The sequence below is a fragment of the Jaculus jaculus genome, chromosome 14 (genome assembly GCF_020740685.1).
Source record: "Jaculus jaculus isolate mJacJac1 chromosome 14, mJacJac1.mat.Y.cur, whole genome shotgun sequence".
Taxonomy (NCBI): Eukaryota; Metazoa; Chordata; class Mammalia; order Rodentia; family Dipodidae; genus Jaculus; species Jaculus jaculus.
Window position 1 is genome coordinate 49,616,280 of NC_059115.1, and position 144,179 is coordinate 49,760,458.

General features: G+C 39.7%; 1 protein-coding gene across 2 annotated transcripts; it reads left to right on the forward strand.

Moving 5' to 3' along the window:
* The first annotated feature begins 5,442 nt into the window (after positions 1–5,442).
* Positions 5,443–120,728, forward strand: Mdfic2 (MyoD family inhibitor domain containing 2). Of its 2 annotated transcripts, XM_045134476.1 has the most exons (5): positions 5,443–5,530; positions 89,375–89,393; positions 94,289–94,308; positions 109,947–110,171; positions 120,052–120,728. In XM_045134476.1, exons 1-5 carry the CDS (start codon positions 5,443–5,445, stop codon positions 120,309–120,311), a joined length of 612 nt encoding a protein of 203 aa, XP_044990411.1. In that variant the 3' UTR covers positions 120,312–120,728. The 2 variants fall into 2 exon arrangements, with proteins under 2 accessions (XP_044990411.1, XP_004651570.2); XM_004651513.2 differs by lacking the exons at positions 89,375–89,393; positions 94,289–94,308.
* Positions 120,729–144,179: the final 23,451 nt, after the last annotated feature.

Sequence of the window (144,179 nt, forward strand, 5' to 3'; positions counted from 1 at the left end):
CACACACACACACATCTACGCATACACACACGCGAGCACACACACACAAAAAAAACATAGTGAAGTTGTAACAAGTAAATCAAATGAAAGAGAAGCTAGAAAAGCAAAAGGACATGTTAAGTAGAAGAAGAGAGTCATACGAGTGATGTTAAAAACAATACAAAACAAGAAAGAAAATGAAGTGGAAATGAAGCGGGGGGAGGGAGAGCAAGATAAATTTACAATCCCGACAATCAAGAATTAAATAAATAAGCCAGAACTGGTGGCACAGGCCTGTAGTCCAAGCTACTCAGGAGGTTGAGGTAGGAAGATCACATGTTCAAGGCCACTTTGAGCAACGTAATGAGACTTTGTTTCAAAATTAAAAAATAAATAAAAACAATAAGAGTATATATACATGGGTAACAGGACTATAACATTTGTAAAAGTGAAACATATCAAGATAAATGTATAAAAGATGTAGTATAAATGAAATGAGGAAGTCATTAAATGATTACATATGACATGAATTGGAATGGAACTTAACCTGTGTGAACCATATTAAGTATACATACATTATGATCCCTAGGAGAACTAAGCATCTTTATGAAAAACTCACTAAGAAGTATAATTCATATGCTGATTTTCAGACTCATCTCATTGACAATCAAGGTCTAAGTTGACAAAAATAATTCTGTAGTGCCTAAAATAATTTGGTCAAGGTAAGCATCTTTTACTAATGAACTGGCATGAAATAAATATAAAACCATGCATTTTCTATCCTATTATTCCATTCCTAAACATTTGATGAGTTAAGACATTACAGATCCTTAACGTGGTATGCTTTATGATATAATGGTCCTGTTCCCTTGGGAGAGCCGTTTTTGCATTTTATACTTGTTTTTTTACTTTGCCTTTGACAGTCTGTACCAGTGTTTCATTACTCCATATGAGTTCTTGAACCAGCAGCTGGGCATGATGGGTCATGACATTAATCCTTAGCAGTTTAAGTTTAGACAATCACCATGAGTCTGATGTTACAGGTGCTACAGAGTGAGTTCCATGTCAGCCTGGGTACTGGGCTAGAGCAAGACCCTGCTTCAAACAAAGGGTGAATTCTTGTATCAAGGGCCACAAAATACCAAAGAAAAAAATTTAAATATAAGTATTTGATGGCATGTAATAGACACTTGAAAGGCAATTGGAAAATTTTAATTATACTGAAAAGAGATACTCTGTTTTGGTGAAGAAAGTATACTTTCAAGGAAGCAATTCAACTTTTTTGATCTGTATTTGGATCCAACCCACTTATTTTTCAAAGATCTCCACTGTAATAATTATAGTATCAGATTCAATAAGCAAAATTGGTGACATATCTATACATTTCAAATATTATTATATTACATACACAATTTCATCAGTTTACAAGAAATACCAAATGATAATGTGGCATATTCTAAAACAATCAATAAAATGAGCAGGAAAGTAAGTACTAATTACTAGTTTAAAAGATCTTAGGTTTCTGAATTCAATCCAATTTTGTTTACTTGTGAACTATGATAAACTTGCAAGTCTTTCTCTTGACACATATGGCCTTCTGATGGACAGTTTTGACTTTCCATTTCTGGATCAAGAAGTGGATACATCGAGGTATGAGGCAAATATAAGGAAATTATTATGAGTATATACATTTTATCTCTATTTTAATAAAAATAAACAAATGTGAGAGAACTTGAGCCTTGGGGCATCTCTGGATGTGAGCAGTATAGCACACCGAACACTATTTGGATAGATATTTTTTTGTATTAAAAGGGAATTTATTGGAATGGATTACAGCATGCCAACAATAGATATTTTAAAAATGTGTTTGCTTGTCTTAGATTCTGATCAGACCAGCATGGAACTCAAGGCTGGTCTGTTACATTATGGCTCCAGGTTTAACCACATACTATTTTCCATTCTGCCCTGCTGTTTCCTCAGACTTCTGTTTCTCTGCATTTCCAGCCATGAACCCACAATTTTTCCTCATTCATGCTGAGGCCCAGCCTAGCACAAATGACTAAAATCCCAGTCCAAATTGCACTCCATCACCTGGGCATCCCATGGATGTCAGCAGATGACTGAAGTGACAGTTTGAATGTTGACATCAGTATGTGATACTCAAAATAGTGTCTCACAGGATACATGATAAACAGGAGAAATAAAGAATATGTACTCCCTGTTGATGTTGTAGAAGAAAAGTGAATCCTGTACTTATTAACAACTGCAGTATATATAACAAATAATTGCAAACACTCATAAACACAGCAATAGCTTTGAAGTGAGCTAACTTTGAATTATAGTGCCTTTCTGAAATGAAATACATTTCCATGTAGGAAATTCAAGCAATGACATGTATCTCAAGAACAAAGGTCAACTCAAAAGTCTAAGTAAAGGCTGGAGGGATAACTTAGCAGTTAAGGCATTTACCTGCAAAGCCAAAGGACACAGGTTCGATTCCCCAGGACCCATGTTACCTAGATGAACAAGGGGGCACACGCATCTGGAGTTCATTTGCAGTGGCTGGAGGTCCTGGCATGTTCATTCTCTCCCTCTCTCCCTCTCTCTCTCTCTCTCTCTCTCTCTCTCTCTCTCTCTCTCTCTCTCTCCCCTCTTTCTCTGTTAAATAAATAAAAATATTTTAAAATGTAGGAAAAAAAATTAAAGGGTAAAGAAGCAAAGCAGAGAAAAATTATAAATCAAAACAATGGAATATCCAAGTGTCAGTACTAACTGCCTGTCTAAAGTACACTAGTCAAAATCAGTTGTTATTTCCAAATTATAAAATTTCTGTCATCACAAAATGAGACAAAATCTTGCACAGTGATTCCGAAGTTTGAAGCTTAGAAACCTACATGAATTCCAAAAGTAAACAAGTAGAGAACAGGCTATTCCAAGAATAATCAAGGAATAACGAGTATAAAGAATGAGAAAATGAAAGTCATTTACGATCCCCAAAGCCAGAACTGTGGACAGAGGTTAAGTGCAGGATGAGTCAAAATGATGATGCACTCTCACAGAGGCTTCATACTGGACCAGTGAGCATGGTATGCTCACCACGTCCCCGTGGTCTCTGTCTTTCACATGATGCTCCATAACCCTTGCTTTCATTCACTTTGTAAACTTAGAAAAAAAAAGGTAAGCTATGTTGCAGAATACTATTAACAATCAGATGCTCTCATATTGCAAGAGAACTGAAAATTAATTAATTCTCTGGAAAGAGTAGCATGCTCAGCCATGTCCATGTTCCATCATTGTGATCATGGTACTTCATGGCCTCTTTTCATGTGGATAGTCTCACCTGAAATTCCTTACCGTTCTGTGATGTCCCTGCTCATTTCAATAATCACTGTAATTATGATTTATCTAAAGTCTTTCCAGTCCAAATTATATATAATCTTTGTTTGGATTATTTGTTCTCCCAAAGGATAGTGGTCAAGCTACTCTTAGAATTCTTCATAGTAAGATAACATAAAACATTATGAACATAGAAAAAGTATAAATAAAAGAACTTGGTTAAAAGAGTTATTCTATGACTTTGAGACCCTGGAAACCATGTTCATCAGGGTTGTGTGTATGTCAATATATATGTGGGAATATTTGTATTCTTGGTGGTATATGCTTATATATGCATGTGTATGTAGCAGTGAGAGGATGACATTGGATATCTTCTTCAATTGGCCACCTTATATACCGAGACAAGTTTTCTCCTTGAACCCTGGGCTCACCAATTTTACTAGTTTAGCTAGCCAGCTTGCCCTGACCTTTATGCTGTTTCTACCTCACCTTCCAAGTGACGGAATTGCAGACATATGTCACCACTCTGAATGTTAAATAGGTTCTAGGAAAATAAACTCCATTCCTCATGATTGCATAACAAGTACTTTACTGAATGAGCTACATTAAGCTCTGATCATGAGGGTTTTTAAAAATTATTTTATTTTATTTATTTATTTGAGGCAGGAGGAGGATGAGTGGGTCTGATCCTACCTCAAAAAATAAACAAGCAAACAAACAAAGATGAGACTGGGAGAACAAGAAGAAACTAAGTTAGGATAGTGTAAGAAATGTATATGAAAAGAAAAGAAATGCAAATGGTACACTCAGAGAAGAACTTTGCTCAGGAAAACACACTACCAAGGGCAAAGCACCTTAAAACAAAAACTAAATATCTCCACAATTATTTCTCCTGTTTTAGGAGTTGCAAATTATTTAACAAGTTAACCCAAAATTTATACTTTTTGTTTTCAATCTTTTATTGAAAACAGAGTTATCCTTACCTAAGCATTTAATGACAAATACTCTTGTTATCCCATGTCCTTTTTAGAATACCTGAAGATGATTAAAAAAAAAAAAACACAATTTATTGCTTAGAGAAAATGCTATTCAAAACACCAGTTGGAGGACGATATCCAGAGAATGTAGCTTTAGCCATACCCCTTTTCTTTTAACCCAAATAGTCTGTTTATATTTTGCAGCATGTCATTTCAGAGCTTTTCCTATTAGTCTTAAGTAATGAATGGTGGGTATGGGAGGAAAGGGATGCAAGAAACTTTGCCCATTTGAAAAGAAACCATTGTTCTCACCCTATTTGCAGCATGTCATTTCAAATAAGTGTTAGCCTGGAGGAGGTTTTATTGTTTTGAACCACAGGCTTTATATTACCTTAAAAAAAAAATGACTCTCAGCCGCAAGTTGGATGCTTCTGGCAGCCGTACAAATGTAGCACCACCCAGGGAGGGAGCGTGTTTGCCTCTTCCATCACTTCTGCCAGGGCAGAGGAATGCTGGACACTCAGAGACAAGGGAGGCTGCATCGCAACACAACCCAGGGCCACGCGTCAGGCCTCTTCCTTCTGGGACACACAGGTAAGGACTCTGCGGGGCTGATTCCAATGGGCCGTGCACAGTGAGCTAACCTTGAAAGTCAAGTCCACCGCACTAGAGGTGGTGTAAAGGGTCTCCTGGCTTGGGTAGTAAGGTTCATGCATCATCCAACAGAATTCCTGAAAAGATCTTTGGTGTTACGTTGTCATGTATATCTTCATTTGTAACTTTGAAGTACGCTTTCCTATATGCTATTTTATAAAAACCTACAAACAGCTACTGAATGTGTGTGTCTGTTCCCTATAGAAGCCTAGCTATTAATCTATTATTCTTTCACGGTCAAAATCTGTAAAGTCTTATAGCAGTCTTTGCTGAACAATGAACCAATTATTATCCAAGGCTTAGTTCTTAGTATTAGCATTTTGAAATCACACAAATGAACCAAACGTAAGGTTTATTATTAGACAGTGCACTGAAGCAGTGTAGACATAACATTTCTCATAATCTGATGACCGTAATGAAACACAAAACTCAGTGTTACAAATTTGGGTTCTTAATGCATTTTTTTTTTTATATCAGAAATTCTGTTTCCTCCTAGATGTCAGAAACTGAGCTGGAAAAGATAAAAGTAAGAACAGCTGAGCCTTTTGAAAATGACAAGAATAACATTTCTTGGTTAAAGGAAGGTAAGTCTTCTTACTGTTGATTTGTTTATTGGTGTAAATGTGGGGCTTCTGTTTACTGAAAGGAGAGAACATGGCAGGAGGAAACACACCCCAGGATTTCAAGTAAGATTAGTGCTTCTGACTTTCCTTCTCATACATGCCTGGCCTGGCCCAAGTAAGAATTTGAGGGCCTTTAGTTTTGAAATCATCCTGCAGTAAACAGATTATATGACTGGCAAAATTGAATGTGCATTTTCATCTCCAAGATGATTTGAAGATCTTGTGGTGCTCGTAGATTTTTCTTCTTTAGCACTAAGAAGACTGTAATCTGAGGACAAGTATTTTTAAATAATAATCACAGAAAGGAAAGCATGCAGTAGGAAGTAGTGTCCACAAATAGAAACACCATTCACTGCAGTTAGAGAAGCCACCTTCCCCAGAGGAGAATGCTGTCTACCACGGGCACAGCATGTGTAAGACCATTGCTTGAAATACACCCTCAGATCAATACGCTCTCCTTTGATGAGCACAAGTCTGTGCACTTCTGAAAATAGGTCTACGCTGGGGGTCATTTACTAGAGGGTCTGGTTTTATAGTCTTTTAGTTTAACAAACATCTTTATGCCTCTTAAAGGAAACCAACTTGATATTTTATCTAAATAGATTTGCTGTCTCTTTTTCAAAATTTCATGAAGTCATTAAATTGTAAACGGGTGGTACTTTAGTACTTGAAATCTTCAATACCGTTTTATAAGGTCATGGGAAATTACAATAAATATGTCAAGAAAGTTATACAACCCCCAGGTAACAAATGATAACCTCAACCATACTTATGTGTTTATTGGCGTTTATTGGTGATTATGCTGAGTCATAGTGACCTATGAAGCAGTCATTATCAGTAACTTAACAATGAGAAAACTGAACCTTAAAGGGTCCAAGGAACTTGTCTAAAATTGTAAATTCAGGAAGTGCTAGAGTTGGGACTGAATCGCACATTATAGGACTGGAGAGCACATGACTCTACCTGATTCCAGAGGAAAGGGTGGCTGGGTACTGCATCAAAGTATCTTTTCCTTCCGTGCTTCGATTGATTCTCCCAGCTTTATCATAGCCCCACATCCATCTTATCCTTACCTCATCCTTATCTTGACAACATTCACTTAAAAATAAAAAAAGGGTCAGTTCCTCTGCACAATTGCCCAATAATCAAGTTTAATTCCAGGTGCTAATCTCTCTAAGATACTTTACTTCAGTGTTAGATACTGACATAAAGTGTTCTCAGAAATCACTTTTGTTTTCAAAAAGGCATGGAGGCTGGAATTTCTGTAACTTCTTTTTATTTTAACTTTTATTTATTTATTTGAGAATGACAGACAGACAGGGAAAGAGGCAGATAGAGAGAGAGAGAATGGAGCACACCAGGGCCTCCAGCCACTGCAAACGAATTCTAGATGCATGAGCCACCTTGTGCATCTGGGTAACATGGGTGCTAGGGAACTGAGCCTCAAACCTGGGTCCTTAGGCTTCACAGGTGCTTAACCACTAAGCTATCTCTCCATCCCCTGTAACTTCTTTTTATCCAAAGACCTTTCACATATAAACTTTAAAAACACAAGGTAGAAATTGAAAAAAAAAAAAAAAAAACCAACTAAACTTGGATAAAAGATCTGTGTTTTTCTTGTGAATCTCAAGTCCATTAACTGTGATTTTTTTTTTTACTTCTATTTCTACTGGAGTTTGTGTTATTTAGTTTTACTTAAACTGTGGCCATACTGTAGATTCCTTATATAGAAATAATGATGAAATCATTTCCAAAGAATTTTCCTTAAAAATTATGTCTATTAAGTACAACCTAGGCATTGAATTCTTGTAATCTATAAAATCTAATTTCCCAGGTGACCTGTTTTTATCCCATTTGGACACTTCATTTAAGCTACTTTCAAATTATGTTTACAATATTTCATAAAAGGAAATTGAGCCAGATGTTACATGACAACATCTTAATTGAGAATTATCAGGATGACTTAGTTTCAAACGTAAATGTCTTTCATTTTGCTATTAAGAAAAAGTGTATGGGTTAGCTTTAAAAAAAAAAAATGCAGACATGCTGTCTCAGCTGAGAGAGTGCCTGCACATCCATGGTTTTAATCCTGGCTCAGCTGCTTCCAAGCAGCGGGACCATACCATGTGACTGCACCTCTCTGAGCTTTAGCTTTCTTCCTGGGGTTTAGACTACCTGCATCTTATCATGAGAATGAGATGCTATCATTTCTGAATTTCATGCCCTTTTGAAAGCATGGCACAAAATAGTATTTTCTGAGAGTTTAGTTTACTCTTCTAAGAATAGCAATGAACATCATATAGGGTTTTATTTATACCACTTGATTCCTACACAACCTAGTGTGAAATAAAATTATCCCCATTTTACAGACGAAGGGGTTGAAATTATGAGTGATTTTTGACTAAAACTTGGAGAATTGATAAGTTATGAAAGAATGTCAAATTCAGGTCCTCAGCTTTAAATTCTGTTCATATGTGTGTACCTACTTACCTCTTCACACACACAGACATATATATTTAGTTAACAAAGTAGGTTTCTCTATGGCATTTTGTTTTTCGAGGTAGGTGTTTAACTGTAGCTCAGATTGACTTTGAATTCACTGAGTAGTCTCAGACTGGCCTTGAACTCACAGCAATCCTCCTACCTCTGCCTCTTGAGTGTGCTGGGATTAACCTGGTAAATATTCTATTTTTTAATTTCTTTTTTACTTTCCTTCTTTCTTTTTTTTTTTTTTTTTTTTTTGAATTGTTAAGGTAGGCTCTTGCTCTAGTCCAGGCTGATCTGGAATTTACTATATAGTCTCAAGGTGGCCTCAAATCTCGGCTCCTAAGTGTTGGGATTAAAGGCATGAGCCACCATGCCTGGCTTCCTATGGCATTTTTATACACACATTATTCTTGTTGATTTTCTTTTCCACCTCATCTTCATGCTTTCCTTTTTCCTACTATACTCTTTCACTCACAGTATTCTCCCCTCCACCTTAATTCTGTTTGAAATAAGAATCTTGTGGCTCCTTGCCAATACACCAAGATGCACCAATGCAAAGATAAATTTGGGGTATCACCATATTCTTATGAACATTCCTGCTTTTTCACTTTTGGGTCTCAGTCATCCTAAACTACATTATGTTCTTTCTATTAAACTACTTCATCATACTCATCACACCGATTATGACCAAGCAAAATCCACCTCCTCCCTATTGCCCTATTTCAAGGAAAATAAAATAGATATTTTAATTTGTTTGGCAAAGTTTTTTTTTTTTTTCTTGAATGACAGATGTAGCTGCATCTCACGCCACAGTGCTCCTGTCTGTATAAATACTCCCGATTTCCTAATTGTTAAAAGCATGGGTAATCATAGCAAAGCTTGAGCAGGATTAGAGCAAGTGCTACACTAAGCACTCAATGACATGGCCTCCAGGTGAGCATGCAACCATGCTCATGATGTAAGATTACATCAGCATCACCACCATGCTGAGTAGTGATACTGCTTTTAAGTGCTCATCCTAAACATTCTTGCCATCACTACAATTCCAGTCCATGCTTATAAATTGTGTCATCAATAGAGAGAAGCTGAAAGGACAGTGAAAACAAATCAACAAAGAAATGCTTACATGCAAGGAGCTCTGATTACTTAAACATCTTCATTTTTCCAGAAAGGGTGGAAAAGTTCTTATTGCCTTCCATTTGTACTTACATGGATCATGGGCCTGACAGCCTCTGGGTTGGTGGGGGGGGGGCTCATAGAGCTGGGGAAAGCTACCACCCCCAAAGCTATCTTCAAAAATTAGGAAAATTAGATTTTGAGAAACACCACTTGAAAATGCACTCATTTTAAAATTAACTGAATCCAATTCTACCCTCTTTTAAACTGCTTGGAATTTTCTACGAATACCAGTTATGGTGCTTGAACTTCTAGGCTGCCAATATTCTAGATTTGAGAGCTCTGCTTATCATCTCATCTCAGTTGTCTTACACTCTTATCTTCTCTTATCTTACCATGATTATTGCTCTCGTTTATCTGCTATCTATCTACCATGTATCTGTCATCTATCTATCACCTGCTAGATTGTCTATCTCTATCTTCTATTTATATGTCTGTCTGATTTCTGGGTGCTAACAGAAGTAATTCAGAAGAATATGCTAGGGGCCATGGAAAAATGCTGAAGAGTCAGATACCACTCTGAAGTAAGATGTCCAGGTAACACATTTGGAGAAACTTAGAAACATGATATGAGTCTGAAATAAGCACCAAGAAACCAAAAGTGTCATCACTCTGCTGCGGACTGAGGAGCAGCAAAAGTTAGTCACTGTCTGTCATCAGATGAGGAAGAGGTTACAATGATAGGAGCAAAGCCATTAGCCAGGCTGGAGGAGGCTACATGAACACCAGGAGAGTACATATGTTTGTCATTTTTTTGTGAGTTAACCCAAAGTAAGTGGGGTAAACAAACTGAGTTCCAGTTTTGTTTTTAGGTAGCTGGGCATGGGTTCTATGTTGCTACTGCAGATGTTGGAGCAAGAGCTGGTATACCAAAGTCTGTTTTGTGCATCTGAATTTGGAACTAGTGCACAGAGTGGGACAGGAGAGGAAGAAGCAAGAGGTAAGGGAAGAAGGATGGATCCCTTCAGCAGCCTGAAGTGAGGAAAACAAGACCATGATAAAACTCATAACAAGGACAGGAAGAAAATAGGACCTGATGTGCAAAACTATATGGAGGAGAAATTGATATAACATAGAAATTGGGGGGAAAATTACAGGTGGAATAGGGTGGCATGTAATACCCCATTAAGCCAAGAAGCATTCTGGGTAAGCATTTCCGTGCTTGTATCTTACACCATTTGATACGGAAGAGAAGCATCAAGATGAAGGGATAGAAGCCTTTAAATTGTTGCCATTTGCAGTTTAAAATCACAGCATCAACAGTGTTTGAAGTGCACACAATTTCTTACAGTGTCTCTTGTTTTGCCAGAAACCCCAGAAACCTGGATTTCTAGGTGAAGTCTCCTGATTGCCAAAGATTAAGTAATAGTAGCAACAATAATAACAACAATAAAATACCACTCAGGACAAATGAACCCAGGTTTTGCAGGTCTATTTCAGTCTGCAGGTTACCATTTTTTGACTTCTGTTCTAGGAGTTTGTAACTCTAAAGATAATCTAATAGAATTTCCTAAAACTGGTTTTCTATAAGCAGTGCTGTATTGATATAGATCTTGGTGCCTCTCTCTCTCTCTCATTTTTTCTCTTTCTCTCCCTCTTCCTCACTTCCTCTCCTTTCTATCTATCTACTCCACAGAAATGTACATATTTATTTGTATAATAGAAGTCAAGATAAAAGTCATTGGATCTCATTATGTGAAATGAAGAATACATGAAAATTTGTCCATCAAGGAACTAACTACCAGTAATAGTTTTACTAGGGTATTTTCTATATAGAGGTCTCAAACAGATGAAGGACCTAAACATAGAGTGGTGACAGGTAATCATATATTCTGATGCCTGCCAATCAATTTTATTATTAGAGACTAATAACCAAAAACACTGGAGAGTAGCATAGAGGCTCTCAGATCTCTGCTGCCCACATGCTCCTTTGAATATCACGTAAAACTTCAAATATCACCCTGTTCCTAAACCTCATGTTTATTTGTGAGTTAGGGAAAGAATGAGTCACATATCTATTGGCATTCATAAATACATTGGACTTCCTTTTAATTTTAAGAGAAAACAATTTATTTACTTGCTCCAAAATTAGATTTAGGTCATGAGCATTAAAATATTTCCAAAATATTAATTTTATTCAACATTTGATGAGAGTACTCTTGAACTCACAAAGATGCCAAAAATGAAGATGTCAACAACTCCTGCTTCAAGCAATGCATATGCAGAAGTGCTTTATTATGATGCCTGAATATTAATTGATGCTGATTCTGTTATTCAGATAATTTCTATTTACAAAAGGATTATTTTTATATCCAGCTTAAAAATTAAGCCACTCTACTGCCTATTTTAAATTGTTGATTGCCCATGAATAGAGTACCATGAAATTATTTTTACTTTGTAAACACTGGGGATAGAATCATCAGACTTTATTTCTCTAGTTTTCACTAATTTCTAAAAATGCATTACATAGTAACTATAATGGGGTGAAGAAAAGGCATTGGTTAAATAGAATGTTGTTTTGTTTTCGAGTGAAGCTGACAGGAGAAATTAGACATGAAAACATATTCTTGGAATTCACATAAATACATAAAACAAGGACATTGTCTTAGTCTGTTGTATGCTGAGATGACAGAACACCATGGAACAGGCACTTTATTAAGAAAATGAATATGTTCTGTCTGGTCTTGGAGGATGGGGAATCCAACATGAAGGGCTCCATATTTGCAGAAGGTCTTCCTGTTAAGTCTGCAACACAGCCAGGGCGGCTACTTCCGGGGGAGAGAGATTTGAGCAGCCAACCCTGAAGGATGAGAAGACAAAAAGAATGAGAGAGGGAAGAAGGAAAGGAAGGTGCTTAATTTAGAAATAATTCAGGGCTGTGCTGGTCATCAAGACCTTGGATATTTATTTTGTAATTAGAATCAGCAGCCAACGGAGAACCTAAGTAATGAAATATAAGCTATTACTCATATTATATGAAAGAAAGAGAAAAAAAAAGCAGGAAAAAAAGGTGCATCTGACAAAATAACAGGTAATGGCAAAGATGGGGCATAACGCTAAGAATAGAGGAGGGAGAACAGGACAGAGAACCTAGGAGGAATTGGAGCCAGGAGAACCTGCTGATGCCTCGGCGTGGACCAATAGGAAGACAGGAGAACAATGTGGATTTCTGGTTTGAGTCTGCATCTTGGTAGTGCTGGGTGAAGAAGAAAGAGAAATAAAATACCTAGAAGAGGGACAAGGGAAGAAGTAGGTGGGACAAGTCAGAAACATTCCCATGAAAATTATTACTTGGGGGCCGGAGAGTTGGCTTACCAATTAAGGCACATGCCTGAGAAGCCTAGGGTTCCATTCTCCAGAGAATCCTCTACAGAGAGAGGGTAAATAAATAAAAATAAAACTTCAAAAAGTATATCCCTCTCTCTGTCTCTAATAAATAAAAATAAAAATAAATCTTAAAAAAGTACATATAGGGCTGGAGAGATGGCTTAGCAGTTAAGTGCTTGCCTGTGAAGGCTAAGGACCCTGGTTCAAGGCTTGATTCTCCAGAACCCACATTAGCCTGATGCACAAGGGGGTGCATGTGTCTGGAGTTTGTTTGCAGTGGTTGGAGGCCCTGGCACACCCATTCTCCCTCTCTCTCTCTCTCTCTCTCTCTGCCTCTTTCTCCCCCTGTCACTCTCAAATAAATAAAAATAAACAATTTTTTTAAAAGTACATGTGTATGTGTATGTGTGTGTGTGTGTGTACATAGCCAGGCGTAGTGGCACATACCTTAATCCCAGCACTGTGTAGACAGAGGTAGGAGGATCACAGTGAGTTCGAGGCTACCCTGAGACTACATAGTTAATTCCAGGTCTGCCTGGACAAGAGTGAGATCCTACCTTGAAAAACCAAAGAAAAAGAAAATTATCACTTGGGTAACAGGACTTTTGAGGAAAGGTACTCTACATGGAGTCATGTAGATCAGAGAAGTTTTCTTCATATTTTTCTCAGACTTGGAGGATGAAGAGGCTTCTTTTGTAGGAGTAATGGTAATAAAATAAAATCACTGGTAAAAAAAAATCACAAGTTTGAAGGTGTCAGAGGTAGACAGAATGTGTTACGTTCCCCAAAGAAGAGAAAACTGGATGAGTTGAACATCTGCAGTCAGAGAAGATTGATGGTCTAGACAGGTATAGGTTTGGTTTATGTCCTGAAAATTTTCTTAGGCCCAGGTCTGCAGTGTGTATTCCATAAACTCTTCACCCTGGGACAGCTTGCTCCTGATGTCGTTTCTATGGTAGTAACACATATCCCACTTCATGTTATTTTCTGAAGAACGTAAAGAGGTATCAAATGACGGCAGGTTACTTTCACACACGAGAAACATAAAAGAGAATTTCATCACGTATTGAAGGCAGCCTCACAGACAGTGATGCTGGTTAAGGTGCTGAAATCAGGATTGACTAGAAGGCCTGAGAGTGGCTCCCAGGCCAGGCACAAAGCTGGGGTCCATGTATGGCAAATGCTGCTCTGCTTCAGGTGATCCTGAATGTCAGACAATCTATCCAGGGTACCACTCCTGAAATCAGTGACCTCCACATCGGTTTTCTGTCAACTTCATCTCTGCCTTAATGCCAGAAGTCTCTAGAAAAGAAAACTTATCTTTAACATTTATTTTTATTTATGCATTAGAGAGAGAAAGACAGAGAGAGAGAGAGAATGAGTGAGTCAGGGACTCAAGCCACTGCAAATGAACTCCAAACACATGTACCACCTTGTGCATCTGGCTTTATATTGTGTACTGGGGAATACAACCTGGGTCCTTAGGCTTCACAGGCAAGCGCCTTAACTGCTAACTCATCTTTCCAGCCATAAGGGTCAGTATCTTTGAGCAAAAGCTTACCTTTTGGCAAGTAAAGAATTGACTGACAGTATCACGAGGCTACATACAAGAGCTGGGCGCTGCTACAAAGGGAAGCAGCCTCCAGTATCAGCAGAAAGGAGAAAAGATGCTGTGGGTACCTGAAGTAATATCTACCCTCAGAGCCTGAGCAGTCGTGACCCAGCTCCCTGTGCTTGCCTCCTCCAGGAGTAAGATTTTTTTTTTTTTTTTAATGAACCTGCCGTGATGCTGATAAAACACCAAACCTTTCAGGAAAAAGAGTGCTTACTTTAAATATATTGGCCTCCTACTAAAGTTCAAATATCAAAATCATTTTGACTCCATGATAGCCTTATTTTAAGTTTAGAAAGTTCAGGAAAAGATGAGGTCTTCTGTGTTCTCATAGGTCAACAAATTAAACTCCAGAGGCACATCCTACAACTGACAGTTGAGATTTCTTTTCAATTAAGCCCATAAAGGAGTAAGTTCACTTCGTGTAAAAAAAAAAAAAAGAAAAAAAAGATGCTGATCCCAATGGAAGGCCTAGAAGATGCCATGTCAGCCTTGAGACTGTAACCAGATGAATTAATCAGCGAAAAGTCCTGGTACGTGGTTAAACAGCTGATTTAAAGACTCTTTTTCGATGATGATAGGGTAGTACATCAAATCCAGAATGATCTTAGCTCATCATTATTAATTGCAGTTTTATGAACTAGGAGTGAAACAACCCATAGAGCTTAGGACCAGTCTGTTCAACACAGGAGAGTAAGAACAGTAGATAACCGGAACCTGAGAGATTTACACCTTCCAGCAGAGATTTTCCAGAGTCCTTCATATTTGTATATACCACAATAGGCATTGATGTGACATACTTAATCAACATTGGTATAAAGAGCAGTGTTACAGTGAGAAGGGAAAAGTCTCATATTCTATGCCTCAGGGGTAAGGGCATTCCATTTCTTATAAATTCTACAAAGAGATATTTTACGTTTATATGATTATGGCCCATTTCTTCCAGCTTTGGAACCACATTTAGAGGGAATATACTCTCCAATAAAATGCACCTTCATGAGGTGTTCACCAGACCATTAGTTTAAAAAAAAAAGAGGAAGAAAAAGGAATATGACTAGAGGAAATGAAGACATCATTCTCTAGGTGGCATAAATCGTGTCAAGCATTTGAGCCATTATTGAAGTCTGTCAGGAAGTAAGTGTACAGCAAAGACACAGAGCAAGGGCAATGGCAATACTTCTAGCTATGTGTAACTTCAAGAAATGTTGAGGGCACAGCACAGAGAAGCACAGTGTTCAAAAAGACCTCAGAGACAGTTGCCTGGGCTGCCTTCCCACACTGGCCTGTCCCTGCGAGGAAGGAGAGATCCTACAGAAGAGAAGAGGTGGCTCATGACTTCCAGTCTCCCACCCAAGTACTAACCAGGCCCGACCCTGGTTAGCTTCCAAGATCAGACGAGATCAGGGTGTATTTAGGGTGGTATGGCTGCAGACGACTTCCAGTCTCTAACCACAGGCACAGGGACAGCAAAGTCTGCACTAGGGGCTGGAGAGATGGCTTAGCAGTTAAGCGCTTGCCTGTGAAGCCTAAGGACCCTGGTTCGAGGCTTGAATCCTCAGGACCCACATTAGCCAGATGCATGCGTCTGGAGTTCGTTTGCAGTGGCTGGAAGCCCTGGCACGCCCATTCTCTCTCTCTCTCTCTCTCTTTCTCTGTCTGTAGCTCTCAAATGAAAAAAAAAAAAAAAGTCTGCACTAGAACTAGAACTCTTGGTTCAGTTACTAAATTTTTCTCCTAATGCCTTTATTGTTGTTATAAGACAGGGTACATAGTCCTAAGTGACCACGAACACATGATCCTCTTGCTTCAGCCTGCCAATAGGGATCACTGGTGTGGTATGTGTCAGCAAATCTCGCCCCCAATTTTGTTTTTTTGGAATATCTAGAAAAGTAGGTACCAAACTTATATGTAATAAATTTCATAAAATAAACCACATTAATATAAATAAACTATTCTGGAATATGAGGAGTTTAACAAACTCCATATTTGCACCACAAATGAATAAAAAAAAATAAAATATACAACTGTTCAAATGTATCACAAAACTGATTTCTTGGACTAATATGTACAAATCCATATTGATGCAATAAGCCATTTCTACCATCAAAGAAGCATTTGTTTCACAAAATAATATAAAATTGTATAAACCAAATCAACAAATGTTTTCATTTCCTGCAAGACTCAGAGTTATGCCAGGAATAAATAATGACTCAAGGAACTTATAATTCAGTTGGAGAAAGAAAATACCAATAGCATGTCCTGTTTACCCCAGGACTCAGACAAGCACAAGTTCATCAGCCATATTTGAAATATGGTAGGATGTGTAAAACTAATTTGGAGGAATTGTATTTGTCCAATCTGAAAGCTCATGCACACCAAACCATAGGAATATGCCCAGTTCTTTAGAAACTGGTAGATATTGCTTTAAGATAAAAAAAAAATATATGTACAGTTAGTATGCTCATTTTGTTTTTAAGAAACCTAGCAGCTTTTGGCTTAAACAACTACAATAAAAAGTTACTTAAATAATGAGATTAATTTTAAAATATTTATTTATATTTCTTACATGTATCTCTTAAAGGATCTTTTGTATAATATTACTTATTATCTAGCTTTTTCTGTACTAAAAAGAAAACAAGTAATATCTTCTTTTCAGTGATGGCTTTTGTTTGTTTGCTTTTCAAGGTAGGGTCTCACTCTAGCCCAGGCTGACCTGGAGTTCACCCTGTTGTCTCAGGATAGCCTCGAACTCACAGCAGTCCTCTTACCTCTGCTTCCCAAGTGCTGAGATTAAAAGCATGTGCCACCACTCCCAGCTCAATATCTTCTTTTAAAATGAGGAAAATATAGTAAAGAAATATATATAGCAAGGAGTACCCCTCCCCTTTATTGAGGTAAACCCAACAGACTGACCTTTTATATGACAGAGAAATTGCATGCCAGAACCTCCAGCCACTGCAGTCGAACTCTAGATGAGTGTGCCACCTTGTGTGTACACGAAACCTTGCACATTGTGTTACTTATGCATCTGGCTTACATGGGATTTGATGAGACAAACATGGGTCCTTAGGCTTTGCAGGCAAGCATCTTACCTGCTAAGCAATCTCTCCAGCCCAACTTTGCTTTTTGAATGGAAATTCCTAATGTGACCTTTTTATTTAGTAATGAAAAGAGAGAGGAAATTGCACTAAGGTGTAACTTTGTTGTTAATAATGTAACTTGGAGAAATAATGAATACCATACTCACATACAAAATGTATAATTTTAATAAAATCTGATTATGCAATTCAATTACATATTTTCTTCAATCATAAATAGGTGTGAATATCTAAACCAATATATGAAGTTTTATACCATTATTTGTAGGGCATAGATACATTGCTGTTCAAATCATCATACTTTTAATCTGTAGGCCAGCACTCAGAAATGAGAAATCAACTAACTTTCTGGCCTCTATATCCCAAGTCAAATGACAAAGTGTAAGTTTTTTGACATGATTTATTTCATTAAAACATGGAATGTTATGCCTCAATTTTACTTAACAATTCATCTTATCTCTTCCAGAAATCATTAGAAGTAACAAATTCTCATGATTTTAGAGACCAAATAACAATTTGAATTAGGAACCAAATTTAATGTTCTAAAACATTAAACTTACCTGACAAAAGACTAAAGTGCATGTCACTATTGCTGGAAGAAAGTGTCTTCATCTATTATTTCTGAACTTCCAACAATATACGTGTTATCTTCTATTTATAAGAAAACACCATGGTGTCTATGAGACAATCAAATATAAATATATGAGGTATCTATAATTCATGTGGGCATGTTTAGAAGAAGGAGGCGACGTGTAAGGAAAAGTTCTCACCTAAGTGAGTAGATTTAAATCAAAGTGAAATGTTGTGAATAAGATTTTTAATTACTCAGGGGCAGGAATGTATCTAGTTTATTTATCTCTCTACTTGAGCTACCCAATTGCCCTTGGGCCATAGCAGATGCTACAAATTATATGAATAAGTAAACAAATTCAAAGCCATTATGGGCTTCAAAATAGAAAACAGCCTTCTTATAAAAAAAAAAAAAGAAAAAGAAACATAGACCAGGGATGTGCATCACAAGTGGATTTGCAATAGGTAGAAAAGTTTTAACCAAGGGGGACTATGATGGTTTGCAGTATAAGGGCAGCAAGGTCTGGGTTGCTTTTTTATTTCCAGAGTACACTAGTCATGTTTGACTGGGCATGTGTGGGAGAGTATGGACTAGACCTTGGCTGTAACCTCCCAGGTTTTCAACGCTAGACTTAAACTGCAAATGGAATGTCACTGGACAAAGGGCTTTGGGTCAGGAAGACCGGGAGGACCTAAAATAACAGAAGCAGTTCTGGGCTTTAGAAAAGATTTTTAATTTGAAAATCTTCATGGAAATGCATTTGAAGAGAGGAGGCTGGACACAAAGTGAGTTCTTAGAAGCATATTGCATCCATAGAGAGGAGGGAATGCTTTCTGATGGTTGTCATGGCAATGGAAGACATCCAGCTCCCAAGAAACCCTGACTCCAAGACCTTAGCCAAGTTCTAGAGATTAAGTGATAATCAAAAGAGAGGAATTTTACAAATTATTTGTGGATTTAATAGGCATTTCTAACATATGACTTTGTATTTATGAATTTATATGAAATATATTTTCTCAGAAAAAAAATTAAAAAGTGCAATTGGAAAAATAACTTCAAATCCAGTACCCATAATATATGTGCCACATATTAAATGTGTGTGTGTATATATACTCACACACAAAATATATAATTTTAATAAAATTATATTATGCAATTAAATTATATATTTTTGTAAATCATAAATAGGAGTGAATATCTAAACAAATACATGGAGTTTTACACCATAATTTCAGTCCTATACATCTATTTCATCCAGCAAGAAAATATATGAGACTGACTATTTTTGATATTCCTCTTATTTTAATTTTCTTTTTTGCTTTTAAATCTCAAAGGAATACATTATAATATGTCTCAGAATCTTCTTATAAACTGACTGACCAAAACAAAACAACTATGGCGAGATTCCCCTAGCATAGTGTATAATCTATTGTACATCAGTGCCTCAGTTTATTTGTATGGAAGTCATAGGAAGAAAGTCTTGTCATGCTTTTTCTATACATGAGAAAAGTAAAGGTTACAAAGTGTGATTTCCAATGCCACACAAGAGCAGATCACTATGCAAGGGCTTCGAATCTCAAACCCAAACCATCATTTAAAAAAAAAATCCAAGGCTGGAGGTATGGCTTAGCAGTTAAGGTGCTTGCCTGCAAAGCCAAAGGACCCAGGTCCAATTCCCCAGGATCCACGTTAACCAGATGCACAAGGGGTGCACACATCTGGAGTTCATTAGCAGTGGCTGGAAGCCCTGGGGTCTTCTCTCTCTCTCTCTCTCTCTCTCTCTCTCTCTCCCTCTCTCTCTGTCAAATAAATAAAAAAATATATAAAAATAAAATATTTTTTTTAAATCCACTGAAGTATAGAAATGGAGATAGGGCAGCAGTAGCTCGTCAGTTGCCCTCATATCTACAGCCAAAATCTTTTTAAAAACTGGGAAAGTGTGTTGAAGTCACTGAAGTTGATGTGTCTTTAAACCTATGGTTCATATATTTGGATTTTTCTAAACACTTATTTTTCAATGCAGCCACAATGATTTGAACGAGAAAAAGAAATTCGTTATGAAATTAGGCATTGAAGCAGCAGCAGCTTATCTATAGATTGCAATGATTAGGTAGCAAAAAGTGAGTCTCAGCCTCGTGATATTGCTACAGTCATATCTCCCATCATAGCCAGTCATTTAAGACACAGATGAGTTTTATGGATTAATCATTTTGATATCATCCCTTTGACATTGGCTAACTAAACAAAAACATGGCTGGGGAGGGGAAGTGAAAATCTTATATTGTTTGCTTATCTTTTTGGGAAATAAAAAAAACATTGAAAATAAAGAACATCACATCAACATACGGTAGAAAAAAATAACTTCAGTGGCAAGATCAACTGTTATCAGATTTAAAAAGAATAATATATTTTTCCTGGTTAATAAATAGATCAAAACTGCACAAACATAAGGATATTTAGACACCAAATCTAACTTTAATTTTCAAATAGCTCTATCTGGTAATACCATCTCTTCAGAAATGAAATTATATTACATATAGACTTGGTTCTCATATGCACCAAGAACAGGCCCATAACCAGCCTTAGACATGAGCCTGATTTTCCTTTATATAGTTGACCTTTTTAAAAAAAATTTTTTTTATTTATTTATTTGAGAGCGACAGACACAGAGAGAAAGACAGATAGAGGGAGAGAGAGAGAATGGGCGTGCCAGGGCTTCCAGCCTCTGCAAATGCGTGTGCCCCCTTGTGCATCTGGCTAACGTGGAACCTGGGGAACCGAGCCTCGAACCAGAGTCCTTAGGCTTCACAGGCAAGCGCTTAACCGCTAAGCCATCTCTCCAGCCCCTATTTGATCTTTTTTTTAAAAAAAAAAAATTATGCCCTTTTCAGATTGTCTATTTTCTTACCATCTACTGCACAAAAGCAAAAGCAAATAAGAAAATTCCACAGGATTTCCTTGACTCCTCATTTTGCATAAAGAACAAAATTAAGTCATATTTGTCTAACCCCAAATAAGGAATTTAATGCCTATCAAGGAGTATATATATATATATATATATATATATACACACATATACATATATATATATATACATACATACTTATATACATACAAACATACATATATACATACTTACATACATACATATATATATATATATACATACATACATACATACATACATATATATATATATGGTATTAAGGCATATATACAAAATAAGCATCCACATAACTCACCATTTGAAACAATGGGAGTATATTTATTTGTTATGAGTAATAAAGGAAACTAAGCAAAGCTTGTGGGGACAGGGAAAAGCAGAACTTACTTTACAGCTCTCTGGTAGCCTGAATGTCTAAACTCCTAATTTTCATACAGGCACATACCCTTTTCCTGACCTAGGGCAAGCATCTACACTTTCTTTCTTCTTTTTTTGATATTTTTATTTTTATTTATTTATTTGAAAGAGAGAAAGAACTCAGAGGTGGTGGTGGGGGGGATAATGAGTAAGGTAGAGTATGGGCATGCCAGGACCTCTTGCCACTGCAAACTATCTCCAGACTCATGCACCACCTTGTGCATCTGGATTTACATGGGTACTAAGGAATTGAACGTAGGTCCTTTGGTTTTAGAAGCAAGAGCCTTAACCACTAAGCCACCTCTCTCTTAAACTTTCTGTCCCAACTTATTCAAGCATACTAAGTGAGCATATGGACTGATTTTATACTAACTAGTAAGTGCACAAGTGTGTGCAGCTATTAAAATATTTAATTCAAATTTCACAAACAGTATACATTCAATACCTTTTCTTTTAAAAAGGAAGCAGAGTTCAGATAGAAGTGGGTTTATGCCATTTTATAATAACCTTTTAAATATGTTTTTTATTTTATTTGTATTTATTTATTTGAGAGAGAGGGAAAATGAGCATGCCAGAGCCACCAGCTGCTGCAAACAAACTCCAGATACATGTGCCACCTTGTGCATCTGGCTTATGTGGGGACCAGGGAATCAAACATGGGTCCTTTGACTGTGCAAGCAACCACCTTAACCACTAAGCCATTTTTCTAGCCCTATATGATAACCTTTTGAGGGAATCATATTCCCTAATTCATCTGTCAACATGTGCTGATTAAGCCTATATACGCTGGTGAGTATTGGCTTCCATACTGGCAAAACAGTAAACCATGAAGACAGACCACCATGGGATTTTTATTAAAAATCTTCACAGGGTGATGGGAAAGCATTTAATATTCTAAGCACAAAGAGGTTATTACATAAGTACATCTCCCTTTTAGAAAGTCCATTCTGCTAGAAAGTGGGAAACGTGGATTGGTGTGATCCACGTGAAAGGGTTTGTGGCTGCCAATTAGAGTTAAAGGAATGACAATGTGAAATAGGAAGACAGAAATTCCTAGGATTTACCAATCCTTTGAAATGCCCAAACTTCTTGGCAAACTAGTTTAAAAAAAAAAAATGAAGCAGAAAACACAGGAGCAGTTATCTGAATTGCTGGAACTTGCTCCTTACTCAATTGGAAACATAGGAATGAAATACAGAGTAGAAGGAAACTGGCACGAAGGAAGAAATCACATCGTGTGCATGTGTGTGCATGTGTGTGTGAGGGTGTGCATATGTCAGCTTGCATGTGTGTGCACACACAAAAATTTCCGTCTTCAATGGTAGAGTAGCACTGTTTTGAATAATTGTCAGTACTAAGGAATTAAGAAAAAATGAGAACACTGACCACATAAAAATACCCTCAAGGGCTGGAGAGATGGCTTAGCCATTAAGCGCTTGCCTATGAGGCCTAAGGACCCCAGTTCGAGGCTAGATTCCCCAGGACCCACGTTAGCCAGATGAACAAGGGGCAGCATGCATCTAGAGTTTGTTTGCAGTGGCTGGAGGCCCTAGAGCACCCATTCTCTCTTGCTTTCTCTACCAACCTCTTTCTCTCTCTGTCACTTTCAAATAAATAAATAAAAATAAACAAAAATCTTATCCTCAAGAAAAAAACATTCAGCTGGGCATGGTTGTGCATGCCTTTGATCCCAGCACTCAGGAGTCAGAGGCAGGACTGCCAAAAGTTCAAGGCCACCCTGAGAATATATAGTGAATTCCAGGTCATCCTGGACTAGAATGAGACTCTATTTTAAAAACAGGGAAAAGGCCATCCTTCATAAATAACAATAAATATTAAAGATACATACAACAGTTTCTTACAATGCATTCTTTATCTTACATCCGTAATCTCCAGTGACAGCGTGCGTTTGTACTTGTTTGTCCTGAGTGTTCTCTTTCATCAGATTTCTGCTCGTTGCTCTTGCTCAAAGATTCTCTTTGGTTCTCAACGTGATGCAAATGTAAAGTGATGAAACAGAAAGTGGTAGCATTAATTTTGCCAATTAATAAATGGAGCCAGGTCACAAGATATTTTTTCTTTCTTTTTGGTAGGGTTCACTTGCTATTATTCTTTTTCCTTAAGAATATCTGGATGAATGTCATTTACAAGTCCTATTACATATAGCAAAAATGGAGACCAATTAGCTTCTAATCATAACTACTAGGATTTTTAAAAATTTTTTATTTATTTATTTGAGAGTGACAGACACAGTGAGAAAGACAGATAGAGAGAGAGAGAGAGAGAGAGAGAGAGAGAGAATGGGTGTGCCAAGGCTTCCAGCCTCTGCAAACGAACTCCAGACACTTGCGCCCCCTTGTGCGTCTGGCTAACGTGGGACATGGGGAACCGATCCTCGAACCGGGGTCCTTAGGCTTCACAGGCAAGCACTTAACCGCTAAGCCATCTCTCTAGCCCACTACTAGGATTTTGTTCTCAAAGAGCATGCATACGCATACCCTCTTATTTGGCAGCAAAAATAAAACTAGTATATCACGATAGCACCCAACTAAAGTACAGGAACTTTATTTTTACAACCTCTAGCTGAAATTTACAATTTTCTTCAGGCAGAAATATGGGCAAGAAAGACACAATTGGTAGTAGCAAGATAAACAGCATATATGATTATTTTTTTACCAACAGAAATTAAATATGGGGCTGGGGAGATGGCTCAGCAATTTAAGGCACTTTCTTGTAAAGCCTGCTGGCAGAGGCTCAATTTGCCACAAAAAGTTGGACTAGCATTTGTTTGCAGCAGTAGCAGACCTGCCATGCACACATGCATGCATATATGTACACCCACATACATACACATGTATTTTTAAAAGTATTTTTTAAAAAGAAATCAGAGATGTTTTCATATCAATTTCATATAATTTATTCTGATTTGTCATTCATTACCACTCCAGCATCTGTTATTGACCTTATAGTTAGTGCTTACTAACATGTTGGTAAGTGCATACATACATTGTTTCATGATATCTAAGAATATTTTAAAGCCAGATGTAGAGGCATACACCTTTAATTCCAGCACTCAGAAGGCAGAGGTAGGGGGATTGCTGTGAGTTCAAGGCTACCCTGAGATTGCTAGTGAATTCTAGGCTAGCCTGGGCTGGAGTGAGACCTTACCCCGAAAAAAACATACAAAAAATGATAGCTTTGTTAATTGTACATCGTTAAGAATGTTCTTCTGAAAGAATCAGTAGGACTCATCAGATTTCCATGACATATAAAATCTTTTAAGGACACATGAACAAATGTACACAAATGAGATGAATTCCAGAAGAGGTCTGAAGAGGAGATTTTAGCATGTGGCTAATACTTTTCCAGCTTTATTTTTATTTTAATGCCCTGCAGTTGTATTACCTACAGACAGGCTTTGCTTCTTTCAAAAAGAATAAATAAATAAAACTAAGCCTGGTGTGGTGGTGCACACCTCTAATCCTAGTAATGGGGAGGCAGAGGTAGGAGGATCACTGTGAGTTCAAGGCCACTCTAAGATTACAAAATGAATTCCAGGTCAGCTTCAGCTAGAGCGAGACTTTGCCTTGAAAAGCAAAAAATAAAATAGAAAAATAGATAAAACCTTTCAGTATTTAGTAGTCAATTACATGTACATGTTTTGTTAATTTTGGATCAAGGACTAAGCTTCTTGAAACAATGGTTCCACAGGGCTTCTAACAAAGCGATTTGACATTCACAAGAAAAATTTGAACAAGACCATTTTTTGTTTCATTCTATTTTGTGAAGAGAATTATCTCCTTCATCTGAAAACTGTGTGTGTGTGTGTGTGTGTGTGTATAATCAAAGATATAATTCTGAGTATTTATATCATAAAAGACAGAGCATTAGTAAATGAATTGTTTGGGTCAAAGTATTAATTTGCTATCTCTTAAAGAGAATAAGCTATTGCAACGGAAGAAAGATACAAAATAGTCTGGGCTGGAAAGAAGACTTAGCAGTTAAGGTGCTTGCCTGTGAAGCCTAAGGACCCTGACTCAATTCCCCAGGACCCACATTAGCCAGATGCACAAGGTGGCACATGCATACAGAGTTTGTTTGCAGTAGCTGAAGGCCCATTCTATTTTTTTTATCTCTCTATCTCCCTCTTTGTCTCTATCTTTCTCAAATAAATAAATAATACTTTTTTTAAAAAATACTCTTATGGCCTGGAGAAATGGTTTAGTGGTTAAAGGCTTTCCTGTGAAGCCTAAGGACCCCGGTTCAAGGCTCAATTCCCCAGGACCCACATTAGCTGGAAGCACCAGGGGGCACGTGAGTCTGGAATTCATTTGCAGTGGCTGGAGGCCCTACATGCCCATTCTCTCTTTCTCTCCTTCTTTCTCTGTCAAGTAAATAAATTAAAAATACTAAAAAATATTTTTAAATAGCATTATATGAAAAATAATCTGAAGTTCAGAAAGTATCTTTGCTTCAAAGCTATTTTGAAAGCCTCTAGTTCAATGAGGGTTCCAGTAGCAGAGAAACTAGCAGCCCAGCCTGAGTGGAAGCCAGAGGAGAATTGGATAGAAGCATTTAGTTTGACTCTTTCAGAGTACTTCTCTTATTACTTTGTGGATGACTTGCTGCTCAGCTGATGACTTTGAGCAGGAGATCCCTCATACAAAAATCTTGTGCATACTAGAGGGCACCCATGTGGCTTTTGCTTCTGCCATTTGCACTGTATGGCTTTCTGAACATCACTTTGGTGTGAGGAATCCATCCCTGTGTTCTTCCTGGTGTTGAGAAGCGTGCAGTTTTATATGAAAAATTTTAACTGCAACAGAACACAAATTCACAGATGTTTCTCATAGAGATCATGGACAGGGAGAGCATCACAAATCATGAGCCACACAGGGAGGTCACTAGCAATATATACAGGAAAACAGGTTATGGCTGACTTTACAGTTGTGGACAAATACCTGCATGATCCACTTACAAAGGAGGCAAACATCTACTTAGCACAGTCTGAGAAGGGAGAGTGCTCTTCCCAGAACTTGTCTTCCAGCATGGCTTGAGCCATGTATATGGAGTTGAATTGGGAGTCATATCTTGGTTGATGGAAGATGGTTTCTAATATGAAAATATTCAAGTTACTCTGAAAACAAAGCCAAGGCAGCATCGCATGATAATAATTCATCATGGTATCCTCAAACCCATGGAGTCAAAGACAAACATGTTTGCGATCGGTCTTTGGGAGTACTCTCAGATTTACTTTTACTATTTATTATAACTGGGAATGCCATGGTTGATATCGCTAAGTGACAGAGTTTGAGTTTGCTATACTGGTTTAGTGGTTGAAGGGCAGAACTCTTAAGACAACAAAGCAGATGTAACTAATGGCTCTCGGAGGTTCAAGTAGAATAAGTAGCTCTTACATGTCAAAAATAATTAAGTAATAATATAACCACATTATGAATGAAATCACAAGGTATGTTAACTTCATCTTTATAACAAATGCTAAAGATAAAGCATTATCATATTCATAAAGGGAAGCTTGAACAAAGACACTTGCATAATTTGTCTGGCTTCCTAACTCTATGTAGAGGACACAGAGGTACTGGGTTGTAGTAGAGCTGAAAATATATAGGACTAATAATAATAGACTCCGACCATAATAACATTAACCTCTTGATGGGAGAGACTCGTCAGCTTTGAAATCATATGTATAATAGGTAAGACTTAGTGACTGAGTACGTGAATGAATCTCAGAAATAAAGCAGGGCCATTGCAGACCGTTAGTTGACATTTACGTAAGAGTTCAAAGGTCAAAGAACAGAAAATAAGCTCCTACATTTTTTTCCAGCAAACCAAACACAAGCTTATGAAGTATATACCTTGAAGAAATGGCACTAAAAAGGTCACAGGTTACTCAAAATTGAGAGTCTCAAATTAGGTGGAGCATAAATGCTTTTAATCTTGAACTGTTTCTGATCTGTTATCAGAGAGCCTTGGAAGTACTGGTGTGAAAAAAATCCTGAGTGGGATGAAGGTAGCAAATTTGTCCCAAGTAGCAGAGGGAAGGAGGATAACTCATTTGCACAGCAGCCACCACTGCAGGCCACTGGTACTCCCAGAAGTCCAAAGGATAGGAGAAGGGACTCTCAGGAAAATCTTGGAGTGCAAGGGGAGATAAAGTCAAAGAAACAGAAAAAGGAAATTGTGTTTTGTTACTAAAAGGATAAGAACAGAAGTACACACAAGATGTGTCCAAGATCAGTCCAGAGAAGACAATTGATAAGACAATGCTTCAATTATGAGAGTGGCAATAGGCATTTCAGCGTACAAAGAGGAAACCAGCACAGACTGACTGAACTTTTAAACTTAACCAGCATTTTCCTAAGCAGCCATGTATAAATATTCACTGAAATGTTTCTCTAGACCTTTATGTGAGAGAGAAAGAGACAGAGAAACAGACAGACACAGAAAGAGAGTGGGCATGCCAGGGCCTTCAGCCACTGCAAATGAACTCCAGACATATGTGCCCTCTTGTGCACATGTGCAACATGGTGCCTTTGCATCACTGTGTGTCTGGCTACATGGGACGCGGAGTTCAAACATGAGTTCTTAGGCTACGCAGGCAAGTGCTTAACCACCAAGCCAGCTCTCCAGCTCTGAATTTTTTCCTGAAATTATAAGGTGACTGATGATATTATCTACATTTTGCAGATGGGAAAGTGAGCCATAGAGACTATAATTTGCCCCAAATCAATATATCAATATATACATACATGTGTGTGGGGGGGATTGTTTTCAACTGTAGTGCTCTGACTCCAGAGCCTTTAAAGATGACCATCAAATCAGATAAAATATGCTTTTTAATAAATTTTATGTATTTATTTACTTATAAAGAAAGAGGGAGGGAGAGAGAGAGAGAGAGAGAGAGAGAGAGAGAGAGAGAGAGGGAGAGCGACAGCGAGCACACCAGGGCCTGTAGCCACTGCAAATGAATTCCAGATACATGTGCCACCTTGTGCATCTAGCTTACATGGGTACTAGGGAATTAAACGTGGGTCCTTAGGCTTCGCAGACAAGTGCCTTAACTGCTAACCCATCTCTCCAGCCCTGAAATATGCTTTTTAATATTATATATTTATGTATTTATTTACAAGCTGAGAGAGGGAGAGAGAGGGAATGGGGGAGCCAGGGTCTCTTGCCACTGCAAATGAAGTACAGATTCATGCACCACTTTATGCTATTGACTTTCTGTGGGTAGCAGGGATTTGAACCTGGGCTCTCAGGCTTTGGAAGCAAGCACCTTTAACACTGAGCCATATCTGTATCTCCATGAAAGATACTTTTAAAAATAATAGCAGTTATTTCAAAAGGCTGAGGAGGTGGCTCAGTGGTTAAAAGTGTTTGATGCACAAGCTTGAAAATCGGAGTTAGGATATCCAGAACCCAAGTAAACCAGGCACATCTGAAATCCCAATGGACCCATGCAAATGGTACAGGAGAATCCTGCAGTTCCTGGGCCAGCAAATCTGGTGTTTTCAGTGGCAAGCAATGGGAGAGATGCTGCCTTCAACAAGGTATAAGACCAGCAGTAACACTGTGGTAGCTCTCTGACCTCACACGTATACCATGGCATGGGCATGTTCCCATCCACACACCAAAAATTTTTTTTTTAATTTAATTTATTAGTTTTCATTTCAGTGAATACAGGCAGTTTGGTACCATTATTTAGGCTCATCTGTGATCTACCCCCTCCCATTAGACCCTCCTTGTTAATGAAAATGGGTCGTGCATTGCACACACCAAAAATTTGCCTAAAAAATATTATTTTTTCTTAGAAGGAAACAAGTACTGCAGAGCCATATAGATTTCAGTTTAACCCACATAACATTGAGAGTGAAACTTCAAAATTATATGGATTAATGGCATAAATTCCATCAACTCTTGATGTTTGTCATTCTTCAAAGATGGTGGTTATTCTTTGTCTATTTTTTTTTTCCATTCAGTTTTCAGAAAGGTTAATACAGGTCTGCTGGAAACATAAAAATCAAATATAAATGATGTTAGTTAAGAATTTAGGATGGGGCAAAACTCACTTTAAAATTGTAAGGTAGGATTACAGAAATAGGGACTAACAAATACATAATCATAGGTATTAACAGGTACACATATCCTAGCCCTTTCAAAGTTACAATTAATTCTTCTCCAATTTTCATGAAATCTCTCTAGAGAGCTTAAACCTGTCAATGAGGCACAACATGACCTTTGATTTATTTCGAGGTTTAGAATGAGGAAACTTTTTAACAGTCAGCCTGAGGATAGTTAGTCTTGAGCTTCAAAACCAAGCTCATTCTAGGATCTACATGCTAGTATCTCTGCCACCCAGAGATATTTTATATGATGGTGGGGTGGTGAGAAGACTGCATACAGAGTGGGCATTGAAAGTTAACAATCTCACAAAATTATTAATAAAACACACAATAAACATTTGATCTTGACAATCTTCATGTTCGTTTAAAAATTTGTACTCAGTATCCAGATTGAACAGATGTTAACATTTGCCCATGTCTGCTTTCCTTTTTTTTCTTTTTTTTTTTGAGAGACAAGTATCGTCTATCCTGTATTCTCTCTTGCACTAATCAAAATCAAGATTCTAACTTGAAGTTTCTTAAGATACAGACATCCAGACCCCAACTCTTATGATGGTAGCTACAAAGAACCTGACCCCAGTATGAACCTGTTAATGTATCCTCACTCCAGGTAGGTGCGAGACAAATGAAACCCGCGGTACAAGTGACAACAGAGGTGGAGATAAGCTGGGACAAGTGGCGCTGAACCCAGCTCTTTCTTCCCCGTTCTAAGACTGCTCAACACAGCAAATATTACCACATGCAGCATTCAAACCCTTTGATCCTGTGGTATCCCAGGAAAAAAATGACAATATCCACCAGCTACACCCTTACTCATTCAACCATTACTGCACATTTATCATCTGCCAGGTAAGGTTCATTGAAGACACAGAAGTACCTCTGATATTTCCTACGGCACACCTCCTTACTAGGAGGTCCACAGGAATCTGCTACTTCAGGACTGCTATGTGCCTAGCCAGCCTCCACTACTGGAAGTGCTAAGATCAATGCATTCCACTCTTCAATGACTCTTGATTCCCAAGAACATTGCTAGAGACAGCCTGACGATGGTATAGCAAATTCCTCCAAATTGAAATATTCCCTTCTTGAGGGAGGGTGCAAGTCTGAGCGAAGGTTACAAGACCTCTCCCTAAGGACACATAAAGGGAAGAGACTGCCTGACCACTTCAGACACCTGAAAATCATGTAGTGTGCTGCAGACGCAGCTTCTCTCTGACCTAGCTGTCTTTGAGCCATCCGTTGCTCCTGTAAGCAATTCCTCACCCTGTCCTGTAAGTAACCTCCACAAACTCAGTGGTTCACCAAAACAAGGTTTGGTGCAACGGTACTTTGGTCTCTTGTCTGAGCCCTAGCTGGGGTAAATAATGAGTGTTCTTGTCTCACCAGGGGGAAAAAAAATTCCCATGGCACTGACATAGAAGTACCTAAACAAACAGCCTCAAAGCCTGCGTATTGAACTGCTTCTTTACTTTATAGTTCCATTTTGTCTTTTATTATTTGTTTATTATTTAAGAAAGGCAGAGAGGGCTGGAGAGATGGCTTAGAGGTTAAGCACTTGCCTATGAAGCCTAAGGACCCTGGCTCGAGGCTCAATTCCCCAGGACTCACGTTAACCAGATGCACAAGGGGGCGCATGCATCTGGAGTTCGTTTGCTGTGTATGTAGGCCCTGGCGTGCCCATTCTCTCTCTTTCTCTTTCTCTATCCGCCTCTTTCTCTCTCTGATTATCACTCTCAAGTAAATAAATAAAAATAAACAACAACAAAAAAAAGAAAGGCAGAGAGAAAAATGCACACAGAAAGAGACTAAGTATGGCATGCCAGGACCTCCTGCCACTGTAAGCAGATTCCAGATGAGTGTGCCTCTTTGTACCTCTGATATTACATGGGTGCTGGAGAATTGGATATGGGCCATCAGGCTTTGCAAACAAATGCCCTTAACCACTGAACTTTCTCTTCCCCTCTTTCTAAAAAAAAATTTGCTTGGTTATTTTATTTATATTTATTTATGAAAGAAAGATAAAGAGAGAGAGATAGAAAGAGAGTGACCATTCTGTCTTTTTACCAGAGTGAGCCTGGAAGAAAAATCCATGTGAACACTCATCGTACTCCCCCTTCCCTCTCTATGTGGGTACAAGAATAGTATCTATAACTCATTCTGCAAATTATTAATACCTCTCACCCCGTGGCACTGTTCTAGGCATACTGTGGAAACAGTCAACAAAATGGTTATAACACTTATATTTTAGTGGAAAACATCGGGCAATTAACAGACAAGCAATAGCATGTCTGGTGACATAAGCACTGACGAGCAAAGGTAGGAAAAGCATAAGTAGGGGTGTCAAAGAAGCCTTCTTTACAGGGCAATATTCAAGAGAGGGACTAGAAAGAAACAAGGACAAGAGCCATCTGACAGGAATGCATAGAAAATGGTGAGCGCAAAGTCCGAGACAGGGTACTGCGTAATGGGCTCAGGGCCAGCGAGCTGGAGGGAGCCAGTCTGAGCGCTATGTCCAGGGAGGCCCAGAGTGGTCTTAGAAGAAGGCCTTGCAGACTGTGACGTACCTTTAAATAAATTCTAATTGGATGTGTAAGTAACATAATCAGAATTTTTTTTTAAATGTTTTATTTATTTATTTGAGAGCGACAGACACAGAGAGAAAGACAGATAGAGGGGGAGAGAGAGAATGGGCGCACCAGGGCTTCCAGCCTCTGCAAACGAACTCCAGACACGTGCGCCCCCTTGTGCATCTGGCTAACGTGGGACCTGGGGAAGCAAGCCTCGAACCGGGGTCCTTAGGCTTCACAGGCAAGCGCTTAACCGCTAAGCCATCTCTCCAGCCCCATAATCAGAATTTTAAAATTTTAGGTCACGGAGGTAAGACACATGAGCGTTTGAGGACTTAGTGGATTTCACATGGAATCTGACATGACTTGTAGGTGTCCATCCATGGCAGCTTCCCTTCCAGCTCTGTGCGGCAGTAAAGCAGTGCCAAAGAGTCCCCATTATGAGGACCACAAGAAATTGGGAACAGAACAGCATAAGAGACGGAAGGTTTGGCTCATGGTTTTAGGAAGACTTCAGTCCATCATGGTAAAAATAACTTATGATAGTGGGGACCATCATGGGGATATGATGTGATGGAGTAGCTATTCACCTGATGAGGAGAGGAGGGAAAAATAGGAGAAAACCAATAGTGGATCTAACCTTAATGGGCTCATTCCTAGTAACCCTCTTCTGTCAGGGAAGCCCTACCTACCGTAGCATCCACATTGTTGGAGTGAGGTTCGCATTGCTGGTAGAAATCACCCAGCTAAGAGCAGCTCCTGGGACAAAGAAGCTTATTTTGGCTTACAGGCTCGGGGGGAAGCTCCATGATGGCAGGGGGTAACGATGGCATGAGCAGAGGGTGGACATCACCCCCTGGCCAACATAAGGTGGACCATAGCAACAGGAGAGTGTGCCAAACACTGGCATGGGGAAACTGGCTATAACACCCGTAAGCCCGCCCCCAACTACACACTGCCTCCAAGAGGCTTTAATTTCCAATTGCCAACAGCTGGGGAAACTAGCATTCAGAATACATAAATCTATGGGGGACATCTGAATCAAACCACCATACCCAGTCTTCAAAAATAGTGCCACAGCTGGAGAGACGGCTTACTGTTAGCAAAGCCTAAAGGCCAGGTTTGATTTTCCAGGTCCCACGTAGGCCAGATGCACAAGGTGGTGCATGCATCTGGAGTTTGTTTGCAGTAGCCAGAGGCCCTGGCATGCCTATTCTCACTCTCTTTCTTTCTGTCTCTCTCCTTCTCTCTTTGTCTCAAATAAAAATAAATTTAAAAAAATATTATAAAAGAATAGTGCCACACGCATGTGGAGAGTTAGTTTGCAGTGCCTGGAGGTCCTGGCACGTCCATTCTCTCTCTTTCTATCTGCCTCCTTCTCTCTCTCACTAAAAATAATAAATAAAACTAAAGGGCTGGAGAGATGGCTTAGCGGCTAAGCGCTTGCCTGTGAAGCCTAAGGACCCCGGTTCAAGGCTCGATTCCCCAGGACCCACGTTAGCCAGATGCACAAGGGGGCATACATGTCTGGAGTTCGTTTGCAGTGGCTGAAGGCCCTGGCGTGCCATTTCTGTCTCTCTATCTGCCTCTTTCTCTCTCTGTCTGTTGCTCTCAAATAAATAAACTTAAAAAAAAATTAAAAATAGTGCCACAAGCTGGAAACCAAGTGTTCAAAATATGGACCTCTGAAGAACATTTCAAATTCAAGCCATTACATTCAACCATTGGTCTCCAGTGACTCATGGCCATCTCATAAAGCAAATTGTATTTAGCCCAACTTCAACCAAAAAAATCCCAAAAGTCTTAACAATCTCAATACTATTAAGATGTTTAAAGTCCCTATGGGCACTCTTAGCTGTGATCCCATATAAGTTAAAAGAAAAATCAGAGTACATATTTCCAACATACAGTGACAGCAAGGAAGTATGTTTAGTACAAGGAGGAGGTCTACAGTCATAGCAAGCAAAGGTGGACAAAGCCGGGTAGACATAAAATCCTGCTGACCCATGCACGGCATCCGAGGTACTAGACATCTTGACATGGATTCAAATGGACCTATGGCCCTTCCACTGACAGCACATGCTGGCCCCTCCGTGTGGGGTAGCCAGCTCCACTTGGTACCTGCAGCTTTCCAGCACAGATGCCTCGCTTTGCTCTCATCTTCACCATCCTGGGGTCTCCACTTCACAGTCTCACACGTAGCCTACTCAGGGATGCATGCAGAGAATCTGACCTTGCAACACAGCTCAGAGCCCCACAGGATTTTCTGTGGAAGCTTCACGTTAGCCCCTCATAACCCTGGAACTCCTAGGTCCTGCATGTCTGCAAAATCAGGACCGCATGGGCAAAACCAACTTCTACTGCCAATTCCGGAAAGAGATAGGACCTTTCCCACTATGGCTTCAGCAGCCTCTGTGGGCCTATGTGGCAAAATACTCCCCATAAGGCCCTTTTCCAGCAGGGTAATCTGCTGTGTACCCTCTTGGGGCACTTCTTTTTCACATACTTCTTAGTCAAAAGGGTGCCTCTCAGAAGAATTTGCATTTTTGTACCTTGGGACATTAGGTAGGAAGGACTCTTACTCCTCGGAATAGCTTTCCTATGGTCAAACCTCTGTCTGTGGATTACTTTTTACAACTTTGAACATGTTCACACTCCTTTCTTGGCCAACTTGCTCAATTTTGAAGTCCTTTTGCTTTGCTTTTTGCTCTGTTTTCACTGTCGACCTGGCTATGAACAATCCATTACTTTTGAATTCAGACTCACTTAAAATTCCAAGACTGGGCATATTATAACCATTCTCTTTGTCAGAATATAACGGGAGGGATCCAGACTATTTCCTGATAGAGTCTTCTTTCCACTGGAAGCTTCACGAGCACGGTCACTACTGTCCATACCTTAGCATTCTTGCCTTCTGAAATTCCACCAGAATCTGTAAGCATAGTTACGTGGGCTTCTCTGGCCCATGTCTCCAAACTCTTCCACCTCCCTCCCACAAACCAGTTTGGAAAGTCTACATGGTCAACAATAATCTCAGTACTGGCTACCAATTCTTGGTATTACTTACTGGTCTCACTGCCATGACAAAATACCTGACTTAAGGAGGAAGAGTTCAATTTAGCGCATCGGTTCCGAGAGACTTCAGTATACCATGGTGAGGAAATCAATGCAGTAGATCTGGCCATGGCAATGGAAACTTGAGTCTGCAGCAGTCACTCATATGGTGTAGAAGGAAAACAAAGGAAACAAGGCCAGAACCAGAGATGGGTGTGAGCCTCAAAGATTTGGTGTCTTACTTGGTGACCTACTTCTACCTTTCAGGCCCTGTCTATGCAAAAGCTCCACAGCTTTCCAAGAGGCGCCACAATCTGGGGACTAAACATTAAAAATATGAGCCTGAAGGTGACATTTCAGACTCAACCCAGAACAGGAAGTCAAGTGAATAAAAATAAGTGAAATGTAGTTCAATGAAAAATGGCCAGAGGCATTTTATCCTGACAATAATGTTATAATGTAAGTAAAAGGGTTTTGCAGGCAAGATTCAGAATTCTGAGGGCTGGGGAGATGACTCAATGGTTAATGGTGTTTGCTTGCAAAGCCTGGCAGCCTGGGCTCTATTGCCTATGCTCATGTAAAGCCAGATGCACAAAGTGACACATGCATATGGAGTTCATTTGCAATGGCAAGAGGCCTTGGAGTGTCTCTGTCTGCCCCACCCTTTTACAAACAAATAAATAGAAATATTTTTAAAGAGAATCGTAATGTGGAGAACATGCTCCAGAATCATCTAGGTGGTCTTGTACTGAATCACAGGTGTCATAAGATAAAGGCAGCTGGCCACACCCACTCCCAGCTGCTTAGGAGGCTGAGGGCATATGGTTGCTTATGCTCAGGAGTTCTAGGTCAGCCTGAGCAACATAGAAGATTACCTGTCTTGGAAGGGAGAATGGAATGAAGGAAGGGAGGGAAAGGAAGAGGGAGAGAGAGGGGGGAGGAAGGAGAAGTAGGAAGGAGAAGGGGGAAGGAAGATGGAGAAGAGTGAGGGAAAGACTAGATCCAGATGGTTTTTACACCCTGCAGAGCAGGAGATGGTGCAACCATAGGAACAGGGCCTGAAGAAAAGGCACCACAGGCAGCAGCAGATCCAATAGGCTGGAAGAGGCATGGTTCAAGGAATGGGTCCTCCTTTGGAGCCTCCAGAGGGAATAGATATTTAATGCCATCTTGATCCCAACCCAAGACATTGGGCTTAAAGAGGATAAATCTAAGTTTTAATGCAAAAAAATTGAGCTTTGTTACACAAACCCTAGGAAATAAGCATAGCACAGGACAAGAGTGTGTCGCAGTGGGATGTCTCATCGTGCGTCCACCACATACCCAAAGGCAGGTGTGTGGCCCAGCAGGCAAGTCTTAGGTGACATGGTATAGCCAAAGGGACTACCCAAGATGACATGAAAGCAGACGTGATAGCCCAGAGCAATGCACAAAAGGAGAAGAGTGTGTCTACTTTGCTGGTCACGTTATTCAACCCCTAAGCAAGCCTTTACTATACTTCATGGTATAGGTTTCTTTCCAACACAGAAAAGGAGAAACCACTTGCTACTAATAGCACCGAACAAGGGAATCTTCCCAATGGGAGCCTACACAATTCTGGTTGAACCTAACAAGAGTTCACCAAGGGTGCCTGCAAAGGCGACATTAGCAAGAGACATTCACCAAGAAAAAGGTTCATAAAACAGAAAGCAAAGATGCAGAAAGCTGGTATATAATACCAAGAATTAAGAAAACTATAGTTGTTCCAGTGTGCATCAGATTATTTTCAAATCTTAATTAATCACATGCTCTGCATGTGACCAAAGATGATTTGTTTGATCCTTTTCTGGGTGTATTTCCATCAGTAAAATAGAATCAATACTATGGACTTTAGGGGCCGAGGAGGAAGTTCAGATGGTTAAGTGTTTGACTTACAAACATGAGGCCCTGAGTTCACATCCCAGTCCACAAGTCCGATGCCAGATGTGGTGATGCACGCTTGTCACATTGTTATCCCAGCAGTGGGGAGTGGACACAGAGCAGCCCTCTGGCCAGCCAGTCTAGCATTACTGATGGCCTTCTGGCCAATGAGAGACCCATTCTCAAAAAAGGAGGTCACTGTTTTTATGTTGACATCCTGACCTGTGTGCATGAACACACTCACACACACACACACACACACAGAGAGAGAGAGAGAGAGAGAGAGAGAGAGAGAGAGAGAGAGAGAGAGAGAGAGAGAAAGGGGAAAGATATTTTTAAAAATGTACATTTTGAAGTTTTTCTAATGAAACCCTATAAGTGAAGCAATATTTGACATATTATACTTGCTGAAGTAAGGTATTTGATCCATTTGGGTTTTATTTTTATGCAGGGTGAACAATAAGGATCTAGTTTTATTTTCCTGAATGTGGATATGCAGTCTTCCACCACCATTTTTTAAAAAGATTGTCTTTTCTCTGATGAGTATTTTTGGTGATTTTGTTAAAAATTAGGTAGCAACTCTTATTCTATTCCATGGTCTGTCTATTCCTGTCTGTTTTTGTGCCAGTACCATACAGTTTTTGTTATTATAACTCTGTCACACAGCTTAAATGAAGTGTGGTGATACCTCTCACTGTAATTTTTGCCCCTCAAGATTGCTTTTTCTATTGAAGGTACTTTTTTTTTTTTCTAGCCTTCAATTAATTTTCAGATTTTGTTGTTTTCTTAAACAATCCTACAAATATCATATATTCTTTCTCATGTAGAGTGAGCCAAGCTTAGAATACACACACACACACACACACACACACACACACACACACACACACATACACACACACACACACAATATTTGTAATAATGGGAAAGAGAGAGTGTACAAATGTCAGAGAACTAGCAAGGAACCCATAAGAAAAGTGGGGGTGGGGATGAGGCTTCAAGGGAGACAGGGAAGGGAGCAGATCTTAAATGTTATGACAGTGGGAATTCCAAGGTGAGGGGAGTAAAAGTAGGGCATCGGCAACAGGGAGATGGGGCACAGGAGAGGGAGGGTTAGCCAAAACTAAGTATGCACATTAGTACGTCTGTAAAAACATTTGGCAAATTAGAATTCAATGGTAGTTACTGTTGTCATTATTCTATGTGTCAAATGAAGCACAGGAGACAGTCAGGAGTCAGTTGGAACAACCAAGAAGATATTAAGGAGGGAAATCTGGACTAGGCTGGGCATGAGGCTCTGGGAGGCAGCTACACAGAAAGGGACGATCTCCCAGCAGTTCCCTTGGTTCGAGTCACCATTCACCCCACTATGAAGAGGGAAAGGGGGCTCTGTGTGGCCTACCAGCTCCGCATTAAACCCTGGCTCTCTATTTTATGTATTACTCCATTTGTCTTCACAACTCTCCTAGGATTTGAGGTGCTTTGCTGTGCTTAACAGAAGCAGCAGCAGAAGTATGGGGAATGGAACTGATTTTAGGAAGGCCGCCACCTGGTTATCAAGTGGGTGTGGTGCAGCGCTAACTGGGGTCTCTCTAGTTCCAAAATCTTATCTCCTATCACCTCCCTATGGCCAACAGACTCACCCCACAGGTTTGAAAAGCTATAGCTGTATTTTCTGGAATTTTCTATATATGTAGTACATAAAGGCAGTAAGGTCTGTTGGAATAATTGTGCAACTGACAATAGCAAGTGTTGATCCCAGTAAATATTCTCTAATATTTACACATTGCTCTTGGATGTACAAATTGGAATCACTTGGAAAACTCTTAGGTAATATCCACCCAAAGATAAAACTCAGCCAATTTGAAACTCATCCATTCTGTGTAGATTTATGTGCAACAGAAAGCATATTTATGCTCACAAAAGCAGTTGTAATAATGTACAGATCACCCTTGTTCATAATATCACCTTGCAGTATATCCCCACCAACAATGGATAGACTATGCTATAGTCCTACAGTGGAATTTACAAAGCCAAACAAATAGTAAAATATGGTTTCACATAAAAACCATGAATGGACCTTGTAGATTGCTACACATTTCCATTTACAGGAAAAACAGAAGAAAGTTATATGTCATGAGAGTAGTCACAAGTCACACATCTGGCCGGGATGCTGTGAGGAAGGGGGCCATGAAGGAGCTGCTTAAAATGATCCAAAGCCTTTATGTCTTGATGGAGGACAGTGTTATACAGGGTTGCCTATATGTACAAAGCTGTTCAAGTTGTACTCCCAGAAATATATTTCTCATGTGACAGAATATAATGTGCCTTACTCAAAGTTTAAGTTAAAAGTAGAAGGGGTTACTAAGACCTTGAAAGTAGGTTCCCAGTGCTAAGGCTACGGTTAAGTTAAATTCCCTCTTAAGCACACCTGTATCAGCTGACCATCCCTGGGTCCTACACTGGGTCTATAGCAGTCGTTATCAGAATTTCTCTATATTAAACAAGTTTCGTATCCTTCTTTAAGGGCATCTCGCCCTGCTTCTTAGATGAACCATGGCCCATAGTGGCATAGCACCCTACAGCTCAAGGGATAGTGGAGTCTGGAGCTGGCCATCCTTTCATTAGAAGGATTAAAAAAAAAAAAACAAACATCACAAAACAAATGTCAGGCTTGCAGTATGACACAGCAGTATTACTTGCATTAGGCCTATTTCCACTTGTGATGGCAGCAATGGCACTAAAAGCCAATAAAAGCAGTCTGTTCATTCAAAAATCAGCTTTTATGGCTTATTCTAAATATTGGTGAGTGAATCAACAGCCATCATTAGAGTGTCTGAAAAGCCTTCATACCTTGTAAGTAAACTATTGCTTTTTCTCAGCACTATGGTGCCTTTGAGTCATCCTAGAGGTTACCAACACCTGAAAAGAGAAGCCTCTCTAACCAAAAGCAAGAGTGGCATTAACACATGGGCGTGAACATTAGGAGAAGTGCTTACTGGACAGTCTGGTGAGCATAATATATGCATTTAGCCAGATACTACTAGGCATTACACCCTTAGGGCTCATGACTGTCCACATCATAGGTTTTCAGTATCAGGCATGTATTCCCTCCTGTGAAGTGGGCCTGCAGTCCAATTACAGAGTGGTTGGTTTCCCTCATAATAGACATGCCACTCTTGCACCCATTGGATCTTGTGGCCTAGTGGGCCAAACTTAAGGTTTTCATTGTCCAGTTTTTTTTTTTTTTTTTTCTCTCTGAGCAGTCTGATTTTAAATAATCACTCCCTAGCGACTCACTGGGTAAGCCCTAAGTTTTAGAACATTTTAGTAAAGTAAAAAGTCCTTATATAAAATAAAGTTTGTGTTTCACTAGACACTGCTAAAAGTTGGACAAATGTAAGTTTTTTGAATCTTTGCAACAACCCTGAGTTATGATCATGGACACAGAGCCAGGGTTTGAACAGAGGCATGTATTTTTAGTCATCTTCACTCCTATTTGGAAACATGTAATTTAAGACAGGAAAGTTAATGTTTCTGCCGCTGATATAATCATAAGGAAATAGAGATGATGGGCATTCCTGGGGATGGAAGACATTTGTGTTTATGTGTCACAGGTCACAGCTTAAATGTCTACCACCCCAAGGACTAGCCTCACTTCAGACATTTGTCGTCGGAAACAAAATACTGAAGGTTTTCATTCTCCAAGAAAAATGGCACCAATTGACAATAGATTCTTCTTTTTGTTTATTATTTATTTGTCTGAGAGTGACAGAGAGAAAGAGACTCATTTTACAATATTGTCGACAGGTGACCTAATATAAAATGTATCTGGTTATTAAAAAGCTAGATGAGGGCTGGAGTGGTGGCTTAGCAGTTAAGGCACTTGCCTGTGAAGCCTACGGATTCATGTTTGACTCTCCAAATCCCATGTAAGCCAGACACACAAAGGTGAGGCAAGTACAAGGTTGCACATGCCCACTAGGTGGTGCAAACATCTGGAGTTCAATTTCAGAGGCTGAGGCTCTGGTGCATCAATTCTGCCTTGCTCACTCTCTCTAAAATAAAACTAATTAAATAAATAAATAAAAATTAGATATCAGACATGAAGCAATCACTGTATTTATGGTCTTATAGTGACTGTGGGCTGTCATCACATCCACAACTCCTGCACAATGTTAAACCATGAAAATGTTAACATAGGGCTGGAGAGATGGCTTAGCGGTTAAGCGCTTGCCTGTGAAGCCTAAGGACCTCGGTTCGAGGCTCGGTTCCCCAGGTCCCACGTTAGCCAGATGCACAAGGGGGCGCACGCGTCTGGAGTTCGTTTGCAGAGGCTGGAAGCCCTGGCGCACCCATTCTCTCTCTCCCTCTATCTGTCTTTCTCTCTATGTCTGTCGCTCTCAAATAAATAAATAAAAAAAATTAAAAAAAAAAAAAAAGAAAATGTTAACCTAGGTGAGGGAGAAAAGTAAAAAATATATCAAAAGAGAAGAGGGAGTAGGTGAAAAGAAGAAGGCGTTTAGTGGAACAGGGTGGGGGACTAAGGTACTGATAAGAGATTATAATCAAAGTATAATATGTTCATGTATGAAAATAATCAACCAAAAGTTACAAAGACAGAAAATATCATGTATATCAGTGCTCATCTATGTGTTACTAACTTGTAGTTCAAAGGGGTTTATTTTGTTGAGAACAATCACTAAATCTTGTTTCATTTTTAGAAGTGATAATTTATATAGGGTAAAATGCAGCAAAATCCTAAATTCTGAATGGTCTCATTAAACTCACTATAATTGTTAGAAAGTCCCTCCACTCAACACACACAGAGACACACACACGTACAGAGGAAGCGTCCACTTTTCTAAAGAGATTTCCTTATTGCTTGTATAGATAAGTGCATGCATACAAACACAGCATGTATTTTTTATTCTCATTTACTCATTTATGACACCAGTTTTTGATAGGCAATCGGGCTTGATGTCAAAAGACAAATTCTGAACCTGTACATTTAAATATTAAACGAGTCTGGAAAAATCTGTCCTTTAAAAGTCATGATTGATTAGTAATGTTTGCAATTGGCACAGCAGTTAAGGAGTGGATGGACAAGTGGGCCAAACACATCTGTACCTTGGCCTTTTCCCCTCTGAAGCAATCAAAACACCCTTATGAGCCAAAAACAGGCCCCAAAGTTCGTTTTTAGATGGCCTCGTAACTCAAACTTTTCACCAGGATTGACCTTTTCCCAATTAGGTGATATTATTGCATTATCTGGAGTTTACTGTTTTAGGGAGGATTTTTCTGGACCATCTCCCGGGTGATGGCAGTGATCCTAAAGTGCTCCTGGAGAGGAACAATTCTGTGATCTCATCCCGAAGCTTTTAAGTCTTTCCTTTGGATTAAAGGTTTTAGCATCTCATTTTTAAGAGGAAAAAGGGAGGCGATAAGTACTATATAAACACATATTTTCTTAAGAGTAATCTTCTGAGAATTTTCCCAGTCAAGTCAGTTTTAATGAACTAGCTGGGCTTAGCACACTTGTTATTCAACCTCCGGGACAAACATTCCCATCCGCATGTAACCTCAGGCATATCTGAGCTTCACTGATCACTGGGGCGAATCTTGGATTTGGCAGTCCCCTCAGGACTGTGCTCATCTTCCCTGGAGAGACAGCCTTTCTCAGACAAAACTTGGGTATCTGGCTGGTTTCCTGTAGCCACAGGAGGCAGGAGTGTGAGAATATATAGAGGTCAAGTAAGGAGGGAAGGTGCTATATGACCCAGACTGCGGACATAATGGTGATAATTACATTGCACATGGCCAAGAAGGACTCTTCAGAGTGATTTTGCAGAATGTTAATTGCTTGCCGTCTCATTTTTTGTTTCTCTCCGAGATTTTCTCTAATCTCTTTTCCATTTGCTTTCCTTGTGAAAATTTTCCAATGAGAAAATTCTAACTCAGTGACACGGGAAATAGTCATTTATGCTCTTCAGAGGGGAACTAGGGAAAAGCACATGGAATTGGCGCAAAGAGTTTGTGCATTCTAGCAACGTATAGATCAATGTCACTCTCCACCTTATTCTTGGAGACAGGGTCTCTTGCTAAATCCAGAGCTCATCAGTTTGGTCAGTTTAGCTAGCCACTGAGTGCTAGGGACACTGTCTGTGCCTCGTCAGTGCCGGGGTCTCGAGCTCATATTGTTATGCTCAGCTTCTGTATAGCAGCTGAGGTTCAGGAATCAGGTTCTCTAGCTCATGTGACACGTGCTTTATGAAGAAATGTAAATTGTTTGCTACATTTGAAATATTTACTTAAAATTATTGCTATATGCCAAAAAATTAAATATGATGTGAAAATGCTACCCATAAGGTCATTACAGTATTGAAACAAATAATACTACTTCATGGTGAGTCCAACCTTCCTTCCACTCATGAGAGAGAAGATCTAGAATCATCCTTCTACTCAGAACAGTTCCAAAAATGGACTGAATGTATTAAGCAACTAACGTAGACATGGGGCAACAAGAAACAGAACTGTCGCTCCCCGGGAGAAAAATAAACAAGGATGAACCCTACGATTGCCCAGGCCATATGCCTAGGAGTCTGTTGTAGGGTCCGGTGTCTCATAAGTAAGACCAATGGCTCACAGAATGTGAGATAAAATTTTATTGGGTAAAAAAAAAAAAAAAATAGAAAGAAAAGACAAAAATATAGTCTGGTATATCATGTCTGTGCCCCAGAGGGAATCTCAGGGGGACAGCAGCCATAAACTGTTTAGAGTGTCAGCATTTATTGGAAAAAAACCTCATGATGTTAGGAAAAAGAAAAAAAAAAGAAACAGACGGGAGTTAAATGCTAAATCAATTTACATGGGACAATTACAGTCATAAAAGTAAGAAAGGAACTTGTAAACAGATCTGTTGGTCAGCCACAGGAAGCTCCACCTGGGGGGGTGTACGGTAGGCCTGTGACCAGGAGACCTGCTTATCATAAGGAGTTTGCTCACCAATACCAGCCCTAGGAGATGCTGTTCATCCAAGCAGAGCCTCTTGTCTACCTGCCAATAGCAGAGCCTCTTGTTTGTCTACCATCAACAGAGCCTCCTAACGTCTATATTTCTCTAGGCTAGGTATAAAGAAGTGTAGAGAAATATAAAATTTTGCTCTCTTCACATTTCCCACTCTGACATGTCACTGAGTTAAATCTTTGATTTGTGAGGAATAACATCTAGGGTTTGTTCAGTTTCAGATTGGGGGAGCATATTGTGTCCATAATATCATAAGTTTAACAGAACTAATTCTATACTAGATACACACACACACACACACACACACACACACACACACACGTGTGTGTGTGTGTGTGTGTGTATATATATAATATATATATATATATAGAGAGAGAGAGAGAGAGAGAGAGAGAGAAAGAGAGAGAGAAAGAGAAAGTGAAAGAGAGAGAGAGAGAGAGAGAGAGAGAAAGAGAGAGAGAAAGAGAAAGAGAAAGAGAGAGAGAGAGAGAGAGAGAGAGAGAGGGAGAGAGAGAGAGAGAGAAAGAGATAGAGATAGAGAAAGAGAAAGAGAAAGAGAAAGAGAAAGAGAAAGAGAAAGAGAAAGAGAAAGAGAGAGAGAGAAGGAGAGAGAGAGAGAGAGAGAGAGAGAGCCTATGGTAAGGCCTAAGAACAGTAGTGTCAAGGGGCCAGCAATAGAAGAGATAAGGGAAGTTCATCATGGAGACCAACTAAACATAGACTAAAACCAATTATTTTATCTAAAGCCATACATAGGCCCCCTTGTTTTATAAAAACTAAGTTTAATCCTCTTTTATTTTGTCCCCTTCACTTTCACAGACACTGGAGTGGGGGAAGCCAAGTACTAAAGGTTTAGAGAACCAGGTGGTGGGGTCCTCAGGCTTGTAGCTGTCAGGCAGCTCCTTCTTTGAGTTTTAACATTTTGTTTAACAACATTTAATTCATTAACAAAAATAAAACATTCTTGTCTCAAAACCACATATATCCCCCCCAAGTTCTACAGTAGTGAGGTCTAAGGCTGGACGGTTTTGAAGTACCACTCCCGTGAGAGAGTTTAATTGTTTCTGGAGAGATTCGAGGCTGTTGGTCACCAGAGGCACTGAGACAGCATCACACTGAGGCCCACCATCAGAGGTGAAAATCTCTCTAGGTGGCTACAGGTGGAATTTGTAGGCTGCTTTTTTCTCATAGAGATACACCTGTGAAACAATCAAGACTGGGGGACAAAAGGTGGGAGAGGAAATATTTATGAATGGGGTGGTTATTCCTTTTGCAGCAAAGGAGAGCAGGTATCTTGACACAGGTGCAAGTTATGGAAATATTGAGTAGACATTCAGCTCTGGTTGGCTTAGAGCTGGAAAGGCAGAGAGACATAACTTGACTGGCATCAAAGAGGGCAAGGCCTATCCTTTGTAGAGCCAGGGATGCGGTGTACACATGGAAAAAGAGTTCTTTGAAACTGAGCAAGAAATGAGAAAAACTTTCCTGCCATTTTTATCTTCAGGGGTCCAGTCACCCCAATTCTACCCCCCTTTATTTCTCCCTCTCATTGAGAAGGTACTCTAACTGCTGTTAAGGGATAAAGAACAAAGATGTCAGATCATTTATTATTTCCTACTTAATGGGGCACAAAGTTGTGGCAGTTAGAGAGTCTCTCCCACAGAGGGGAATGATTCTAATGGACCCTGGAGTGCAGGAAGATAGTCTTGGAAGACAACTGGCGAAACAAGCAAGGGTGATGTTTTCCTGTGAACCGGATACCAGCACAAAGAGGAAGGAGACCAACGCAGAGAAAAATCAACTCCTACCAAACCAGAGAGCCAGAGCCTCAGAGCCCCCCAACACCTCAGCACTGAAGCAGACCAAAAATGAACCCAACATGGCTCAGGGAAATTTTGCTGAAGAGGGGGCAGAAAGAATGTCAGAGTCACATGTTGGGTCATGATTTACAGAGACATTTATCATACCAATAACTGGGGGCTAACTCCACAATGCACGACCCATTTTCATTAACAAGGAGGGCACAATGGGAGGGGGTAGATCACAGATGAGCCTAAACAATGGTACCAAACTGCCTGTATTTACTGAAAAGAAAACTAATAAATTAAATTTTTAACAAAAAGATAGTCTTGGGAGAGAATGTTGGGGAGAAAGAATAAAAGTAGGACGTTACTGAGAAGTGAGCCCACAGCAAACTGGTCCTTCTTGTGATATAGGGAACCCATGTAGAAGAGTTGGATTATCTCAGGACCATCTGAGCATGAGCTGGCTGAGATTTTTTTCCAGAACTGTTCATCAAATTGCATTGCAGTATTCAACATGGCCTGAATCTGGTTCCATGTGGCTTGTAAAACAGATCAGAGATATTAGCAGAGTTATCAGAAACATATATACAACATTTAACCTTAATAATAGAGAGTCACTGGGTGCCATTAAAGACAGTACAAATATATATTTTTAGTCTCAGAACTTACTTATATACTCTTAGATTTGAAAATAACCCTTTTGACATCTATAGTTGTTTTTCTTTATTATAGATTTAGAACTATGGGGGAAAAGTGTCTTAAGGTCTTTTTGGTTTCCCCTCTTGGAAGGCTCTTGTTGTATTACTTAGTAGGCCATTTATATATTTAAGGTATTTTTTAAATCATTGGTTATATATTTCTCTCTGAGTGTTTAAGATCAAGCAACCAAAATTTAATCAAGGATTAATTTTGGAGGTCACTAATGGCTCTGCAAAGAGACTTTAGGGACCCAGGAATAACCGTATAACTTACTGGTGTTTTCTGTTGAGTCAGGGCCTTGTTGGCCAAGCAGTTTTCCCTTCTTTGGGAAGTCAGGAGGACTGATTGCTCCTCTATTGTGACTCTTCTGTTTCAGACTACACACCAGTTTTTGTTTGGGTCTCCATATCCTCCCTACTCAGGAAGACAGGGGCCCAGGGTGGAAGTGTCCCATCATCTCCAGTGGCCTCATGACCTGGGAGCACAGGCCAAAATATTGGCACCTTTTGCTCCGATGATTCTCATTGGCTTTGTCTTCTACATGGGTGATTTAACACACTTAGAAAGGAAATTACACCAGCCTGGATGTCTGTACATATAGATCACATTTGATTATTGAAATAGACTTAAAGAATGGCTTTTAAAACCATTTTGTTCAGCCTTTTAAAATTTTGTTGTACTGTGGCAGCATAAGCCATATCTGAGGCATAGAAGGTAGGCACATCTTACACTTTCATTATCTAATAGCTATAAATACAGGCAGAACCTGTTACCAGTCTTGAAAACAATACCAACTAATTTAAAAACAAACTAATTAATTTAACCTAGAAAGTGTCAGAAAAGGACAGGTAAGACAGTATAAAGTCTTAGCACCTGTGTTTGACAACATCTTTGATTAGTTCAGATACCTGTGTGGGTATCAACTACCCAGACAACATTGGAAACAGAACTAGGGCTTGAAATAATATTTCTCAGATGAGGACCATTGTTTGAGCACAAGGCTATACCCTAAAGTAGGGAATATGCCATGAGAGTCAATTTTGTTATAAGCACTGGACTTAAGATGCCAGAAATGAGACCATTTCTTCACATACAATAGAGTAGAATTAGTTGAGCCAAGACAGCCAGCTAAATTCAAAATACAACCCTTGGCAAATCTGTTTTGAAAGAAAAAAAAAAAAAAACACCATTTGACAACCAATAATTTTAGCTTAATCTTGATAGCCATTGATTTTATGTACCATAGAAATTTTATTAACATAAAACAATTTTATGTTTTACCTCTGACTTAAATTTTAAAAAGCCTAAGCAAGCTATCCCACCATAGGTTAACCATGAAAGTTAACTTTCTGTCCCTTTTAAAATAAAATTAATTTTAGGCAAAATTTGGTCTTTTTTGATGTCTGATATCCTTTTTACATATATACATCTTTATCCACATACTTTAACATTCTGATCTAAGTTCCACTCAAAAAGCACTTTTAACAAACATTCTATATCCATCATTGAAATATACCTTCCCAGTTTCTTTAATCATGTCATCTCAACCTATAATTAACCATCTTTATTATAAGGGTAGTAAGAAAAATTACACCAAATTGATTGATCTTATTATCCACTGACAAAGAAGCAAGTAGTTTGGCTTCAAAGAGTTAACCATCTTCTTATTGGAAATTTGTAGAGAAAAAGCGTTCCTTAGTATTTAGGTCACCAAACAATTTCTACCTGACAACCAGACTTGCTATATAATACCGGTATATGTACTTTCAGATTTTATATAGCCCATTGATTTAAGATAGCTACTATTACTAAACTCCATGAAATACATTTTCTATGAACACAAAGCAAAACACGACAACCATTTTAGGGATAATCTTTATCAATACCTTTAACATGTTTGGAAATACTTTTATTAGGAGTAACTGAGACAAATTTTTGTTACTACTTTGAGGCAGGCTGGCCTAGAATTCAGGCCAGTTGCTTCCTCCTTTTAAGTAACAGGACACTGTAGTCTTTTAAAATATTTGGCAAATTATGAGATACTATCTCAGAGAGAACTTTGTTCTTTTTTTAATAATCCTCTATGTCAGTTGAAGTTGACCTAGAACATAAACTCAGTAATTATATTTATGATATCATGTGACAACCTATGGCATTGTTTATATAAAATTTCAGCTCACCATAGGCTTTAGTTAAATCTGACTTTTAAAGGCAAAAACCAAAAGAAATTTGAAATAAATCAAATGTCAGCAAAAACTTTAGGAGAGACCTGTTGGACTATTTGGATTAATAAAGAAACCAAAAGGTGCCTATAAACAATGTTTAATTTGTGGAAAGCCCAAGCACAAGAGGAAATAACCTGCACAGTTCAAATGTAAATTATGTACTTATTTTTATCAAAAATGTAGAAGTCACATGGTTTAAAATGTGGTGTCAGGCTATCATATTGGAACCTCTTGTCTCACCTTCCCAAGTAGCTAGGATAATAAGCCTAGCTCACTTTATTGTTTATCTTTTTTTTTCTTTTTCTTAAGATCTTTAAAGTGCTTTTTAACCAGTTTTAAAAGAGATTTTTTCAACGGAATAATTTTGACCCATATCTTCAAAGACAAGGACAAGACAAACGCACACAACATTAAACATAAACATGCTAGCAGTAACAGCTCTCCAGACATTGCCACGTGGCTGCCACACCAAAACTGAACCAGAAACAGACAGGCTGTTAAACCAAAACTGAAGCAGAAACAGATGCACTGTGAAACCAAAACTGAACCAGACACAGACCTCTGTTTGAAATCTCTGAATGGAGCCAGGAAGGGTAAGGGTGGCCCCTCCATCCCTCATGCAGGGGAATTAATGCTGTGCCCAGCTTCCCTCCTGCACCCAGAAAAGCACGCAAAACCAGGGGGAAAAAAAAGAAGAGTGGGAAAAGCACCTCCGGAGTTTCTTACCCAATAAAGGTGGGGTCCAGTGGTCCAAGGCAAAAGTTCCCTGTCAGTGGCTTGCTACCAAAACCAGGAACATGCAAACGGATGGAGAAATGGTTCTCCACCGAGACTAGGGGATCTTCCCCTGGTGCAGTCGCCCTAGCATAGGGGAGGGAGCTCTTGAACTGTGGATCCAGGTCAAGTCCCCAGGATGTTGAGGGGTCTGGTGTCACACAAGTAAGACCATTGACTCAGAGAATGAGAGACAAAGTTTTATTGGGTTATAAAAAAGTAGTCTGCTAGATCAGGTCTGCGCCCCAGAGGGAATCTCAGGGTGATAGCAACTGTGAACTGTTTAGAGTGTCAGCTTTTAATGGAATAAACCACATGATATTAGGGAACGAAAAAAAAAAGCTGATGGGAGTCAAACCCTATCACAATTTACATGGGGCCATTACAGTAATAAAAGTAAAAAAGGAACTTGTAAACAGATCTGTTGGTCAGTTCCAGAAAGCTCCATCTGGGTTTGCAGGGTAGGCCTGGGACCAAGAGTCCATCTTATCTTAAGGAGTTTGCTCAACAATGCCAGCCCCAGGAAATGCTGTTCATCCCAGCAGAGCCTCTTGTCTACCTCCATTAGCAGTCTCCTGTTTGACTACCATCAACAGAGCCTCCTGACTTCTATATTTCTCTAGGCTAGGAATAAAGAAATGTAGAGAAATATTGCATTTCTCTCTCTTTACAAGTCCTTTTGGGGCTGTGGTATGGTAATGGGAACCTAAACATAGGCAAGAAATACTTCTAAATTGAAAAGTAGAGATTAACATTTGGGAAGATCAAAAAGAACAGAATTTGTACTGTACAGACCTGAGGAGCAGGGAACTATGTAAATATTGTCTGAGTTTGACCTTGAGTCCCTTGCTGGATATTATCTCTGTATGTAGAGTAAACCCCCCACAAGCCAAGGAAGAAGAGACTTTCTGGGAAAGAACAATTACCAGAGATCTCTATACCAGATAGTCCCAAGAGATCACTCAGAGCTTAGTTACTTGAATTCTCACCAGCCACACTGGACCCAGGTTCAATTCTCCAGGTCCCATATTAGCCAGATGTACATAGTGGCACATGTGTCTAGAGTTCATTTGCAGTGGCTAGAGGCCCTGGCGTGCCCATTTTCTCTTCCTCTCTCCCTCTGTTCTTAAAAAAAAATTAATATATAAGATGATAAAAAATAAATAAATAAGACTTTTTATAAATTAGGCATGCAATGAAGATGGGTCTCATTGCCAAGTTCAAATGTAGCCCAGAAGAGCATAGACTCAAAAAAGGGTCTGGCAAGGGTGGGACAAGCTGGAAAAAGTTCAGGAAGAGCTTTTCCGAAAGTCGCTCTTTATTGGCATCTTGGATCAGACTGGATAAGACGAGAGTGCTAGTCTAGCCAGGGAAGGGCAGCATCCATCTTCTTTTGGGCCTGTGTCACTATCTCACTGCCTGCAAAAGAAAGTTGCCTTGTGCCTAATCTGGTGTTGATCTGTCCTGATGACTACCTCTGTAGTTTGCATGTATACTTAGCACAGCATTATTTATGTTGCATGTAAATTCATCTGGAAGTAACTTCAAAATTATTGGGCTGAAGAGATGGCTTACAGTTAAGGTATGGGCCAGCAAAGCCAAAGAACCCAGGTTCTATTCCCCAGTACCCACGTAAACTATATGCACAAGGAGGTGCATATATCTGGAGTACTTTTGCAGTGGCTAGAGGCCCTACAGTGCTCTCTCTCTCTCTGTGTGTGTGTGTGTGTCTTTCCCTTTCTGCATCTTTCTCAAGTAAATAAATAAAATATTAAAAATATATATTAACAATTAGTTTGGAATGTTTTTGTCTATTTATGTTCACAGTGTTAATAATTGAACTCAGGTTCTTGCTTATGCTAGGCACATGCTCTACCATTGAGATATAGTCTCAGCCTCAAATTCTTTTGAGAGTGAAAAAGAAAAGCAAAACACTGAGCCATGCTGCAAGGACTAGAACTGGTCTTGTTTTGTGTACTTTTTTGTGTATTTTAGGCATGTGTGTGTGTGTGTGTGTGTGTGTGTGTGTGTGTGGTGTGCACATTTGGGTACCTTCATGTGAAGACACAAGAACAACTTTGGGTATCACCTCAGTAATGTTGTCCCTGAGACAAGGTTTTTTATTGGCATGGCACACAGCAATTAGGCTAGACTTGCTGGCAGATAAGCTCCAGGATTCCTGTCTCTGCTCACTAGCACTAGGATCAAAGGCATGTGCCACCACCCCTGGCATTGTATACGGGCTGTGAGAATTAACCATGGGTCCTCATGCTTTGCAAGACAAGCAGTTTATTTACTGAGCATCTCTCTAGCAAAGAGTCGTATTTCATCTCTACAGATGAGCATTATCAAGCATGTTGCTGTTTCTTTTAAAGAATGTTCACTGACGACACTTTATTTTTGTTATCTAAGACTATCTGGTAGTGAGGCTTAGCAATGTATCTTTGGGTCTGTCTCCTTTGGCTCTGGAAGAATGTGAGTTAGATAGGGCTCTTATAGCCCAGTGTTTGTCTCAATTCTAACACTACTGGTACGGCTATTTATCCATTTCCACTGTTTCCTCACATGCTATTTGTTCTTTTATCTGTACTTGATGTCCTATAGAAAGAAGAAAAGTACAAAGTAAATAAACTAACAAAAATAAGCAATAATAGGTTAGAGCTAGTCACAGCCAGAAGTGAGTCCTTACCACTGTAGCCTGAAAATAAAAGGAGAAGGAGATCAGAAGTCATGGGACTACCTGAGCTGGGCCTAAATATTTAAAATATCTTCCACTAAGTGAATGTATACATAAATTTCTCTATGTATCAAAGTATGCAAAGACTTTACATAAAATATCTATTTTTTAAAAAATTGCTATTTTAAAACAAATTTTTTGTTTACTCTTATTTATTTATTTGAGAGTGCCAGACAGAGAGAGAGAAAGAGTCAGATAGAGAAAGAATGGGTGCACCAGGGCCTCTAGCCACTGTAAACGAACTCCAGATGCATGTGTACCCTTGTGCATCTGGCTTACGTGGTTCCTGGGGAATCGAGCCTGGAACCAGGGTTCTTAGGCTTCACAGGAAAGCACTTAATCTCTAAGCCATCTCTCCAGCCAAAAATTTCTAATTTTTATTGGTTTATTGTTTACTGTGGTAGGAACTGAACATAAGGTCTTCCATTGATTTTACATACAACCCTCTCTTAGCATCTCAATCATCTTCACATACACGCAGGTATATATAATTCCTTAGTGTTACAGATGAGGGAAAAGAAGACTTGGAGAATATACTAAAGTCCTAGGCTCAGTCATATGCCTGCATAGCTCCAACACTGATACTTTTAAACAAGTATTCGATCCTCTCTACTCTGCACATTCTCAAGTATTTGAATTTAAACAACCCCCCCCAAAAAAATATTAAAAAGTATGCATCAGAAAAAGAAAAGGAGAGGTAGAGATGAAGAGGAGGAGAGGAGAGGAGAGTGAGAAAAGTGAAGAGAAAGAGAGGAAGAAGGAAAAAAAAGAAGTAGAAAGAGGGAGAGAGATATAAGAAATGAAGGAAAGAAAGGAGAAGGGAGGAAAGGAAGGGAGGGAGGAAGGGAAGGAAGGGCTACAAATTATTAACCAGAACGTAGAGAATGGGAGTACAGGAGGAAGGTAATGGCGCACAGTCCCCAAGCACATTGCACAGTCAAAACTGAGCTTGAGTGTGAACCTTCTGAGCCTTCCAATCCATCAAGAAACTTCACCAGCATGTGCACATGTGGCGACATGGTAGTTGGAGTGTGCCGAAGAGGTGAGCCATCAGAACTGTGAGGAGAATACCACACTGTACCAAGGCTCTTCATTTTCTGAAGTAATCTTAGTTCTCATTCTCAGAATCCAGGGCCAGCTCATGATTCTCATCTTCTGCCACCCAATGTCTCTGAGTCAATGCCAAGCACTGCCCAAATGTTTTCTGCTGGTGTTCAGCTGATTTTTGAGAGGCTATCCCACATTAGTGGGAATCAGCACATAAATTCTGGGTAACTTGTGCAGTGAGTCTAATGCCAAAAGGATTTTTCTGAGACATTTGAAGTTCACAAGTTTTGCAGATGTTGTGACCCTAAAAAAGGAAACACTTCTCTAAGTCTCAGTTTCTCTGTTGGCCTGGGACCCAGAAACTGATGGCACATTCTCTCACTGGAGAATTGTATGAAATGACTACTTTTTAAGGTATGAAACCAATGATGGGAACAGGAAGGGATCATGGGAACCAAAGCTAGGAGGTAGCAATAGACAAGTGGACTCATCAGCCTGAAAAGAAAGGGGAGCAACCCTTTGTGGACACACCAGGTCTTGAATCTGAAAGTGATCTGATAGAAGCAGCAACCCTTCATGTACAGAGAGCCATCGCTGAGTGGGAGAGAAAACAAAGGACCTTTCTTTGCCGCTGCTCTGATCTCATGACAGGTACCTTAGTATGATCAGAAGATGATAGCTACCAGCACTGTTATGAGTTGAACACCCTTCTGAAAGATACGCTGAAGTCATAACGTCCACTACCCCAGAACCTGAACTTATTTAGAATGGATAGAGTTAGCTCATCTAAAACGAGGTCATATATGGGAATCAAGTGAACCCATAAAATTCCAACATGACTGGTGATGATGACAATGTGACACATGATGACAAAGATGGTTCTGAAGTTGTGCAGCTACAACCCAAGGGCTACTCAAGGTTGCCTACCACTCACAAGAAGCAAGGGAGAGGCACGAGAATCCTCCCTGGGGGTTGTGGAGTGAACATGGCTCTTCCCAGAGACAGCCCAATAGCCGACTTCTGGGTACCAGAACTGTTAAGCAATAACTCTGTTAACATTATACCATGTAGGTTGCAGTTCTTTGATATGTCAGTCAGCTGAACCTTAGAGGAAGGCTCACGGATGCTATCCATAGTAATCAGACTTCCAGGGTGCAAAGGTTGTTGAAAAAGGAAGTGAATCTGGAGGAACAGAATTTTCAAAAAAAAGAGTTGAGGGTTATTCTGGAAAGCCCTGCATGGGTCTACTTGCGAGACAGCAGGCAGGGCCTCTGTCCTTCAAACACATGCAGCACAACTCAAAGTTAGCCACAAGCTTGGATCATTACCATGTCAGTTGTTTTACTTATTACTTACCACAGAAACAACTGGTGGGAGTAAAGGTTTATTTATATGCACTGTCTCAGGGGTATTTCAGGGCATCGCAGCAGGAAAGTCCTAGCAGCAGGAGTTATCCATCCGTGGTGGGAAAGCCTGGACCTCACAATGCTCCTGGCCTGGACCAGGAGCAGAGATCTCAGGCTGGTGTAGGTCTAACCTTCAAACGCCCTCCCTAGCAACCTACAGTTACCAAGCCTGACCTTCTGAAAGCTCAGTGACCTCCCAAAATAGTGCCACAATTGGAAAGCAAGGGCCCGAACACAGAAGCCCGTGGAGGCTCATCTTAGATTCAAACCATATGTGACTTCCCTTAGAAAATGGTCTTTTGGCTGTTTTGAATGGTAATTGAAATTCCATTCCTTATATTTTCCTTTTATGTTTTCAGCATAGATTAAGAATTCTGAGAAATGGCTAGACCTGTAGTTACAGAACTGGAAAAAGGGCCAAGTGGGGATAAAAGGCCCTGTCTACCATCCTAAAGACACGAAAATACGTCCCAAGAGTGAGGGAAAGCCACTGAGTGATGTTATGTGGCAAACTGACCTGAAAAACTACATTATCTGGGCATAGTTTACTGAATTTTAAACTTATGACCTCTCTCTGAGATCTCTTGAGTTTTTCTTCTTATCTGTTCCTCAAAATTATGAGTAAATTCTAATTATAAAAATCAAAAGTGACACTGTTAATGTTCCCAGTCAAAGAAAATAATAATGATCAACTACAAGGCCATACCCTGCTATCAGTTTGTTTTGCCTATTTCCTTCTACTCTTATAATTGCTTAGCTAAATAATATTTTGTTATAACCTTCCATTACCCTATTTTTAGCTTCTTATATAGAGAATGACCCATGTAAAGCATGCTTCAGATCACCTCCTATGCATAAAGCTTGACTGCTTGGTGCATTTTTTTATGTTTTAAATTTTTTTTTGTTTTATTTTATTTGACAGCAACAGAGAGAGAGAGAGAGAGTAAGAGAGAGGGGGAGGGAAATGGGTGCACCAGGCCTTCAGCCACTGCACATAAATCCAGATATATGCACCACCTTGTGCATCTGTGCATCTGACTTACATGGGTACTGCGGAATCGAGCCTCGAACCAGGTTCCTTAGGTTTCATAGGCAAGTGCTTAACTGCTAAGCTATCTCTCCAACCCTACTTTTAGAATTAAAAAAATTAATATATTTTATTATTTACTTGAGGGAGAGAAAGAGAGAGACAAATAGAGAGAGAGAAAATTACTTCAGCTCCTTGGTTCTTATTTCATTACCTAGAACCTTGAGTTGGCATCATACTTAGGGACTGGTATTTCAATTACTTTTCTTTCCAGCCACTGCAAACTCCAAATGCCTATGCCACCTTGTTCATCTGGCTTACATGAGTCCTGGGGGATTGAACCTGGGTCTTTTGTCTTTGTAGGCAAATGCGTTAACCACTAGCCAATCTCTCCAGCTCTACATTTTAGAATTTTCAGTAGTGGAGAAGATGAGTTTCAGCCTAGGAATATTTTAAAATTTTGTTCCAATTAGTTCTACTTATAATTAATAGAAATTCAGAGCCTATAAGTGGTTTGTGTTAGTGAGTACTGTAAATGCTGATCGCTTATAGCTGAACTGTAATACTGTCAATCTCTCCTACAGTGTATGAATGAACACATGTGTACTACACGTGTGATGTGCATATTCTCAACTGAATGTCTTTGCTAAATGTCCTATAAGTATTTTCTTACTTATATATGACTTACCTTTTCTGTTTTCTCAGTGGTGTTGTTTTAAATATATTTTATTTATTTATTTGAAAGGGAGAGAGAGAATGGGTATGCCAGGGTCCTGAAGAGTTGAATCAGGATTCTTTAGCTTTGCAGGCAAATGCCATCTCTCCAGTTCTCAATGGCATTTTTTGGATTTTTTTTGTTTGTTTGTTTGCTTGCTTTTTAATTTTTTGTTGTTGTTGTTGTTGTTATTGAAGGTAGGATCTCACTCTAGCAAAGGCTGACCTTGCATTCACTATGTTGTCTCAGAGTGGCCTCGAACTCTCCATGATCCTCCTACCTCTGCCTCCCCAGTGCTGGGGTTAAAGGCATATGCCACCACACCTGGCTCCTCAATGGTGTTTTTTCAATGAGCAGAAGACTTATTTTTTATGAGACTGGTTTATGAATCTATTTCATAGTTTATGTTTTTGGTGATAAAAGACAGCTATCCTCACCCTAAGGTTTAAGAATACAGAGATGTGCTCCTATGTTTTTATACCAGAAGAAAATAGTCTTTGCCTTTATTTATGTTTAGAGCTATATCTGTGACCTGTTTCAAGTTCCTGTTTGGTTTGTGATGCAATGTAAAAGCTGGGGTTGACTTAATTTTGTGTTATGTATATTTAAAAGCTTTAGCAATATTTGCAAAAATGATTCCACTCCCCTTATTTAATCACCTTGGCACCTTTGTCAAAACTCAGCTAACTAGATGTGCACACATTTATTTCTAGACACTTCATTGTATTCAGTTTTCGTATATGTCTATCCTTACAGAAAGGCCACAAGCTGGGTGTGATGGCACATACCTAAACCCTATCACTGGAGGCCTGAGGCATAAGGATCGTGATTCAAAGCACTATAGTAAAATCTTAAATCTACAAGCAACAGTGGCTTGCCTATGTTGCTCCAAAATGGTTTGGGCTCATCTGGGCTCATTGTATCATTGCGTGACGATGAACACAAGCCGCCAGGGCTTTCCTGAGGTAGAATTGAATTGATAGGTCTATCTGCAGTGCCCTGTCACCTTGTCACACTCAACCTACTAATCCATAAACACAGCATTAAGTATCCACCCACTCATGATGTCTTCGTTTTCTCTTAGCAATGTTTTGCAGTGACAATACCTCATTACGTCAATTGCCAAATATTTTGTGGTGTTTAATACCTTTGTATGTATGATTTCCCTCATGTTCGTGTTTCGGTTCTGTTTTCCTCTTCCTGCCCTTCCTTTGTTCCTCTTCTCTCCCTCTCTCTCTCTCCCTCTCTCCCTCTCTCTCTCTCTCTCTCTCTGTCTCTGATCTGCTCATCTATGATTCCATTATGCCTCTTAGTCACATTATTTTCTGATAAAATTGGGATTTCTCTATAAGAGGATTGAAGGCCATTGACATTCCTAATCCTAATTCCTTAAAGCCCATAATCTGCAAGGGGAAAGGTCCTCCCTGTTAGTTACATGAGGAAATTCCCAATGAAATCTATTCTTGGATTTCTGAACACCCTGACGTACCAAGTTTTAAAAATTTGGGAAGTGTTTACCAAAGAAACTTTCTCAGTCTGAGCAGTATTTTGGGAAGATGGGCATAGTTAACCCACTACTCAACAATATTGTAACCTGTAATATTAGGTTACTTTGAAGGAAAGTTTTGCTGCTTTACCCTTCTAGGAACATCACTGTTTGATTTTGTTTTTCCTAGTTCATGCTCCAGTACCGATTTTCACCATGCAATCTCTGATTCTCTGTAACACTGACTGGATATATTATTTCTACAATAGGGCCTTGCCCTCCTCTCATTTGCTTAGGCCACAATCTGCCTTTTCCTTGGGTTTCTCAGTGAAGAGAAACTTTAATCTGTTTCCCAGGGAAGAGAAATCATATGTAAAAATTCCAAGTATTCATCTAAAGAAGTTTTATTTAAGCTTCCAGTTGCATACCTAAGGGAAATAGCCCATGTTCTTTGAATTAAAATATGAATGTTCTAAACATGTTTAGAATGCTCTTAACTTCTTACAAGTGAATGAGTAATAAGAGAATTTCTCATGTATTAAACTAGAATACAAAAACCATTATTTGATTATTCCCATTATTTCTCTCTACTGCTAGAAAAAAGCCACCCCTTTAGGTTTTCCTACATAATGCATAATCTACAGATTAGCTTATCCAATAGATCTTCACAAGAAGGGTTGACAGAAAAGCAAAAAAAAAAAAAATGTGTCTTTCAAATCGCAACTACATTTCTCTATGAGTCATATAACCTGTTTACAGAGATGAGCTAGCATGATTCACAGAACATGGTTTTAATTTTACTAGTGACAAAGATTTTACAACATGATTAAGGGTTTTAACACATCTTGTTCAAAAAAAGGTTATGTATTAGACAAGCATTCCTAACTATGAGGAAGAAGAAACAAAATTATTTCAGCTTCTGGGTTCTTATTTCATTACCTAGAACCTTGAGTTGGCATCATACTATTACTAATTGTACTAAAATACAGAAAAGATTTCCAGGTATCATTGCTTGTATAAATTGGTTTGATCCAAGGAGAAGAGAGAAGCAGTAGGGTCTGACTTCAAATTACATGTGGAAAAATGTTTACAAATCCTCTATAGAATTAGGATTATTTTCATAAAACATTCAGGCTTCTCAATTTATATGTAACTATGATAGAGCCTGGGTCAGTTGGTTTACAATGATTCTTCCCCAATCCCTAATGTTTAGAAGCTTCATAAATGGTAGGGACAGATCTCCTTACATGCCTCTCAATCAAAGAAGCAACATGTTCATTCCAAGTCAGATAATTACAAACCAAGAGTGAAGTTCTCCTTTGGCCCTTTCATACATGTATCTACAACACCTACAAAATTCTAAAGGCTTTTTCCTAAAAGTTCTTATCTTACCAAAACTCACTGTCATTAGTCTACTCTGCTTTTAATAGGGTAGTGTACTAACAAAGTTCATTTCCTTTTTTGGTAAATAATGTATCTCAACTTTCTCAAAACAAAGGGCCAGCAGAGCATTGGGATTCATTTATTCATTGATTTCATTAATTGAAATATGCAACTTCAATGAATACGTAGTTTTCATCTGCATGCCTCTCTGAAAGCTTTATCCCCATTTGATATATATATATATATATATATATATATATATATATATATATATAAAATTTTTATTTATTTGAGAGAGAATAAAGGCAGAGGGAAGGAGAGAGAGAGAGAAAGAGAGAGAGAGAGGGAGAGAATGGGTATGCCAGGGCATCAAGACATTACAAATGAACTCCAGAGGCATGCACCACCTTGTGCATATTGCTTACATGGGTCCTGGAGAATCAAACCTGGGTCTTTTGGCTTTGCAAGCCAGTGCCTTAACTGCTTAGCCATCTCTTCATCCCTAAGAAAAAGTATTCTTAATAAAATTATAGAAAACAGCCAAAATGCCCATCCATCAATTGCAGCTTAAATATATTGTCTTATAGTAAGAATATTAAGAAACCATTAAAGGGGAAAGTTATGGTAGAAAAAACATAGGACTCTTGCATACAAAAGTTTCTCATTCTTAGCCAGGTGTGGTGGTGCATGCCTTAAATCCTAGTACTCAAAAGGCAGAGATAGGAGGCTTGCCACAAATTTGAGGCCACCCTGAAACTCCATAGTGAATTTCAGGTCAGCTTGGGCTACAAGTGAGAGCCTACCTTGAAAAAAACAAACAAACAAACAACAAAAAAGTTTCTCATTCTTTTTTTTTAATTTTTATTTATTTATTTATTTGAGAGAGAGAGAGAGAGAGAGAGAGAGAGAGAGAGAGAGAGAGAGAGAGAATGGGCATGCCAGGGCCTCTAGTCTCTGCAAATCAGCTCCAGATGCATGTGCATTCTTGTGCATCTGGCTTATGTGGGTCTTGGTATCCTTTGGCTTTGCAGGCAAATGCCTTAACCACTAAGCCTTCTCTCCAGCCCTCATTCTTTTAAATATATATATCCCTGCAAAAAGTTATAAGAACTTGCTAATCATTCGATTGCATTAGAGAAGTAACTAAATATACTTAATCAGATAGCTTGATCGTTTGTAACATATTTTATGTTATAATCTTGAGAAGATGTTGATCTTTCTTTACCTTGGGATAATGTTAAATAATAAGATTATCAGTAATCCTTAATTTCACTTTGGAAACTGTCTTTTTATTTTGCCATTTTAAAATGTGATTACCTCTGCTACCACACCATTAGGGATAGGGAAAATAGACTTGAATTTACTGTTCCAAAGAACTTTCTAAGTGAAAACTAATTTTCCTGAAAGTTTAGTGGAAGGAAAGCCTGAAAGAATGTCTTGTTTTGCTTTTCTACCCTTTGCGTCTAAGATGGATCATGTTATTTCAGTCCGTGCTCACATCTGTTTATAATAATGTAAAACGTACAAAACAAAATAATAATTGAGAATAATTACCCAGGCTGAATAAAAATAAGCAAGTTTGGAATGTTTGGGGTTGAGCACTTTTAAAAAAGATTCGTTTAAGTAGACTTAAAGTATGACTGTAATTTACAGTTAAATTCAACCAAATTCAAATATAGACTTTATAGCTGTTAAAAATCATGAAATTGACACTAATGCTTTATCACAACTAGTTAGCATACATTTATTTTTGTAATTGGTACTGGGTTTTGCTATGTACAATTACCTAGAAATTTTAATGTTCTGAAAAGAGTAATTATATATATATAATCTACCTACTAAATAGCTATCATTTGGGTCAAATCCTACAGATTCATAGTTAATCTTATCTCTGCATCTGTTAACCTCTTCTTTGATTCTGCTGACCCAGCTGTATTATGATAATGAACAAAATAAAAGACAGAGTGGACTGTGGTGTGTTTTTAGAAGTGGTTGCCCATTTTTAATAAATTTAAATATTTCTATCTTCTAGAACAGGTTTTTAAAATATTTACTTTATTTATTTGAGACAGAGAGAGAATGAATATGCCAGGGCCTGTATCCCCTGCAAACAAACTCCAGATGCATGCATCACCTTGAACATCTGACTTATGTGGGTACTGGGGAATCGAACCTGGGTACTTAGGCTTCCAAGACAAGTACCTTAACCCTAGAACAGACATTTTTAAGTTTAGGATTATTTGATCCAAAGACTGCAGAGTTTCTAAGTGTGTTCAGGCATAGGCTATTTTCAGGGGTTACTTGTTTAGAGTTCAAGGTCTGAATGAAACATTGACAATGTGTCCTACCAAATTCCGCTAAAGTTCTAGTACTAACTCTCTTCAAAAAAACCTCTCCTTACATCCCCTCAGTCCTTTTCCAGAGATTCCCCCACTGGGCAACTTACTACTCTGGCCTCTGAATCTTTTTTACATCTACACTCCCCATGAATGACACAGGTCTCTCCTGTCGTCGTGGCTTATTCTGCTCTTGCCTTTTTGGGAAGAGCTGGCCTTGGCCTCCCTCTAAACGGCCACGCTTGTTTATGTGCTGTAGATTTTGTTCCTACTCAGTACTTACACCATTCTAGTAAATACTTTTCATTTTCTTTAGTCAAGATAGCTTGAAGTTTGGTTTGTATGTTACAGTGTTGGATACATAAACCTATGTTCAACATTTTTTAAAAATTTTTCTTTGTTAGTAAATAAAAACAATATAATCCTGTGTAAGAAAACCAAATGAATGAGCCAGGTGTGGTGGCATACACCTTTAAGCCCAGCACTTGGGAAGCAGAGGTAGGATTACTGTGAGTCCAAAGCCAGCCTGGGACTACAGAGTGAGTTCCAGGTAAGCCTGGGCTAGCATGAGACCCTACCTCAAAAAAAAAAAAAAAAAAAAAAAAAAAAAAAAAAAAAAAACAAACCTGGAATCACAAAATTTTCTTCTATAAATGGAGCACATGTTCTCTTCTTATCATGCCCATGCCATTTCAATTACCTGCACCGAGTTACGGACTTTCATTGTTTTCCTGGACATCTTTCGCGTTTAAAAATATAACCCTTAATCAAATTTCTGCCTTACCGTTCTCTCAAATTTAACTAAACATATAGCTCAATAGTCTATTGGAAGTATGTTTGGCATGTATATTATATGTATGCGTGCATGCATTTGTGTATGCATGTTTATGCACATGTGGTGTACATGAATAAGTGAGTGCAGTGCATGTGCGTGCACATACATGTGGAGGTCAGAGGTGAACATAGCATGTCATCCTCCATCGCTCTTGACCTTAATTTTTGAAACAGGGTCTCTTTCATAACATAAAGCTCACTGTTTCTTCTAGACTCACTAGCCAGTACGCCCTTAGAGATCTACCTGTCTCTACCTCTCCAGTACTGTAGTGATAGAGGCCTTCATTATTATTGTACAGATGAGCAATCATCATGGAATAGGAAGGCACAGGACTGTAGCTAATCATTCTACCTTCTGGACATTAGGTTCTAAGAACTCTGATGTTAGAACAGAAACTCTACAGAGTATTGGCATCTCAATATGCAGAGACAACCCTAACCACAGAACTTGACGAGTCACTTTGTCTCCAAAGATGTGGGCAGAAACCACCTTTCTGCAAATTCTCTAATGGAATTACAATTAACCGCAGGCTTGTTGTACAAAAAGACTCCACTGGACCTTTTAAGTTTGGCTTAATGAATACAACTAGACAGTAGAAAGCAGATTCTCAAAGTCTTTCTAAAGAGAGATTACAATTAGTATTTCACAAAATGATTATTTTTTGCATGTGTGTAATAGTGTACTACAGTATATGTGGTACACGCCCATGAGTGTGCAGATGCACGTGCCTGGTATTGGTGTGGAGAAGGCAGAGAAGAACATTGGTGCCTTCCTCTTTACTCATCCATCTGTTTTCCTGAAACAGAATCTCTCCCTGAACCCAGCACTGCCATTTGATTAGCCAACACACTGACCAGTGAGCCCCAGTGATTCTCACGTCTCTGTACCCCTCCAGGCATGCATGGCCACACCCAGCTGTCTACATGAGTACTTTGGAACTAAACTCTGAGTAAATGAGGCTTTTGTAGGCCCATCAAGCATTCTTACCCACTGAACAATCTAACCAGCCCACAAAATATCACTTTTAATGAAACCACATTGGGATAACATTGCTTCATAGTATACATGGTACACAGGTTAAATTTTATCAAGGACTACTTTTTCCAACAGAACATCCTATCCCTTGCTGATGGAGCCTTCTCACCATTTGACAGTCTGCCCATTTAACCTGGTTTTCCATGAAAAGAGCTGCGTGCTGAAGAAGAAATGCATATGCTTATGCCTATAAATCCAAAGGGAACACAATATTTTCTTGGTCCCAAATTGCATGATGCTTCCAGGACAAACAAAGGAATTGCCAGTGGAAACTCTGGATATTAGTATTTGAAGTGTTCTGGGGAAGCTGGAATTTTTTTTTGTGAAATAAAAACATACAGTAATTTGAAATTACACACATTCACTAAGCAGATCTTTGCCAAACTGGCTTCTCAGAAGTAATTTTCCTACCCAAATAGTTTAATGGATTTTCTTTTAAGTATTAGTTGAAAATATTTACCTACAAGCTCAGAGGAATGTCCTAGAGCTTATTAAAATTTGGTGGAAAAACATTCTGAGTTTTATGAAACATGAGCCATTATGAAAAAAAATTAACAAAAATATGTACTTAATCACAACAAAAGTTATAACATAGGGCATCACTTCTTTTTAATCAACTAAAACATTGTTAGTGACATTAAAGTTCAAATTAATCTACTAATTATATACAAAGAAAATCAAATAAATAGAACTTCATAGATTTAGTGCCTTGGCTATCCAAGATGAGAGGAACTGTGAGATCCAACTCAAGAAGTTGCAAGAAAGTGTTAAAACATCCAAGTTGCTCAAAATGTTTATTGAACTAGAAAAAAAAATAGTAAAAGACTGAAAAATAAATAACCTGACATAAACTTCTAACTAGAAGAGAAGACATAAACTTGTGCAACCTGACTGCTCCCTTTGCTTTAAACAATAACTTCATCAACAGGCCAACGTCAGAATGTCTCTATAGATTTTAAAGCAAATAACAGTATCAGCTAGATGGGTGGATCTAATTATGTGCTATAACATAGACCACTTGGTGTACTATTCATTTTTTTTTTTTTTGCCAGAAAACTCCCTTGCCCCCTAAAGAATTTTTTTTTATTAGAGTTAGCAAATAAAAGAATTTTTAGTACTTTATTTTATGACCATTGGCATTCATGGTTACAATTTGAAATAACTACCGTATCTTAGCAACTCTAATCTTAACAAAATAAATATAGCAAGAAGCAAACAGGCTTCTCACCAAGCTAATATCTCATCAATATCCAAAGAGGGGGAAAGGCAAGGGCAGGGTACACAGAAGATGACTTTCATCAAATGGCATGTTTCCTGTCCCCCCGCAAAAAATCACATTTATTTCCATTTTCACAGCAGGGGCATCTGTGATATTTTAAGAACAAAAAAATTGTTCACTTATACCAACAAGGGCAGGCATGAAGGGGGGAGGGAAAAAGATGATTGATCAAAATAAGGGAGATGTGAGGGGGGATCAAATTAAGTTCTTTTCTGCTGCTTTTCTGCTGCTTTGCAGAAGTCATGGTAAGAGTGGCATCTGACCATTGTCTATCCACCTGCATCAAACCAGTGTACACACATGCACAGGGTAGAAGCTCCATCACATAGGCACTGCAGCCTTTCACAGCTCCATACTATAACTACAATAAGAAACAAGGCACTAACAAACTGTGGAGGAACAGATGAATCTCATTCTGGATCTCCCAACTGATTGGAAAATGTGAGAGACACAAAGCCATGCTCCTGGATAGATCAGTTGAAGAGTCCCAGATGTAGAATTAAATCGGTTCACTTTTATCCAAACATATACATCCAGATGATACAAAGTCATTGTGAAAGACTTGCAGTTAGAGGGATCTCTGCTCCATCATTTCCTAGCTCTGTGAAATTTCAAAGTATATTTCCTATCTCTGGGTTGGAAAGGTCATTCAGGTCAAATGGGTAAGACTCCCTAGGGATAAGGGTGACAACAAAGTCCTCACTTAGAATAATATTTATATAGCTACCTACACCATGCCTTGGAAAGACCACTACTCACTTACATTCTTTGGACTTCCTTTCATTGGCAGAATTGAGGATAACACAGGTTATCTTCAGGCAAGGGGGATAAAAACACTGTATAGACCATCCTATGTGGTACTATCAGTTTGTTTTGCAATTATTATTATTTGTGGTACTGGGGATGGATTCCAAGCCCTTGGTTGTGTGAGGAAGTGTGTTACAACTGAGCTGGTCCACAGTTCTAATTTTAACTACCAGATTTATCACCACTCTAAGCTGAGATGCTGAGATTTTGGTTCTTCAACTCCTGAACTTCTTACATTCTACCTATTTCCATTGGCAAATTAACATCATGCTGGCGCTTTCATTACCTTTTGGCTGAACTATTGGTTATGGGAATCCAAGCAGTGCTCTTGCAATCTCATCTTGTCCCACATAATATGCGGCCAGCGCTCTCTTTGTAAATTTGGTCATGTATTTTCTTGCATTAATTTCTCCTACCAAGAATCTCTAGGGTCTCCAAGTTCTAAGCTGCCATGATTTGACTTTTCCATTTCCACTTCCTGCAAGGAATGTTTTCCACCCTGAGCTGTACACTCCAGTCAAACCTACCTATTGCCAATGCTACCTTGGGCAGAATACTCTAGAGAATGTACCTGCTTAGTTTATTACCCAGTTGATAAATTTCTGTGGAACTGAATCCAAGAATTTATCTCCAGCTATCCCTTCAATATCTCTAGATTACTATCATTCTATATGGATGACATCAGTACATTAGTAAAGCCTCATGCTGTGGTTTTACTATGTTATGCAGTCATCCACTTGCTTGTGTTCCTCATTAGACTGTAACTCAGAAAGTACAGTTTAATGTTTTTCTTACCTTGTGTTTAAATTTAACAGATCCTTAATAAATATCAGCTCTTCTCCTCCACCTTTTCCTTTCATAGACTTTAAATCACAAGAATAGAGATTGAATTGTTTAGACTTTCATTTTGATAATATTAGCTGTAAGTTTCATTTTGTTAATGTCTAATTCAAAATAATTGTGCCCTCTTTATCACAAAAACAGAATATTTGAAGAAAAATTAGTTTATGTCATTTTTGTACTTGAACATTTTTAGTTTTTATAGTTTCTCAGTGACTATAATCTTGTTTTATGTGCTTATAACCATGAATTTTCCTTTAGGCTCTGTCTCACTCTCCTTGTTGAGATCTTCATCCATACCTCCCTGGCTTTTAATTCTATTGCCTTGGTATCACATATCACATATGCAGTGAGAAAAAAAGCCAATGATGATGATGGTTGGGGAAAACAGCCTTACTAGATGCTTCAAAATTATCATAAATTCTGAATTTAAAATATGAATAATGTTATGTAGGAGTTTATAACAGCGTTACAACTTGGGTTTGAAGTCCAAATGCTGATGCAGTTACCAGAGTGAAAATTCTATATATTAAAGTCCTCTAGACAATTTGTACCTAATAGGATAGATAATATATATTGCATCATAAGGAACACATATGAAGTACCCAAGTGTCCATGTAAATTCTATGATATGGTTCTGAGTGGGCTTAGAAAGAAACCCTTAACTTTTCCTCAAGGAATTTATCTTCAGTGATCTACATCCTCTCTGTTTTATCATTGTAAGAAACATTGCCAGAAAAATATTACCTATACCTTACTGATAAGATGATATCAAATTTTTTTACTCTGTACATGCTGAAGAGTACATCAAAATGGAAATGAAACCAGAGAGGGAACATTATTATTATGTCTGGAAAAGGAAGGAAATGATGCAAGTTAGAAGGAAGAAAAGAAATTGAATTCAACAACAAGAGAGTAAATTCACTCAAACAGCAATGAATTGACCTACCACCTTGTGCTTGGTATTATGCTTAAAATTCAGGGAAAAATAAAAATAAGTGAATAAGTAAAAATTAAAATCTTCATCATTCAAGGGAAGTCAGAGAAGATTCACTGATGATTAGGATATGGTCTGGGCCTTATATTGTCTAAGAGCAGTCCACTCAGGACCTGTAGTCATGAAATATTGAAAAAGGAATCATAGCTAAATATCAAACAGTCAGTTGCAATGCTGTGAGAAGGAAAACAAATTTACAAATTAAAGGTGGTAGTTTGTTTTCAGCATAGCAACAACAAAATATTATCTTTTCTCTAAAAGAGTTCATCACTCCAACTATACTCTCCTTCCTACAGATTATGCCAATGGTCAGGATTGCTATGCTAGCCACAGAATGCTCAACTTTGTTTAAATTTCAGATAAACAATGCACACTTTTAAAGTATTAAGTATGCCCCATATATTGTTATATGTTAGCTTTAGTACTAAGACGTACATGTTGCACAAAGCATCCAATCCAAAAAAATAAATAAATAAATAAAAACTACATGTAACTTAGATGAAATTCTAATTTGAGTATTCTGCACTTTCATTTGCTTAATCTATTTTGTAAGGTGACACACATCAAACCTTGAGAGTCTGCACTTAGACTTCACTGTGGGTTACTGTAAGAAATAGAGCTACGTGAACAAGGAACTAGACATTAAGACACACACATCCCTCCTTCCTCCACTTAGCCATTGTTCTCCAACTTACTACCCTACATTATCTCTATTTTACTGCACAGGTAACCATGTGTGACCTTCATCCTTTCTACCTCGGGAAGCAAACAACAATTTCCTAAGGGGGTAAAAATGCTAAAAATAGAAAGTAATGGTGGATTGTTCTAAGAATCTTGATGCTTTCAATTCTTAACGATTTTAGACAGTTGCTGTGGCTCATTCCAGAGGCCTCTGCATAGACCTGGATGAATTTTTATTTTTAATTTCTTCATGGTGTGTGAACTTTGATATCTCTGAGGGATAAAAGAGCGCGCTCTCTCTTTCTATCTATCTATATATACACATATATTCAACAATGCAAGTTATTGTTACATAAATGTAGGCTGTTGTCAATTTCAGTTCCCTGCCATATCAAAAGCACAAAGCATCAGGAAGAGTGAGAGGATGATCTAATGTGCCTACGCTAATGACAAAGCCAGTGTCCTGGTGGTGGTGGCAGCCCTCTTCTGCAGAGATTGTTAACACCAGCACTAGACATGCAAAAACATTAGATGGTGACAGGAAGAGCACATTTTAAACTGTCAACCTTTATGCTGTCCTTTTGAAGAATAGCAATTACATAACTCAAGGAGCTTTATTTTGCATTTGAAAATATATATATAAAGCAATTTGCAAAGTGTTATGTAAGACTCCATATTCTGAATTCTTTGAAGAAATTCATTACTTATTTTTAACTGTCATCTATTCTCCTTTTATTACCCAATTACCAGTTAAAGTTGTCATCAATATTAAGTAATATACAACTTAAAGTGTTTTCTCTTTAAATTGTATCAAATTTATGTAAAGAGAGCATTGATCACTAAAAGTCTGATTTATAATCTTCCAAGGCCCATGCATGTTTTTTGTCTATATAGCATTAAAACAGTCAAAGACTTTGCTAATTTTCAAAATTTTGGTTAAAATTATAAGTTGTTTTCCCCTCAGGCAATGAGAGGGGAAAATATTATCTAAAAATAATTTAATATTACTAAAATTTTATTTTGTCTCCCTCTCCCTGATTTTCTTCTTCTTTATGGATAATTTTAGGGGAAAAGTCTTTTGAAAATGCAAAGTTAATGCCAAGAGCAATGCATTGCAAGTGCCCTAAATAGTTAATATATTTTCTAAATGAATGATTTAAAATAGCTATTAAAGGAGAGGAAATGAGCTTAGGTTTCTAGTAATGACTTCTCCTCTTCAAAATGAAATCTGTAAATCCCTGATTGCAATTCCAACCCCCCAAAGAACTGGCAGTTCTGGGACCAAGGCTCACTGGCTTCATGTCTAATAGTGCCAGATAAGTAGCATGGTTTTTATATATGTACTTTGGAAAAATATTCAGAATTTATAGTCCTGGAGACAATTTATGAATGAATTTCCCTTTTAAAGCACATTATTCTAAAATTCAAGTTTTCTAGCCCGATTGTAAGCAGAGCACATAGGAATGTGAGAGATGTGGGTATGTATGCACAGAGACATATGTGTATATTTATATATGCATGCACACACATGTAAAAAATATAAGCACCATTTTACTCTTAAGAGCATAATGATTCAGCATGTGATTATGAGTAAAAATGCACTTCTAACCATCAAATTTGAATCTATTATTCTAAGTTAATTGCATTTGCCCTAAAGAGACTTACAGCTGGCTGTCAGCCTGTTTGTGTCAGTTTCATTTTATTCATCAGTCAATCTTGTCTCCTATTCTTCTCTACATCCCATATATTGATCAGATAGATTTGTTAGCATACTACCACAGCTTTCATAGCACTGAAAAATAATAATCTTGATATTATCATCAGATGCATCTGATTATTTCATTCATTTGCATGTTACTTTAATTGCTGTTTCAGTAGCAAATAGAATGCCCTTTTGACAGACCCATGAGACCATCATTAAGCATAATAAATGTAACTCACTCAAAGAGGCATTGAGAGAAAGTTAAACATGAATGGGTCTACACTGCAGTGCTCAGCAGCATCTGGCCTTGTCAGACTGGAACCAAAAATATTCATCATGGGGAACATTAGTTCTTGACTGCAGCGCATTCCAGGATAAGGAAGCATCTTGGTAAAATTGTTCCTCAAAAGAGAATGGACTATTAGGTAGAGAAGTGGAATGAAGAAATAAATGGGCACCTTATCCTCATTTGGACCAAAGAAAACCAGTGGGGGAAACTGTAGATCAGGAGGGTTAGGGTCAGAAAGTAGTGAAGGTAGAAAGTCAGAGAAGAATTAGCATCTTCCTTACAGTGAGACAAGTTGCAGGGAGGGGAGATGAAAGGCGAGACAGGGTGAGAAGATAATTAGCAGATCAGAAACGAAGCAGTTAAAAGGCGACCCTTGCCTCTTCTGCTACTCAGTCTAAGAAACTATAGACACTTAGTATCACAGTGTTTTCTCCAGGGAGGTGAGGTACAGGGCCTTCACTCTCCTCCAGGACACAAAGCCTCTCAGCACTGTCACCGCATTGCTCAAGTTCAGGGACTTTTATGGAAATTCCTTGTCTTTCAGCCAGGCTTTAGGTCAGTGATTTCCAACTGGGGTGTGGGGATCACACACACACACACACACACACACACACACAGAGAGAGAGAGAGAGAGAGAGAGAGAGAGAGAGAGAAATATCAGGAATAACTGAAGATGCTGGAAGGAGGGCTACTTGCATCTAGCAGGTAGAGACTAGGGAAACTGTGACCTAACCCACAACAAAAATTCTCCAGCCTCAAACAACCACAGTGCCCATGTTAAGAAGCCCTGCTTTAGACAGGCAACTGGAATACATCTAGAGCTAAAAACAACACTGCCCTAAAGCCAGTGGGAGCAGGATTTATCCAACTTGGAGAGTCAGAGAGCAGCACACAGAATCCTACAATCAGCTATTAAATAACACAATTCCTCACCTAGTTCCAATGAACAGTTGAGCCAAATACAACCCCAATTTTGAGGAGAACAAAGAAAAATGAAAATCATGGCTTGACAGAAGACATTTCAAAGACCTCCAAGACAAACCAGTTGAAAAATCTCCAATAAAAAGACTTATCAAGAAAACCCACCCCTAATCCTCAGCAGATCTTAACACAACATTCATGAGCCAAAGACTCATGTCTGCAGAAAACAAAAGACACAGGAAACAATATAGTCTACAGAAGGGTTATGGTTAAGAGACAAGAGAAAGATAAGCAGATTCTTCAATCTTACAGTGAAAGCTCCTTAAAAGAAACGTGCTAAAAACCATGTCACAGTGACTGTTATATCTTTGTACTCTTGGGAAATTAATATTTAGGTTAGGCCTGGGGCACTATTTTTCAAACTGTGTTTTTTTTTTTTTTTTTTTTGATGGATGCCTTTTATCCACCTGACTAGAAACTCTGCTACCCATCCCTCCCCTGGCACAGATGGCCAAGACATTTGCTATGTCAAATACTCCATATTTCCACAGCCACCCACCAGACAAAAATTAGATTACCAATGCTTGTGTAAACTTTCCAAGCTCTGACACAATAAGATTCCAGGAAATGTACATGCATGGCTAAAAGCAGCATTATACATAATGCACTGTAATTCCAACAGACAAGTTGCTATCTTCGATAGATATACACATTTCCCATGCCAAACACATGAACGTCAATACATGTTTCTCGAGTTAAAATGGAAACCATTTAACAGATATAATGGGCACAATGAATTTCATTCTGCATTACGGATACAGCAGAGAAGGAGGCAAGTTCTGGCAAGGATTGCAATGAGGCCAAGAAAAACAGGAAACAACTTAGAAGCTAGTATGCTTGTCTAAGCTATTGCCTCAAAGCGTGGTCATGGAACCCAAGTGCCGCTGAGATTTCAAATTCTCCACAAAACCAATTCGCTACAAATGGGGCATGTTAAAAATTGGGGGCTGGGGAGATGGCTTACTGGATAAAATGCTTGCCGCATAAGCCAGAGGATCCCCAGAACCAACATAAAGCCAGATGCTGTGGCAGGCATGCTTGATTCTAGTGTGCCTGTGGTGAGAAGGGCAGCAGAGACTCGAGGGTCATAAGCAGCTATTCTGGCAAACAGAGTGGAACACAGTGAAGACCCTACCTCACACGTGATGGAAGGTGAGGCCCAACACCCCAAAGTTGTCTTCTGACCTCCTCATGCACTGTGGCACAAATGATAAACCTGTGCACACATATATGTACATGCTACACACACACACACACACACACACACACACACACACCCCAAATCATGGAAACAATCATCAATGCATTTTTGCAAAAAGATTAACAATATCACTGTTGTAGAACACAAGCATGTTGGTTTTAGAAAAGAGAGACCCCTAAATTGATATGTAAAAGGGGAGGAAGGTGCTCTGGGAGCCTGGTTCTCAGCATCCACTGTTGCACTGGCATCACAGATGTCCTGCATAATCCTTTCCCTCGCTGATGTGAATAGGTCAAGAATAGCCATATGCTTTATTGGCCTTTGCCATTACCAGGAGATTGCTTCAAGTTTCCCCACCATGCAATCAGGAGATTGTTTCAAGTCTCCCCACGATCAACTATGGCATATTCAGCAATCACACAATGAAAAATGGTGTCACACCATCCACCAACTTTAGACACTAAATTCTAGCTCTAAACAAATGTTATAATGAAGCCTAGGATGGTCTGAAGGAAAAGACTATGGTTATCAGGAAAATGTTGATTCCATACCCATCTCTATTGCTTAGGAACTTTGTGAACAAGAGAAAATTACTTCCTAGAGAGTTACAGTTTCCTCATTTATAAAATGAGTACAATAATCCTAACATGCATATTTTTATAGGTAATAACTAAATGTAGGGCTTTAGGTACACAATCATTGCAATGCCCAGGGGTAGAGGAACAAAAGTGGACTGTTCTTCCTGATCTAAATCCTTCCTTCCATCATACCTGAGCTCTATGAATTTAGGTTTTGTTTACAACCAATAAACCTCAGTTTCCTAATCTCTAAAATTGGGATAATACTAATAATAACACCTTTAGAATTACTGTGAACTAATAAAATAAATGGCAAAGCAACTGCTTCTCTATAACTCAAGACACTGTGGACCTACTTGTTCCTCCCATCATTTTTACAATTGGGACATAGGCTTCTTTAGGATTTGGCACCAACATAACTTATGAAAACATCTCAAAATGTAAGCGCTTAGACAAATATGCTCAGAAAAAAATGATCAGAGAAGCATGAGACATTCTTCATTCTGCTTATCGTGAGTTCCAGCAATAATTAGTCTGTCTTTTCTATTTTATTTTTGACCCTCAGAAAATAAAAATAAACCCCTTGCATAGTGAAGTTTTAAACACTGAAACATGACCATATGCGTAAAGTTCACCTCATCAGTTCTTCCAAAATCTCCTCACACCCAGAACTGATGACTTGTTTGACCATTGTGTCATCTGTGGTACCTCATCCAAGTGCAGTGGTCACTACCACCAGAGACCACAGGCTAGGAATAACAGGCCAGTCGATGGATTATGAAGTATTTAAAAAGGTAGACATGAGGGCTGGAGAGATGGTTTAGCGGTTAAGCGCTTGCCTGTGAAGCCTAAGGACCCCGGTTCGAGATTCAACTCCCCAGGACCCACGTTAGCCAGATGCACAAGGGGGAGCACGCGTCTGGAATTCGTCTGCAGTGGCTGGAGGCTCTGGCGCGCCCATTCTCTCTCTCTCTCTCTGCCTCTTTCTCTGTCTGTCACTCTCAAATAAATAAATAAAAATAAGCCAAAAAAAAAAAAAGGTAGACATGAAATGAAGGATAACTTTGATTGTGAAAAACCAAGACGAGTTAGTGAGCTGTTAATTGGCTCTTTCATCAAGTGATGAATAAACTTTTATGAGAAATATTCAGTATTTTCAAACTGCTTATTGAGGATCCAAATTCTGTCATCTTATAGGCCTGTATCACTGAAATGTTCAGTATACCAGTTAATTGCTAAATTACAGTTATGTGCCCTGGTGTATGAAAATAATTCTAACATGTAGCTTGTTTCTGTCTTTCTATGCAGAATAAACTTTTCAAAATGAGGGGCTTCTGAAGTGCACCATGTTTTAGCCAGATGAAAAATGAAGCAGACTGGGACTACAGTCAGCAATATAAAGAGAAACAAATTAAGTACTTATAATTGAAGCTTGAGGAATGGAAGAATTCACACTTTCTTGGAGCTATTATTTCAGACAGTCTGGTGTCAGAGTTAAAATCCAACCAGTACATCTGTTTATATTGCCAAGGATTTTCACAGTAAGAAGGGATAGGAAACACATATTTTTTAATTAGGGTCCAAATTCCAAAGAACACCAAAAAATAGGATGTCAAAAATATATGTTCTTATGATTTTTATTGTCCAATGTCTAAACAAAGACAAAAAAACCACGTTGCTTACTTCTCTTTCACAAACACAAGTGAACGGATGAGGGAAAAAAATGTAATTCTGTTGCTTTGGCCACAGACTCCTTTTTATCTTTTTTCTTTTTTTTCTTTTTCTTTTTCTTTTCTTTTTTTTTTTTTTTTTTTTTTTTTTTTGTTACCCTGCTTGCTTCTGGCTCAGCTACTGCTTTTCTCTCCCAGTATGAAATAACATAGGGGAAGCTGATTAAAGAAGGCTTCATTCACAGGGAAGTTTCACCAGGCTGGCTCATTTACCAAGCCATCCAAGTTAAATCACAATGACCATTTAAAATGGGCAACTTATACTTGAAAATATAGTTTGCATCAATTCTGCTTATCTTGAGCTCCTAATGAAAGAAAAGACCTCATTAAAATCCATACTGATGTTTAGAGCACTGTGGGGCTCAACTCTGTCATTCGCCTACTTGTTACATCTTATTAGCAAATTCAGAGATTTTCCTATCACTTGAGAAGTTGTTCATTTCACTAAATGAAAACAAAAAATAAAGAAAAAACACACAGAATAAGTAATCGTCTTTATATGAGCAATTTTCTTCATTTATTTATTTTTTCAACAAATATTTATTGCTGATTTACTAGTAGCCAGACACTGACCTTGTTGGGGAGGGCACACTGAGTTGAAGAAGACATCACTGTATATGAAATATAATCATATCACAAGGAAATACAACCTCTAATAAGAAGGACAAAATGCCAGAAAGCATTGACCAACAGAAGAATGCCATTATTTTATTGAAACTTGAAACTTATTGAGTCTTCAGAAATGATTGACTTTCTTGACTTTTATTTAACTAAGAAGGAAAGAAACTAAGATCTCATATGTCAATAATCATGCTCCATAATTACAGAATCCATACATGGAAAATAACAGGACTAGAGTTTGTGCCCCTATATCTTATACTCTCTATAGAGGAGTGTATGCCTCCCTAGAAAAAAAATCAATGTCATGCCTACCCCCACCCCCTGCAAACAATAATGGTCAAGCCACAAATACAAAACAATTGAGTAAAGTTGTGATTGTCCATTGGGAACAGAAACCCAAGCCAAAATCCAACTTACCACCAGGGCATCCTACATGGTAAAAATGAAGACATAAGTCAGGCCAGGGCTCAAAGCTTGCCTTCACAATACTTAACAGCAGAGAAGGCTGGGCAACAATGGGAATCTGAAATTTATGTGAGGAAATCATCAAATCAGGACAATGATACACACAAGACATGGGTAAGTTTCATGAGATGACAGAATCAACTGGAACTCATGCAAGCTATGTCGCAGCTTTATTCCTTTTCATGCATTCTGCCCTAGTTTTTTAATGTGTTTGCTTCGTTTGTGTGTACACACTCGTTCATGTAGGTGAATGCCTATGTTGCATCCGGGTGCATGTGGACGTGAGTGTCCATTAAGAGACAGAAAACAATTCATTGGTCATTCATTCATCGCTAACATTAATCAAGCACCCTGTGTATACTGTGTCGGTTTTAGGGTAGGATTATGATGTTTAAAACACCAAGAAGAAGTGACAAGTAGACTTCCTACAGGGTCCTGAATTCTGGATTGCCATGGCTACTTTTACTTACTGAGCAATCATTGTATGTGCAATAATGTGTGAGTAAAACATCAACATTTAATATAAAATTTGCTCCTTTTATGGATCAAGAACTAAGGCTCACTGAGGCTGGGTCATTTATCTTAAACTATAAGGTGGAAAGTGTCAAAGACCATATTTTGAAACCATCATGACTTCTAAAAACTGGGCATCCAAGGGATCTCACAGAAGCATCCAAAAGAGAAAATCCAGAATTTCACATGACAGATAAGGAGAGTCATGGGTCTCACCACTTGTCAGGTAAGATGAAAACTGGTTAAACATTACTGATTTTGTCACCAGAGGCATCTATTCATCTATATATCCATCCATCTATTTATTCAACCAAAATTTGTTAAGCACCTAGCATGTGTTACTGCCAGAGATTTGAAAGATCAATTTTATTTGATCTTTCAGGCAGAAAAACTAATTGTGAAGGTTAGGGAATAAGCAGATAATGAAGCAGTATGTGTCAAGAACTCCTCTGAGAACTCAGGTGATGACAAATCAGTACAAGAAGAAATTAATTGCCAATTTCCTCAATGTCTCTTGGGCCCTGGCAGATATGCTGGTGGTGGCTAATGTCACGCCACATGGAAATTTAAACATGAGTGCTGTTCTCACTGTTATCCTGACAACCTGCCTTAGGAAGATAGCAACAGACACAGACATTCATAACTCATCAAAAGAGAAATCCAAAGGTTGAAGAGAGGTTAACATTAAAGGCAACTTACAACACACCTACCAAGGCTCAGTGAACATTGCATAAGAGGGCGTGGAAAGACTGGAAGAGTCATAGGGTGGGAAGGCGTACCCTGAGGCATTGTGCCTTCCTATACACAAAGGGACTGACTGATGCATTCAAAACCCATGGTGAATACCAACAACCCCAGTGAGGAGGACCCTCGGTGAAATGGGGATGGGAAAGAAGGCATATAAGAGGATAACATGAGGAGAATGGTACCAGCACACATATAATAAAGTTCATAATTAATAAAGATATAAAGTAAATCTTGACAAAGGAGTTCGAGACTCTGCTTCTAGAAGCAGGGATTCTGGAGAGTTGATGGTACTGGGTAGGTGCTGGCAGATGAAAACATCTCACAGGAAGCTGTACCCAAATTTCTTGTGATGGCTAATTTCATGATAACAAGTCTGCTTTCTAGCCTGAATAAAACAATAAACAATGAGGTCTCTTTATGCCTAAGATGTCCAAGGTGGGCTTTTAAAAGGAGCTAATAAGATTTGATACCCAAATTTCTTGTGATGGCTAATTTCGGTTTTCAATTATTTTATTTTATTTTATTTTATTTTATTTTATTTTATTTTATTTTATTTTATTTTATTTTATTTTATTTTATTTATTAGAGATAGAGAAAGATTCAGATAGAGTCCGAGAGAGAATGGGTGCACCAGGGCCTTGAGCCACTGCAAATGAACTCCAGACACATGTTCCATTAGGTGTGTCTGGCTTACATGGATTCTGGGGAGTTGAACCTGGGTCCTTTGGCTTTGCAGGCAAGCACCTTAACCAACAAGCCATGTCTCCAGCCTTCGATTTTCAAATTTAATGGCCATGGAAAAAAATGCTTGGCACGTTTGTGAGAAATTTTCTAGATTAGATTATGGAGGTGGGAAGACCCACCTAAACGTGGGCAGTGCCATTCCACGGACGGGACTATATAGAATGGAGAGAGCAAGCTGGGCGCCAGCATTCCTCTCTTTTTGCTTTCTGATTGTGGACTAAATGAGACCCGCTAACTCATGCTCTTATAATACTTTCCCCACCATGATGGACTGTATCCCTTCAATATATAAGGCTAAATAAATCCTTCCTCCTTAACTTGCTTTTGTCAAATATCTTGTCACAGCAACAAGAAAATAAGCAAATAATATATCACTGTAAAAATCATGAGGCCAAAGATACTCCATTTCAGAATCCCTCTTTTAGGATCTCAAACTTATGGTCAATGATGACTTTAGATGGGAAGGTTTCTTTTTCTCCTTTTTCTTAAAAAAAAAATATATATTTATTTATTTGCAAGCAGAGAGAGAGATAGAAAAGAGAGAGAGAGAGAGAGAGAGAGAGAGGGAGAGAGAGAGAGGGGGGGGAGAGAGAGAGAATGGGCATGCCAGGGACCCAGCCACTGCAGATGAACTCAGATGAACCACTTTCTGCATCTGGCTTTACCTGGATAGTGAGGAATTGAACCAGGTTCCTTAGGCAATGCAGGCAAGTGCCTTAACTGCTACGCCATCTCTCTCCAACCCCTTTTTGTATCAAAGAACAAGTCACCAGGGGAAGGAAGGTGGAAAACCTCCAATCCCAATATAGAGGTGAGACCAAGGATGAAATAAACAGGTTATCCTTAAGCCAGAGCATTTGAATGTTAGTTTTGTCAGTCATCTGTTCCTCCCTTGTAGGTCTCAAAACTGATTGCTTTGGCTTAGCACCTCAACAAATTCTGTAAGCAATGGTGTGAATACAGTGGCAATCAACATGTGGGCAGTATTCATGAGGACAAGGGTAAAGATGAAACACTCACTGAGACTTTATACCTTATAATAATAGTCATAATAATAGCTGTGTTGTATGTCCCAAACCCTTTAAAAGCATTAACATTTCCACAGTGCACATCTACCCAGAGCAGATCAATATTTATCTTTCGGAGTGTGTCGAATATACAACCGGGGCACCTCGAGGTAAAAACGTCACCCTGTCAGTGTCACTGTGTCAGCCTCAGAACTTGGAAATCACATCTCCCAGTTCATTTATGTCAGGATAATAAAGTGACCCTGGACAGTGGAACATATTCATTAGTCGTGAGGCGGGAGCAGGGCGGAAGGGGCAGAAGATAATGCATTGGGGAGTTACAACACTAAATAGCCATCAAACAAACAGGATTGCTGTCTGGTGTGGCTTCAGTCTTGGAAGGAAAAAGTCATAGGTGCACATGAAGGCATATGTATACACATGTATGCTCACACACTCACAGCAGGACTCTTCCCTGTGTGAGAACTTATTTTTTGTGACTTCTGGCTCAAGTAATTTCATTGCCACTAATTATTAGATGTGAAGGAGAGTCAGAGAGGCTTCCTTTAGTCCCCTACCCACTCTCTCCCTCTCATATCAATGCGTATTTCACTAATTAAGTAAAGCAACCTTAGCTAGCAATTAGCCAGGCAAAGGTTTTTCTGAGGTTTGAGTCAACAACACCCAGACTAGCCCAGAAAGCTCGCCTGCCTGTGAAGGGATAATCTTCCAGGGAAATGAAGCAGTCAGTCACTCAGACCAGGCTTTTGAAATTTAGCTCTTTTGTTCTGACAGTTTCAAGAGCATAGGGTGCACAGGAGTTGCAATTTAGAAGAGAGCTCAGTGGGCTGGGAGCATTCACTCCAGGGCTTTGGGAGGAAGAGCTAGGGAAGAGCTCTCAGCTCAGAGAAAGAGGAAGAATGTAAGTTTGCATTGACAGCGGGGGGTCCCAGAGAGGGAAGGCTGGCTGCTTTTCTCACAGGTCCTCTGGGTGTGCGAGCCCCTGCAGCAGGAGCCCAGGTCTTAGGGGAGCACATGGCACCCTGTTAAAGGAGTGATTACCTTCTACAGGGCTGATTTCTGTTTGCTGCTACTATTTCCTTCAATAAAACCTCTTTTCACTTGCCAATTGGAGCCTGTCAGGCAGTATTATTTCTCTTGCATGATGTGCATACTACAATGCCCTTGTGTGTTTTTAAGACATTCACAGTTGATAACAAGAGGGTTTTGTCAGGAAAGTAGGGAAGTGTTGTTCATAAATGTAGAACAACGGTGAGGCGCGGCGCTCTTGATGTAGCAGGCTTCATAGCCATGCACCCACAAAGAGGGTCAGCACAGCCTCCAGAGCAGGCAAACAGGACAAAATTAATTCAAATTAAAGTTTGCCTTTTAGTAAAGAGCTGCAAAGAAAAGAATATGCCAGAAGAGGTCACAAAAGATGCAACTCTTGTTTGAGACTAAGGCTTACTCTGCAGTCCTGGCTAGCCTGCAACTCATTACTTAGCTCAGGATAGCTTTGAACCTACAGTGATGCCCCTGTCTCTTCCTCCCCAGTGCTGGGATTAGAGGCATGCACCACCACAGCTGCTACAACATAGTTGAACTCCTCCTTGACTCCTGGGTCTTACCATGGAGAACAGCCTTTCAATCTTTAGGAAGGTAAGCCAGTGTTCCAAATCACCACCCACAGGAGATGTCCATACAGAGCACTAGAATGCTTGACTGGCAAATTGGGGTTTACTCTGGTTTACAGCTTGGACCTTTTTATTGCTAAATAAAAGTGGATATTAAATAATAAACAATACACTTGTGACTTCTGCTCTCCAAATTCCATTATTCAAACACCCAGTTGGCTAGGAATTCAAATGTGTGTAATGTGAGTGATTTGTCTATTGTTTGTCTAATAGTAACCATGAGTTGGCAAATGTTTGGGGAAGCATAGAGTTCTTGTGGTTAAACATAGATATTTGACATGAGTCTACAAATGAAAGCAGATTTTTATGAAAGAACGTACTGGTGAAAAGAATTTTTATTGCTGTGCTAAGTGTGAAATGGATCCCCTGCATTAGCCTTCAGAATGAAAAAAAAAAAAAAAAAAACATTGTATGTTGTAAACTATGTTTATGTTCTGGGAAAAAAATGAGATATAACTCAGCCAGCATAGTCTGTGGTAATTACCAATGAGAGACAATATATAGTTAAGTGAATGGTTTTGTGTCTGTTAACTCCAAAAGATCCAATTCCATACCCATTGTAATGTGAATGGTAGTAACAGAACCTTCGACCCAGAATTTCTTATGGAATACAATTAGATAACAATAAGTTATATCTTGTGTAACTCCTAGAATTCAATAAATATTAAATATTTCATTCATTAAAGTTCTATAATAAATACAAAGATGTACTTCTTGATGAATTCATGTATGAATGTATTCCAAGTAAACAGGTTATTCACCAGAGGGACTGACAGTAGTTGTGATAAATCACAACCACTGAATTTCAGTGACCTGCTGTAATAAAAGCTAATTGTTGGCTACTGCCGTGCAATGCATTCCACACTCTGAGGCAGTTCTACACAATGCTCACAGATCTAGGCTTTTTGCTTCTTGTAGCTCCAACATCCCTAGAGGATGCTTCAATTTTATGTCATGTTTTCTAACTTATGATGGCCAAATAATATAGACAACATACAGGGAACCATTTTAGCATATTGTAATGCCAAATATGAAACATAGTGCATCATTTCTGCCCAAATCCTTTTGGCCAGAGCTATTTGTATGTCTCATGTGGTGAAAGGAGCCCAGAACATGTAGTTTAACAATAAGCACAGAAAGGATATGGTTCTAACTTGTTTCCCAGCCCCAGCTATGGGTTCTGTTCCACTGAGTGTATACGTTAGCCAAATAAAGAGCAGTTGGATACCCACCATGGGTGTGTACCATTATTGCACTTGTGTGAGCATCACATCATGTTGTTTGTTGTTGAGTAGCTTAGACCATGAGTTGCTTGGACAGATGTTGGTCATTTTCCCCCAGTCGCTCATGTAGCACCTTCTGGCACTAGATGAGCTAACTGTCTGGGGACTGATTCTTTTCCAGATTCCAGCCAGGTCTCTCCATGTTCTGTCCCAACAGCCTATGGTGTCTTTGGCAGTAGGGTCTTACCACTAACCCTTAGTGGGTCATCAAGTTATTTGACAAAATTCTGTCTTCTGTTGGAAAACCTTATAGGTCTCTCTTATCAACAGTTCATTGTGAACGTTAGCCACATGCTTGTACTGGGAGTTACAGGCCAGCACCAAGGAAAAGCAGGACAATAAAGATAGGTAATATAAAAGAGAAAGAGAGAAGAGAGAGAGAAACAGGAGAATATTAAGATTAGTCTTCATCATACCTTCTTCAGGACCCTGTGATTCAGGTGTTCCTTCTAAGGACCTGATGAAGGTTCGACCTTTTAGTCTGTATTTCAGGATATAGGATTTGATGGTACCATTTCCATTTAGGTCCAGTTTTGTGTCCCCTAACACTTACCCTTCCCCCCTCCCCCCACCCTCCATATTGTTTGGTCCTTGAGATGCTTATTAGGTATGTCAGCATCTTGGGCAAATTCAGGTTAGTAGCCACAGATGAGTGAGACCATGTGACAATTTTTCTGTGATTGCATGAGTTGCTGAGAATGATCTGTTCCAAGTTCAACCAGTTTTCTTCAAATTCCATTGTGTGATTTTTTTTTCTTTACTGCTGTGTAGAATTTCATCATGTAGATATACCACATCTTGGTTATTTCTTTGTTTAATTATGGACATCTGTGTTGATTCCAGCTCTTACATATTATGAATTGAGCAGCTATAAACATGGGTGAGAAAATCTTTCTGAACTGAGGCATGGAGCTTTTAGGGTAAATGCCCAATAAGGGCATAACTGTGTCTGTTGGTAACTCTATAGTCAACATTTTAGGAGTCTCCATATTGCTTTCCATAGTGGTGGTACCATCTTACATGTCCACCAACAATGAATGAGTGTTCCTATTGCTCCACATCCTTACCAGCATTTGTTTTCATTTTATTTTTTTAAATATATTTTATTTATTTATTAGGGGGAGAGAGAATTAAAAAAAATGGGTGCGTCTAGGCCTGCAGCCACTGTACATGAACTCCAGATGCATGTGACCCCTTGTACATCTGACTTATGTGGGTTCTCGAGAGTTGAACTGGGATCCTTTGTTTTTGCTGGCAAACGCCTTAACCATGAAGTCTTCTCTCCAGCCCTGTCTGTGTTATATATGTTATATAAGTATGTGTGTGTGTGTGTATATATATATATATATATAGAAAGAGAGAGATAAAGAGAAAGAGAGACAACTTCTATACTTACAGACAACAAACCATGGTATTTCCTTCCCCTCTCCTGCTTTCCCCTTCATAACTCAGCTCTTCGTCATATCCCCTCCCTCTCTCCATTAGTCTCTCATCTTTTTCTCCTATTATGAGGGTCTTGTGAGGGTATTGCTAGGTACTGTGAAGTCTTGGATATTGAGGTCAGTTTCTGTCTGGACAGTTGTATGTAAGGAGTGGTGCCCCACCTTTGGCTCTTACATTCTTTTAGCCACCTCTTCAGCAATGGACCCTAAGCCTTGGAGGGTGTGAGATGTTTCAGAGCTGGGCACTCCTCCGTCCCTTCGTCTCAGCACTATGTTGCTTTTTGTGTCATCCCAGTGGTCATCACTATCTGAAAATAGAAGCTTCTCTAATCAGAAGTGAAAGTAGCATTAATATATGAATATGAATATTAAGTGTAGTGCTTTCAGGGCAGTTTGGTGAGAGTAATATATGGATTTATCCAGACAAGAGCAGGCTTTATACCCCTAAGGCTCATGATCTATCCTGTCATAGGCTTTTGATTAGGTTTTCAGTACCAGGCATGTATTCCCTCCCACAGTGCAGGCCTTCAGTCCAATTGGCGAGCAATTGGTTTCTCCCAGAACAGACATGCCATTATTGCACTTGTTCAGTCGTTTGGCCTGTCCAGTCAAACTTGAGCTTCCAGTGTCCACTGTTTTCACTGCTGATGACTTCTGTCTCCCATAAAGCTGCATCACCACGCCCAGCTCTGATTTTTTAATGTTTGCTGTACTTACTGTGGTAAGGTAGAATCTCATTATTGTTTTTTCTTTTAATTTATTTATTTATTTATTTATTTGAGAGCAACAGACACAGAAAGACAGATAGAGGGAGAGAGAGAGAATGGGCGTGCCAGGGCCTCCAGCCACTGCAAACGAACTCCAGACGCGTGCGCCCCCTTGTGCATCTGGCTAACGTGGGACCTGGGGAACCGAGCCACGAACCGGGGTCCTTAGGCTTCACAGGCAAACGCTGAACCAATAAGCCATCTCTCCAGCCCTCATTATTGTTTTAATTTGCATTTCCCTAATGATTAGGCCTGTGGAACATTTTCTTAAGTGTGTGTTTGCCATTTGTATTTACTCCTCTGCACAGTTCTCTGCCCCATTTTGTGAGTGGGTTGTTTGTTTAGGTTTTTGAGTTGTTTGTACATTCTAGAAATTAGGCCTATTGTCAGTGGTATAGCTAGCAAAACTTTTCTCCCATTCTGTGGGTAATCTGTTGGCTCTGTTTATTGTTTGTTTGTGAAGAAACTTTTCAGCTTCATGAGATCCCAATGGTTGAGTGATTGTTTAATTTCCTGAGTTACTGGGCTTTTGTTCAGGAAGTCTTCCCATTCCTATGTCATGGAAAGTTCCTCCTATTTTTTATTCCAGTAGTAGCAGAGTTTCCAGTCTTATATTAAGGTCTTTGATCCATATGGACTTGATATTTGTGCATGGTGAGATATGTGGATCAAGTTTCAATTTCCTGTATATGCTTATCCAGTTTGCCCAGCACCATTTGTTGAAGATGCTGTCTTTTGTCCAGCCTACATTGTTAGGGCCTTGTCAAATATCAAGCAACTGTAGTTACTTGACCCTGGGAGGTCTCTGCATTTTTCTTCCATTTCCTGACAGTCTTTCTTCAGACTCTTCCTCTGTTTACCAGTGTATGAGAATTAGGATAATTACCAAAAAATAAGATGAAATCACAAAGTCACTTTGATGCTTCTTACAAAAGAAAGTGAGTGTCCTTAAGAGCTATCTGTGACTCACCTTTTCAGAGGTTTGGGCTGCAAAGGTTTAACTATGTGCTCTGGGACCCTTTGGCTGTAGCCATGGCATTTGATCACTGAGAATTCTGTTTATCTGGTCACTAGAATCTGCTAGTAGCTAGAAGCTACTTGAAACTTGACTCGAAGCTTTTAGGTATGTTTCTCCTTACACAGTATGGTGTCTGCCACATGGGAGACATTCAATACAATGGTATTGACCAGAGAAATGAAGGAATTACAAGGTGAATTCCAGCTTGTACATCTTAAATGACAAATAACATCAGAATGCCAGTGAAACTTGCACATCATTATCAAAAGAATTAATGAAATTCATTGATGGGAAAATGTCCATTTTCCTTTGTAACAGTTCTTGGTTTAGTGGTGGGGGGGTTGTTGGTATGTTTGTTTTGGTTATCAGTTTTCAACATTTGGCATAAAGAATAAAATTAATACATTAATTTATGTGTAAATAATAAAATATTCTTAAGTGTTTCATCACTTTCAGTAACTAGACTTTGAAAGTATTTTCCTTTCAGTTGTATGATATAAAAGAAAAAAAAAGTCAACAAACTTTCAATAATGTTCCAAGAGACACTTCTCCAAAACTTTTGTGCTATATTAACAAACAAAATTCATGGGCAAATCTCTATTACTGAGGCATTATATTTTCAGCTAACATCAGATACAGAACAAATTATTTTTTCTGAGTGTTACCCAAAAGACTTTTTATTAATAATGGGTTACTCTTCAAGTTAATCTTTGATTAAAATGAGTTTTGAGCCAAGCCTTCCTACTCAAAGCAAGACACAAAATAACATACTACTGTGTTTTCTTCAGCATTTTTGCACTACTGTCATGTTTTAGATTTTACTATAGGCATTCATCTTTAAAATGTCTTTCCTGATATTAAAACATCTTAATTAATGGTAATAAAGAATACTGTTATTAACATCTTATTCAGTTCAATTTTTGAAACATTTACCATGATGTTCTGATAATAGTGGTGAACTCTTCAAATCTGAAGTTACTAGTTTTTCTTTTGCATAGTTTTCACATGATTTACTGTACCACTCTTCTACTGTGTTGTCAATGTACATTACACTGCTTTTCCGTTTCCTTTCTGAGTCACCTCTCAAATGAAGCAAGTGCTAGAACTCAGTCCACAGAGGTTTGCACAGTACAGGCGCTCATACAGTGAAAGCTGTGGAACATTTACTTAGCAGATAAAAGGCCTCCAGGAATGTTTAGCTATTATTTATTTACCATTGAAAAAGCAATCATGTTCAATATTGCCACTTTCCTATATCTGTTTTACCCCATTCAGCCAGCCCAATATACCCGACTTAAAGCCTTGTACTGACCTGACCATACTGGAATGATCCTAACAAAAACCCTGCTAGCAAAAGTCATCAATGACCTCCACATTGTCAGAATCTAGGCTTGTTTTCCATTCTAAAGTATGTTTTGCTTTCTTTGTTTTTCTCAGTCATAATACACGCCCCCCCCCCCCACAACACCCTTAAAAATTTATGTTTGCTGCTCACTGGATTATAAGAAGAGACAGCATAAAGAAAAAAAATAAAATAAAACAAAGACACTAGTATCCCCAACAGACCTAGTAGGGAAAGTTTGCACTATATAAAGGCTGCAACCAGCCTATAGGTGAATTTTGGGGAAAAAAATAAGATAGTTAAGTAAAATTGACTAGGATCTACTCTACTTCCCTCTCTGATTCATCTCCACCATGGTATTTCTATCAAAAATCTATGAGCCTATTTTATTCTTGCTTACAGGCTCTGTAAGGTCCAAGGTAGGAGACTAGGAATGTGGATACAGTTTGAGTCCATAAACGTTGCCTAAATGAACAAGTGAATTACTGATGTCTATCTTGCTTCAAATTTATCAATTAGGTGGAACATAGGATGGAGTTTTCTGAGGGATAGGATCAACTGTCATTTTTTTTTAAGAAAATTAACTTTGGATCAATCCATCCTGAAACATATCCATCATATTTTCCAATATGCAGATCAGTTACAAGTAGGCCAATGTGTTACACCCCCTATATTGCCTTTAATCAAGTAAGCATCACATCTAAAAACACCTTGGTCAGTGTTAATGGATCACAGTTTTGTTACCATGATTTTAAGTCCTAGGATGCTAGTTCACTTTCCACCAGCAGTTCACTAAAATTTATTTCAAAATTCCATCATACATTTAAGCTAAAAAATATATATATATAAAGAAAAAAAAAAGCATGTGTGTTCTTAGCACTGAAATATATTTTCCTCCATTATTTCAGCTTCGTGGGTTCAAGCAACAAGATCCAAAGGGGAAACTTTTTATTTTATTTGTTGGAAAATGTTGCATTGAAAACTTAGCATACCTTTTAAATATTCGCTTTTCCAGTAAAGAGGATTTTGACGGGAGAAACTAAACAGTATATATACTGACTCTTGACACACCATTGCTTTCTTAAATACAAATAATAAAAATTGGCAAATGAACAAAAGAATAGGAGGGAGATATCTGATTTACAATAGTTTTGAGATAAAGAACACTATAAAAAAGATCTGTGTGAATAATAGGCATTGTTAACTGAGTCATGACATCCCTATTCTAGTACAAGTTGAACAGTAGAACTCTGCAAATAAGCACCTTATGCCACTTTCAAAGTGGGAGGAAGACATATAATTATGATTCTTACACTGAAGAGAATTCTAGAAAATCTTGGGAAAAGTTTATTGAAAAACATATTGACATATCAGTATTATAAATTACTTTTTCTTATTAAGCCAAAAAAAAAAAAAAAACAACTTCTTTTGTGGGCTAGCTCATCATTGTGCAAAAGATACATCAAGAAAAGACATACCTGCCTTGAAAATCCTTTTTTTACCTTAAGATATACCTACCATATATTTATTCTGTAACTTTTCCAGCACCCAAGAAATACCAGAAATGTCTATTTTCCAAATAGCTTTAACCTCCATTGTCTTGGGCGCACCTATCAACATTATCTGTCACCCACTGAAAGTCCTCATGGAAACCTTGCATTTAGTCAAAACGAATGAGCCTGTTTTCCCACCCTTTACAATAGTAAAAGAAGATATAATATCATGTTTTCATCTAACATACATCTTCAGCCATCTCCTGTCTTTGTTGCATGCTTAAGGGGGGAGGGGCATCACAGCAAGAATTATAATAATGCTATCAAGTGTTTTAACAGAGACGAAAAAATTGGAAATAGCATTTTGCTGGGTGAATGTCGAAAGGGGTGAATTTTCTCCTGGTGTTTAACTTCACTGGTATCAGAGGGTAGGTGCTGAGCGTGGAGGAAGTGCCCTCCCTGACCCCATTACTGCCTCTGGCACTTAGAATGGCAAAGGGGCACCTTCAGAGTGAGACACTCAATGAGCGCTGTGGAAATTACAGTCTTGTGCTAAATGTATCCTCTTCTGGCAGCATTCTCATCTTTATAGAACTCTCTAAGTGCTGCCAGTAAGAGAACAGAGGTCCATTGTTGTTGTTTCTTCTCATGGTACCTTGAATGCAACACCAGGAACCTGTCCACATGTGGGCTAACAGAATAGGTGGTAGAATATAGAAAAACAGTGGAGTTGTGGAGGAAGTGATATTAGCTCTCTCAAGGCCTCATCTTTACCATTGTACTGGGGCTATTGCTTCACTGTGGTTGTGCATGTGGAAGATCAAAGAAGAAGATGATGAGATACTCCAAGGAGAGAACTTTGTTGGGACTTTGGGTCAGGTTATAAACTTAGGAGAAAATTTACTTTCACATATAGTTGGTTAGTCCTCTGCTTGTGAGACACACCGGACTTTTATTTTCAAGATATTCTGGTATTTTCTACAATGTCTCTGGTGATAGAGAATAAAGATTAAGAACTGGAAAGATGACTCAGCAGTTAAAGGCTCTTGCCTGCAAAGCCTGAGAGCCTTGTTTCCATTCCCCAGTACACACGCAGTCTGGACTTCATTTACAGTGGCAGGAAGCCCTAGCATGTCCATACTCACTGTCCTTCTGACACACACTCTCTGTCTCAAATAAATATTTTCAGGGCTGGAGAAATGGCTTAGCGATTAAGGCACTTGCCTGCAAAGCTAAAGGACCTAGGTTCAATTCCCCAATGTTGGGCCTTGAGAGGCCCGGAGGTGAGGCCTAGTGGAACTTCCTGAGCCTAACTGCCTCCGCCCAGCTATGGCTCAGCACAGGGCCAAATGGCCTCTGGCCTGCCACTTCCGCACAGGAAGTTAGAGTCCCCCGCTCATGCGCGGTTATAACCAATCATCTCAAAGGTCACAGTATGCTATTGGCCCTTACATCTCACCCCACCCTAAAGTCTCGGATGGTTCTCAACATTATATAAACACCGCCTATAACAATAAAGTGAGTTCCTGCTTCAAAAGGACTCCCAACTCAGTGTGGTTTTTCTCTGGTGGCCAGGAGAGGTTTCTGGGTCTTCCGAGGCTCATCATCCCCTCAACCCCTAGGGAGGAACCAGCAGGCCTGGTTCTTCTCTCGGCACTACCTGTGTGGGAAGGAGCCCAACACCCCAAGACCCACATAAGCCAGATGCACAAGGAGGTGCATGCATCTGGAATTCGTTTGCAGGGTCTAGAGGCCTTGGCACATCCATTCTGTGTCTGCCTCTCTCTCTCCCTCTGCTTCTCTCTCTCTCTCTCATAAATGAATAAATAAATATTTTTAAAAATATTTTCAATGAAACAGATTAAGATGTAGGAGAAAATGCATAAAGACTACAGAAGCTGTATTCTTGAGCACAGGTGGCATATCAGGGTATAGTAAGGAAGGCGGTTGGAAGTCAGACTGAAGGCTGGACATGTTGACACATGCCAATAAACTGAAGTTGTTAAACTGGCCAGAAGATTTCAAGTTCAAAGCCAGCATGGACAACTTGGTGAAATGATTTCTTTTCTTTCTTTCTTTTTTTTTTTTTTTTTATTTATTCGAGGGCGACAGACACAGAGAGAAAGACAGATAGAGGGAGAGAGAGAGAATGAGCGCGCCAGGGCCTCCAGCCTCTGCAAACGAACTCCAGATGCGTGCGCCCCCTTGTGCATCTGGCTAACGTGGGACCTGGGGAACCGAGCCTCGAACCGGGGTCCTTAGGCTTCACAGGCAAGCACTTAACCGCTAAGCCATCTCTCCAGCCCTGAAATGATTTCTTAAAATAATGAGAGGACTTAGGAATGGACTTCAGTGTCTGGAATGCACAGGGCCCTGTATTCAGTCCACCATACCACTAAAAACTTTGAAGCCATGTGTGAAAAAATACAGATGAAAGAATAATAGATGGACCTAAAGGAGTAAATAGAAACAAATTAAATGTTAGCTGTTATAATGACACTTCCTCCTGATGGAGCCAACCAGAGTGAGAGGGCACAGCAGTGAGGGTCACTGAAGCAGGCAGGGAAAGGTGGCTGCAGCCCTGGCCAGGTTTTCGGTTTTCTTTTTCTTTTTTTTTTGGTATCCTAGAAATCTGCAGGCTGCTCTGAACTTCTGACTTAGAGAACTGGGAACTTGGAAGGCATAACACAGCAACCTAGACTTAGCACTGGGTATTTCCACAAGCATATCAGGTGGGTCTGATGAAGGCTGAAGCAGGAAGGATGCTCTCCTAGGCCCTAAAGAGTAAGACCCAAGGAGGCCGGTGCCAGCTCAATGTCTAAGCTGAGCTCCATGCTCACTGGAGACTGGAGGAGCAGATGTGGACACGTTCCTCTTGTTTGTTTAAAAACACACACACTAGTAATCTGTACTGTAGAAATTAAAAAAAAAAAACAGTATACCGGTTGTTACTAGCTTAGTACATGCATACTCTTTGTGACACTTCAGTTCTCTTGTCAACATGATTAGATTAAGAATCAAGTAAGAGATAGGCTTCTGGGGTACATATTGATTTGTGAGGAGATTTCTAGGGAGGTTTGAGGGAGAAAGAGAGAGAGAGAGAGAGAGAGAGAGAGGCAGAGGGAGGGAGAGGGAGAGGGAAGTCCTTTCTTCGCAGTGGGCAGCCCTTTGTTTTGGGGGGGTATATATAAAAAAGCTCCAGGAGAGCCCAGTGCCTCTTGCCTGGGTTCCGTGCTACTCCCTGGTGTGTGCTTTAACCCTTCTGGACACCAGAACCCAGCTTCCTCAGCCTTCCAGACTGACTACCAGTGGCTCTGTAGGCAGACTCCAGCCTCCAGTACCTGCCTGGAACTGCTGAGGTATCTAGCCTTGTGGACTGAGCAGCTACTTGGCTCTCTGAGTCTCCAGCCTGCAGACAGCCATTGTTGGACTGTACAGCCCAACTTCATCCCCTAAAGTAATCTCATAAACCTCCCTCCATTCTGTAGGTTCTGTTCCTCCAGACAAACTTAACACAAGGCAAACAGGTTTCTGTCCTCTGTTGTTGTTGTTTTCCCCCAGAGGAGGACAAGGTTGAGCCAACACATCCACAGAATGAAGGAAGAGTATAAGGGATGATACAAAGAAATTCAGACATCACAGGACTCAGAAACATGGCTGACCAGCTGAACAAGGAGTCCCACCCACTCTTTTCTCTGTGTAGTCTGCTGGCAGGACATGATGTGTAAGGTAGACTTTTAGGATAATAATCCACCATCTTCTCCGATTTCCAACTCTCTGTATAAGGCAGTTTTAAAAGGCGCAATTACTATCTCTGTTCATTGGCATTTGCAAGGCACATGCAGCAAGGAGCTCCTGGATTAAAGTTATAGTGCCAGTTAAGTCTCCCACGGAGTAACCTGTGAAGGCCTGCTTCTCAAAGTGACCTTGACAATAGCATGCATAAGTCCTTTAATACAGTAGGAGTATCTTCTGTTAACTTATGCCGTTCTCTGTCAGTCTACCACAATTATTGGCTGGGAGTCACCGGGTATATGTTTTGCTTTGTCAGGGGGACAACTTCCAACACAGTGTAGCTGGCTCATTTCAGGTTTAAAGATTCCATTAGCTAAGTGGGGAAGGAAGCTTGAATAACCCAGGATTTCCTATAGTCTAATCTTAAATATCATTCCTTCTGCTTGCAACCTTTTTGAGTGCTTGGAGATGTAGCTGGCATTCAATTAAAGGGACACCAGGCAAGAGCACATTGAGGAACAGTCAAGATTGCCTGTGCTTAAGGGATACCTATCCAAAGACAAAATCAGAAGCAAATAGGCATAATCTAAGACATACATATCAATTACTTAAATTAGCTTAAAATGCTGTTTCACTTAACTCTACAAAAGTGAAAGTTTCAATGAGCCCTTCACAATGAAGTAAAATACACTGTTTTCATCTTCATGGTGAAAACTATTTCAAACCAGAGGGCCTAGAATTTAGTCATCTGCTTCCATTGGAAAAAAAAAAAAAAAAACAAAAAAAAAAAACAGCTCAGAATTTTATCCAAAGCTATAACTTTTGCTCTCCTACCTTGGAGCCATCAAGCCACAGAACTTCTTGGTCTCTGTAACCATGCAGGAGTGAGGAGAATGGAGCTTGTCAACCTTATAAAGCACCTGGAGAGATGGATGGTTAATACCTGCTGGTAGTTAATACCAGTACAAATGCTATTTGTAAAGTAGAATAGGACCAGGCAATGCATCAAAAGGCTTTATGGACTCCAGCCCAGTTCACCTGTTCTTTCTGTATGACAACGTAATTGATTGAGATTAGCCAAAAAAATTTATTTTTATTTGATACAGAGAGAAAGTGGGAAAGAAAGAAAAACAAAAAGAATGGGTGTACCAGGGCCTCTAGCCACTGCAAACTCCAGACACTTTGTACATCCTGTGGCTTATGTGGGACCTGGAGAATCAAGCCTGGGTACTTAGGCTTCGCAGGCAAGCACCTTAACCATTAAGCCATCTCTCCAGCCCTTGATTGATATTTGTGAAGGGGAATCAGGTGATTAATCTACTTAACTGATAGAATGAGGTGCAAAGCTCATCACCTAATTTTGCAATGCCCCATACAGAACATTGGAAAATAGCCTTAGCCAAGATAGCTAGATGTAGTCCTATACATCAGAGTTCCAAAAAGTGGGACAATAGACAGGTCATCTTAACTCCATTCATACAAGGTCTAGCTCATGGTCCTCTCTACCCTTTCATTTGAACTCCCTGAGGAGTTTGGACCAGTCATTAGTCATGAAGCAAGAGTATCTTAATTCACAAAAGCAAGGTATGGACTGGAGAGATGGCTTAGCAGTTAAGGCACTTAGCTGGAAAGCCAAAGATCCCAGGTTTTATTCACCAGAACCCACATAAGCCAGATGCACAAGGTGACATATGTATCTGGAGTTAATTTGCAGAGGCTGAAGGCCCTGTCTTGCCCATTCTCTATCTATCTGCCTCTTTCTCACTATTTCTCTCTCCCCCCCTCTTTCAAATAAATAAATACAAGAAAAATATTTATTTTTTTAAAAAGAGCAAGGTATGGATGGCACAAAAAGAATGACTGAGAAATCTTACTTTTTGACATGTTTGCCAGTTTTAAATAACTCATAATGTCCCCAAGGGCACAACCGTTCATCTTTCTCCCTCCCGCATATATCATAGCAGTTAGGAGGAAGAACTGTGGTCTCTAAATGGACTAAATTAAAGTTCTTACTCCAATCTGAACTGATTTAGGAATACTAAACCCCATAATTTCCTCACTAGGAAAACTGAGTTTATAAAAACTTACTCAGTGGATTGTTATGAAGATTAAATGAGACTTCATTTAAAGAACTTAGCCTAAAGTTATCATAGTGTGAGGTGAGTGTTAGCTGTCATAATTTGTGCTCCTGTTACAGATGCTATCTTTTTTATAATCATGGAAAATGTTAATAAAAATTGAGAAAACAAGAGATAAACTCTTAAAAAAAAAAAAAAGAAGGAATGAATGGAAGTTTCCATGTGTGTGGGGGAGATGAAAGCGCCTGCCATCTATGTTTTATTCCACATATAACACACTATAAGTCTACTCAAGTCCCAAAGAGCTTCCTATTTAAAAACCTGTCATCTGGGCTGGAGGGATGCCTTAGCAGTTAAGGCGTTTGCCTGCAAAGCCAAAGGACCCTGGTTCGATTCCCCAGGATCCACATTAACCAGATGCACAAGTGGGCGCATGCATCTGGAGTTTGTTTGCAGTGGCTGGAGGCCCTAGCATGCCCCCCCTCCCTCTCTCCCTCTTTCTCTGTCAAATAAATAAATAAATAAAATATTTTTTAAAAACTTGTCATCTGAAAATGTTTTATTACCAGCTATTACAGTGCTTGTTTGATTAGATACAATATGATATAGGAGCTTGGAAGAGAAGCCCAAGACCTCCCTGTTGATAATCTGACATAGATGTACTTTCATTCTCACTTTATCCAAGCACTGTGCCAAGCTCTTAAGGACTACATCTTGGTTTCGTTCTCTTCTATGTCCCTAAATGTCACAGAAACACAAAACAGGGAGTACTTTTCTTTACACCAGTCTTTGGGCAATGGCACACCTACTCCCGAGAGGTTTTCCTCGAGGACATGCCCACCCCTGGACAAAGGTCCTGTTTGGGTGACTCTGGTTTCATCAGGAGGCTGTGAGAGGATCTGCCTGGTATCATTTTACCATTGCAACTATAATTCCTTTTCCTCTCTTTTAAGCTACTAAACATGCTTTTTATTTGCTCCCTATATTATTAACGACATTTTTCTCCACTATCAACTCTGAATTCTTTTAACTGCATCTTATGTAGATTCTTATCCAATAATTATTCTTCTGGTATCTTCCCATCTTCCATATTTCATACATGTTCCTTTAGATCTACTGTATTGACTTTTCATCTGAATGTGTCTGCTGGTTATGTTTACTCCTCATTTTTAATATTTTATTTATTTGCAAGAAGACAGAAACAGACAGAGGAGAGAAAGAGAGAGAGACAAAGAAAGAGAGAGAGAGAATGGGCACACCAGGGCTTCTAGCCACTGAAGATGAACTCCAGATGTGTATGCCGCTTTGTGTACCTGGCTTTCCCTTGGTACTGGGGAAGTGAACTTAGTTCATTAGGCTTTGCAGGCAAGCACCTTAACCACTGAGCCATCTCTCCAACCCCCTCTTCTTTATAAAAGTTCTTTCTATAGCCTAATGAGAAGCATGTCCAATTTTGAGATATTTTCTTCTGTCTGTTGGAAAAATTCAAAAACAGTTTTTTTTTTTTTTGGATTGCTTAAGATAATAATAACTGGAGACCTCTTTTGGATACATCAAAAAGTGACAACTCTTCATGAAGATGGCAACCCAACCGAATTGCATGAATGAACCTATGACTCCAGACGCAGGAAGTAGTGAAATACTGTTGCTTCATTTTCTTTCAACAAAGCCAACTTAAGCATTGACTCATTTCTTCAGTTCAATTATAATCAATTGATATGCTGCACACATCTTTCTTGGGCATGCCAATCCCTTATTTTATGGATGTGACAATTCAACTTTTCCTAAGTGTTCAGAAGAAAAGTAGGTAAAATTGTATCAATGGCAGCTATATATTAACATTTTCAGTTTGGAAGCCTTGAATACAATGACTATGTGGTCTTTGGAAATATTTTTTTAAGTCATTATTAATAAACAGAACAAACTCGGACTATATGTAAAAGGGGACATTTCCCCCTTAAAACAGCCCAAACACTTTATAAAATGGTCCTGTTATTTTTAAGACCAGAAAATTTAAAGTAACTTTGTGGTAGCTTATTTTAACGCTCTAAAATATATTCAGAATAGTTCACCTCGACATGCTTGAAAGCTGAATATTTTATGCTTGGACAAAGAGCAAACAGTAGGTCTTTCGCCAAGCACAGTCAATGCACTTGAGTATGGGTTACCAAAAATGTTGAAGATTTTTTTTTCTACTTATTGTTATAGCTCAAATCCTTGTGTCTCTTGTAGGCTTTAAGTGACATAAATATGCATCTCCATCTGCACATCCTTGTCAGGAATAGTACGGCTGGGAGGTGTTATGCCACCCAAGTACTTCCAGAATAGAGTCTGTTAATCCTGTTACCACTATAGAAACTCCGAGGAAAAGTCTACCCAGGCCACTACTGCAGCTGCTGTGGCTGTCAGTGTTCCAGCAACCACACCCTGGGTACCAGAAAGAAGCATAAGAAAATTCCTTAGGTAGAAAAGGGAGGGCACATTGCGTTGACCTTGGTCTTGTGCTTAGAGCAGCAGTTGCCAAACATTTCATTGTTAATCTTGTAAGTCTGCAATAGAAAAACAAAAAAAAAAAAAAGGAAGGGAATAGCAAGCCCACTTTATATATACATATACATTATACATCATATACATATATACATATACATGTCTCAGTGAATACAATAGATACAAGTGCTATTATAGAAACTATAACATAACATATACACAAAGGTATTATATTAAAATTTTAAAAATATAGGGCTGGGGAGGTTGCTTAGTTGTTAAAGATACTTTTTTTTCCAAGCTTGCCAACTCAAGTTCCATCCTCTTCAGCACATTCTCTGACTCCCCAATGAGCCCATGGCAATGGGAGGCAGAGCCAGGAGAATCTAAATGTACAAGCAGCCATACCTAAGCGACAAGAGACCCTGGTCCAAAAGGAAGTTGGGAGGAGAGGAGACCTCAAAGCCGCCTTCTGATCTCCATAGGCACATCACATACACACACATTAAATAAAGAGCTAATAGACATAGACACTGTAATCCCAATTGGGCAGGCCGGAGTAAATTTCTACCAGGTGGTTTACCAAGAACATAGCTCTTATATTAGGCTTTCTGGTAGGTTCTGTAAGTCTGCTTGTAGAATAACAGGCAATGGATTATGTATTTAGCTTTTCATTTCTCTTTATCTCTTGGTCCTTTTGCCTGGGTAGCTTGACTTCTGGCTTCTCAAGCCCTCCACATAGAGGGCACTTCTACCCTACACTTGCAGATCTAGCCTAGATCCAGGACAAACCTGTCAAGACCTATTGCTATCAGGAGCCACCCGAGGCCACCAAGTGGAATGTCACCTCCCAAGAACAAGCTTGGAAAAAAATTCAATTATCAGCCATGTAATAAATACTTAGAACAGAATTTATTGATCTGTAAACACATAATGAGTGTTTTCTAAGTGCCCAATTCCATGTAACTTGAGAGTTCTGTAAATTACCCAGGATCTAGTCATAGAAGAAAAATTCCATAGAAAAGCAGTGGATATGAAAAAAAAAAAAACAAAAAACTTCTACACCTTGCAGAAGTGCAAGGCTGTTTATTCAGCTGTTGGAAAATTGGGCACTTGATCCAAGTTCCTTTCAAATTGATAAATATAAATTATTGTAATGGTGAAATCCAGAATTTGTTACAGAACACGAAACAAATTCTTCCCAATTATTCTGGGTATGAGTAAAAAAACAAACAAATATTTTTTCTGAAAGGCAATTAGTAAATTATGTCAAAGCTTCAGGAAATCAATACGGTCTTTCCTATAGATTCAACCAAAAGAAACAGATAAATATGGGAAAATATTCACAAAATTGTTTATTTCAAGAGTAGTTACAGTATAAAAAAAAAAGAATAGGGCTGGAGAGATGGCTTAGTGGTTAAGCGCTTGCCTGTGTAGCCTAAGGACCCCGGTTTGAGGCTCGGTTCCCCAGGTCCCACGTTAGCCAGATGCACAAGGGGGCGCACGCATCTGGAGTTCGTTTGCAGAGGCTGGAAGCCCTGGCGAGCCCATTCTCTCTCTCTCCCTCTATCTGTCTTTCTCTCTGTGTCTGTCACTCTCAAATAAATAAATAAATAATTTTTTTAAAAAAAGAATAGTTACAATAGCAATAATAATAGAAACAATATACACTATTTATTATTACGGAATTGATAATGTATGAAAGACCATCAAAGTTATTTATTCTTTGATTTCCCATGCTTTGAGTGCTGACTGTATCTTGAGCACTTTTCTAGGAGTTAGTAATTAATAAAAACAAGGTGGTCTTGGGCTGGAGAGATGGCTTAACAGTCAAAAGTGTTTGCCTGCAAAGCCAAAGGACCTTTGTTTGATTCCTCAAGACCCACATAAGCCAGATGCACAAGGGGTGCATACATTTGGCATTTGTTAGCAGTGGCTGGAGGCCCTGGTGTGTCCATTCTCTCTCTCTCTCTGCCTTTCTCTCTCAAATAAGTAAATAAGTAAAATATATTAAAAATACAAGGTTGTCTTAAAAGTGGTATTTTGATCAAGTATGGGAAAGACATACACTGTCAGAAAAAACAAACAAACAGGTATTTGCAGAATATGAAAAGCACTGTGAGGAAAGGGGAGCAGAGATATGGTGGAGAAGACTGGTGATGGGGTCCATGGGATGACTTCATCGTGGACTGATCAACCCTGGCACTAGCAACATTCGAAACTATATCTTTGTGTGTTAGGTGGGTACGGAGTGCCCCCATTCCCAGTGGCATGTTTGACAGCCTTCTCAGCCTTTGCACATATAATCTTTTTTATGATGCTTTTTATGAGAGAGAGAGGGAGAGGCACACCAGGGTCTCGAGTCACTGCAATCAAACTCCAGACACATATGCCACCTTGTGTTTATGTGGGACCTTGCTTGCATCACCTTGTGTGTCTGGCTTAAGTGGGACATGGAGAGTTGATCATGGGTCCTTAGGCTTTGCAGACATAACTGCTAAGAAATCTTGTCGACCCTGCACACGTAATCTTAATCACATATATCCTGGTCATGAAAATCCAAAGTGTCTATAGCCACTACCAAGAGATCCCCGAGGTCAGTGGGGGCTTGGCAAAACCAAACTTAAATCAGGCAAAGTTTTAGGTCTCTCTGAGGAAGTGTTCAATAAATATGTGAGCATGTTATTGGCCAACTGTAGGATGTATAAAGTGCTAATACTGTTTGTTAAATACCTGTACAGTTAATAATAGCACTTTTGGTGAGGGACATGGACTTGCAGTCCAGCTGCCTTAGTTAAAAATCTTCTCTCCAACATCAGCAATCTGCGTGACTTTAGGCAAGTTCTTTTGTATGCCTTGTACTCCTATGTGACCATGGAGAAAATGGGGGTGACACCAGAATACCTACCACACAGGGCTGCTGGGAGCAATAAATATGTTAATCTATGCAAAGAACTTAGAATAATAAATATGTTAATCTATGCAAAGAACTTAGAATAATGAGAAACAATTTGATAATCAGTAGGCTTTTTAAATTTTTACTTTTTTATTTGCTCGTGTGTGTGTGTGTGTGTGTGTGTGTGTGTGTGTGTTGGGAAGAGGTTGCCAGGGTTTCTTGCTGCTGCAAGTGAATGCTCACCTGGCATTTATATACGTGGCTGGAACATTGAACCCAGGCTGACAGGCTTGGCAAATGAGTACCTTTAATAGCTAAGCCATTTCCCGCCCCTCCCCCCCCCACCGGTGCCTCAGTAGTTTTTACCTCTGTTCAGATATTTATTGAAATCAGAATATATCCTATTAATTATCTATTAAAATAAATAGTAATATAGTAGTGCTCTAATCATAACCTAATATATGATAACCCTTGCTGTTTAGAATATACTGCATTCTAATTGATATGTTAATGCAAACATAACATGTATTTAGATTTGACTGAACACATATATAAATATAAATACATACGGACATGAGGCATCATGAAATCATGCACCAGCAAGGTCAGTCAACCTGAACAGAGAGCAAGTGAGAAGGGACAAACTGTTATACTTCAGAAATATACCCCATCCTCCTCTCAGAGGGCCTGGTTTCTGAAGGAGCTTTAGAAGGCAAGACAGGATGGCTGTAGGAATTGGTGACACAGATAAGTGCCGGTTCTAGTTATGCCTTTTATCGGCTCGGTAACCTTGGAGAGACCAGGCCACCCCTTATCTCTCTGCCTCCTCGTTGGTGCATGGGATGGCAACAGTACTTCACACCACCGCTAATAGGCTCCAGGCATGATAATGCACATGAGCAACCTTAGGTGACATTTAAATAGTTGAAATAAATAAACTGTGATTTTTTTTAGCATAAAATGCTTTCAGTAGAGGTTAATTTTTTAACTTGTATATTCAACACCAAATAGTAAAAAGCTCAACTGTATGTAACACCAATTATGCTTGAGTTTATGGCTTGATTGACTTTATTTCTTTTTTTTTTTTTTTTTTTTTTTGTTTCAGTGCCTTAATCCCATTTGCCCATCCAAGGGCATGGAACTATATAAACTGCTAAGCAATTTTTTCTTGGGTCACATAATCTTTATTTCCTGAGATACTTTTTAAGAGCATTAAACTGAAGGTAACTGCATAAAAATGAAATGGAGACTCATAATTGCAAACTGTTTTCATGTCTGAAGATTCATCCACCTCTTAGGAGTGAATTGTTCCTTGTTATGGGTTTAGATTCTGGCTATAAAAGTACATCACAGAGCCAAGGTCTGTGTACAGGGGCAACATGCAGTAGTGGACAGCAAACCATGGTAATTACCTGGAAAAATAGGGCAGAAAAAAAAAAACAATAACAAAACAAGAACAAAAACAGCAATGGAACAGTTCAGTCCCCCAAAATGGAAGTCATTTTGCAAATGTGGAGGAATGTTGGGGAGCAGTCATTTCAGTCTTCTCCAAGTTCCTTCTTACCTGTTAATCCTTTTCACCTTGAACAGTCACTGCCACTATTTCCAAAGAAATAATAGACTTCTGCTTTTCCTCACTTTTTCAAAAAGAGATTCACTGAGGCTGATTGAAAAGGCTTAAAACGTCCTCTTGTCACAGCCCTCGATAAACATTTCATCTAATGTCCATGAGGCACATCCACAATTGAAATGTGCTGAAGACTAACCCAAACAATGACAGGAAACACTGTTCTTCCTGCAAAGTCTCCAAAGGACATCTTCCATCCAGAAAAAAAAAACAACCATGTCTCATATATTTACTCACTTTTCTTCACTCCAAATTAGAGTTAATGAACCCAAGGCTGTCTACAGCAATCCACTGTGCTGACCCTCATTCACTTCAGAAAGGTGAGGCTATTCCAGGAAGCAGTCACCCCTCAGCTGGAGAATATCGCCTATTCAGCTTTATTACCCAGCTTCTAAAACGTAAAATAAAATTAGGGGTTGCTTATAAATACACCTTCTTCAAGTATCTGTCACCTTTTATGTGTCCTGTATAAACACAGAGGAATCCTTGTTTTCTCAATTTTGATTTTTTTTTCCCTTTGCCAAAATATTCAGCTTTCCAATTTTACTCAATATAAGAATTATAGTGAGCTGGACAGATGACTCAAAGGCACTGGCTTGCAAAGCCTGGCTGGCCAGGCTCAATTCTGCAGAACCCTTGTAAAGTCAGATGCACAAAGTGGTGCATACACCTAGAGTTTGACTGCAGTGACAGGAGGCCCTGGCACCTCCATGCTCTCTTTCTTGCTCTTTGTATTTAACTCTTATAAATAAATAAATAAATAAATAAATACACATTTAAAAGATATGTTTAAGAAGGGACACCAGCATGTTTGGGGCCTGTGCACTCCGGGCTGGTTTTTGGGGCCCGTAGGCTCCAGGTAGGTGAGTTTGCAGCCCTTTTGGGGCCTGTGTGCCCACTCCCTGTTGTCTGCTCTCAGGTGGGTACCCCTCCTCACCCCATGCCTCCTGCCTCAGCAGATTGTTTGGGCCTTTTCTGTGTGTGTTGACATATACCTGTAGTTTCGGCTACTAGGGAGACTGAGGAAGGAGGAATGCAAGTTTGAGGCCAGTCAAGGGCTACATTGTGAGACACTATCTCATTTTGCTATGAAAAAAAGAAAGAATATAGTGATTTACACCACTAGCAAAGTTTATTCTAATAATTTTCACCAGTGTTAAGCATGTTCATAGTTTAACTTTTTTACATTTTTGTATGTCAGGTTTTTTACCTACCAAGTTGTAGAGAATACAATCAAGCTTTCTAATAATAGCCAAAAAACTTCTAACATTTGTGTGACCCTTACAAAATTCTCATAATTTACTTGTTTGCTTGTTTGAGACAGGGTCTCATGTAGCTCAGCCAGCCTTGAACTTACTAGGTAGTCATGGCTTGCCTTGAACTCCTGATCCTCCTGCGTCTACCTCTTAAGTGCTAGGATTACAGGCATGCACCACCATGGCCAGTCATTTCTTTTTTCCTCTCCAGTGTCATTTTGATTAACTAACTTAGCTAACCACAATAATTTGTGAATGGTTTGGTGGTTTATACCTTGAAATGTCAGTTGTCTACCTTGATCTGATATCAACCACAGATAATTACAGTACTAAATTGTAAGTGGTAGTTCAAATTCAAGGGAAAATATAATTCACCACTATAGCTCAAAATGATCATATATTTGAAATATACACTCATTTCAAATGTTTTGATCTGAAAATAAAATCACTCTATCTTGGGGCTGGAGAAATTGCTTAGTGGCTAAAGTGCTTGCCTATAAAGCCGAAGGACTCAGGTTTGACTCCCCAGACCCATGTAAACCAGATGCCCAAGGAGGCACATGCATCTAAAGTTTGTTTGCAGTGACGAGGCCATGGCGTGCCCATTCTCTCTCCCTCCCTCTCTCTCTCTCTCTCTCTCTCTCTATCTCTCTCTCTCTCTCTCTCTCTCTCTCCCTGCCTATATCCGTATTTCTCTCTCTTTCTCAAATAAATAAATAAGAATAAAATATTTTTTAAAAATCACTGTATCTTAAAGGCTCTTTCTTAAAATTTTAATTTGGACATTAAGAGTTTATCACACCTATACACACACACAATCTTAGGAAGATGCTATTTGAAAAGGTAACTTGGAAAAAGAATGAAGAAGTTGGGCTGAAGATATGGCTTAGCGGTTAAGGCACATGCCTGCAAAGCCCAAGCACCCTGGTTTGATTCTCCAGGATCCACATAAGCCAGATGCTCACAGTGGCGCCTGCGTCTGGAGTTTGCTTGCAGTGACTAGAGACCCTGGTGTGCTCATTCTCACTTTCTCTCTCTCCCTCAAATAAATAAATAAAAATAAAACTTTAAAGAAAAAGAATGGAGAAGTTAATTAATATGACAACAGAAAATTACTCAGCTAATAGTGAGCCCTTAGCATTGAAGTGTGTGCAAAATAGAATGATGATGGTTTACACACTGACTGCCAATTTGACAGGTTTGAGGTTCCGCAGTGATGAATTAGCTAGATTAAGTTAGTTTCTGGGCATGCCTGTGAGGGAGTATCTTGATTGGTTATTTGAGGTGGGACGCATAATTCCATATGGAGATGGACAGATGGTTCAGTGCTAAATGTACTTGGTTGCAAAGACTAATGGCCTGGGTTCCATTCCCCATTACCCACATAAAACCAGGTGCACAATGTGACTCATTCATTTGGAATTTGTTTGCAGTGATGAAAGGCCCTGGTGTGCCCATACACTCTCTGTCTCTCATTCCTCTCTCTCTATCTCTTCCTCCTTGCAAACAAATAAATAAATAAATAAACTATTTTTTACAAAGATAGAGACTGGGAGTAGGGAGATGGATCAGTGTTTAAAGCACTTGCCACTTACCTCTGGGTACCTGAGTGTGGATCCACCAATTCCACATGTAAAAGCGGGAAGTTGTGAGGGGCTTCTGTAACCCCAAAGCATCTAAAGTGAGAAGGGAGCCAGAGACAGAATGTTCTGGAAGATTGTGGAGGAAGCTGAGATTAAGAGACCCTGTCTCAAATGAGGTAGAAAATGAGGACCAACCCAAAAGTCACGTACATGTATACATAACACACACTCTCACATACAAAGAGACACACACTAAATAAATTATAAAAGAATTAATAAACAAAATATTTTAAAAGAACTGAGGGTTTTTCTTCATTTTTATTTCAATGCTTTGGTGCTGAGCACAAGTGTGGAGCTTACAGGGATGGAAGTTGTGGTCAGCAATGTGACCTGGATTGCTATTAATCACCATGCAAGCAAGTATGAGTATGGACAAATATGAGCTTAGAAAGGGGAACAGAAAAAGGACTGAGCCCTAAGGAATAAATATAATAAAGAATATGGAGTTACAAAGAACAGGGCTGAACCTGATATGGTGGTACACACCTTTAATCCCAGCTCCCCAGAGGTAAATATAAGGAGGATCATTGTGAGTTTCAAGGTACCCTGGGGCTGTATGGTGAATTCCAGTTCAGCATGGGATAGAGTGAGACCCTATCTCTGAAAAACAAAAGAAAACAAAGAAAAAGGATGTTCAAGTCAGGTCAAGTCAGAGAATTAAATAGGAAAGATGAGAGGGAGAAAGGAATAAAAGAAAGAAGGGAGGAGGAAAGGAGGAAAAGGAAAGATTTGGGAAGGAAACAGGGAAGATGAAAAAGAAAAACTAGAATAGAATCAGAGGATCCAGGTAAGAAGAAACCCTACTTAGCCACAAGTCTAGGAACTATAAGTATACAGGCTCAGATAAAGAATCTATGGATGCAAAAACTCTGATGACACATTAAATGGAAAACATTAAAATGTTTCCTTAATAATGTGAAGTAAATAAATTAATAGCTCCTGTCACACTGATTCATCTATTGCATGTGGATTTTCAATAAATGTTAATTGAATTAAATTAATAACATTTGCTCAGTGGTAATAAAAAATTAATTAACTGTCTATCTTTCTGTTCCTTACTTTATGTTCATTGGCTCTTGCAATTACCTCTATCCCAAACATGAATTTTCTGTTTCACCAGCTTTCAAGATACCCTTTCAATTTTTTTCTAAGAATTATGGAGATACTCCTAATTTTTGTCCTAAATATGTTTTTTTTTTCCTATTGGAAAACTATTTTTCCCTCTGTTAATGTCAAGAACTATCTATAACATCCCAAATATAGTTTCATCAGTTCCCTATTTAATTCTAAAATAGCTTTCCATACAGGAGATGTGATGCCACTTTTTATGTGTTTCTCTTTTTAGCTCATGCCACTTTATAACACTTCCACTACAATGTCAAATATCACCATAAAGGAAGGAATCTGGGGGAAATATTGTTAGCATTCCAGCTATAAAAAATGGAAGATGTCAGTAACGTTCACCCAAAAATTATGACTCACTTCAGATGTCAGAATTCTGGGTTGAACAGACTGGGTTCTGAAATGTGTGCGTGTCAGATGATTTTTTAATGAGCAACAGATAGATCCCTCTGGGGATGAAAAAATAAAAATATAAACAGAGATCCAGAATTAAAATAACTTTATGAATGGCAGTTTAAGTTCTCCATAAAATCTCTCTGTACAAGCCTAGCATGCTCCAAATGGTTGCTTAATGTAGCATACCACTTACATTCAAAATGTTATACTTAAAGATGTTGTAGAATTAAAAAGAGAATCATATACCACTTGGCTGTAAACTGTATTCTCTGCATGTACTTATATTCCAGTAACCTCTATACAACTTTATTTTTTGTTGTTGAATTATTTTGTACAAAAGCAATTTAAATTACATGCAACCTGACTATGTGTGATCATCTGAATTAATTGTTAATTAATTCTGTTAAGCAAAGAGATGTTGCAGCCTTTTATTCACCCTGGTTTTACTATGTACCAGTTCTTTCTGAGCTGAGGTCCAGTCTAGTTTACAGTACAAAGCTGGGTGTAACCACACTGCCAGGCTACCCCACTCGTTTAGGAAGTTAGTTATACCTCCAACTACAATGCAGGGAAGGGTAGGTCTGTTACACTGAGTTATTTGCAAGGTTGGATTGAGGGTAGTAACACATCTGAAGATTTAGGGTAGAGGATTTTGCTTATGTACAAGCTCAGCCTTTAGGAAGTTGAGATACAAGAAAGAATAATTATACTGTAAAAGAGACCAAAGTAGAAACAAAGCTTTTGGAATCCATTAGCCCAAAGTCCTAGTTCTAACCTTTGTTAAATCCTTGCACAACATACGTAAGTCAGAGCTCTAAGCCTTGCTTGATTCTTTTTAGTCATTTGTTAACTTGGAGACATCAATTTATACTTCTCTCATTTTTTAAACTTTTTATTGACAATTTTCATACACGAATATAATTTGATCATGATCCTCTCCTCCCCCCCCCCCCTTGTCCATGGAATCCCTTCTCCATTCCAACTAGTCACTCTTCTATTACAATGACTTCTCTTTCCCTTTCGCCATCATCCATTCTGAAATTTTGATGAGCTCAGGGTTGTGAAGATCTTGTGGAAGTAGTGACAGCCACTGCGAGATCATGATGTAACAGACACTTCATGTCCACAAAATAGTGTCCTAAAGTATTCCTCCCCATCCTCTGGCTCTTACAGTCTTTCAGTGCTCCCCTCCACAATGTCCTCTGAACCTTGGAATATGTAAGAAAAATGTCTTATTTAGCACTGAGCACTCAAACATAATGTATCCTCAGCATTTGACCTGTTTGAGTGTCCCCAGTTGTCACCACAATCTTCAGAAAGAAGCTTCTCTGATCAAAGGTGAGCGCAGCACAAATCTATGGGAATAAACAAAAGTATTTACAGTGGGCATAACTTATCCGTTTACTTAAACAACAGTAGTGGCTTCCATCTGGGGTTTATGACCTTCACAACCTTTCCCATTTCTTTAAGGAAGCTAACAATAACTGCTAGGGGCTTTTAGACCGAGATACTAAAGTTTAATAAGGTATATAAGTGGTGATACAAAGCTTAACATGAAAAGGATGCAACAGTACACGTGTTTGGACGTGAAGCAGTGATTTTTCAACTCAAAGGGCTCAAAAAGGAACTTTGACGAGGCTAACAGGTTTTCTGAGGTAGGGTCTCACTCTAGTCTAGACTGATCTGGAATTCACTATGTAGTCTCAGACTGGCCTTGGACTCATAATGATCCTCCTACCTCAGCCTTTTAAGTACTGGGATTAAAGGCAGGGCTGTAAATTCTTATTATAACCTGAGGGAACAAGAGATAGTAATCTCTACTAGTTAGAGGGTGTGGAGAAAGCTAAATATTTTATAGTCTCTCCTGGCTCAACATACCAATACCACTCTGTATGGTCTATGGCAGTATGTAAATTTCATCTGGTTATGATATTATGATGTTGATTACTGGTAGGCTTGATATACAAGTAAAGAACATTAACTTATATTAGTATCATGAAAATTATCATTTGATCATTAATATGGCAATTCTTTCCTGGGTTAGAGAAAGTCTACCACTTCTTGATCTTTGCAGCCTGTTCTATTTCATTATTCAAACTTACATAAATTTCAGTAAACAATAAAGGATTTCTCAAATCCCTATTTCTATCCATTCCTTTTAGGGTAGATCAAACCACCACCAAGAGATTCAAAGCCAGCAGCATATGGGGAAGGAAATAAAAATAAAACACTGTCAAAAATTAAGGCTGTTTGGGCTGGAGAGATGGCTTACCAGTTAAGGCACTTTCCTGTGAAGCCTAAGGACCCATGTTTGACTCTCCAGATCCAAGTTAGCCAGACACACAAAGGTGAGGCAAGCACAAGTTCGCACAGCCCACTAGGTGGCACAAGCGTCTGGAGTTCAATTACAGTGGCTGAGGCCCTGGCATGCCAATCCTCTCTCTCTCTCTCTCAAAAAAAAAAAAAAAAAGACTTAAAAAAGTAAGGGTGTTTGGAAAATCAGAAAGAAACAAAAATAGCCTAATATGGTTGTGGGCAGCCGGCTGGTCTGGCTCCACTCAAACCTTTAGAGAGTAACCATCTCACCAAGGTTTTCTGAGAATCACTGATTATTTACAAGTCTGGGGGGTGTCCTTTCTATTTCCTCCTTCTCTAAAGCAGAAGACTCTTTAGGGTTCCCAAACTTGTTTGCATTCTAGATTCATCAGGGAAAATTCTCAAGAGCCTATGGATTGTGATTCAACTTGTCACCTAGGAAGGATGGTGCCTGAGCTTTCCAGTGGCTTTATAACTTTTAGATTTCTTTTTTTTTTAATTTAAATTATGTATTTATTTATTTGAGAGCGACAGACACAGAGAGAAAGACAGATAGAGGGAGGGAGAGAGAGAATGGGCGCGCCAGGGCTTCCAGCCTCTGCAAACAAACTCCAGACGCATGCGCCCCCTTGTGCATCTGGCTAACGTGGGACCTGGGGAACCGAGCCTTGAACCGGGGTCCTTAGGCTTCACAGGCAAGCGCTTAACTGCTAAGCCATCTCTTCAACCCGACTTTTAGATTTCTTAGGTATTTATACTCTGCATACATGCTTGGGGAGTACGTCCCAAGGAGCTAAGACCAAACAGAGGTTTGAATTTTCCAGAAATGAAGAAGCAAGTCTTGGAATAGATATTGAGGATGATCATGCAAGCTTCCCCCCATTCCCTCTGGAGCCAAGGAGATGGATCAGTCAGGAAAGCACTTTTGGCAGAAGCACAGGGACCTAAATTCAGATCCAAAGCACTCACTTACATCCCAAGCACAAGCGGCAGCTTACTGGTAATCCCAGTGCTCAGGAGGCAAAGTCCTAGGATTCTCTCGGGCAAGCTAGTTAACTAACTGAACCCACAAGCTCTGCCTATCTTTGGGTTCCTGGGAGAGAAAAATCCCAATAAACATGTTGGAGAGTGATCAAGGAACTTGCCTAGTCTCAAGCTCTGGCCTCTACACAAATACATAGGCAAAAGAAAGAAAGAAAGAAAGAAAGAAAGAAAGAAAGAGAGAGAGAGAGAGAGAGAGAGAGAGAGAGAGAGAGAGAGAGGGAGAGAGAGAGAAAGAAGGAAAAGGAGAGAAAGGAAAAGAGAAAGTATTTCACGCAAGGAGTTCCACAGTTGTGGTAAAATCAAACCAGGAGCATTTCAGCCACTCAGTAAGTGCACTGCTGACACAGTCCGTGGCTCCATGCGTACCACGAGAATGGGAGTCGCCAGACTATCTTGTCCACCTCCCCAAAGCGCCTTCAAAACACCACAACTTTTGTTTATTTAGGGCTTAAGATGCACCTGGTAATCAGACTGCGTTCTATGGATTTAAGAATCTCATATTTTGTGCTGCCTTCTTCCCCTATCACAAGACCTGGTTTAAGGGGTATAGGTAACTACCCTGCCACCCAGCCCCATCCTCTCTGAAGCATAATCGCCTGGACACCTCTTGATCACACTCTTCAGCCCTATGAAGTACTCAGTTTTCTTCTCTGCTGATGTGCAGGATGTTGGTGAAGGTTAGGGACCATACATGTTCCGGCCACAACTGCAGGCCAGTGTCCATCCCAGTGGTGGCTCTGTGGCAACCCTGTCATTATTATGTAAAATGAATAGAGATGCTCTGAAATATATGAAGTGTGTGGCCTTCTTGGTTTTCTCCATGAATATGTTTATTCAAAGAAGAAAGTTGGCCAGGATTTTGCCAGAAGTTCCCTGAACATCTCTCATCATTATGTCAGTTGCTCAGAAAGGCTGCCACCTAATTAAAGACCTGCATGCCAATAGCTAGATCAAAGCATCACACATATGAAGAGCTAACAACTGAGTGTCTCTGAGGGCAGAATTAAGAATCATTTTGTAGACTATTCATCCATATCTGTTTTCTGTCCCAAAGAGAAGGAAAACAAGATGTGCAACAGGAATTAATCAAGGAATTTGTTTGAGATTGTGTGCTCAGCATAACTGGGTGCCACTCCTGACACTCTCTTGTTCCTCATACACTCTGCTGCAGTGCAATATACTGTGAGTACATCTTTTTAAAATTATTTATTTATTTATTTGATAGAGAGAGGCAGACACAGAGAGAGAAAGAAAGAGTATGGGCACACCAGGGCCTCTTGCCACTGCAAATGAACTCCAAATTCATGCTCCTTTTTGTGCATCTTGCTTTACATGGGTACTGGAGAATTGGACCCAGACCTTCAGGCTTTGCAAGCAAGTGACTTTAACCACTGAGCCATCTCTCCTGCCCCATTGTGAGTGCATCTTGAGCCAAATAAATGAGTTCCTTGATTCTTTCTGCTCATCATTATCAAAAAGATAGTAGAAATGTTAAAAACTAATGTGAAATTTGCAATATATATAAAATTTTATGATTGCACTCTTCTATTCTTACTTATATATTTTTTCGAAACTATCCTGCTCCATAATGCTTCATTTTCCCTGATAAGAGTTTATTCTTTCAAAGTACACAATGTAACATCTCTTGCAAATGTGTATTCTTAGATGACTAAGTTTAACTCTAGTGGTGTTGTGTATGCGTGTTTTCTTTCCTCTTTTTTGTCTAGATATGCAACTCACAAATGAAAGGCATGCTGACGAGAAACCTATTAATGCTATTGTTATAAATTCAGTATCCGAATTCAATATCACTGATGGACCAGCCAAAGAGACCCCCAGAGAGAAAGACGTGTCACAATCCAGCGCATCCTCACTGTCCTCCCTTGAAGAATGCCAAACAAAATTTTCCTACCTCCAAGCTGACACTTCAGTTCATCACAGAGACACTGATGGTATGTTTCTCAGAATCCAACCCATCTCTAAATAAAGCTCCCAGCCCCCAACCCCTGTGATATCACTACATATGCTGTTAGAAAGAAAAAAGAAATCTTTATGAATATTAAACAGGATGACTTCAATTTGAAAACCCTGTTGAATGACACATGTCAAGGTCACCTTGCAGTTTTGAGGCGCTTGGCATATTGTTTGCTCTCCAAGCTGGGAATGGAAGGTGATGCGTTTTAAATAGCTTGAGTAGAACATCATATGGATGGGGCTGGAAAACCCAACACAGACGAATGACAAACTTCTCCTCCTTTACAGATATGGAGCTATTGTTCTTGTGCATTTAGGCAGCTAGGGGGAAAAAGAGTGGAGAAGAATTAAGATACTGGAACACAGAAATGGGGACTGTATAAAATATTAAGATTCTTGCATCAGCACTGTCTGGGGAATGGTCGGTTCTCATAGGTAACCTCACTAATTGTACCCCTAGACCAGCCCTCCCCACATATAAGGGGCTCATTCCATCAGCAAAGCCACTGTCAGCTTGATCTGGTGGGAGACTATCATCATCATCAAGTTCAAAATCATGGACTAACCACCATGTTGTATGAGGTTGGGTAACTTTGCGATGGCCTTTCATGGAGACATGAGCCACTCGTGAGGGTTGTGTTCTAGGTCAGTATCTATATTTACACTGAAAAAACAGGGGGACTGGAGTTTTGCAAAGGAAAATGCAACATATTGTTTCTCATCTGCATTTACACTCACATTCAGTTTTTTTTAAATAAGGAAAAATATTTCCACTTTGCATAAAAGCACTTTTAGAATCGTATCAGCTTAACTCTTGCTTCTGAAGTTCATTCACTGTATCAAGCCAAACACGGTTTTTTGTTTGCTTGCTTTTTGCCTTTTGCGTTTTTAACCTCTGACTCTCAGTCTCTTCAGTTCCATACCAGAGCCAGTAAATACACCGTGGGCCATTCTCAGGATCAAATGGAATACCATGTATAAAGCACCTAATTCAAAAGCTGGCACATAGAAATTCAGTTTTAGTTTTTGTTATGATTATAGTATTAGACAGAAAAGAGCAAAGACTTCTAACATGTTATAATTGTACTGTCTTGTGCAATTATTGACATATATGCATTAAGGCAGAAACTCTGCAATTGGTTGCTGGCAATGGCCTGAGAAAGGGTGAATAATCAGCTGGAAGTAAACAAGAGGGATGGATGAAGACTGTGGAGAACTGAGGAGTATTTCAGATAAAAGTCACGTAAAGGTCGCTTTGACCAGCTCAAATCAGAAGAAACAATGAACTCAGAGTGGCCATGCTTTGAAGTAGACCAAGGATCCCAGAGGTTATGTACAATTATGTGCAATTGGTAAATGTTCAAGTATTGGTAAATACTTCTATTGTTGTATGGAGCACAAGATACTTCCAACAAGACATCCTTGGGACAACTTTGCCCTGCAGAGGAGAGGCTTAACCTAGGATGGTGTTCAAGCTCCCTGCTTTGGTGGAGCTGAGCAGCAATCATGAGAGCAGACCGGGCAGATGAGTCTGCTTCAAAAGCTTTGACATGAGAGCATTTCAGTGGGTTCTACCAGGGAGGCAAGGGAGCTGCTCACCATGTGTGTCAGGCTGAGGATCTCAGAATTAGGAACTGCTATTGCACATGTGCACAGAATGAAACACAGTGACCCACTTCCATCTGTCCAAGCAGGAATCTTGGGAGAAGAAGGGCCAAGCCACCCAGCATAAAATCTGAATCCTTCTATTCATTCTCATGGAAGGGCCCAATTTACTCAATAGCCTCATGACAGAAAAATAACATATTTTACGTTGTTCACAAGAACTCGGAGGAATTAGAAGGATACATGAATTAGGCCAGTTTTTAAAAGACTTGACTAAGGCCAATGTGACCTAGGAGATGCCAGTTTTAAGGTGAGGACATGTAGGTTCCTGTGTCCTCTGGGCCCAGCCATGGTCCCCTGAAGGCTCCCAGACAACCAAGGTGGGTGAGCATGCGAAAGTAAAAGACTTTCGGGAGGAGTCTTAGTGGACAGCTCTCTCAGTTTATTGTCAGAGAAATGGGTTTATAAGCATCTGAGGGTGGGAGGAGAACCCTAAACAAGAGAAACCCTGTATCAAGCCAGGTGGAAGAAGACCAAAACCCTGAGATTGTCCCCAGACCTCCACACATATACCATGGTACGAGTATATGTGCATGCACGCATGCACACACACACACACACACACACACATGCACACACACGACACACACATGACACATGCATTTACACCTAAACAACTCTGACTAAAGTCCATTAATAGTAAAAAGAAACATTTATTCTCCTAAATAGAAAATGCAAATGCATCAAGAGTTAACTCAAACTGACTTCATTTTAGAAAATTTTTGATAGTAATTAATTTAAGGATGCAGAAAAGGAGAACCAGGGTCATTGTTCATACTGAGACAAATACCAAAATATCTTGCAGGAACAGCAGGCAAAGCAGAAGGGAAGAAAGAAGGTTGCACCCATTTTCATGTCATCGGTTAATTTCTAGTCAAATATATAAATGCCTACATAGGAATGGAATGTATGCTTAATTGCTAATATCTATTATTTATATACGCTGTCCCCACTTAAGACGGGATGGAAAAGCCTCGCATATGCAGATTTTGTAAAGTGTGTTGCATCCATTAGCACAGTTCACGGGGTGTGCTCTGATGAGAATTTACAAAGATCTTTAGTGAACATCACACACCGTGTGCTGTATCATAACTTAATTGCTAAATGGTGACTCGTCGTGTGTTGTCCCTTTCCCAAACAAAACGGAAGAACTCCAGAGAGCTGTGCTTCTGTTTCCACATGCTTCTGAATGCAAAGACATCACTATGAAGAACATACATACAGCGTGAGACAACAGTCCCCTTAAAAAAAAAAAAAGTAATTATGAGGATAGGCCTAATTGATGTATAGTTCTGAATTTCAGACGTGTCATCCAGGTGGAAAAGGAAAACTCATAAATAGGCGATGATACCTCAAAAGAATAGTCTTAATTACACCATAGACTATTGAATAAGATGATGACATTTTCTATGCTGTAAATTTCATACAATTAAATGTAGTGGTGTCACCTTATAAAATGTTTCAATTTTATAATTATTTCAGTTCATTTGCTCAGAAAAAAACACAAGCACAAATTTACCACATATCACCACAATCTAGTCATTCTAGTTCTGAAGAAGTGACTTGGATGTTAGTTGTGCTTGTCTGAGCTTAAATAGATCTTGACATATTTAAGTAGCTATTAAAAGTGATAACTTCAAGGATGATAGCTCTACTACAGAAAGACATCCAATCATATTTTATTTATTCCCGTTCTACATAACAGACACACACACACACACACACACACACACACACACACAAACACACATTAAGGCTGAGGAGGAAGAACCAATTTTTATATTTTTGAGCCAAAAACATTATAATTGTTCAGAGACAGTGTGTCACAAACCTAATTATCAGGCAAAGGCTCTGGGGCAGCACATGAATTCATTGAAGACTAGGCTTAGGTCAGGTTAATCTGGGCTCTTTCTTATCTTTGCTTTAGGAGAAAAGGAGGAAAGGTTGTTATTTGCCTGGTCTTACTTTTACAAGAATCATATTCTTTCTTTTTTGAATATTGGTCTGCAAAGGGGGCAGATGATGTTTCCAGTATTGACAGATATGTCTCAACAACTGCAGTTGGCAATGGGAGAATGTCTTTGGTCCTGCCACCTAATCAGGGTTATCATGTGTCAAGCCAGAAAGCCGAGAGGACAATGGCAGAGAATATAGCATCCTGACCATGAGACTGACCTCAGATACCTGTGCAGAACTTCCCTTCATCGCATTGGTATCTTTTCCACTATAATTAAACCTAATCTTCTCTAATGAGACATTCTCCCTCTTAATTAGCCAATCCCCAGTAGTCCATTTAGCACCTCTGCTAGCTGCACCCATTCTTCAGTGTCATTAGAATACCATCACTTAGCACTTTCCAGCCCCAGTGTCCCTAAGGCACCCTCAGGGTGTAAAAAAGGAAATGAAACAGCCCTAAGAGGGATGTGTCACAGCTTCTTGCTCACAGCCAAACACTACTTTGGGCCGCATGGCTTTCAGGTCTTTTTTCCATCTTACACCACCTTTATTTCAGGTTTAAGAAGCAGGAAAGCCAGATGGGCATCCTGACAGCAGCAAATAGATGGTGCCAGGATGCCAGGTGGTTCAAACAGAAGGGATTTCCTCAGCAAGGAACTTGTCACAAAGGTGCCAGAAGAGGTGAAAAGTCAAACACAGTGAACACCAAGGCAAGCCAGAAATCTGCATGCAAGGGAGGCTCCATGGCTGTCCTCTATGTCCCTCCAGATCACTATAGACGTCAAGTGTAGGCCTTCCATGGCTGTCCCCTGTGTCCCTGCAGATTGCCATAGACTACAAGTGTAGGCCTATCTGTGCATCTTTATCTACTAGGCAATGCCTGACAGACCATGAGTGGCTGGCATCCTCATGGCCACAGGAAGAAGAGTTGTCTAGAGAGAGAAAGAAAGCCAGGACAATATACACCTAGCACCTGAGACAATACCCAGAAGAGTGGAAGGCAGAAAAAGAGATCCCCGGACTTCTCTTCCTCCAGCTCCCTAGCTCCTATAGCTGCCTCCATTGAGCCAAAGCTAGCTGGAGGTCATTGAAGAAATTTCGACAAGGGGTGTTGGCATCCTGCTCAAAGCAGACAGGAAGAGAAGGAGGCCAGCTGTGGAAGTAAACACTGGGCAAGGGTACTTTGGTTCCTCATGACAACTCTGCCACTCGCTATGCTTCCTGGGACATGGCTCTTAAACTTTCTGAGTCATAGTGGCCTCATCTACTAACAGGGATAATTGTCCTGAACTCAAGGTCACTTGGAGCCCTGTGTGAGTTCCTTAAAATGCAGAGGACTGTAGATTGGCTTCAGGAAATATGGATGCAGCAATAGTGAGATACAAAGTGTAGACTTTGGATCCAGAAAAAAAATCAGATGTTAGGGCAGGAGAGATGGCTTGGCAGTTAAGGCACTTACCTGGGAAGAGTAAGGACCCAGGTTTGATTCCCCAGTACCAACGTAAGCCAGATACACAATGTGGTTCATGAGTCTAGAGTTCATTTGCAGTGGCTCAATGCCTTGTCATGCCCATTCTCTCTCATTCCCCCACTCTCTCTGTCTCTCTCTCTCTGTCTCTCAAATAAATGCATAAAATACATTTTAAAAGAGTCATATGTTTACCACAGTCTGCACCCCCATCTTACAATAAGGAGGACACAAAACATTCAGTGACAACTTGAAAATTTACTCCTTTCATCAAAAGAAAAAAAACCTGGAAATCATAATACTTACCACTTAAAATCATTCACTTGATTCAGTCCTTTATTCAGCAAGACACATGGCTTCACGACTTCTGAAACAGATGTGGGTAGGAATAGAAAGTATCTAGGTTACAGTTGCCTGTGGGCACTGCTATGAAGGAAGCATTGAGTGAGGTGCCACGACAGTCTCAGGAACAATCTGTCATTGGGGAGAAGGTGTTTCAAGCTAAGTATCCAAAGGTTTGAACAGGAATTGCATAAAGCTGGAGTGGGGTTGCAATGCAAGCACAGAGCACAACACAGGCAAAGGCCATTTCAAGTACTGGAATTCAATCCGTGTGGCTATAGTAGAATCTCATAGGCTCTCAGCCAGGCAAGGGCATGCAGGTTGTGACAAGGAATTGGTACTTGAGGGGTGCTTGTTTGAATTCAGGAATCAAAGTATCTCAGGAGCTGATGCAGTTGCAGTTGTCCTGCATGGTAGAAAAGTATCCGAATGGCGAGGCGACTGCTGAGACCCTGTCGATGGGTCATGGGGACCACCACCAGGATGGTAGCTCTGAAGGTGGCTGAGGTTTCCAGTTTAATCAGAAGGGAAGGACTCAGCGATGAACTGAATGGAGGGGAAATGATGAGAAGTACAGTGCCAGAGACCTACCAACCCCTAGGGTTCTGGTGAATTCGTTTGAGTGGTTGTCGAGGAGCCATCCCCAAGAGAAAACTGGAGGAGGGACACATGGGTAGAATGGGAAATAGGAAGGCCCCGAATGCATTCCTCAGTAAACAATATGTTTGGAAGGGACTGCTGAAAAGACGAAAGCGGACAGTCGGGTGGATGCACGCTGCACTCTTCTTACTTGTCTGAACTGGCCAAGAGACAAGATGCCAACCTTGCACCGTGACTCCAAATATCACACTTTGTGAACATCACAGCCCCCAGAAAGCAGTGCAGGCAAAGGGAAATACACTCACTCTGGAGAAGGGAAGGTCCAGGACTCGTTTCAAACACTTGCAGAATTTCCTCTGCAGTGCTTATGTAATTTCATGCAAACAAACAAACAAAAAAAAAATGGCCATATACAAAACAATTCTGCTCACCCATGTAGAATTATTGAATATGCCTTTTCAGAAAAGTGTGGTACACACTTGAAAGTTCAGGGGGGAAAAATCTGTTTTCAATTCATTAATGTTACTGTGGTTTTCTTGGGTCTTTTATAACCAAATAAAAGTGACTGACTTAGAAACAGAAAAAGGTTGTATTCTCAAGCGTAAAATAGAAGACAGAAGGAAGCAAATGCCAATTTGGCCAAAGGGTTAAACCAAAACCTTTTTTTTTTCTTTTTGGTAAATAAAATCTATGGTATAGACCAAAAGCAGATGTCTTTGGGGTTTGTCAACTTAGAGTTGATGGTGGTAAGTGCAAATGAACCAAAAGGTTCTGTCCTCCTAAGATCCTAAGGACATTTACTAACAAGTTTTCACACTCTAGTAAGAATTACCAGATCCTATCATATCAATCTCTTTTTACCTTCCCTGTTTAAGTTCACTGCAGACTTTCAGCCTCACATGTATAATGGATGGGATCCAGGGAGTTGTGGGGACCATTTTTGTAGGGTAATAAGCTTGAGTTACTCTCTTGAGTACCAGCCTGCAGAATCACGGAGTATTTGCTTGGGGTATTTTCCACTGAGAAAAACCGCCATGCCATAAGCAAAGAAAGTACAGGTTTGACATTGGGAAAATTCATTGAGATTGTGTGCCCCATGTCCTTGACCACCAACATTCCCTTTTCAGAAAAGGCTAGGCAAAACAGAGCCTATGGACTGTTAGAAACTTACTCCTGAATTTTTGTGGGTAGTTTGTGGTGACTTATAAGATATGAGTAAGTTGGCCATATGTTAGAAGTTGGCATTAAGTGAATAAAAATACACCCAGACTGGCAGAGAGATGAGTGTGCACACCACAGAGGTATTAGGGGGTAGGCTGCCTGCTCTCTAAATGCTACAGAATAACCACAGCACCTGCAACAATATATGGCAATTAAAGGCCTCGTAAAAGTCATGGCGTGTGTGCATGCTTGTGTGTGTGTGTGTGTGTGTGTGTGTGTGTGTGTGTGTGTGTGTGTGTGTTTCCTACCATTTTCTGGGAAGAATGGTAGAGGAGAACAAGGAGGAAAGAGGACTGCTATTTACCTGAATTCAGAATTCATTTTAGAACTCCCAACAGTGCTCTTATAATAAATTCAAATTGTTTCCTTTTAAATACTTTTGTCCTTTTTCAAAGCATATTTCCAAGTTTCTCCTTTGTTTGGAGATTACCCAGTTTACGAACATTAAAAGGAAAAGGTTTTCTGAAAAAAATATTATTAGACAAAACAGTGATGAGGCTAAATGAACACTTGGGGGGCTGGGCAGGGAGATCTCAATGAAGGGTTTGCCTCATAAGTATGAGGACCTGAGTTTGATCCCCAGAGAAAAATCAGGCATGGTGGCACATGGCTGTAATCCCAGCATTGGGGAGGTAGAGGTAGGTTGAGCCCTGAGAATGCCAACCAGCCAGTCTAGCTTAATTAAGCAAGTTCCAGGTTGCTGAGAGAAGAAAAAGTGGCGGAATAGGTCCTTGTGGAATGACAACCAAAGATGCCCTCTGTCCTCCTGCATACACCCACACACCCATGCACACACACATGAATGCACACACACCCATCCATACATGTACCAAACTATTCAATTAGATGAACTATGACATGAACATTTACTTACCCTTTTACCAGAAATCTCACACATTTTTAAGGGGTTTAAAACTTAAAATGTTATAATTTTAACAAGAAAACTGCTACATCTTTTCACTAATTCCCTTTATGGAGCAAAAAATATATATTATATAATAATCTATAACCCATCACAGCTGTTTGGCTAGAATTACCCATCACCTTCAGTGCCTTAAAGATGCTTTCCAGATTTTTTACAAGTCTACATAGTAAATTTTTAAACCAATTTTCTTAAAGACGACTGATAAGATTTAAAACCTTTTAGGCATGTGATGACGTATTTCACTTAAACAACTTGAATATAAAATCAAGGCTTTGCATAACTGGAGAAAAATGGAGACAGAAATTAAAAATAAAACACAACCCAAAAAGCTGTGATTATTTTAAAAAGCATTTATATTAAGTTTGGAAATGTGCTTTTTGCTTGCATCTGAATATGGGTGCGGTGGATTTATGGGAACCACATAGCCTGGTGACAAGAAGCAGGATATTTGCAGTCTCTCCTTGTCCCCAACTCTAATGGCTTCTGATGCTCCTACATTTGGAAGACCCTGCTATTATTCAGCATTGCAAAGGTTTCCAGACAGGTAGCTGACCGTGTGCTTTCCCAGCACCTCCATAGGCAACGTAAATAAAGAGGTTTAGAAAAGTGACAGCACTTTAAAATAACCAGATTACCTGGAATCAATAGGAAATACTCAGGAAGTTAATAAAGCAATTACTTAAGGAGAGTGAGTAGCAGTGTGGGGGTGGGGAAGCTGACAGATAAACCAGGTACATTGCTATGTGGAGTATCAGCAGAGTTGACTATAAAGTTATCGAGTTATCAAGTACAACTCCACACCTGACTGACCTTCATCGAGACCACCATAAGTGTTATTACTGAGTCTCTTCCTTATTTTATTTCTGATTCCCATATCATAATAATTTTAGTTTTTCTGTTCTTGCAGTTTTGCATGTATGTGTGTGGTACATATAATATATAATAATATAATGCATGTAGGCATGTTCAAGTTTGTGGGTGCCCATGTGTGCAGGTGTGCATGTGTAAGCACAAGTTGATGTGAGATATCTTCCTCAATCACTCTCCACATAATCTTTTTTTATAAAAGAAATTTATTTGCATGCAGAGAAAGACAGTGAGAAGAGAGGCAGGAAGAGGGAGAGAGAGAGAATAAGCATGACAGGGTCTCCAGGCGCAGCAAACACCAGATGCATGCACCACTTTGTGTGCCTGGTTTTACATAGATAGTGGTGAATCAAATCCGGGTCATTCAGATTTGCAGGCAAGTGCCCTTAAGTGTTGAGCCATCTCTCCAGGCCCCCTCGTTACCATTTTTGGGACAGGGTCTTTCATTAGAACTGGAGCTCAATTGATTAGATTACAGTAACTGAAGAGCAAGCTCCAGGAATCCTCCTGTCTCCTGCTCCAACATTGGGATTATCGCCACATACCACCACTGTGTCCAACTTTTATGTGGGGGTGGAAATGCAAACTCAGGCTCTCACCCTTGCATGGCAAGTATTTTACAACCTGAACCATCTCTCCAGTCTTTCATAGTGAATTATATTGTCAATTGTACATATTTTACAGAGCACAGCATGGCCACCAGACATACGTATGCGGTGTGCGGAGATCAGACCAGGGCGTTGAGCAAGTCCATCTTGTTTAAAGTTATTCTTTTGGGTTCCCATGTAATAACTGTCTCTTTTTCATTAAACAGAGGAATGCGCCTCCTTGATCCTCACCTGCCTCTTTTGCCAGTTTCTGGACTGCCTCCTCATGCTCCCTGACACGTGCGAAACAGTATGCACCAACCTGTGTTGTCCCTCTCACAGATACCACCATGCCCCTGACGAGAACCACCCCCGTAATGATTGCAACTGCAACTGCGACATGGACTGCAGCCTTTTTGAATCCTGCCACGAGACCAGCGAGTGCCTGGAGCTGGCCATGGAGATCTCAGAAATCTGTTACCGCTAGTGAAATGAAAGCTCTGCACACGGGCAGTCCTTTTGGCCACAGTGGGAAATTCCATTACAACTCATCTGAGAGTTCCATGTGCCCAATTGCAAAGACCATACACATTTCTTGGATGCTCTAGGCCATTTTATGCTGCACCTGTCTAGGAAAGCTAGTATTGTCAACTCAATGATCTTGTTCCAAATTTCACAAATGCATGGCTTGCTGAAAAACATGATTCCTGATCACACATTATGAGCAAATCATAAATACCTCTTAAATGCCACAGGTACAAGATGTTTCTTGACTATAAAATAGCATGCTAAAGCACTCTGTGTGCCTGTGCCCAGCAGCTCGCATCATGGATTCAACCTCATTCACAAATTTAGGACAAATTAGTGCTTTCTTATAGAACTGACATACATTAGCTTGTCTTTTTTAATGGACTCATGCATAAACATAATGCATTATTGGTTATTATTAATAATGTATTATATAACATCATTTTGTAATTAAAAATTTATTTATACAGTCTCTTAAAATTCACTTATATGTACAGTTTAGGTAGGAAAGGGAAGTAAATGAATTAGAAACCATGTTCCTGTAATTACAACAGATGTCTCTAAAACCTCTCTTCTGAGTGTGGTGTACTTCAAGAGAATACTATAGTTCTAAGCCATATTATTGTATTCCTCTGCCCATGACCTTACATGTTACGCATATTCTTAATTTGTTAAAGAAAGGAGGTCTTCAATAAACAACAATGGGAATAATGTGCCTGTGTTAAGAACGTGATCTCTGATAACTCTTCATTTTCCTCATTTCTGATTGTCAGGTACAAAAAAGCCACAGGATATTAAATCAGTTCACTTTACCAAACTATTGTCTGCATAGGCTCCTAAAATAAATGTAAATGCAGGGACATATTCAGTCCCAAACTTCCTAATACAGAATGTGCTTTGAAAACCATACTTTTTCTGTCCTGGTGATGAAATAATTAATAATTATATTGAAAACATCTTTATTCTTACAATGTTATTAAAATACATGACATTAGCTAGAATGGTATCTTCAACTCCAATAAATTAAAGTGAACAACTTGCAGGGAAGACATAGGTGGATTGAAGCTACCTAGGAATCTCTGCTCTTGATAGGCACGCAAGCCATGAGGGAAATACACTGCTCATTAGTTTGTATTTATATATTCTCATAGATGTTACTAATAAAGTCACTGAATTAGAGAGATGAGAGACACACATGTGATCTAGGAAGGCGACTGCTGCAACAAACCCCAAAATAACTGTGCTTGTTTGTTTTGTTTCGTTTTTTTGTTGTTGTTGTTGTTTATTTTTTTGCTTTGTTTCCTGCACTGGAAAATTCCAAGCAAAAGCAACATTTGTTTGTATGTGTTTTCCTTGGATGTCCTAATCTGTAATAAATTCTCCCAATATTGTACAGAATTAATTAAAAAAAAAACACCGTTAAACAGGCATACAAAGGTAGTTACTGCTCTTAGTTTGCTTGAGGTAGTGTGGGCATTCATGACTTTGTTTCTGCCTGGTTATCACGTTATTTACAAGACCCTGAGCATAAGAGAGCTCTGACTTTGAGATGTTTCATCCTCTGCCATCTAAAAACTCAGAAGCACAATTCTAAACTCTATCGAAAACTCTTGCAAATTATTAAAAGGTGGGGGAGGGTAGAGACTGGGCACAGCAGCACACATCTGCCATCATAGAGGTTGGGAAGTAAAAGCAGGAGGCTCAGAAAATCCAGGCTGTCCTTGATCACATAGCAAGTTCAAAACCTGCTTGGGCTACAGGAAACCATGTCTTAGCAAAAATTAAATCAAATGGCCGAGGCATAGGGTAGAAGGATCACTGTGAACTTGAAGCCAACCTGGAATTACAGAGTGAATTCCAAGTTATCCTGGGCCTTATTGAGATCCTACCTCGAAAAGAAAATCAAAACATAAAAATAAAAACAAATTAATAAGCAAGCAAAGAAAGATTCAGAAACACGAAGGAGAACGGGAGGACAAAGGCAACCCAAGAAAAGAGAAACGGAGACAGACGTCATACAGTGAGTGAGGGACGGTGTCAAGATTTCTGACGCTGCTCTAATGCTCCATCCTTCTTCATAATGCAACTGGTACACAGTGGTGCAGCTGTTACAACAGTCAAAAGGCAAAAGAAAAGGCTGGGGAGATGGCTCAGTGGTTATAGTCTCTTGCTTGGAAAGCCTGGCAGGATTCTCCAGTACCCATGCAAAGCCAAACGCACCAAGTAGCACATGCATCTGGAGTTCGTTTGCAGTGGCAAAAGGCTCTGGCATGCCTATACTTTCTCCCTCTCTATTTTCTCTCTTGCTCTCTGTGCTAGCAAATAAATACTAAAAATAATTTTTAAAAAACAGAAAAAAGAAAATCAAACACCTTGAACCTCCTATACTTTTCCACTCTCCATTCAGTCACCCTGGCCTGTCTCCAAACATCTAATCCTCTACTCACAGGTCTACCTGGTAAGAGAGTGACACCTGAACCTGCAGGGGTCTCTGGAACCCACCCCAACAATAAGGTACCTGATGTCATTTGATGCCTCCAGGCCATGCGGGTGTTAAATGCTTTTATTACTAGCCCCTTATTCCTTCCCATCTTTATCCCCCTTGAATTATGCAAAGATTATGCATTTCAAATGTGAATTCAATGCTTGTCAATTAGAGACATAAAAAATCACCAGGACTTGTTTGATCATGTGGTCAGAATCCTCCGAGATCTTTCTGTGGCCTTGCTTCCCACAGTCCACAGTTCATTAACTTGTTTCTCCCTTTCAGAATTCACCGTGCATTAGCAAAAAGGGTCGGTTACACAAAGTGTGAAATTTCCTTTCTTATAACCAATAATAAAACATCATCCTCTTTGCAAACATGAATGGTTATTTCAATTGAATTCTTACACAATAAAACATAACATACACAGCTTGGAAAATACAATTGCAGGGGTAAAACAGATCAGAAGAGAATGTGGTTATTGATTAAATTCAAATATCAGGATCTGAGCAAGCCTGGGTATTTTGTAGCCATGATGAAAGCAGTGATTACAAATAAAGATAATGTTGTGCTTTCAAATGGGGCTTCTCAGGGGATCGAGCATTCATATTTAAGCAAATGCACCAGAATATAGGGATTTGTGAATATACATCCTTTGCAGAGAATGGAGAGCAGAGATGTATTTCCGACTGACATAGCGAAATAGCTAGTTACACTGTCTTTGATTCTTATAAAACCATTGCTTCTGAAAAAGCCAACAAAATATGAGAAGTAATGAAGAAGCGAAGTTACATTTGACTTGCTAATGGAATCATCACACTCCATGAGCTGATAGACCTAAAAATCAATTATCAATGCTGGACAGTCAAAGTTAATAGAGTGAGAGTTACTTCGGCCCTTTTCCAAAAGTGTTAGAAAACATATTTAGGCAGGAAAACTTTGCCAATAATAATAACAACAACAATAATAATCAACCTAGTGGGAGAAAATTTCATCATTATCTTCAAAGATAGATGTATGGCTGAAAAGTGGCTGCAGGAGAGATGTCAGCACCCAGAGCTCTTCCATCACAGACTTGAAGGGAGAAAATTTTAAGTCCTGTGATACCTTTACACATATGTGAGACAATCAAGTTATTGAGAAAATAGTTGTTGTTTTTTTTTTAACTCAGTTTTGCAGGTTCTAGTCCATTAGTGGGTAGCTCTGTTGCTTTGGAACCTGGCGTGAGGTAATCCATGGCAGAGAGGGTGTGGTTGTTCATAACCATTCACCTCATGGCCCGGGGACTGACGCAAAAAGAGGAAGGACCCAGAGTCCCCACCATCTCCTTCAAGGACATAACTCCAGTGACCATGTGAACTTCCACTGGACCCATTTCTTAAAGGAGGCCACAGTGGGGTACCAACACTTTCACACCTGGCCCTTTGGAAGGCACCCAATATCACAAGCACAGTAATATACATTAGATAATGGAGCCTACTCATAACAGTCACATCCCCTGGCTACTTTTTCTCATAACCGCATGAACCAATGGTCTCTGGTACGTACTTGGTTTTAACACTTTGTTGGATGTGCTTTGAAAAAGAAGTGCAAAAAAGGCAATGGAGGTATGGAGATTTGAGGGAAAACCTAGGAATTATAAACAATATGGAATTAATGTTGTATTATTGAGCATCCCAGAAAGTGATCTGGGGAGCTCCCAACATAAGGGAGGAATGGAGAAGGTGGGGATACCTGAGTAACCAAAGCAGGGGTACTGCCTGCATTATTGATTGGAGTCAAGTGCCATACTCTGTATGCCATCTTGATATGCTGCCTCCTCTACTATCTCCACATCTGAAGTTCCCAACTAGTGGGGGATTTCTGTCTCCTTTTCCCATGTGGAAAAGTCTGGAAACACGGCTATTTATCACATCACAGAAAGCAAGTGGCTGTGACTAGAACCTAGTGGATAGAAACCACACACCTCTAACTGTCCTGTAACACTGGAGAGCCTCTGTCGTGGTGATTTAGTTATGAAAATGTCCCCCACAGACTCGTATGGTTCAACAGTTCACCAGTAGGTGGTGATGCTGTTTGGAATGGGTGTTGGCATGGATGCAGCCATGGGTGTTGGAGGTGGGTCACTAGGTGGTGGGCCTTTAAGGACTATAGATCAACCATGCTTCAGGCACAGCTTGGGCTCGAGCTTCCTGCTTCCTGATTGGTACCACTTAATAGGAAGCTGCTGTATGTTCCCAGTACAAAGACCAAGCCCACTGCCACACATTCCCCACCATGAAGGACTGATACCCTCTGAAACATGGACCAAAATAAATCCTTCCTTTCCAATATTGTTTCCATCAGGGAACAGGTCACAGCAACAAGAAAAGTTACCAATATGGCCTCCCTTCACAGAGAAATAGCTGAAACTCTATGGTTTAAGTAAATGAAACCCTACTCAGAGGCATTTTCATGTACCTCAACTACCCATCACCAATTTCTTCTTCAAAAACTGTTGTAATCAGAGTTTCCAGGTAAAATACAGGACGCCCTGTTGATTTCTGAATTCTGTAACAGCAATTTTTTTTTTTTTCTTTTTCGAGGTAGGGTCTCACTCTGGTCCAGGCTGACCTGGAACTAACTATGTAGTCTCAGGGTGGCCTCGAACTCATGGTGATCCTACTACCTCTGCCTCCCAAATGCTGAGATTAAACGCGTGCATCACCACACCTGGCTTCACAAAAATTATTTTATTATAAGCATGTATCAACTATTACATGTTACTTATTCATACTACAAATGACCCCCCACTTATCTGAGATTCAAATATAAGTGGGTATTTGTACTTTTGCTTATTCAATCTAGAACCACAGTTCAAAATAACTTAATTCTATGGAGGGATGTACAGCTGTCATGACCGTTCTCGATCTCTGTCTCTGTCTTCACAAGAGGAGGCATAGCTTGTCTCTTGGTTCAGAGGCCAGGACATTCACTGGGTCACATTTTGCACTTATTGATACAATTTAAGAGAAGTCAAATGACTCTTATTTAAGGAAGAGCTCCAAATATTTTCCTTCCTGCCCTAAGCTTACAAAAAGCAATGCCTTTGTCCACTCAGAGGGACTTCAGCTTAGGGCTTTCATCATGCAAACACTAGAAAAGCTGCTGCGGTTTGGATATTAAGGATTCCCAAAAGGTCCACATATTAAAGGTTAGGTTCTTATCGTGGCAACTTAGAGGTGATAGACTCTGAGATGATACATCAAGGATGGTCTTTGGATCATTATAAACATGCTATTAAAAGGGCTAGAGGGCTAGAGAGATGGCTTAGTGATTAAGGCACTTGACTGCAAAGCCAAGGACCCAGGTTCGATTCCTCAGAAACCATGTAAGACAGTTTCATCTGGAGGTCATCTGCAGTGGCTGAAGGCCCTAGAACACCCATTTGCTCTCTATCTGCCTCTACCTCTCTCTCTCAACAAATAAAATAAAATAAAATGGTTTTTTGTTTTTGTTTTTAAAAAAGAAGGACAAAAAGTCTGAGAGATAGGTCACTGGATAAAATGGTTACCTGAGAAGCTTGAAGTCCTGAATTAAATCCCCAGTACTTATGTAACAGCTTTTAATCTCTGAGCTTTGATGACAAGACAGGAATATACTTAGGGTTTTCTGGTCAGCCAGTCTAACCTACTTGGCAAGCTCTAGACCAATGAGAGGCCCCGTCTCAAGAAGATGTGGATGGCATATGTGATGATGGTACCTGAGGTGGTCCTCTGGCCTCCACATAATGTTCATGCACACACACACATGCATGCATCCACACATATACAAACATGCATGCACATGTACACACCACACACACATATGCAAAACACACACACATACACACACACAAAGATAGTGGCATTCCAGTCTGTTTTTCTCCCTTTCACTTTCTAGCCACGTGGTGAGAGATTTTGCTCTACTGCATGCCCCATGTGATGATGTCCTATCTTCCCCACTGGCCCCAAAGGAATGGAATCAACCAACCATGCACTGTGAGACATTTTCATAAACTGAGAATCTTGAGTATGTGTTATAGCAATGGAAAGCTGACGCAGAACCAGGAGTCCTTACTTATGCTTTCTGTGTAAATCGTGAGCAGAAAGATCCATTTTGATAGCTGCTTACTTTGCTATGAAGGAACATTCTGCTCTAATTAGCTATATTCTTTCCATATATCTCTTTCTGTCAAGAGGCTTGAGTCAGAGGGTGAGATGGATAGTCATAGGTTGCAATGCCAACTACTGACACCCATTCATCACAATGCATTCCTAGAATATGATTAGGAGAGGGCAGGAGAGGTTTATTTTTTCCTCCCTGTGTTATTTCTGCTAATATGTATTCCAGATATGAGAAAAAGCATAATATAATAAATATTTTCTTGTTTAAAAGTGATTTCTGGAGGGTATTACCATGGGATTTTTTTATAATCATGGAAAATGTTAATAAAAATTGAGCCGGGCGTGGTGGTGCACACCTTTAATCCCAGCACTTGGGAGGCAGAGGTAGGAGGATTGCCATGAGTTCAAAGCCACCCTGAGATGACAGAGTTAATTTCAGGTCAGCCTGGACCAGAGTGAGACTCTAACTTGAAAAAAAAAAAAATTGAGAAAAAAATGTGATTTCTTGGGGTAGAGAGGTGGCTTAGTGGTTAAGGCATTTGCCTGCAAAGCAAAAGGATCCAGGTTTGACCCTCCAGGACCCACACAAGCCAGATGCACAAGGGAGCACATGCATCTGGAGTTGATTTACAATGGCTGGAAGCCCTGGTGGGCCCATTTTCTCTCTCTCTCTCAAATAAATCAATTAATTAAATATATTAGAAAATAAAAGTGATTTCTTGATATTTGATATTCTTTGACCAGACTGTGAAGTAAGTTCAATTATTATCTCCAGTATTCTCAAGAAGACTTAAACAGATGAGGTCCATAGTAACAAAACAAACAAGTGATTGTCACAAAGTTTAAACCACATCTATTCATTCCCCAACCCAAGTTTGTAATTACTCTGCCTGGAAGTTCTACCTGTGAAGAATGATCAAACCAAGATGAAGTTCATTTGCTCATTGTAAAGCAATCATAAAAATACAATGACTATATAATCAAGAAAAAAAAAGCACTTGCTGATAATAACTGTCTTCAAAGTTGTTATCCTATGCAAAGATTAGAATATGGAACATTCTCAAAATGCTTTTACGACATGCACCCAATAACTACTAAATGTAAAGTCAGTGGATTGCAATCTAATCCTCATGTCAGTAGCTTTGCCACGTTGATCTAGGGTCACAGGGACTTACCTTTTAGCTTTCCATTTTAGCAAAGCAACTTTGATGTCTGCCACACGAATCCATTGTGCACATGGCATGCAGGCCAACCGCTCATCAGCATTCCACTGGAGGGTTCCAGGAGCATGAATAGAATGGTTTTTAATCAGTCAACAACACTATAGCTAACCAAATGCTTTCTGATATTTAGACCTTTTATCTCAAAAGCTGTGCCGAATCGAAGGTCACAGTGACCTCTTTTATGGCTTCTTGTTCCTCAAATGTACTTAGAGTGAATTTATGAAGCCACAACTTATTTCGTGGATAGAGAGCTTTCATTAGTTCCAGCCCTTCCTCACAGCCCCTTTGTTTCCTCTTTCAGCGCTTTCTGCCCCTAGGTCCTCTCTTAATAGCAAGTTCCTGTAAAATTAAAATAAAATAAGAATATTGAGTAAGATTCAGTAGCTTAGCCACTCATCATTTGTCACTGAGGCACTTTGGAAAGCCACATTAATGTTTCAGATTGTTGAGCAACTTTGCACTCTGAGGTGCAGTCCAGCTATGAAGAGAGAGGCAAGAAGCCAGGATATTGGGAGAGCCATTGCTCTAATATTGTTACAATCACATGACTGTTGTGTAGGCATGGCAGTAACACACCTGGCTTACTTAGCTCATAAAAAGTTTGTGACACTGTCTCTGGGGAAGGAACATGGAGATGACTTTCTAATGTTGTAGAAAGGTCTCAAGATCATATATATATATATATATATATATATATATATATATATATATATATATACATGAAATTATCTCTTAGCTCATTTCTTTGATAACTTTCATTCTAAGACATAACATGTATTAACTCATTGCTTGGATTTAACAATTGCACTTTCTTAATAATGTATTTGGTGGTGCACTTGTAACAATCTTGAGAACAGGTGTCAATGTAATACCAAAAACCAGCCTGCAGTCTGTCAGTGGTACTTGAATACTATCTTGGAAAATGCTAAGCTGAGATCAAAGCAGGAGTGAGAGCAATTCCGAGATTCTGTAAAGCAGGCTGTTGTCCAACTCCGGGTAAGATATTGCAAGAGCCTGGCCTAAGATGATGGTCGTGAGCTCTGTCTGTCACTTCTTGGGACACAAATGAAACAGCACAAAAGAACAGCAAGGGTTGTGTAAAGGGGCACAGGTGGAGGATCTGGTGTGCAGGCATGGGCAGGGCGAAGGGAAGAATAGAGCCCTGTCAATAAGACCTGTGTGCTGAAGGCTTGAGAAAGGATGGCCTTGGGGAACAAACCACGGAAGAGATAGATGGGAAAGAAATTATAAGAGAACTATTAGTTCTTCCTCAAACTTCTTATTTTAAGATTCAAATATTCCCTCCTGTCTGTCACATATATGAGTCATGAAGCCATTATTTTCATTAGGGAAGAAACGGGGTGGGGAGGGAGGAGCTCTCTTCCAAGTTGAAAGTTAAGGTGTATTTTTAGCTACATTAAGCCAGCCTTCTGCTGCTCTGCACACTGATGTAATTCCAACATAAAACATAATCTATAATATTCCAGGGGAACAAATCCAATTCTTGGTCATATAAATTTTCATATAAGTCCATCACAATTCATTCTCCAAACATCTCATTCTCTTTGAAAGCTGGAGCTGCAGCAAGTGATCAAAAAGAGTATTTTAAAATTGCTCTGGAATTTCCAGAGATGCTAAATCTAACATGCCTACGGTGCAGGACCAATCCCCCAAACTTTAAATCAGAAGTAAAGCATTTTATGTTTTAAAAGATATATTCCTCAAAGTTTATCATGGCATATTAAAGTCAAATGTGAGTTATTACTCACCAAATCTGGAGCTGATGGCTCTCTTTGATTACCCTAGGTAGGTGAGAGTATCTTCCAACCAACATATTTTTTTACCTTTTCATCTGCCTCTTGCTATTTACAGTAGAGTGAAAAATAATAGCCAAGGAGTACCTTTACTGGCTTGGACAAAGTGCAAATCCCATCTGACTACACTCTAACTTGTCCTCCAGGCCCCTGGCAAGTTCTGCTGCATAAAGAAGCATAGTGAAAAGTGACTTTTCCATAGCTCAATTGGTCCTCTGGGAATAATCAGTGTCAATTCATCTAATGAGCCTTCTGTCCATGGTCTTGGAACCCGTGTGGATATTGTTGGTCAGGCCTGAAATTCATATATTTCTGCTCTTGCAAGGGTTTCAGCATGACTCATTACTACACCATGATCAGCATGCCCAGTGAAACTATAGGATGAGAAGAACTTTTGTAACAACTACTACTGATTCAGAAAATTTTCTGTCAATCCTTCTGGTTTTATCTAATGTAAACATAGCAGTTATAAGTAATTTAAAATCCCTCCTAAAATAAAGGGAAGTAAAGGAATACAGACTTATTATATGCATGGCACTCTCTAAATTTCACTGGTATGTACTGTGTATTGTCAGTATTACAAACTTCATCAGTTTTCATGACATATAAACTCTTTTTTTGTTTGTTTGTTTGTTTTGTTGGTTGGTTGGTTGGTTGGTTTTTTGAGGTAGGGTCTTGTTCTACCCCAGGCTGACCTGGAATTCACTGTGTAGTCTCAGGATGACCTTCCGATTGCTGGGATTGAAGGCATGCACCACCATGTCCTGCTTAAAAGAGTCTTTATTTCTATGATATCTCACCTCATGTAAATTTTGGGAGACTTGCCAACACCTTGGGTTTACATGGGTGCTGGGGATCCAAACTCAGTTCCTCATGCTTGTGTGGCAAGTATGTTATCCATTAAGATATCTTCCCAGCTTCCACATCTCCCTGCTCTTTATTACCACTTTCTCCTCCAGGAAATGAGTACTTCTAATTCTTTGCTTTTTCAGATAACTGCTCACTTTTTTCCCTATGTTAAGGTAATATTTACTATAGTGGGTAATTTTTTATTGTATTTATTTGAGAGAGAAAAAGAGGCAGATAGAGAATGGGTGCACCAGATCCTTTGGCCACTACAAACAAACTCCAGATTCATGTGCCACCTTGTACATCTGGCTTATGCAGGTCCTGGGGAATTGACCCTTGGGTCCTTTGGCTTTGCAGGCAAGCACCTTAACAGCCAAGCCTTCTCTCCTGACCTGCAGTGGGTAATTTTAACAGGCATGTTTTATATACCAAGAAGAACATGAATAGTTATTAATGCATTATGTCTTTTAATTACCTCAACATCTCCTGAAGGAAGTATTATGAACCGTATAAGAAAATGTGAGGCTTAGAGACTGTAACTAACTTCCAAAGCACCAACGTAACACATTGGCAAAGTGAATATTTACACTTCAGGGTCAGAATCCCAAAGCCACGCTGTCACTTTGCTCAAGTCAATAAAGAGAGCTGCAGGAGGCCAGGTTTGAAGGCCAGTTGTTCATCTGGAGGTTTTGCAAAGGTTAGGCTGGGGATGTCAGACAGACCTGAGTTTATGAAGTGGTTTTCTTGCATACTCGCAGGCACATCACAGAGCAGGTCAAAGTGACTTCCTTAATGTTCCCCTGTTTTACCAAGATTGGGCAGACTGCGTCAGCTTCCACCCAGGACATCCTAGGGATTGAGCTACTTTGACAACAGAGAAAGTCGTTTTATTTTGTTTGTTGTTTATTTGTTTGTTTGTTTGTTTCTCAGAGAAAAGCCCCACTTTCCAGAGTGAGTGGAAAGAAACTGTTGAGGGTATCTCTGCTAGAATGCATGGGTAGGTGTTTTGGAGATACAGCCAACAGTGGTGCAAGACCTGCCTCATGCTGTACCTCACAGGGACACCTGAAGTGTCTGAGGTTCAGGTGTGCAACATCAAGCCCTGAAGACATGGGATTCAGTTCTACAGGCTCAGGCTGGCCTCTAACTCACAGCAATCGTCCCACTTCTGCCTCCCAAGTTCCAGGACTGTTTGAAAGGTGTGTGCCACCACACTCTTCCAACCAATCTTATATATTGAGTGTCCAGGCCTCCTCATTATTCCTTTGCTCTGTCTTGTTGGGGTTCTAAATCCAAGACATTAGCTGAGAATAAAAAAATAAAAAATGTTACCTGTGAAATGAAGAAGGCCTGCACACCTCTTCTCCATCAGCTAGACTGGGTAAATAAAACTTAGAATCCATGATTATGGTTATTCAAACCGGGCTGGGTATTGAGACTGTATTTACGACTCAAAGGTCACCTATAACTAGAGAACCTGTAGCCAATGCCATCTAGCCTACCTGAACATGCATCCAAGGGTCAATCAAGGACTCTTTCCAATGAATAAATGACAAAGGATGCTGAGAAGCAAATGTGAAGTGTCTTTGATCTCCCCCCATCATTCCTGCCTGCTCAGAACCTCAGTGACACATGTTTTGTGTCATTCTGTGGTGGATATTTGAAGGTCTCCTCTTCAGTCAAGATAGTTTCAAGAAATTTCGCTTCAAAGGGGAAAGTGGGGGTGGAGGGAGGGTATTACCATGGGATACTTTTTATAATCATGGAAAATGTTCAAAAAATTGAGAAAAATACAAATAAAAATAAAGAAATTTTGTTTCTAATCTACTCCTCACCAATACTAAACTCACTAACATCACTTATCCCTCTTTCAAAAACTAGCAAACACTTTGAAATAAAGAATTCCATGACTGGAAGCAGGGATAATATGATTGGAATTGGATTAATATGTGGCCATGTGAAGTGAAGACAATTCTTAATTTTAATCCATCCTCTAGTTCGTAGAGTAGGCAAACTTTTATGTAAGTAACTTTGTAACGAGAACAGGAAGTGTCGGTCTCAGTGGCAGGGACTGGCATGATATGGACTGTGTGGGTCTCTGTAGGTCACACTGAAGTCCCCTGGTTAGGGCAAGATGATGACATCATCTTTTTGAATGTGTGGAAGAGCTTAAACAGGAAGTGGAAGGAGACTTTGTGGGTACATTCAGAACGTGCTATACTTGCTGGTGATACTTTCATTCCTTTCTCCTCGTCATATGAAAGGACTTTTGAGAGAGGAAGGAACAGAGACAACCCAGGGGTGAGCCCTGCTCTCTGTTGTCATGTAAGCCTTTGTTCCACTCACGTAGATTGGGCAGGTGGTCACCTCTGACTGGAAGTTGATGTCCCAGTTCCTAGTGCAGAGCTAGCAGTGGATAGACAGCATGGAATTCAGGGTACAGCTGAGCAGGTGTGTGAAGGTTCCAGTGGGTGAATGGGATTCTGGGCTTTTTTTTTTTTTTTTTTTTTTTACTATTTGATTGAGTCGTGAATTAATTTTTTTTTTTTTATTAAGTAGAAACTTTGTACGGACACATCATGTGGTGTCGGTGCCATCATTTTCCTCTCCCTTGCACCCATGCCACTGAGGGCGCTCCTCGGTGGGATTACTGCTATTCTCCACGGGGCTGTGGGTTATGAGTTGTGACGGCAGCAGTCAGTCATTGTGTAGGGGGGCAATGCCTCTGGATAGTCCCTCACACCCTCTGGCTCTTACATTCTTTCTGCTTTTTCTTCTGCAAAATTCCCAGAGCCCTGGTGGGTATATTTTAAGTCTACTTCAGTGTTGAGCTCCTCAGGTACTCCTGGATTTCTGCCTTGGTATGTATTGAGCATCCTCTGTGTCTGTCTACATGACCCTAGCACTGGTTGTCAGGCTTGCAGTGGAAGCTGCACTCTTGTTCATCTTTCCAACCCCTTTGTGGTTTCACCTGAGCCCCGGCTGACGTGCTGACATGTAAGGGGTGGTTTATCTCCTTGGTTTTTGCTGCCTTCTAAACAAACAAAAAAAAAAATAGATTCCAAGGGAGACTGACTCCAGCAAACACTTCCCCCTGCAGCTCCCAGCTCCCTGCCTCCAGCCAGCAAGCATCCTCAGGAGTCCACCTGCTTCCCGTGAATTCAATGCTAACTTGGCCCCTCCTCTTCTGGCCAAATCCAATTAAGCCTTTCTTTGGTTTTTGATTTTTTTATGATGGATATGAATATATGGTCATGTGAAGTCAAGAAAATAATTTTAATAAGCCATCTGGTTTTATCTATAATTTATGCCGTTTGCTGCTTGTAACTTGGGATCTGTCTGTAAGAACCCAAGGTCTCATGGCTGGAGAGATGGTTCAGTTTCTAAAGGCTCTTGCGAGTGAGCCTACTGACTTGAGTTCAGTTCTCCCCAGCACCCACATAAAGCTGGGCACAATGGTCAAAGCATAACTATGTGAATGGGAGGTGGAGTCTAAAGAATGTGGAAGCTGCTAGACTGATGCCTGCAGTGGGAAAACAAGAGATACGATCTGCTCCACTGGACAGGTACACACACACATTTTTAAAAAGAAGAAGAAAACCCACAAAATTATGTTAGTTTCGTCATCTGATAAAACCAGGCCAGCAAGTTGAGGGAGCACACGTTCTGGAAGTTTAAGTTCACTGGCTTTATGTTAAGTGAGTCACTTCGGAGTACAATAAGTCAGGTTTCTCTTGAATCCGTTGGTAGAAACCTAGATGTGAAAACACAATCTTAGGCCGAGTCACAAAGGCCTCAGCAGAGGATTTGCATATGTAAATGCTCCTTGAAGCAGATGGGACTGTCATACAGAGAAAGAGCCCAGCAAGTCTGACCCGGGACAGGAGCAGTGTGCAATGTCCTCCTCTCACCTGAAGACATGAGAGGTAAAACACGTACATGTGATCTACCTCCAGCTCCACGTCTGCATTCCTCTCATGAAGATGACACCAGGGGTGGTTATTCTGGCAAGGGCTTATAAGTAAGTCATCACTGGATGCTGAGACTTCAGTTGTTTTCATTACCCTGCTGTTCCGCTCAGTTGCACCTTTCTTACAACTGTCTAAATATCTAGTTGCTATTTACCCTTGGGCATTATGAGTTACAAACATAAGAAACCAAAGACATGATGAGGAAGAAGTTGTCCAATAAAACTTCATTCAGATCTGGGTGCACTTCATTCAGATCTGGGCTAGTCTGAAAAGGCTTAAGTAGTAAAAACCCCTCTTCAACTGAGCACCAGCATTTTCACGTTTCCCTAAGGATGTCCAACAGCACGGTGAACACATCCTTTGTCAAAGGAGCATTCCAAGAGCAAATGTTATCACATCACTCCTGTTGTAGATTCACAGGCGATATTAAAGGCTCTGACAAGTCCTGTGAGGGGGTGGGGAACTGTCACTCTATGTTAACTCAGCATTTCCCAAACATATGTTCACCAAAAAAGCACTGTCTATTAATCTGGGCAAACATATTTGAAACATTGGTTGCAGCATTTATTTAACATTCCTGAAGCATCATGGATGGTGCACTTTACTTGGTATAATAAATTCTTTTAGACAGTTACACAAGACAGTTTTCAGAGAAAACCAAATGACCCAAACCCCATCTTTGCAACCACACTGCTTCCAATAAGAATCTGCACCAACATGGGGCACCCATCTGCTTCGGCTCACAGAAGCAAGAATTGGGAATCTTTTCAACATGACATCCAAAAGAAGACTGTGAATCTGCCACGGGGAAGGAGTGACACGCTCTCTCTTATCTCTAGCTTGGGGTGTGCAACTCGTTCTCTCCTCCGATCTCTCGCCATTCCTCTACATATGTATCTGCTCTAATTCTTTTTTGCCTTTAACTGCACTCAGTTTGGGAACTAAGGAAGTGCTTGCTTATTTACTGAACTGGTTTGTAAGGACACAGCTCAGTCACAGATTCCAGGAGAATGTCGCATGACGACCGCTGATATGTCTCACACTCAAACTCTAGGTCAGCTCTCAACACCCCAGAGACAGTGTCACTGGATTTCAGAAGAAGCTGTGTCCTAAATTAAAATAAAAAAAAAAAATCCTGCATCTTAGCTATTAACAAATGCACTAAGTCAAAAGTTCAGTTGCATAGTTAATAGTTTCTCTATTTAAAAGAAAAAAAAAAAAGATGAGTGTTTTCCAACTCAGGGAAGTCTCTGCCTCTGAGAAATGCTCTGCATTGGGAGATATTGGGATTATTTTTAAATCTCAAGATAAAACATTTTATGTGAGCCACTGACAGAAATAGGGGCACATCTGTTTTGGGAATTCTGGGATATTTGGTTTTTCATGGTTCCTGAAAACTAAAACTAAAATTGTAGTACATATTGTTATTAATTATTTATTCAATTGCATGTGTGTGTATGGGTGTGTGTGTGTGTGTGTGTGTGTGTGTGTGTGTGTGTGTGTGTGGCACCATGCCAGGACCTCTTGCCACTGCAAGCTACTTTTTGCTCCTGGTTTATGCGGGAAGTTTAGGAATTAAAACTCCAGCAGGCAGGCTTTGCAAACAAGACATTTAGTCCTCCTCTCAGCCACTCATAATAATTTGCAAGTCGCTTAAACTTCCTAAGCCTAAATTGCCTCCCTTGGAATATAGAATCATTCACACTCATTGTTAAATTACAGAGCAGATAAGAGAAGGGTGTGGTGACCCATGACCACCATGAGCACAATGCCAGCCCCTTTGAGGCTGAGACAGGAGGATGGCAAGTTTGAGACCAGCCTGCATTATATAATGAGTTCCACTTTAGGCTACAATAGCAAGATACTGACAAAAATAAAATGAAATAAAATGAGAGAAAAGAATCCATGAGCAGCATAGAAAATAATCAAGAATAGTAACTTATTGTTTGAAACACAGGCTCAATCTCATGATCCTGTTGCCCCAGATATCTTAATGCCCGACCATGCCCTTCAGAATAATGATTTGACCACGCAGGCCCAAGGACAATTCAATTGCCTATTTTTTTTTTTTTTTTCTGAATATGTCAGGGTAAGAGAGGCCTTTTAATCCTCTAAACCTCAGTTTTGATCAACTTTCTTACTGGCATCTTTTCGTTTCACATCATTAATAGATGGTGACTGGAAAAAAGAAAACTAGTCATTTCTACTTTGAAATTATGAGATGTAAGCATGATAAGGGACCAAAGAGAGCTACAAAAAGAAAGATGAATAGTTAACTATTAGAAGTTCATTCATAATGAAGTTGCTTGTAGGTGGGAGCTAAGGCTCCATCACCAGGGATTAGCCAGAAATTTACATCACTGAGAATGATCCTACCATCTCCATTACTCAGAACTACTAGATTTATGTTTGGGTAAAACTGAACTAAATTGGGCTAAAGTCACATGGGGCGTGCACTCGCTATAAACTACACTGAAATTATTGAGATCAGGATGAAATTTCCCAAACTATAGTCTCAACTGGGGATAAAGAACCCACCAACTATGCCCAAGTGTCCGCTCTACCCCTCTGCAATCTGTTTCTTTTACGTACAAAGTCAAAGGCGAGCTCTCCTCATTCCAATTGTACCCTGAATGCTCTGCCTCATAAAATGCGGTTTAAAGGCCAGCTGCAGTTTGGAGCCTTTTCTCGGAGCCCACAGTCTCAAACAAACGACTGGGCAGAAGCCAGAATCTATATGGGCTCACGAAGACTGTAAAACATTTGGTGCTGAGTGGAAAACGGCGTCTGTGAGCGCCCTGCCAGACGTTTGCAGCTTTCCTGCACCTGTGCCAAGTGTTTTTCGGCTCCCCTACCCCTTCCTTTGGAAGGTGGGGAGGACGGGGGTGGGGGAGATAAGCAACATTTCTGAGGGCATATGCTGCAAGAATTGAAGCACCCCATCCCACCATCAGAGACTAGCCCCCTTCACCTAGGTAAAATGAGGCCTCTAACAAACCTTGGAATTGGGAGTTTAGTTTACGCCTCTTTGATATGCATAAAAATCTTTCCTGGATTCCCTCTCCAACAACTATATCTCTTTATTTCATATGATAAACCTTTGAACACTTAACTGACCCACCCATGTCCATCACTGACCCCAAATGGCCCCTTAGCTCAAGGAAATACATTTGCATGGGTGACACAGTTTGTAACATGCAAAAATATATGTGGAAGAAAGTATGTTTCTCAAAGGAAGAACACCCAAAATGTTTTCAGATGGAAGTGTGAAACTGTCTAAACATAGATGACATGGTACAGATCATGTGAAAGTGGATTTGAAACTATTCCGGAATTCTGCAATCCCGTTTTCAGTAGAAGGGACCTTTAGGGAAGGGAGGTCCTTCTCTCATGATGCGTGGTCTGGCTTAGCACAAACAGTCCCACAGTGGCATATTTACTTGTGCAGTACATCACTCAATTTAACAGTCCTATTTGGTGAAGAACCTTACTTCTCCAATTTACAGGTAAGAAAACTGAGGTTTGTCTTAAAATATATCCAAGTCATAATTCTGGGGAGAAGGACTTGCGTTGTACTCCTCCTTTCCACTTTCTCTGAGCTCACATACATTGTTAAGCTGGCCACATCCTTCTCTCAAAGATGGGTTCTTCCTTCCATTCCTGATGCAAGAAAAAATAAAATAATCACAGTTTAATAACACTCTAGACATTAACTCCTTTGGCTTAACACTCACACCAACAATAAAACGTAATGTCTTGGGCTGGAGAGATGGCTTAGCAGTCAAATGCTTGCCTGTGAAGCCTAAGGACCCCGGTTTGAGGCTCGGTTCCCCAGGACCCACGTTAGCCAGATGCACAAGGGGGCAGACTCGTCTGGAGTTCGTTTGCACTGGCTGGAGGCCCTGGCCCACCCATTCTCTCTCTCTCTCCCTCTTTCTCTCTGTCTGTCTCTCAAATAAATAAGTACAAACAAGCAAACACAAAAAAAGTCTTCCCTTTAATCCCAGCACTCGGGAGGCAGAGGTAGGAGGATTGCCATGAGCTCAAGGCCAGCCTGAGACTACAAAGTGAATTCCACGTCTGCCTGGGCTAGAGTGAGACCCTACCTTGGAAAAACCAAAAAAAAAAAAAAAAAAAAAAAAAAAGCAGTGTCTTCCCACAGTGAAATCTTCTGCTTCGTTGTTTACCTCATCAGGAGTGAGAAAGTTTCTCTTATTATGCGCCTGTCTCAGCCAGTGGGCAGGGCAGAGGCCATCTGAGCCTCCGCCTGCGATGGGGGCTAGCTCAGGAAGATGGTGCTGAAGAGGGTGAACTGGATTTTGTCCCTTTAGAACTTAGCACTTTCAACAGTCACACCCTGAGCCTGAGAGGAAAGAAAACGCCTCATTAATTCAATACAAGGAAAACTTGACCTTCTCACAAGGTCACTAGCCACGGCACGCACCATGCTTCACATCCTCCACATTAGCTGCTCTCCTCTCTACCTCGGGCCACCACTTTTTCAGTTCTCCCAGCCAGTGAGCCATAATTCAGCATTTAGTGTCTGGGTTAGTACTTCCCTCCTGGATCTTCAAGTAGAGGTAGGGAGCCTTGGCTCGGCTCTGTCTCCAGTACATCTCTTCGCCTTTACAGCAGTGAACTGGGTTTGTAATTCCACAACCAAACAAGAACAGCAAGTGTGTTGGGCACCCCACGATGAGGATGCGTCCTGGCCCACAGTTGGCACGGATTTAATATGTGGAGAAGACACACAGCCCACCTCAATGATTTCTCCTGATTCAGTAAGGTCTGGCACATGTGAAAACTCAGCCAAGAACTTACCTCGGCTTGATGACTGCTAATGTGCCTCAGACATTCTCACCTGTGCAGGTTTGTGAAACAGAGAGAATCACAAAATAAGGTGTCAGGACTTAGAGTTTTATGATTTAAGGCATGGAAATTGTAAATATATGCATGTGGACTGAGCAAAGCGAAACTTGTTTATAATATGAACCAGCTGGGAAGCTGAAACAGCAAGATTAGATGAGTTTGAGGCCAGCCTGGGCTACAATATGAGACCTTGTCTCAAATCAAAATTCATAAACATGTGTATAAATGCCTGTGAGCAGATGAGTAAACACTATATACTTTCTGTGCGAGTAACGATCAACATAGGTATTGTCTGACTGTCGTTTTGGTCACCATGCTTTAAAAAGCCACTGCTGCTCTAAGATCTTCTATGTGCCTGCCACTGTCCCAGGCGTTGCCAGACATTCATTATTTCACTTTTCACAAGAACATCCTCAAAAGGCATTACTAACTTCATTTACCATAGGAAAAGGTGAAGCGTGGCACAATTAATGTATCTATCTGCGATTCCTCAGGCTAGGATGAAATTGTAAACTTATTTAGAAAAAAGAAAATCATTTGTCCTTAAGGACAAGTAACTTGGAGTTCCTTATTGCATCACTTGAAACACGAAACTCTCTCTTCCTTACCCATCTGGTCTGTAGCACAAAGACTCACAAATTCTATACAGTGCTTAATTAAAATAATAAACTCTACTCGGGGATGAAAACAGAGGCACAGCAGGAAAGTGACTGCCACAGGACTGTTGACACTAACCACTGAGCATTGTGCCCATCTGCTCAGGAAAGGTGTCTTTCTCAGCCAAGCTTTTCCCTCTCGCCCACCCCATCAATAGTTTGGACATAGCAAGCCTGTTCTTACAATCCATGAGTTCAAGCCAAAGTTCACCCACCCCATTCAGAGGTGTGACTTGGTAATTGAGGAGGTTCCAATATAAGCTCCAAGAGCTCTTTCTACCCCTATGAAAACCTTCAGTATTTCTTCTGAGTAAAGGGCTACTTGGAAGCAAAGGGCTGAGCTGGCAACTAAAGATCCTGGTTTATAAAACTCAACTTCTTCATAAAACCCCTTACGCAAAAGAAGCTGGTGATACCAGGTGTCTGCACGTACCGAGGGAGATGGGGTAGTAGCCAAGCCCCGCTAAGCACATCTTTCTCCTCTACCACAGCTACCCACGTATTGTTTTATATACCCTGGTCCTCATACAACTTCAGGTAAACTCATCTTAAATGCACAAATCCTAAAAATAGCCATTAAGCACTATACTACAGGCAAAAATTGTTCCTAAAAATTCACTCATATAAATAAGAGGAGCCTGAATTTAATAAAGGAGAGAGAAAGAGAGGGGTGGCTCCCCATATATATGACAAAACTGTTCTTTCAAAGGTTGTAAAGTTCTTACTATTGCTCCTTGAGCAACTTAAAAATCTGTTTTTCCTCATGAGACATCTAATCATTCCTCATGACCCAAACAGGAAAGAATGTGAAACGCCTCCTTAGTAGTCCATGCAGAGTTGGAAACTGGGCATTAAATGCCTCCTTCACAAAGCATAAAGCCAAGCCCCAGTTCTGAGACATTCCCTTCTCAATTTAACGCTTCTTCCTGGGTCGCGCGGACTCTCCCAGTAACAGACAGAGGTGCATTAGTGGGAGATTTATGCTAATATCTCAGTGGTGGAAATCATGAGGCTCACTATATTCTCATTCAGTCTGAGACAAGCAGCCAGGGTCCCTCCTTTAACACAATTTCCAGGAAGGATACTGGAGCTTAAGAAATGCTGATTTGCTGGCATTTATATATTCCAGGAAGAGGGCTATCTTAAGTGTATCAGAGCCTAGAGCAGAAAATTATTTTAATGCCCCCTCCTCCCTCCACACATCCCCATCATAAGAGAAGAGCAGAAAATATCCACTGACTAGGGAACTGCTACCATTAAGGAGCCTGGAACATTTTGAAGAGCCCTCAGAAGACAATAGGACAGCCCTGCTGGAGGGAAGGGGGGCTGCATATCCCAGCAACTGCTCCTAGGACAGCCCTGGCAGCATGTGCAATGGCCAACTGGTTCATCTTGCTAACTATAACGCTCGGCATATGGAGAAGGAGTGTTTATAGATATATACATACACCATACATTTTCGCAGCAAGTACATATAGAGACCATCCAACTGTATATTTTGAAGACATACAAACACGCACATATATTGTCCATATGTTCAAACAATTTTTAAACTATCTCATGAACAAATAAAAATCTCCTTATATTAAAAGTTGCTGGAGGCGGCATGATGGACACTTTAGAACAAGGACGTTCGGGAGAGATAGAAGTGGGTTTCAATTTCCATTTTTCCCTTTCTAGCCACATGACCATATCTTTGTAAAGGGAATATTAGGACTTACCTCATGGGATTGTGCATATGAAAGCATGAAGCACACTGTTCAACCCATGTTGAAGTTCTCAGTAACTAACAATATCGTTCATATCAGGTTGCAACCATCAAAGAGTTTTCGAAACTGGTCAACAGGAAGCCGGGTGTGGTGGTGCACACCTTTAATCCCAGGACTTGGGAGGCAGAGGTAGGGGGATTGCTGTGAGTTTGAGGCCACACTGACATTACATAGTAAATTCTAGGTCAGCCTGGGCTAGAGTGAGACCCTACCTTGAAAAAACAAGAAAAAAGAATAGTCAATAAGAGCGTCAGAATATTATACAGGGCCTGCTTAGGACCTTCAAACTATGAGTGTTCCTCTTCTGCTCACTGCGTCTGAGATCCGGTCTATCCATGGACATACCATAGCGCCTCTCTCCTTTCATTGCACAATGACATTGAAGTCAGGGAAAGGGCACTGTTTAATTTTGTTTTCTAGCTTCTGGATTTGAGCTGGGTTCATGATAAGTGTTCAATGAACACTGATCTAATAAACAATTATGAATGGGTGGCACACCCAACACAAATCTTTGTGCACAGAATGAAGCATGAGAACTAACCCAGTAGGCTGTGGGCAGAAGTGAATTATCACAGCAAAAGCTGATGTCCTGAACAGAAACATCCTGCTAAGGCAAAATAACATAAAAGACATTTTCTTTAGCTATTTTCTTCTACTGGGAGTATACACATCACATACCTCATCTTTCACGGAAATGTCAAAGGCAGAGAGGGCATTTGATAATCTTAGTGCTGAATCATATTTTCTTGCATACTTCTCTCCTGAATGCATCACCTGAAGTTGTTAGCTTTGCTCCTCAAGTGAACACCTTTGAGAAAACCTGTGTATGGAATTATTTTCAATATTAGTGATTCTTGCAGCCCCCAGACTTATTTTATCTTGGTTTAGCTTTGTGTGTGTATGTATGTATGATGTGTGCACATGCTGTGGTGAGTGCAGGTACATGCGTGCCACAGTGCCCATGTGGCGGTCACAGAGCAACAAGCATGTTAGTCATTCTTCACATCAATAGAGGAAGGGTCTTTCATTGGCCACTGTTCCATTTGCCGGGCTGGCTGGTCCATGAGCTTTCAGAAAATCCTCCTATCCTTACCTCCCATCCCATTATCACCACGCTGTAATTACAGAAGCCCGCCACAGCTTTTATGTGGGATCTGGAGTTCCAAACTCAGGTACTCATGCCTAGGTGGTGAGCACTTTGTACACTGAGCCATCGCCTTAGCCCTCCAGCCTTTTAGACTCAATATCACCTAAGTGGAGAGACATTTTAAAGGTAAGCCATTATCAAGTTTTTCTATAACATGCAACTTGGTTTAAAAGAATTACTTCTCTTCCCATACTCTTTATGGTTACATAGTGTTCAATAGGCCACATATGGGACAAGTACACTAGGCAGTCATAGATGTGGGGACAAAGTCTCGTTGGTCTAGAAAACAAACAATAAATGTGTGGGAGCAGTTTTAACATCACAAATGATTCAAGTATGTTTTCTAGAAGAAACAGAGAAATATTAGCCCAGAAAGTGGCTGTGGTGATATGAAGAAGATGTTCCCTCCCTATAAACAAAAGTAATCTGTGTGCTTGCTCTTCCGCTGATGACAATTTGGGAGGTGGACACTTGCTGGAGGAGGTGTCTTGTTTCTTGTTGGGGGTGGCATTAGGCATACCATACTCAGCTCCTCCTGTCTAGAAGTCATCTCACTCTCCTGCTGCAGTTTTCCACCTGCTCTGGCAGAGGCAATGCTCAGCCCCTGCTCTTGCCATGCCTCCCCCTGCCATCAGTAAGCTTCCCCTCCAGACTGTAAGACAAAATAAAAACTTCCCTCCCATCAGCCTAACTTAACATCTCTTTCTAAAGGTTTAGAGAAAGGAGAAAATGACAAATTTTTAAAACATGAGACTATGCTTTTTTAACTCATATGAGGTCAAGATCATGCTGGAAGTAGATGTAGTAACACTCTCGCATAATATCATTATCAACATCGGCTCTGTATTACAAGCTACTTCTCTTATCCTTCCTCCCTAGTGATGGATATATCCAAGGAT

What these genes read in the sequence shown, in the direction of transcription:
- Mdfic2 (XM_045134476.1), top strand. Translation starts at nt 5,443, where the DNA reads ATGTCAGAAACTGAGCTGGAAAAGATAAAAGTAAGAACAGCTGAGCCT. An exon ending in GTCCTGTTTGGGTGACTCTG is followed by an intron (nt 94,309 to 109,946) that starts GTTTCATCAGGA and finishes TTTTTTGTCTAG; the next exon opens with ATATGCAACTCACAAATGAA. An exon ending in TCATCACAGAGACACTGATG is followed by an intron (nt 110,172 to 120,051) that starts GTATGTTTCTCA and finishes TTCATTAAACAG; the next exon opens with AGGAATGCGCCTCCTTGATC.